This window comes from Leiobunum rupestre, chromosome 1 (assembly GCF_980474605.1).
Source record: "Leiobunum rupestre chromosome 1, qqLeiRupe1.1.hap1, whole genome shotgun sequence".
In the NCBI taxonomy this organism is placed as follows: domain Eukaryota; kingdom Metazoa; phylum Arthropoda; class Arachnida; order Opiliones; family Sclerosomatidae; genus Leiobunum; species Leiobunum rupestre.
In genome coordinates, this window is record NC_143384.1 from 62,186,066 (window position 1) to 62,307,961 (window position 121,896).

Sequence of the window (121,896 nt, forward strand, 5' to 3'; positions counted from 1 at the left end):
TAAATATGTTAATTATCCCTGTTTTAGGCTTAAATTCCACTTTCAAACGTGTTAGTACGCCCTTTTGCTAGAGTCAAATAACACCTTTACAAGTGTTAAAACGTCCTTATCTAGAGTAAAATAGCACCTTTAAAACTGTAAATACGCCCTTTTGAACAGTGAAATAGCACCGTTAAAGATGGTAATAGGCCCTTTTGTTAGAGTTAAATATCACCTTTAAAAGTGTTAATACGCCTTTTTAAGAGTTAAATAACATCTTTAAAAGTGTTAATACGCCCTTTTGTTAGAGTTAAATATCACCTTTAAAAGTATTAATACGCCTTTTTAAGAGTTAAATAACATCTTTAAAAGTGTTAATACGCCTTTTTAAGAGTTAAATAACATCTTTAAAAGTGTTAATACGCCTTTTTAAGAGTTAAATAACATCTTTAAAAGTGTTAATCCTTTTGTTAGATTAAAATCACACCTTTAAAAGTGTTAATACGCCCTTTTTAAGAGGTAAATCACACCTTTAAACGTGTTAGTACGCCATTTTGTCAGAGTTACTTAAATAACACCTTTACAAGTGTTAAAACGCCCTTATCTAGAGTAAAATAGCACCTTTAAAAGTGTTAAAACGCCCTTATCTAGAGTAAAATAGCACCTTTAAAAGTGTTACTACTCCTTTTTGAAGAGTGAAATAGCACCGTTATAGTGTTAATAGGCCATTTTGTTAGAGTTAAATAACACCTTTAACAGTGTTAATACGCCCTTTTGTTAGAGTAAAATAGCACCTTTAAAAGTGTTAATACGCCCTTTTTAAGAGTTAAATCACACCTTTAAACGTGTTAATACGCTCATTTGTAGAGTTAAATCACACATTTAATACTACACGTTTAAGCACATCGTTAACTAGGGATTTTTCATATTTCTTTATTAACTAAAACATTCTGTAATTGTTTACAATTTTACATGGTTAGGTGTAGTAAGAATAGTTTTCCTAGAAAGATATAACGTTTCTGTCCAAAATTGATTAAATGACAATCAAAAATCGAATAACTAAATAATGATCTATTTGGTCCGAGTTTCACGCCTTTTTGTTTCCTCGAAGATCTATCGGTACGAGCTATTAGTAAGTTTTTAAATTTCTTCAAATTTGTTTAAGTTTTAGCTTTATTATCCCTTTTCATAATGGAATAATCTGCTTATTCGCTAATTTTATCATCCTTTACAATGCAGTACATAGGTGGTTCCTTTTAACTTAACATTGCCTATAACTATCTAGTTTTATATTATACATACCGTGTCAAAATGTTTAATTGTTAAATGCGAATGTTATTAGAATTTCAACTTATCTTATAGTTTAATTTTCTTATTGATTTAAACAAGAAGTGTTAAAATTTCTTTAAAATGTCAATTAAAGAAGCAATAATAACCAATAAATATAATGTTTTTGATTGATAGCGACACCTATTATCTTGTTAAGTCGAAAGTTTAATTCGAACCTTGGCATAATGTCAATTTTTTAGTTCTTGTTTTGAAAATCCACAAAAGCCGGAGGTAGTGGCGTACTCCTGTAATCCCAAGCGTCTGGGAGGCAGAGTTTGTGGATGGCCGTTTGAGGAAGACCACCAATACCCCAACGGGTGGTCGGAATACTTCCGCCACGGGTGTCCTCACCCCTGTCCCCACGTACCCCCCGTTGGCGTGGCCTTTACACATATCTCGCCCTGATTAATCAAATGGACGAGAGGACTGAATTGTCCCACACGTCACAATCGACTAAGAAAAAATAAAAAATCTATAACGCCCGGGCCAATGAAATGATCCATAACCCCAAATTTCTACATTGCGCAAAGCGCACCAACATTCGTGAATTCTATGTAACAGAGCTGGTCCGAGATGATCAGCCTTTACGCCTCAAGTAATATCTTCATCGAGGGTGATTAGTTAAATAAAATACAATAAAGCAATTTTTTTTTCTTAAGCTATCAATAATCAGAGATTTTTTATACATATTTTATCTCTCCAGCATTCTGTTTTTTAACAGATAAGAATACTTTTTTACACGCTTGGTGTTCGGTATAAAACACCCTGACATTATTGATCTCTGTTGTAGTTACATTTGCTTCTTACGTGTAGCTGGGTCGTAGTTGTATTGCTTTAGTAATACTGAACGTTTGTTTTTAAATTGTATCATAGAGAAAGAAGGAAGGGGAGAGATGGTGAAGGCGAATTTCCACGTATTTCCCCTTTTCCCGAAGTGGCTCTACGCGTCATATGGTTACCATGGTTACCGACTGAATCTTGTACAATAACGCGCATAGTTGTGCGCAACTACGACACAGTCAAGAGAGAGCTTTCTCTGTTCGTTAGCGTTTTTTGGCAAAGGCTTACCAAAGTTCGGTAGAATCGGTAATAAATTTAAAATGGAACTAAGTAAGTTATAATTTTATATGGTATAAATTGAATTTCTTGAGTAGTATATCTAGTGTTGCTATTGCAATTTTTATAGCAGCACTTTGTGTGGTAAACCATTTTAATTAAAAACTCACTACCTGTAGGCACGCGGCAGAACCACAGCTGTCTCTTTCACCTTGGATTAATAATAGTAGTGCCTACCTGGATATATCACTTGGAAAAAACCTGACAAGTAAATGACTGTTGCGACAGTAGCGCCGCTTTGACGAAGTTAACGGAGAATTTCCGAAACTCCCGTAATACGAAGCCTTTTACAAGGCAGAACCCGTAACAAACAGTTAGGAAATGCACGCGGAACGCTATAGTGATTACTATTGGTAATCCAAGCTTACACTGTGGGAAAGTTTCAAATAGGCGGTTAAATAAACCCCTCTCTGACTGTCTTGCCCCCCCCCCCCTGTTGAAAAATGCTGCCAGATCCATGCATAGAAAATTCTCAGCTTTGGCAGTATAAAGAGAAACCATAGACCACCCCGTTAGAATTCCAGTCGCAGCAGCACAAACTCTATAATCGGCGATGGATGATCTTTTATTTAAACGCCTATTCTCGAATATTATGACGATGCGCAACGGCGATGCGCGTTAGTGTACGAGCTTCTCTCTACCGTCGAGTTTACGTCGTCCCCTTTCTAAATATCTCTCCCCTTCCTTCTTTCTCTATGATTGTATGGATCACTTTACCGTCGCGCCCGATATGCCGTGCTGTAAACTTTAACACTTTCTTCATTAAAGAAACACTTCTTAGAATTAGTTTAATTGAAACCATGTATTCAACTAGACTAGTTTTTGAATTTTCAGTGATTTTCACTGTTTCTATTGGTAAAATAGTATTTATGAGAAACACAATTCCTTTTTTTTAACAAATAAAAGGTGTTATTGAACAATTTAATATGGCATAAGGGCTTTTAAACACCTTTATAGGTGTAATTTAATTATTAATTTGTTAATTGGTTTTTTAAAGGTGTGATTTTACTCCTTAAAGGGGCATATTTACACCTTTAAAACTGATTTTACTCCTTACATGGGCATGTTTATACATCTAAAGGTGTAATTTAAGTCTTACAAGGTGCAACTAAACTGTTTTGAAGTGTGCATTAACACCATTGAAAGTGTTATTTTACTCTTTGAAATGGGGTTTTTCCCTCCCTTGTTGGCGTTATTTACCTCTTACCAAGTGCGATTTCACTGTTTTAAAGTGAGCATTTACACCTTTAAAAGTGTGTGTTTTTTAAAAGAACCTAATTACAACTCTAGAGGTGTGGTTTAACTCCTAACAGGTACAATTTTTATCTTTTAAAATTTGCATCTACACATTTTTAAAGTGTGATTGTACACTTTAAAATGGCGTATTTAAACCTCTTAAGGTGAGATGTAACTCTTACCAGGTGAAATTTTCACCTTTAACCGTGTAATTTTATAATTTAAACGGGCGTATTAACACCTTTAAAGGTGTGCTTTAATGCTTAAAGGCTCAAAATGACTCTTTAAATGTGTATTTTCTACCACCAAAAGGTATAATTGTATAATTTTAAAGGTGTAGTTTCTGCCGACAAAGAGTGTTATGGCATACATTTAAAGGTGTAGTTTCTGTTGCAAAAAGGTGTATTTTCTTGTCAAAAGGTGTACTTTGTATCCCGAAAGGGTGTACATTAAGTATCTGGAAGGTGTCATATTTGTGGCGAAGAAAAAGGTGTTATGAAGCAGCCGTTTCTTTAAGAGTGTACAAAGGCTTATAATTATTACTTCAAAATATCCTTTTTTAAGGTATAAAATATAGAGTTCTTTCACCTCGAAATGAAAAAATTTATTCCGAACACGGCAGATAATACGGGATCCGAACTCATTGGTTCGCTGAAGCGTGATGTATTAACTATTTAAAGGCATTTCTATATGAGTAATTCGATAAAGGCGACATATCCCCATTTTGCGGAACCAGCGGCAGACCTCCAGGCGAGGGATTTCCCAGATACGTTTTCAAATATCGGGACCACGGGTAAAAATTTCTTTTGTGTCGTCGACAAAGAGAGCGGAAATTGAGAGTGACAAGTAAAAACGAAAATGGGTTCATTTGATATCCTTTAGGAATGGCTCCTGAAACGGTTATTTCCATATGTAATCAGCTGTTGTCCGCCACCAAATTATTCGTGTATAGGAAATAAAAGTGACTCTCAATCAGTAGGTAAATAGATTAGGCTGTATATTCAACTGCGCGGTGGAGGAATTCGAAGAAAAGGTCATAGTTTAGCATTAGCAGTTTTGGCGATGTCCCGAATGGTGTGACCAAACCTATACGGATAAGTTTCAAACATCGGTGAGTTAATTCATTTTAATCGATTTTCAGTTTGAAAATATATTTTAAGACACCGTATTCAATGTATTGAAATGTAAACATTGGCGTCATAAGTGCACACCACTGTGTGTTCGTAGACTGTTAAAATCCCACCGCCATCGTTTTACCTTAAAGTTTAAACAAACCGTTACTTTATGGTAGCAACGATGTTTTAATCACAGGTAACAACTTTTTTGGCACTCTCCAATTGTTGAGCAATTAGGTTGATTTCTAGTATATATATCTCAATTAAATCAATTGTTATTTTCAGTTGAATATTTACTCTGTCTCTCATATTCCGATATTTTATTGTTAAGCTTTGGATAATTAAATTAAGAAATAAAGTAAAATAAAATAAAAAATATATTTAAATATTAAAATTTCAAAGAGCAGTTAGTTAAGATTTCTTTGACGTACCTATGGGCAAATTAAATATAATGTCAACTAACAAATTAGCATTCAACAGTGTCTTATTTAAAATGGCGGTGTAAACATTTTGGCATATTTTCAAAGTATTTCTCATGTTGTACATCCGGAAAAATGCAATCGGAGGAGTGACTTGAAATTTTACTCTGTCCACTACCTTAGTTCCAAAATCAGGTACCTCAAAAATTTAATTTGAATAAACAATTATTAAATTTAAATAGAAATAGTATTACACAATTTTTTTTAAAAATTGAAATTTTGAAACGATGTGGGAACTATTTAATGGTTTTTTACTATAAATGAAGGTTCAAATTATCTTTTGAAAAACGGCAAAAAGCTCATTTATTCGTCGAATTACCTGGTATTTTCGTTTATTCCCATTCGACCGAAAGAATTTTAAAATTTAGCCCAATTGGCGGGGTGATTTGGTATTTTATTTATAAGGTATGTACTATCGAAGATTCATGTCGTATGGGACACCTCAAAAACCGCCTTCGGTCGAATGGGATTTCGGTCGAATGGGACTAAAGCGTTATTTTAGCTAGCCTTTAAGTTTCACATATCACATAAACTAATTTGGTTGAGATAAGATGCCTTGTCTGAGAGACCATGAACAAATGTTGTAGTTTCTTTGAGCCATTTGTGCTTATAATTGAGAAGCTACGTATAAACTTCCTATCAATCTAAATCATTAAGATGAAAAATGTACCATCGCCGGCTAAATCATAATTCCAATCAAAGTGCACATCTTGTATTACTTCGTTTCGCGTTGTAAAATATAAAATTTAAGTATGTACAAATTTTATTTGTCCTGTAAAAAGTTTTGAATATCAATATTTCCACAAATTCCCAAACTATTATTCTTCCGAAGTCGATTTAAAAAAAAACAATGGTAGCCTGCGAAGGAACATGTTTCAAGCGAATACGATTATCAGCTATATTATTTACTTCTGACTATATGTACTTCAATACCACAAAAGCGATTCAAAAAAACGTTTACCAAAATTTGTAGCACTGACATTTGGCCGTTACTTAAAGAGGTTATTATTCATATACCTCAACCGAGGTAGTATGCCGTAATTACCTTAGTAGCAAGTTAGCAACAGTATCATTCCAACATGGAAGGTGGAAAATTGGGTTAAACCAGGAAAACAACAAAAGAAAGAGCCTAATTGGATTCATTAAGCAGCAGTAAATATCATCAACGCAGCAATCAAAATCATCGAGATGACCAGAAGTTTATAATACGACTCGTACGAAATAAGTATACATTACTATCTATCTTGCTGATGTTATTCACTTGAAACACGTTCCTTCGCAGGCTCCCATTGATTTTTCAAAAGACGTTTCAAATAAAAAAAAGTGGTGCTAAGTTTCTCAAATTATTGTAAGCTTATGGTAAGGTACAATACATATTGCATAAAGTTAATTGAACTGCCCAGGTATTAAACGTAGATAATTTTCGATGTATTTTGTATAAAATCACAAAAAGCAAATTAGTCTAATTAAAACTATAAAGCCCCATTTTCATGCTCGCTGGTAGCGGGTGAAAATCGACAAAATCCGCTTTCGCTACACAGTTATTGACTTTCCGCGTCGATCTGTTTCAAACAGATATTTTAGATTAATTTTCACGCTTGCGAGTGGCGGATGCGAATTTTGCCGTTTTCTATCCGCAACCAGCGAGCATGAAAATGGGCCTTAAGGGTCATTTTAAGGCTATAGTTTCAAAACTAGCAGATTCGATTTAAATTTAAATTGCTTTTTGGCGTTTTTTCAAAAGAGGATAAAGTAGAAAAATAATATTATAAATTATAATAATCAGTTAGGTCAGCTAGCTACTTTTAATGTCTATAATTCAGGTGGCCGGGTGGCAATTCGTAGGACGGTGGTGGACAGCCGTTCACGCCACGCGAGCCAACAATTCCTTACACTCACCCATACCGTTAATCTCAAAAAAAATTAATGGAAAGGAGAAACCGAATAACTCGAGGGAAAACCCTTTTAACCAATGAGGAAGTAACTTGTAACCTCAAAGAGTTTAATAACATTAATAATCCACTAGGCTAAGCGAAGTAATACAGTCGGGAAATTCACTGAAAAGTGTCTCTAGCCTGCGAATTTACAAGTTTCATTTCTGCTTCCTAAATGAATACTTCACTCGTAAGAGATAAATAATACGCTTCTGCTTGAACGTGTACAACCTACTTTCTAACGTCGTCGATACACGCGTTGAGAAGGGCGTGTTCTTTACGATGAGGCTGATAATTGATTAATAAATTAGATTCGATGGTACCTGTATGACAGGAGGAGAGATATTGCAGGCTCCAAATATTTCGGCAGGTGTTCTCCAATAACGAGCTAGGAAATCAATCTGATACTCTACTATATATATCCCAAGCCAAGAATACATTTCACGGTGAAACTTATAGGAAAAGCGACTCCGAAAAGACAGAGTTCTAGCACCTTGTGATCAGGTTTGAAAATAACACCGTGAGTTCCTCATGATAGAAGTTTTCAACTGTGAATGACGTTTATCGCAATATCTCATTGTATTACAGGGACCTCTAATCAGAAGGGAGTCAGAATTGCGTAACACAGGGGAAAAAAAACATTTGTCGCGTCTCGCGCGAAAACCATTTGCATTCGCGACAAAAGGGTTTCGTTCCTGACCGATTTTTTTCTGATAAAATCTTTAGAACGTAATAGTCGCTTAGTATGGTTCTAATTATTGTTTAACTTTCATTCTCCTATCTTGATAAATTCCTGGTAACATTAAAATCATAAACTATTAGACATATGTCTAAACTATGTTTAAACTATTAGAGAACTGTCAAACTATGTTTAAACTATTAGAGAAATGTCAAACTATGTTTAAACTATTAGAGAAATGTCAAACTATGTTTAAACTATTAGAGAAATGTCTAAACTATGTTTAAGCTATTAGAGAAATGTCTAAACTATGTTTAAACTATTATGGTTAAGTCTAAACTATGTTTAAACTATTAGAGAAATGTCTAAACTATGTTTAAACTATTAGAGAAATGTCTAAACTATGTTTAAACTATTATGGTTAAGTCTAAATTATATTATATTTATATTTTATATCATATTATATTATAATTTTAGAGAAAACTGTAAACTATGTTTAAACTCTTAGATGTATGTCTAAACTATGTTTAAACTATTATGGTTGTCTAAATTATATTATATTTATATTTTATATCATATTATATTATAATTTTAGAGAAAACTGTAAACTATGTTTAAACTCTTAGATATATGTCTAAACTATGTTTAAACTATTATGGTTGTCTAAATTATATTATATTTATATTTTATATCATATTATATTATAATTTTAGAGAAAACTGTAAACTATGTTTAAACTCTTAGATATATGTCTAAACTACGTATACACGTTTAGAGATGTCTAAGCTATGTATAAACTATTAGAGAGATATCTGAACAACATATAAACTATTAATTAAAGAGATATCTGAACTGCATATAGACTATTAGAGTTATGTCCAGACTGTATATAAACTACCATAGATATGTCTCAACTGCGTATAAAATATTAGACATATAATTGTCGATATAATAATTTCATTCTAGTTCTTTACAGTTACATGTTTTTTTTTTTTTTTCAGAATTCCTAGCATTTCTGATTACTGGAGAGAAACGAAAATGCCAAAAATACGTGCCTTCGTAGCGTTACTTTGTTTAACAAAGATGGTGGCGCCTACGCCGGTGCAGCATACAACCACTACAGCTGCCACCACCAATGGCACCAAGAGTGATCTGAAATCTTCACCGGCGACATCGACCGAAAATTGCACTCTGGGAGATCTAAAGGCGGCCATGAACCAGTTTGCGCTGGCTTTTTACCGAGAGCAGTTAGTCAATAATAGTGACGGAAACGTAGTCTTCTCACCATTCAGTTTGGGCCTGGCCTTGACAATGCTGGACATGGGGGCCCGAGGAAAGACAGCCCGCCAAATAGACGACGTTCTCGGCTACGGGAAACAAATGATCGACGAATCAGATTCAGGGAAGAATCAATCACAAGGTACTGTAGAAATACACCGATATCACAATCAAAAAGTGTCAATTAAACTACTCGCTTGTTCTGCAAACAAAAGGTGTACACTTTTTACACTAAATTATACTATTCACTTTTTCTGCAAACAAAGGTGTACACCTTTAACGCTTAATAAAACTATTCGCTTGTTCTGCAAGCAAAATGTGTACACTTTTTACGCTAAATTAAACTACTCACTTGTTCTGCAAACCAAAGGTGTACACCTTTTAAGCTAAATTAAGCTATTCGCTCGTTCAGCAAACAAAAGGTGTATTAAACTATTCGCTTGTTCTGTTTGGAGCGAATGAACTATTCGTCAAGGTCAAAGAATTGGGGCTACACTTTTCACTTCTTGTGAAGAGAAGGTGTAAAGAGAGTAAATTGATAAAATCATCTACTTCTCCAGAATTATACTATTCACTTTTTCTACAAACAAAGGTGTGCACCTTCTACGCTAAATTAAACTACTCGCTTATTCTGCAAACAAAAGGTGTACACTTTTTACACTAAATTATACTATTCACTTGTTCTGCAAACAAAGGTGTACACCTTTTACGTTTAATAAAACTATTCGCTTGTTCTGCAAGCAAAATGTGTACACCTTTTAAGCTAAATTAAGCTATTCGCTTGTTCAGCAAACAAAAGGTGTATTAAACTATTCGCTTGTTCAGCAAACAAAAGATGTATTAAACTATTCGCTTTTTCAGCAAACAAAAGGTGTATTAAACTATTCGCTTGTTCTGTTTGGAGCGAATGAACTATTCGTCAAGGTCAAAGAATTGGGGCTACACTTTTCACTCCTTGTGAAGAGAAGGTGTAAAGACAGTAAATTGATAAAATCGTCTACTTCTCCAGAATTGAACTACTACAGCCACAGGCAACCATTTTGGTAAAGCATTCTTACCACAAAGCAGAAGCAGCCTGCGTATTCTCAGCTTACGCCAATTCATTCATAACTTTATTAATTTAACTTAGGCCCGGACAAGGTCACAAATTACAAGTATTTTTCGTAGACGTACGAATTCGTACTAACTGATTTTTTTTTCAAAACGTAATTCACGTAATTCACCAATGATTAAAAAATCCCTAACCTTTAACTTACTATCAGAAGTATATGATACACCTCTAGACGGAGAACTATTCAAATCCCTATACTGTTTATTTTATTAGTTTGAAACATGTCCCTGTGTATGCTTTCATTGATTTCGTCGTGAAATTCGTTATAATTCTTACTTTCTACAACCATTGCACCCGAAAAATGTTTCTGATAATTACGTTACCATGCCTAAACTCTGTAGTTTTTACGCTTTCGTGATCCGGTAATAAAATGTTTTTCTTTGAAAACTCCCTCAAGCCTGCGAATGTTCATGCTTCACTTTAACCCGTGATTAAGAACGTATTTATTTATAGGTAGAATGACTTTGTTGAGACCATTCGTGGGCATCATGGTATAATTTTGGCCCGGTACAATTGGGGGGGGGGGGGAGGAAAAACTTCACCAGCCTGGGCATTGTCAATCTCCCTCAGTACAGATCCATACATTCTTGGTGTTCAATAAAGTAAAATACATTTATAGGATATTATTAGGTGATTGTTATGATTATTATGTATATGTGGAGATGATTTTCATCGTGACTCGCAATCCAGCTCCAGATTGGCCAATATATTCTTCCCCTTAAAAGTAAATCAAATCGGCCACGTAAATCAATGGTTTTTTAAAATCAACGTCTTCCAAAGCTTATGACAGAATTGCAACGTACGATCGTGACGTGTGAAATAGGGTCTCCTTTTCCACAGCTCACATTCAGTGTCAAAACACTGATGTAAATAAAAGCATTCTATAAATGTAGCCTATTCTCGTATTATACATATATTACATACTATCCTTAATTTTAGTTTCAAAAGGAACGTACAGTTCGATGATGGCTGCGGACGATTACCACAAGCTGTTACTCAAACTGAAAGAAAGACGTGGAAGTTCCCAACTGGACACCGCCAACATTATCCTGGTGCAAAAGAAATATCCCATCTTGAAGGAATACATGGATATTGTCACGGAGAAGTTTATGGCCAAGGCGGAAGAAGTGGATTTCGGCTCCCAAGAGGCCTTGCAGCGTATCAACGAGTGGGCTACCAACTCTACCGAAGGCAAGATAAAGGACCTTGTGGACAAGGTCGAAGGGGACACTAGGTTCGTCTTGGGCAGCGCCGTGTACTTCAAGAGACAATGGAGATATCCTTTCGACAAAGAGAAAACCTTAAACTCCACGTAAGAAAATTCAGACTTTTTCATCTGTAGAAAGTGGAACACTTACTCCCATTATGATACTAATAACAGATGTATACAAGTGGCGGCGATCCCGTTGGGGCTCCGGGATTTGAGTGCCCACAGCGATAAACATACGAGGGCAGAGCCTCCACAGAAATAAAATTGAGGATAAATAGCCACTGAAAGATTTCTAATCTCACTGCCCGAGTTCAGTCTCTTTACAGTAGTTATTTTAATATTGAAGAATGTGGTACCATGTTTTATCCAATTATCTAGATAGCCTAAAATACCTTCGTCACAGGGGCGTAGGAACCAGGGGGGGCAGAGGGGCAATGCCCCTCCCTAGAATTTTGCTGGGAGGGTCAACTAATGTTATTGCCCCCTCCAACTTTTTGGTCTGTTGAAATCTTCAAAAGGCTCAAATGCCTATTTTAAACGCATATAAAGCTTATAGGACCAAAACTGTGTTTAATTTTCAGTGTTTTCCCACCAATTCACTTAAAAGTAAAAATTACACTTGCACTCGGAGAAGCTACACCCCATTAAAAATTCAAAACCATTCTTTAGACCCCTTTTCGTTTCTCTTTGCCCCCTCCAACTTCTAGAACGTTCCTACGCCCCTGCTTCGTCATGCATGTGACCAAGAAAACTTGATCCATGTACACAAAGATTTCTATTAAATTCATTGACGGATGAGGTATTAGAAATAATACTTCATAATAATATAAAATTTTATAGCTGTACATTTTCTTACTAAAGATTTAAGTATCTAAATTTTTTAATAAAACATTATAGCCTATGCCCCACATATTTTTTTTTTTCGATCGAAGCCGCTGATGTAAGATATATATCTTATGAGATATTCATCTACCCATCAATAAGGACTTGGCACAATGATGTTATAGAACGTCATCGATAGATAAAAAAATTTATATGGCGATATGAAGGAGCTATAGAGTACCGCTATTAATAGATTCGAATTCAGAGAGTTTTCCGATTGCCGTTTTGGTAACGAAGCGCTTACCCATTTCCCGCACGTGACCGCCGAAAACTCCTATCCTATCACAGCCAACTTTGATGACGTGCTGTTGTGCGAACATAACAACATCAAAGTTGGCCGTAGTCTTATCTATAGTTGATTACCATGAGTAGCAATGGAGATAATTTTTTGTAGTTCCGGCAGGAAGTGGGTAAACGCTGTTTACGATGTATGTGCGAAGCAGTTATTTCGAATCTAGCAGTGGCGTAGCTGATGGTCCGCAGGGTCCGCGGTGCGGGGGGGCTTCGAGCTTCGGGGGGGGGGGGCGCTAACCATAAAAAAAATTAAAAAGGGGGCCTCATAGAGATTTTTGGGGGGGGGCCTCTGAGTTCTCAGCTACGCCACTGGAATCTAGGGTACAATGTCTATATTATCTTTGTGATTACCCTGCTGAGGCGGAGCGAACGTTCGCCTGTTTATTTGTGAAGAAACAGCGCTGCCAGGAAATGTTTTATCAATCGGGTTAAAAACGAAAGCAGTGTCACTATATTCCAATTAATTTGTTCGAAATTACTGGTATCTGGGTGGGACATTCACTAATCGAATAAAATTAGCCGTGTATTCTAAATCAAATTGCGCCATATGCGCTTATGCCTTTCAACTAAAGGTGTGAGGACAACTTTTGCATTAAACGTTTTTAGGCTGAAACGTTCAGCGGTTATATCGGGATAATTTTAAAATATATATTATATAATTTTGTTATATCTGATAGTTTGACCTGTATCAAAGCATAAATAATTCTTTTCATCCAAGGTTCCACAACTTGAAAAAGGTCAACGAAACAGTGCCCATGATGTACTTGGAGGAAACGTTGAACGTGTCAATGCCACAAAACTCTGAAGGTCGTATCTTAGAAGTTCCTTACGAGGGTGACCAAATCAGCATGTTCATCATGCTACCCAAAAAGGACAAGACCTTGAATGACCTTGAAAACTCTCTGACGCCGGACATGTTATACGAGGCGCTGGAACAAGTGACACCCATAAAAGTGAAACTGACTATGCCTCGCTTCAAACTGTCAATAGCGATCAAGGCCAATGACGCCCTGCAGCGGATGCAGATGACGGACGCCTTCGAAGCCATGGCCGATCTGAAAGGCATCACGAAAGCGGAAGGATTGCGAGTGTCGAGCGTGACGCAAAAGACGTTCCTCGAGGTCGACGAGGAAGGCACCAAGGCTGCCGTGGCCACGGAAGTCACGGGACTGGGAAGGTCTTTGCCCAGGATGGAGGAATTCAAGCTCGACCGACCATTCATGTTCCTGGTTAGACACAATCCCAGCGGAATCATCCTATTTCTCGGCCGGATTGCCCAATTGTAGCTCCGCATTATTATTACTAGTATTTACAAGAACCTCGGATTTCTGTTTAATGTAGGAGCTAACATCCTGTACAATTTTCTTTTAGAAAATGTCGTTATAATCCGAATCTAACTTGCTAATAGAAAATAAAAAGATTACAGAAATAAATAGTATTGTTTTAAAGTTCATTATGGTAATTAAAGAAGTGGTAGAACCTGCTTGAATTGCACCGTGTCACTCTAGCTAGTACCTTTGGCGTTGTACGGCAGCTATACAGGCGTGCTTTCTTTGAACTAGATCATGGCACATTTCTCCCTTGTTCGCCAGTGTCTCGGTGCAGTTTGAGCAGATTCTGCGCCACTTAGTTTTCCCCACGCCAGTTTTGTACTTAATAACAAGATGTACAATTATTTCAATAAATAAATAAATAAATATTAGTAATATAAATCTTAATAATATAACATATTTTATAGATAAATAAATAAAATTCAGATCTTTTAGAAAAATTGTACATTTATATTTTTTGTTACGTTATAAAAGTCCATAAATAAAAGAGAAGAAATTAAGCATGAATGAAAACTTCAATTTGAGAAAAACGATTTTCGTATATTCTAGAAAAATGGAAATAATAATCTCATAATTGTTGTAATTGATTAATTAAAGGTACGATGTTTAGGGATTTATAATAGAGGTTTATTATACATGATTGTCGCTGGAGACCAGCCTCGAAAAAGGGCCTCATCCGGGGGCCCTCAGCTCTCTTGCCCCCTGCATCCTTTAGCCAGGTTTAGGCAGTTAGCGCCATCTAGTGATATGTTAAATTAGTTCATTTAAACAATATTATAACTATTATAACAGTAATATAATTTTTAAATCAGTTTATACGTTCCACAAGTGTCACTTACTAGAAATAGTCATCTGTGAAGTGACGTAGTATACCTAAAGAAAGATAATAGTCTCTAGCAAGAAATATGATTTGAGAATAAATTATCATTTGTCTGTTCTAGGCCATGCCAAGCCTCCCGTTAGGCTCAATGACTACAGTTCACCAAAATGTCTGGTCATTCGAGAAATGGCTCTTATTAAATAGGTGCTTGGCAGCAAGACGTCACACCGTACCTTTGGCTACGGCCGCCATGATGATATGCTTTTTTTCGAATTAAAGTGATAGCTATAAAATTAGGAAAAAAAGGTTATCTTAATTAAAACCACTCTTCAGGATTCATAAAATTATTGTAGAACCGATTTCCCTGTATTGCCATCCCTGATATTGCCAAGCTTTCCCACTGATATTTCCGAGTGCAAGTCTAACTAAATTTAACCAATCATTCCATGAAGTGGTTCCATGACTGACATTTAAAATAATTTGTTTGCATATTGTAATATTTAAAATAAGTAATGAAGTCAAATCTTTAATTTGAAAAACTAATTGATGTAAATTGGTACTATTTAGAGCAAACTTCCTGATTTTTACAAAAATATTGGAATTTCCACGATATTTCCCAGACTTTTCTGCCCAAAATAAATTTCCAAGTTTTCCAGGTCTGTATGAACCCTTATTATTATACAATAAAAATTATTTTAAAATTTATTTTTATTGTATAATAGTAGTTATGAATTACGTTTAATGTAGTCACTATATCTGTTATGAAGTTCGGATTCTGCTTGATACTATTGCAAGTGACCAAAAGAAACCCTGCTATTTGGATGCTAAGTCGTTTTATGTAACCCTTAACGCTCGGTTGGTCCCAAAAATCAATAATTAGAGGTTAGAGAGTAGAAACCCCGTACCTACACAGCACAAACAGTAGCGGCGCCAGCAACAGGCCGGGGTAGGCCTAGGCCTAATGGAAATTTTGGTAGGGGCCTCCAAAATTTAATATATGCGCTTCCAAATTATTTAATATCAGAAAATTTTGTAATCTGTTTGCGAAATTATTTATTTATTTATTAATTTTTCAATATTCAATGCGAGTGATTTGCTTAACGACACTGCTGTTTTTATTCCTTTCAAAGGTACGAGTAACTTTTCTTTGACAGTAGTGTATTTTTTAGTTTTAATTTTTGGCAAGCGCTACTATATCCAAATTGTATCTTTAATTTTATCTTTACAAATAAATGGTTCTTAAACTTACTTTACTTAGTGTACCTATGTACATTCATTTTCGTAAAGTTTTAAGATCTGATGTAAGCGATGTACATGCGAAGTACCGAAGGAATGAATGTAAATTGATAGACTTGAATTCAGTCGTAGAAATAGGTAAATAACCACTAATTTGATAAGTGTTATTTGTTCTAATGTTTTCGTCGCGTACCCATTTTACCCAAAAATTGCACCACTTGCTTAAAAAAATTAAATAAATAAATAATCCACGTAGACGGATTTAAAAAAAAATGGGGTAGAGGGCCTCCATAATTTTGGGGGGGCCTAAAAATGGTTGGCCTGCCTCCCCAAAAATCCTGGCGCCGCTACTGAGCACACACCGAACACGCGCAACACAAATACAACACGTCGCAACAAAAACACGAATTGGAAATTAGGCGTTTTAAAAACCCTAAACCCTTTTTCAAAATTCGAGAAACTGCACTTTGCCCAGGTACTGCGAACAACAGACAGACACACACACCAACAAATATACCCCTGTAAAACCCCTGTTAGGAAACATTGTTCCCTCGGAGAGGTAAATATTAAAGTAACAAGTCAGCCTAATGTAAAAACAGGAATTTATCTTTTGAATGGCTTCCAAAAGTCAGGTATCTCGACTTATTTAACTTTCACTCTCAGGTACCGAATAATTTTCCAGTTAGCGATCCGGACCATGATTTAAATCAAACGAGAGAGAATGTTAGGAAATGGCATTCTTTTCGGTCTTCCAATTTGGTAACTCTGTCAGTCTGCTGAATCCAATTACTTGGAAGGCTATCGACACGCTTTTTAAAGTGCCGGCATTCTTACAAAAATCCCTTGGATTTTTTTTTTAACTTCAAATCGATAAAATAAAAAATCAATTAAAATAAGAATCGATTTAAGTTAAATAATTTTTTTTTTAGATTATTCCAAAAACCAAATCCAAATCAAATGAAATAAATGAAATCGATTTTTTTCAAAAAATAAAATAAAAAATCAATTAAAATAAATGAAATAAATCGATTTTTTTTAGATTTATCATAAAAAAATAATTAAAATAAATTAAGTTTATTAAATCGGTTTTTTGGATGTTTCAAAAAATAACATCAAAAACCAATTAAAATAAATGAAATAACCAGTTTTTTTTAAATCAAGAAATCAAATAATTATTAAAATATAAAAAAATAACGGTCCGATTTAAAAAAAAAAACCTAACAACCCGCAACCCGGTAATACACTCAACTAGGATCCGGCGGATTCGGATTAATGCCCAAGTTTAATAACCATAATATAGCGTGAATGCACTTCAATATTAAAAATAATAAAGGCAAGGAGAAAGGAATTATTGTATTCAATGTCTCTTCCGGCGTGTACGCGACGAAATGCCAGATAGGAAGTCCTTATCAACCACAGCCGTAACCGGGAAGCGACAATTTGTGTTTTATTTTCGAAAACTCATCCAAGGTTAAAATTCTCGCCTCTTTCCGTTTCTCGTCGTAGGTTCTGCGGCACCCTAAAAGGCGCGCGGTTTTGGTAGAAATAGTGGGTGCGGGGGAAATCGCGAGAGAAGGAAGAAGACGTTATTACACAGGATCTCAATTTTAGAGTCGAAAAAACCCCCGGTCTTAAATTACATAAATATTATCGCGCGAAGGAAAGCGAGGGAGAGAAAGTTGATACGAAAATCGCCACTACACGATGCAACTTTTAATCGATTAGCTTGAAAAGCGCGTCTTTTACCATGAAAGGGTTCGGAAAGTTTTGCGCAACGTCGCCTTGAACGGAAAAAGGCTAAGCCTCGAAGACATTTCGTGCACGATCAAAGGTCATTATATTACGTATAGTAGTTCAATTTATAAACAGTCGCGTCGAAGATATGATATAAAGTCTCGGAGAGTCTCATTTTACGATCTACACTGCGATTGTTAGTCCTCGATAAAGTGGTTGCCACCATGGTTAGTCCGTTGGCTTCGTTCATAATTAAATCGGCCCTGACTTTGGCCCTGGGTTCCTCAAAATGGTCTAACGATACGTGGACTCAACGGATGTCCGATAATGTCATTAACCAGGCTAGTTTGGTTAATACGTCCAACGCGTTTGGATTTAGGATCTACAAGGAGTACTTGAACAGTGATTCGACCAGCGGCAATGTTCTCTTCTCGCCGTACAGTTTGGCATCTGCCCTTTATATGGTATATATTTATTTCAAATGGTTTTTGTCAGCGTCATTCCAGCGCAATTATTTAAATTTGTGCTGTTTATTCCGATCTCTAGAATGTTTTAAAATACATATATAGTTTAGTTTATTATTTTATTACTTTCGTGGCGAGTCCTCCTACAACCACTTTGTGAACTATTGGAAAATAATTCTGCCGGAATGACATCAGTTCTGATAACTTTTCTTAATTATCTTAAATTTAAATTTAGTTGTTGGAAGGAGCCGACGGTGAAACGTTTTCGGAAATTAAAGATGCCTTGGGTCAAGACGCCCGTCAATCCCTGACCATCCGCGAAATCGAAAGAGCAGTTCAAAAATTGTCAAGGGAACTACCATTGCACGGCGAGGGTTATACGCTAAATATAGCCAACTCAGTATGGACGAGAAAAGGATTCGAAGTGCAACGAGATTTTAAGTAAGTCTGCTTACGGTTTTCTGTATTCTAGTACCCAAATTTACAATATGCGAAACTATAAAGTTCTTTCGGTCTTGGCCAACCTGTTAAAATGGGAAATAAAAACCACGCAAGATAGCTACTCTACTTCATAAAGAAGCTCGTTCATTTTCGCACTCACTCCCTGAAAGAAAAAATGTGCACGTGATGAAACAACAATCACCGTATTTTTCAAAAGACTTATTCACGAGTTAATGACGTCAATTAGTCACGTGAGTCCCATTTTTTCATTCCCCATCGATTTTATAGTTTCGCCTATTGGAGTTGGACTGATTTAATGTCGGCACCAAAAATACATTTTAACTGATGTTATATCGGTATCATATTTTTTCAATATTTTGGTTTTATCCGCTGGTATCGATAGATCGGTGTCAAAATGTACCAATATTGGTATAGTAGAATCAATACATTCTTGGTAGAATCTATATCGAAATTTATTTAAAAAAATATACTAGATGGTATCGATAGTATCATAGTTTATTACCGATATTTTCGATATGAGAGACACTATCAAATCGATATCTTAGTTTTGATACACCTTTACCGATAACCAATACCAGTATTTACATTTTAACCAATGTATCTTAAATTAGTTGAAACCGGTTACTCCTGCTTTCATTTAGAAAATTATAACATTCAGTATATTCATTTAAACACTTGAAGTATTATATCAAATTGGACATAAGATCGACGGACATGGCTTCGTCTTCAATTGATAAAATAATCGCGAAAACCAAACCATCAAAAATGATCAAGTAACTCTCGACGTTGTCGTTCAAACTTCCAGAACTCTGCTAAATCTCTCCAAGTATCTCGTTTTCCTAATAGCCCCAATTAGGTGATGTAGAATGTGAAACGAGGAAAGTGGATCCTCACAGCTTTCCCTGTTTGATATCTCTTTGTCAAACGCGTCTTCATTAAAAACAATATGCGGGTATAAAAATGAATAAAATTGGCAAGTGCTCAAATGCTAGCTCTTCGATTTCCTAAATTGATATTGCGAAGCAAAGGGGTCGTATTTCCTAAAGACTGACGAGCAATAATTTAAATTTACAAACCGAACGGTTCTAGGACACTACGTGAAAATAAAACTAATCAATAAATCATTTCCTTATCACCGACTCAAATAGCGAAATGTTTGTCATCGTGATAGCCTTAGTAAAAGTTAAAGGAAAAGTCCAGGGTGGGTAAAACTTGGGTCTATTTGAAAGATCATGTTTAAATATACTCAAAAATATCAGTCGTAAAATTGTATCTTTTTTTAATGACGAGAAATTAATATTTAAACGAACCAAATTTACCCGCCAAGCGAGCTGCCATTTTCTTTCGCCTTCCCTCCGCAGACCGCACGCGGAGCAAGCGCGCGCAGGGAACAGAGCGCTGTTATAGCGCGAACAGCGCGTGCTTAAAGTCCTAAAACGTCACCGCGAAACAAAATGGCAGCTCGCTTGGCGGGTATATTTCGCTCGTTTAAAAATTAATTTATCGTCATTAAAAAAAGATACAATTTTACGACTGATATTTTTGAGTTTATTTAAACATGCTCTTTCAAATAGGCCCAAGTTTTACCCAACCTGGACTTTTCCTTTAACCGCTTTAAATTAAACTAGATATAACGAGGAACTCTGTCGTCACGGAGCCTAAATTTTAGGCCGTGTCTAATCAGGCCAAAATAGTACGTAAATGTGTGGCAGCTAATTTGGACGTGTTTTCATGACGCAAACGGCTAAGGCCAAAATAGCTGTGACCACGGCCAACTTTGATCACGCGCTGTTTGCGCTATAGCGGCCAACCCATTCGCCGAAATTCCATGAGCTAGGATTTTCCCGCTATAATGAGCGTGGCGCTGAACTCATACAGTTTTTTATATTGGCTTCAATGCCAAAAAGGTGTTATTAACGCGTCTTATACGCTTAATTTAAAATATCAAATATATATCGGCAACTTTTGTAATTAAATGGTAATAATACATGTTACTTTATTAATATTTACAAGTTTGTAAAAATGACAATAATACAATTTTAATATGAATAAGTTTGAATTCCCCGCCTTTAGTCTGTATAAAAAAAGCTATTCTAAACAAATTATTCCGCTAGGGGCGCTCAACTCATACAGATATCTTTGGCTCGTAGGATAACATAGAAACGAATGGGTTGGCCACTATAGCGCGAACAGCGCGTGATCAAAGCTGGCCGTGCTTTGACTCAACCGCTCACTATTTTCGTCCGTTTCCCGGGCCTTGAAATTAACGAGCCAAAATATTTGTTAGTCAGTCTTGAGCTATTTCCCCCCGTTTTTCGGGCCTCTTCGTTAGTCAGGCGACAATAGACTTCGCCGCGTGGACATCACTATTTTCACCCGTTTTCTGGACCTACGAATTTGGTAAAATCCACGTATAGGGATTTAAGAAAATTTAGTTGAGATCTTCGCGAATATTAGCTATAAAAAACGGGGGTTTGCACCATTAGTATAAGATTTCTTCGTTAAATTTTAATCACTCCTTAAAGCAAAAAGCACGTAACTCAAGTACCCCTTCCTTTGGGTAACATCAAACGAATATTTTAGTTTATCTACGTAACCAACCAAATTCACATTACAACGCCAAATTGGCCGACAAAAACTTAAAGGGTGTTTAAAGTAAACGCTTTACTGCAAATCGGAATATCGTCTTCAAACTCAGCCTTTGGCGGATTTTTAGCTGGAACCCGGAAGGGGGAGCCACACACTCAAAAAATCCAGTCTTATTTATTTCTAATTTTTGCCGAGCTACGTGTCCTTTGAAGTTACGATTTGTATAACCCCTCCTAGGGTACAAAGTCCCCTCGGAGAGGTAAAAACATCGTTACGATACGTCACTCAACGGTCGCTTAACTGACTCCTCCAGCAACCTATGAGCTTCGTGACGTCAAACCGGAATAGCGAAAATGGATTCAGTAAGAACCGGTTTCCACTTATCGTTGTCACTGATGACAGTTACTGAACATACCCTTGTAAGCACGGACATTTCAGTCAGGCTTAACAAAGAAACTACTCATCGTAGGGAAATTTCAATATTTGAAGATATTTACTGATAATCTTAATTAATAGATAATTAAATTAAAAGAGCGACTGTAAACCCTTATGGGATCGCGGGGAAGGTATAGTTCGGAGTAGAAATGAGTGAGTAGCTGAAGCAGCCAGAGATAAAGTTCTGGTACTTAACTCGTTCACACGTAAGCATATCGGGATAGCCGGGCCACTAGACTATTTATACCGGACAATTAATTTTCTTGTTTCGCTCAGGGAGAAACTGACTCGAATCTTTCACGCCGAAGCAACCGACGTGGACTTCGGAGGTGACGGCACCAGCTTGATCAATGAATGGTGCGACAGAGCCACCAACCACTCCATCCCGAAGCTCTTCGACAACCCGTTGGATCCGCAAACCGTCATGGTGCTCATCAACGCCATCTACTTCAAGGGCGTCTGGAAGACCCAATTCGACCCTAGAAGGTAAATTTATTTCAAAAATCAACGTAGCATCAGGTGTATTTAATATATCTGGTACGAGAAAAGTATCCATCCCTGGATTTTGCGGAGGTTCTTCGCTTGAAACAGGTGCCTTCGTAGGCTTTCGCTGATTTTTAAGAATACGTTTCTGAAGAAAATATTGTGCGAGACGAAATACGTCATATAGTGATTTTTTTAAACTGCTATATTGGGAAAATTTTGTTTTTAATTAAGTAAATATCCATACGCAGTTTAATTTCTACATCTTACATCGTTAGTCGGAATATTTCCGCCGGTAAATGTTAGATGTCTTGTGCAGGGGTGGACAAACGGGCGATTTCGACTATCAAAATGGTGATCACGACCTTCAAAATGGAGATTTCCATCTTCAAAATGGAGATCTGGACCATAACAATGTCGATCTCGACCATCAAAATGTTGAGCTCACAAATATACTTATGTCTATACCATAAAAATTAACTATATCGTTCTCGACCTTGCAATCTTTAGAATTATAAACTTGGGCATAACTGGTATAGAATATGCGAACGTTAAATTTTTATATAGTCTAGATGGATATTACTATCGTAATAATACTTCCGGCAATATTTTTATTTATTTAACCATAATTTCATTTGATTACCAGCACTCACGACCGTCGATTCTTCCCTCGGCCTGAAGTCCAATGGAACGACGCCCCCAAGGTTCCGACGATGAATGTCGTCAGCAAATTCCCGCTGGCCCAGAACAACGAGTTGCGCTTCCAGATAATCGCCTTACCGTACGAGGACGAAGAAGCGGTAATGTTCGTAGTTTTACCCCACGAAGACGTGCCCTTGGAAGACATCGAGAAAAATCTAACGTACGCAATTATCAGGGACACTTTGACCAAAGCGCGAGAGGTCAAAGTGGACGTTAGTCTGCCTAAATTTAAACTCAACAACGAACTGAAACTGGTTGAGCCATTGAACCGGGTGGGGATCAAACGCGTTTTCGGCGACTTGGCCAATCTGTCCAAAATCAACAAAGCCCAATCTCTCAAGGTGGACAAATTCATACAGAAAGCCGTGGTAGAGGTCAACGAGAGGGGCACTGAGGCCTCGGCTGCCACTTCCTTCTCCATCATGGGTCGATCCATGAAGAGCCGCTACGCTGTCTTCAACGCCAACAGACCATTTATGTTTTTCATCAAACACGCGCGAAGTCAGTTGATCTTGTTTGTCGGGAGGGTTACTGATCCTCTTCAGTAGTCCCGCCCCACCTTAATCCGTTAATAGACCATTATTTGTGTTCAGTGACCATCTACCATCGGAAAGGATAAATACTTAGTATGTATTTTCCTTTTCTCCCATTGCTACAAACCCTCAATTGTATATCTGCTTTCGAAAAAATTACGTAGATGGCGCCACACCATATTCTGTAGTTGAGCAAAAGTAAATAATACTTTTTTTTTAATACCAAAAGTGATGAACCTATTTTTTGAACTGTTATGATATTTGGAATTGAAACACCACCCGCCGACCAAGATAATATAAATACCAAATTATGTTCTAGATAATTATCGATAAATTATTTGTCCTTCACTTTATGATAAAACTGTGCCAAACATTGATCCTTCGTATATTTTAGGGTCTTTGAATTTCAATTGCTAGGGAAGTGCCCCCCTTAAATATGGATGTTTGGAAATCGGAAAATTTATGACTTCAAAATTATTATTGGCATTATCTATTGGCAATTCTATGAGCTTTCGACGCCACTATTTGGGGTGAAGCAAAAAAATCATGGTCTCGAGCGATATTATTTTAAATACTACTTTCACGCTTGCTTTGTTTTACTTAAAAATTAAATTAGGGTTAATTTTCATGTTTTCCGTCATCACTATTTCTTCAATAACTTTACAACCACAAATCCGATTGGAAAAATTAAACCAGGTTATGTTTCCGAATATTATGACTCATTGAACCAGCGTAGACAGGACATATTGTATTAATGTTTTCATGGCGTCATTTTGGAGCGGTTTGGCTATTTCCGGCTTTGCTCGCGCCCTAATGGTGGTGGGGCACACATTTTCACAGCATATTCTTTCGTGAGGGTTTTCTTTGATAGAAGCCCTCATTCGGCTCTCTACCTAAAACAGAAACAAAATGGCTGCCCATAGAAAACGGCCAGAAACTTTTGATCGGGACTGTACATAGACGCAATTTCTATCGGCTATTTCGAAACCAACACAAGTTAGAAATTCAAAATAAAATTTGTTTCATCTAGTTATAAACCGTGTCAGAAGAATTGTATAAATGTAGATGATATTCAATAAAGCTGCGTTTATACTCACTTACAAGTTCTACCTACATGTTTTCTGGTACGGGTTTAAAGGGCCAGAGAATGGTTTGAGTGTTGAGGGTGGGGCTGCGTAACATATTTTGGGAAGCGTGAAAGAATGCCCTGCTCACGTGACGAAAGTAAAGGAGCTACTTGAAATTCGTCTCGAATTTTTCCGACGAGTCACTGAACCTTTACCTTGTCTCATAATTTATTCCATACCAGCTACTTTATTAATGGCTTCAAAAGTCGCTTGATGACTTGACCTGAGGTGGGGCCTTTGGTATTAGCCTAGCTGATTACTGCAATATATCGTTCTTCTAACACAAGTGATACCGAAACTTGATTAGACAAACACCACCATATATTTTTAATACCACTCTTTTCATATTTTATCAGTGGCGTAACTAAAGCGGCCAACACACTAGCTGTTTACCTATTTCAGTCATCGTGTGATCAACACCAGTGGCGAAGATACTGGTTGTAAACCTGATTTGGAATCTACGCGAAAATGGTACTTTGAAAAAGCCGTTATATCAGTAGAACCCTACCGTTGAAATAGAGGAGCCGGGTTCGATCCCAGCTTGTGGCACTGGGTGAAAACTCGGAACAACTCCTTCTGCGTAGAGTTTTCAAGTTCTCTCCCCACTGGTTTAAAGGGGTTTTCCCCTGAGATCTTCGGTTTCCCCTTCCATAAAAACTTGTTGAGGTTAACGGTAATAGTTAGTGTTAATAATTTTGGCTCATGTATTTATCTATAAATTCTTGGCGGTCTAGTGCTAAAAGTTCATCAGTTCCAATTGCTTCCACACCTTCCTATGCTATCTCCGTTGTAAATTCTCTAAGCACACCACCTACAACTTCAGTGTAGGCTTTTAAGCTTTTAACTAATCTAGTAATATTAATACTATAACACTTGAATTTTTTATTAACTTCTAGTAAAATTCCGTCACTTCTATCTGGAAATTATCTTGAAAATCCTACAATGAACTATAGTTTCTTGTCAATGTAAAATACATAATTGTGTCATTCTTTTACTAGCGAAAATCCATCATTGAATGCTTATTTTTTTCCAGAGTTACAGCTGGCAGTCCTCCGCAAACTGATAAATGCACTGAGGAGTATGATGCCCATCAATTCCACAACTGATAAATAATGTTTTGCTTCAGTGAAAAGTCTTGATGCTCTTGTCAAACAATTTTTGGTACTGTGTGCCAATATCGTAATTTCGGAAGACAATTAACTTTCAGCCCGTATTTTGATGGTTCAATATTTAAAATCTCTTGGAGATGCAATCATTGGTCAGACTACCATTATGATAAATGGCAATCAGTTGATGAAAATTTTACCATTACGTTTTTAGCAGCACTGTTGTATTCTGGAACATCATTTACAAAAGTGTGTAATTATATTTGGGTTTATTTATTTATTTAACGATTTAGAGGTAATAATATCAATATTACTCTTACTAAATATTTTTAAGTTCCAAAGTCTTAGCAATTTTGTGTTACTCGATTTGAGTAAGATTTCATACCTACTTCGTAAGGAGGTTGTTAAAGACTTATGGACTGGTATAGCTAAATATTTTTTTTGTATCTTGCAATGTTGGCAACAGTGACTGAACCTCTCATTATTTGTTTGGATGCTCGAAACGATTCCCCGGGATAATCTTCAAAGTACTGAACGTACACCGCAATAGATATTGTAGTTTTCGCTGACTGTCACTTAACCGACTTTAAAAGTCGGAGTATGGAGGCCTACTGTTTTAGACAATTGATGAGCAAGCTGTTGCAACACTGCAAAGTAGTTGAAGTTGTTACAGGTGGCCATAGAACTATAAAACATTTGATGAGTAAAAACTAAATCAAAAAAGTATGTTTAATTAAATTTTATCCACGTTTTTTTCTGATTCAGAAAAAGAATATTACGGAATCAAACATTCACAATACATGTTAAGTATATTTCTTACCCTGCCACCCTTGTTGTTTATTATGATTATGAGTATTATCAGGTTAGCTTAATGTGGAATTCCCAGTATATGCAACAACAAACACTAAAAGGAAATGTATAAGAAATTTCTGGAAAAAAGTAAATAATTTAATTGCATTGAAAACTGTTTTTGCTATTCAAACAGTGTTTAGTAGCCCAAGAGCGCTATAATTTTGGGAATGGAAACACGTAAAACATACACACTAGTGCCTATTTTCAATATTTTTCCTTTCCCTTAACCAGATTTCCATTTAATGTTTCACCAACATGAGTGTTTTTATCAGCAGTATTACTCTTATTCATTTTAAGTACTAAAATAAGTTTTAATCTTATAAATTAATGTTATACATTTCTAGACACTGAAAAAGAAATGTCAACTTTGTTCAGCTGCCTCATGCTGGATTGCAAGTTTTAAAATCTCCAGATTTCATGGCTGGCTCTAGATGCTAGGCTACTTTTTAACTCAATTAGGTTAATTTAAAATTTCAAGTTCAGTATACATAAAATTTTTATATTGTTAATTTATTACAAAAATTATGTATGAGAGTTGAGCTTAACCAAAATTAACCCTTATGACCATTTTGTAACGAAGCTTCAAAATTCAAGTTGCAATCCATCATGGGCTGTTATATTGTCTGTTTAATATTAAACTTAATGGGCTATTATAGTAGAACTCATGAAGATGAGAGAAGTTGTTTGGACTATACTACAATATAATTATAATAGTGTAATTCAGAAGTATAGTACACAAATTGAGCCAGAATTCACGAAGTAGCGCCAATGTATCTAAACCCATACGAGGGAGCGGCAATGTTGGAAATGTTGGTGTTCCTCACCAAATACCGAAGGTTCTATTATCTTTAAAGTGATCAATTACATATCATGTAAATTACGACTCACAATGTTCAGGTAACACAGCAAATTCCACTCTGCATTAAACATAATTAAGCCCGTGATTATTTCCTTCGATTCAATGAAACTTCTCTTGATCGGCGTATTTTTTATTGTTTTGTTAACTACCGGTGCTTGGGTATCCAGTAGTGGTGTAGCGATGATACACCAGGCCCTTGAAGTTAGGGTGTCCTTATCATTTCAGGTGTATTAAGGGTGAGGAGAGAGTGCCCAGAAACTGTAGGTACGCTACTATGCCTAGGCCCGATTCCGAGAATAATATAATCTTTGATCTGGTGAAATAATTGAAAATTCGCCTAGAACCCTCACCACATTCATAACTAAATCTGTGAAATTCAATTTCTACACGGCTGAAAATTTCAATGCATTTTGAGCAAAGTAAATGAACGGAACTGACGGCGACTATTAAAGTGGAACGCTGTCGTTTCAATTTTAGAGGTTTCCCGAAATGCAGCTCATTCTGTTGCAGGGTGTCCTAATAATCATGATTTAAAATTTAATAATTTTTATTTTTTATTTCATTTGAACTATATTTAATCATGATTTAGTCATGTGAGGGTGTCCTAATAATCAAGGAAGTGATCTGCTCCTCACCGTCGAACATCACGCCCACAAACTTGTACCATAAAATTTCAGATCTTAATTATTTTCCCTGCAAAATTCGTTCTGTGTTTGACATAGTAATTTACCCAAAAAATAAGGGGCCCAAAAATTGAACTTTGCACAGGGCCCAAGAAAAGCTAGTTACCGCACTGATAGTACAGTAGAACAGATGAAATCTTTGGTGTATTGTTTGGACAAAATTATATATATTTATAAAATTGGCGCCTCACGAGAGCGAAACTCATTTTAGAGAATACTAAAAAATATAGCTAGATTAGAGGATCGAGTCGAAAGTTCAACATGAAATTTCCCAAATGACACTAAAATTAGTTTCATTTAAATATATAGTAATAACACTCTTTAAGTGAGACTAAAATAGATTTTATTTAGGACCCACAATTCTAGTCTTAAATAAAAATCCTTAATCTTATTTAATAATAATCAGCAAGGCTACTTCTCAAGGCTCCACCTTAGGCCTAAGTGATCAAGCGACTTTTAAAGGCATTCAGGTGGCCGGGTTACAATGCGTAGGCGGGTGGTGGAAAGACCTTCATCCAAACAGCTCCCTACACCAACTATTATACCGTTAACCTCTACAAGTTTTTTTGGAAGGGGAAACCAATGAGCTCGAAGGAAAACCCCTTAAAACAGTGAGCAGAGAACTTGCAAACTCAATGCAGAAGGAGTTTTCACGCAATGCCACAAGCTGGGATCGCACCCGGCTCCGCTTGCTGCGAGGCGAAAGTGCTAACCACTCCACCACCACACTGATCCTACATTGGGACTAATTGGAGACTAAAGTAAGACTCCCATTTTGGAAAGGGTAGCCCCATTACAATTAACATGGTCTTGGTGGTTGTATACTATTGGACCGAATCCCATTGAACCGAAAGGTATTTTCGTTTATAGCCCAACATGGCGGGATTCAGTTGAATAGGAAATTTAAATCTGGTTCGTTTTCACTTTGGGTAGGTTAGTTCAGGTTGGGTTAGGTTAGGTTAGGTTGGGTTGGGTTGGGTTAGTTTAGGTTAGGTTAGTTCAGGTTGGGTTGGGTTAGGTTAGGTTAGGTTAGGTTAGGTTAGGTTAGGTTAGGTTAGGTTGGGTTAGGTTAGATATGGTAGGCAACTATTTCACGTCGGGTCTTATCAAGGTTATTTTCCAAAATTAAACCTGGAAAATATCAAATTTCAAGGGAAAAAGGTCTAAAAATACACGTCAGTACGAAATAATAAATATTTAAGACATAGTTTAGTCCAAATCAGATATACTATCGTCACGTAACCTACGATATATAAATATGTATCACTAACGGTATATTGAATGAAAACCGCGCAAAACGCGGTTTTCGCTCGATTGGAATTCGGTTGAATGGTACATTCGGACGAATGGGATTTCGGTCCAATGGTCTACAATCGTCTTGGTCAAAACAGAACAATCAAATAGCGTTGGGAGATTAGGATATGTAAAATTTTTTGATAATACATGAAGTTACTTATACATGTATATAGGTAGATTGCAAATAGATTGGCTTTTTTGGGCTTCAAAATGGTTTACTGTTAAAAAACGGAATTAGAGGTCCATTCTTTGGGATATATTAGTTAAAGGTTATACTGTTACAGCCGTAATGTGTGCCATATATTATTTTCATAATTAAGTGTAATATTTAAGAAAAAAGGATTTTGCAGTGCCAGGGGAATGACAGTACTTCCAAGAGAATGACAGATTGCCTTTTTTCTTTTATTCCCGCCATGTGTTTTTCTTCAATGTGCTTTAAATAATTAGTACGAACAATTTTAGTAATATTTCTTTATTTATTACTGAAAATATTTAATTAAAATTAAAGGAAAAGTTTTTTTTTCAAGTTTTCTAGCGCTAAAACTAAAATTTACACTCTTAAGAGGGCCATGCAAGTGAAAAAAAATTAACGAACCTTAATAATTAGTTATGAATTAAATTCAATTCATTAACGCTGAAATTTTGGTGCCGTTATTACCGATTTCAAAACAATCTAGCGATCAATCATCCAGAGGTGGGCAAAAATTGTGAGCGAATTCCGAAATGAACGCTCAGACGTTTTTAATTTGAGTGATCAAGGGAGCGAGTCCTCAATACAGGTGACGCTATTTTATCTTTCTGCAACTGAGCCAGCTCAGGCCGAGCGCCAAAAAGTTATCTCAATCACAGATCGTTCAGGGCACTTTGAGCGAGATCGGCCGATCGACGCGCTAGCATGCTCAATTCTGAGCACCGCGTCGTCTAGCGGCCAAATAGTTCGTTCAATAAAAAGCGCTGCCGTAAAGTCGAGAGAGATCTACCCGAGCGATTGAATTCATTTTTTAAGGCTAACGGATCTCAATCACGGTGAGCGACCGGATGGTTTTTTCAACCACAACCGCTCACTCGGCGGGAGGTCAACGTGTCCAAATTATTAATTTTTCATCATCATAACCTATTTTTTAATTGTTATAATCAGTGACGGGATGAATATTTTTCTTTAATTTCTCATCGATTTGTGCGTTCTAAAAATTAAATAAAAGAGGGTGCCCAATACTACCCGCAAAAATTAAAAAATATTATAAAGGAATGCGAAAAACAATTAGATAAAATAAAACGCAAAGTTTCGTATCTATATTGCACTCTTTTATTATGAAAATATATCATCCGTCGAGATATTGAACGACGAAACCCCTTCGAGATTGAATTTTACCACTGTAGGTAACAGGTTCAACGAAATCTCGGGGACTCGATTGCTGCAAACATTTTTCTCTCGCTATTAGTAAATGCTAGTTTACGTCATATGACTAGTGTTTTATTCAATGGCGGTGTAAGGGGGGGGGCGAGGGGGGCGGTCCGCCCTGGGTAGCAGGGTAGCCAGGGGTGCCATCGGATAAGCTCGAGGGGGGGGGGGTGCAAATCAGAACGATTAAACTTGAAGAATTATTTTGGGCTCGAGGGGGGGGGTGCAGTGTGTCAGAATTTATAGCCCAGTGTACCTAGTAACAGAGACCATACCACCGGAGGCCTATCATCATAGTGCCCTACGCCAGCGTCCGCCTAGCCCGGACATAAGTATATGTATTTGTACCCCGCTGCTCCGCCTTAAGCACTACAGCGGCCACCTTAAACAACCAGCCCTGGACAAAAGTGCGCTTTGCGAAACAACGTTCGGCCAGTGAGACAGCCATTTTGACCGCCTCACATATAGCAAACAAACGCCCTCATCACGGCCCAACAAAAGGCGACACCATGGGCTGCCCGAGACCCACCCTCGCACAGCTGAGGACTAGAGTGGCTTCCTCTTCCACTGCAAACTACCCTCCTTAGTAGGTCACAGAATGACGAGTGTGGAACACCCATGAGGTTCCAGTGACCCAGCGCCCCGATCACATGACCTTGAGAGCCGGGTATGGAGCCCCCCACAGGCTCCAGTGACCCCATCACACCACTAGATAGGGACAGTGGGAAGCCTAGCCCGGACAGGTGACAAATCCAGCATGGGTAGCAGAACCCTACTATTGATGGTCGCACCTTTGACGCAAGCCACTCAACCCAGCAGAAGGTGCAGCAATGGGTGGACCAATCCCCACTTCGTACACAGCAGTGGGATTAAGAATGGATGCTGTAGCAACTCCAGCCGACACCCTACCTATGGAGGTAAAGAGTCAAACCCTTTGGAGAGAGCTCCTAAAGGGGAACAACGAGCACACAGCAGCCCAAGTAACCCGGCACAGCTGGCACTGGAAATCCCGGTGTGACTCCAAAAGCCCGGGAAAAAGGACCGCCGTGTCCTCATACGGAGGCCCGCCACCCCACAGCAGGCTAACCAATCCGCCGAGGCGGCCAGTTTGCATGGACCCTCTCCGTTTGCCTGAGCCGAAGCTCAGTATCCAGCCCAAACCTGACCGAAGTCGGTGGAGATAGGACCATTTGGTCAGAGCTAACATCCCCCAGTGCGCCACCGCCCTTATGGGTTACAAGAGCTGGACCCCGACTCCCCGGTAAAGCCACCAGTTATTGCACACTCTAACCCATTTAGGGCCAGGGGGGGTGCACTTCTGCACGGTCCTGGGGGGCGTCACAAAACATTGCTGCCCCGGGGACTCAGCCTTCCTAAACCGCCACTGGTTTTATCGTCTACGAATGTAATCAGTGGTCGGATTGGGAGGAGAGTAGCGGTTTTACCTCAGTTTACCGACTATCCAAAACTTTGGGGGGAGCCTCCCACATCCCCTAAGGGACGCCTCTGGAAATAAAGATTATAATATAATAACTTATTTTAAGGCGTTTGCAATTGTTTAAAGCCTTCAATATGTTTTCCCAGTTCTAATACGTTAAGTCTAGCAGGCTGCCCACAAAGTTGAAATGTCTGGTTTCAACGTTTTATATATTAGCCTATATGGAGAGATGACCCTAAAAAATAGTGAACAATGAAGATGGTGTCAACGGTCACCGTCGAGCTGAGGCAGGGGCGTATTAACCATTAGGCAGAGTAGGCACGTGCCTAGGGCGCCATTTTTCTAGGGGCGCCAAAACTTTGATAAAGCCGCACGGTCGAAGTATTTGGCTTTCCCCGACTTAGCTGACCAACCCGTTAGACAATGCCCAGGGGCGGAAAATTATTCTGTGATTAAAGGCGCCGAAAGGGTTAATCCGCCCCTGAGGTGAGGATGTGGCGGACGACCACCCACTGGATAGTCGGAGTACAAACACCTCTTATTTCTTTGGGGAAAAGGGGGATATAAAATCTTACGGTTAGTTGAGGTATTTTTAGTTAGTGAATTCACTTTTCGGAATACTAAAAACGCTGTTTATTAACCGTTGATAAGCAGATTTTTAGCAGTGCTTATACTGTAGGCTGCTGTTTTATTATCTTATTTTTGTATGGCTAAAGTTGGGCACTATCAAACACGAGTTTTGACCACAATCGAAAACGTCGTGTGTTCCGTCTTCTAACCTTAAGCTTGCTATCATTGAAACCATTACATTTACACTGTTTTGGACGGTGCTATTAGAGTGTAATCATTTATTATAATTGAGCAAGAAAACATTAATATTCTCAAGTTCTCAATACTATAGCAGAGCCTAAGTCTTAGCGCCAGTTCCGGATAAAGACGATGGAAACTGGTCATTCTCTCTACGATGTTAAGTAGCAACGACATTTATTGAAATTGAAAACTAAGCCTCTGATTTTCGGCAAAGGATGTTCGTTCGGCTATTCTTTCGAACGAGTTCTCCCTTTCACCTTCATTTTGCTATTTAGTGTAAACATAAATCTTTAATATTGTTGACTAAGTATGTATAGTTAAAAATGGGAATATAAATATACGAATTGTGCAATAACAATACTAACCTAGTATATTGTTTGCTAATGTAGGATGTATAATTAAATTTATTTTTGAGTTTTCAATCGTTTAACTCTCATTTACATTTAGAACTTAACAATGTAGTTTCACTCGTCTTGGAAAAAAGTGTAAAATACATTTCAGAAGAACAAATTCATTGCTCAATATTTCTACCCTATTGCGGAAAGTACCTTAGGTAGCACGTGAAAGATTAGGCCCTCCTCAGTTCTAATGTCGAAGTGGTCGAAGGGCCGCCTCAATGTCTGGAGACCACCCGTGTCGAGATATGCAAAAACCTCGAGAAAAGTGGACCACTGAATTGGAATGCATTGGATAGGTGCAAGGTGCGTTAGGGGGTACAAACAATCAGCGGGTGAAGCGTCCGGAGGGAAAGCGTTTAATACTGAGGCCGCATTGCCTCTCTCCACCGCCATGGCAATCCGTTGTCATGTTCCTAAAAACTTGAGAATGGTTAGCTCTATAGAGATTTGAAATTTTAACTCAATGTTCAGGGCCTGATTTCCAATGAAACGCGCCTAATTCCAAATAGTAATCAATTACTATTTATTTACTCGATTTTGGACTTTCGCCTCTTTGCTTCTCTTATCTATTTTTCCGGCTGGTCTCGACGGTATTTTCCTGGGCGCGTCCATGTTTGGTTTTCCCTCTTTTCAGCCCCATCCTCCATTATGGACACCCAATGAGTGGATGCGGGTAGACTCCCCGCTGGTTCCGACTTGCACCTCTTTACTTCCCTTATCCATTTTTCAGATCTATTTTATTTTGGAAATATGTCACGTGGTCACGCCGTTATTTGTTTTAAAACGTCGCCCGGTTGGTTTTCCTCACTTGAGTTTCTTGCACCCGTCCCGACCTTTAAACTTTTTTAATGGGTTAGTGTGAAAGAAAGGGTCTTCGTAGAAGAGGAGGTTTAGTTGGTATTTTTTAGTAGTTCAGGACTTTTTGCTACGCGTGTTACTTGTGTTATGTTTTTGCTACTCGTGTTGCGTTTTTGCTAGAGCGTAGCAAATCAGATCTAATTCATTAAAACTAAGACTTCGGGAAAAGCTAGAGACGAGTCGGGCCGACCTGACCCGAACAAACTAAACATAAATTTTGCACGATCCGACCCGACCCGAAATAATTAAAATAAAATTTTGCCCGACCCGACCCGCCCCAAAATTTTTAAAATTAAATTTAGCCCGACCCGACCCGACCCGACCCGTAAAAAATGAAAATAAATTTACCCGACCTGACCCGACCCGATAAATTAAAAAATGGATTTTGCCCGGCCCGGCCCGAAAACCCGACCCGACCCGAAGAACCGCCACAACCCATAGCACGAAGCTTTTTTTATTTTATTATATAGTGTAGGTGTAGATATGCATTATAAAATATAACAAGAAGCATTTATTTATTTGAACCATTTTTGTGAAGAAAAGTTAGTTGCGAAACAGTTGAAATTTGTTCTTCGAGGACCAAGTGTCAGTCCCGTGCTGGAAAATACGCGTTCGTCACTCATTTGTGACGCGGGAATATCTAGAATTCTTCTAGCTATATTTTTTCAAAGTGCGACGAGACACGCGACTTGCACATTCGCAATTTAACGCCGGGAAACCGAAAGTAAAACCAAAACTAAACGTAAGAGAAGTTTAGACGAATCGGAAGACTGAGACGACCTTGAATTGATAGTCAATAGACGCTAGTCGCGATACTTGCAGTACTCTTTACGTCACTACGTCTATCTCTCACCCACACCCTCTCTCTTCATCTATCCCACTTCGTACAAAACCCGAAGGGCCAAATCATTTCACAAGCCATACGCAGTACGCAGTCGCGGGTAAGGGTCGGGTCGGGTCAGGTCGGGCCTTTTTTGAAAGCCCGGCCCTTTGGAAAATAAGCCCGACCCGACTCAACCCGTAAAATTTAAAATGTATTTCTGCCCGATCCGGCCCGAAAACACTACATTAACTGTTAAAGCACTAATAAAAAAAACTCAACTTACCATATACAAAACATCAATTAACGTCACTTTGTATAGAGTTCAAAAAGTACCTTCGTAAGGTTTTATATCCCTCTTTTCCCCAAGGAAATAAGAGGTGTTTGTACTCCGACCAACCAGCGGGTAGTCGTCCGCCACATCCTCAGCTTGACGGTGACCGTTGACGCCATCTTCATTTTTCTTTTGTAGGGCCATTTCTCCATATAGGCTAATATATAAAACGCTGAAACCAGACATTTCAACTTTGTGGGCAGCCTGCTAGACTTAACGTATTACAATTGGGAAAACATATTGAAGGCTTTAAATAATTGCAAACGCCTTAAAATAAGTTATTATATTATAATCGTTATTTCCAGAGCCGTCCCTCAGGGGATGTGCGAGGTTCCCCCCAAAGTTTTGGATAGTCGGTAAACTGAGGTCTAGTTTGTAACTTGAAAAATATCCTGGGTAGACTTGGTAAAACAGCTACTCCCCCTTAAGGGTTGGAGTGTGCAATAACTGGTGGCTTTACTGGGGAGTCGGGGTCCAGCTCTTGTAACCCATAAGGGCGGAGGCGTACTGTGAGATGTTAAATCTGATCAAATGGTCCTATATCCACCTCCGACTTCGGTCAGGTATGGGCTGGAAACTGAGTCTCGGCTCAGGCTAACGGCGAGGTTCCGTGCAAACTGGCCGCCTCGGAGGATTGGGTAGCCTGTTGTGGGGCGGCGGGACTCCGTATGAGGCGCAGTGGTCCTGTTCCCGGCTTTTTGGGGCAGACCGGGATCTCCAATACCCGCGGTGCCAGGTTATGTGGACCGCTTTGTGCCCATCGTTCCCCGTTAGGAGCTTTTTTGAAGGGTGTGGCTCTCTACCTACGAAGCTAGGTAGGGTGTCGGCTGGAGTTGCTACAGCATCCACTCTTACTCCCACTGCTGTGAGCGAAGTGGGAATTGGTCCACCCATTGCTGCACCTTCTGCTGGGTTGGGTTTCTTGCGTCACAGTTGCGACTATCAGTAGTAGGGTACTACTACCATGAATGTATTCATTTCAACCATGAATATCAAACTACATCATTACCCTTTCTGCCATCTGGGGCTGGGATGGGCAGTGCCTTTCTGCGTTTTACGCAATCACTTGAGCCAATCAGAAGACAGGCGTTTGTCGTTGAGTTGATCCACAAAACGTTTCCGGAATTGCGCGATTTAACTGGCGAAGAAAATGACTCGTGATTCTTAGAAAAATAACTGTACTCTATCCAAATTACTTGATAATCATAAATACACTAAATTATTATTAATATTCTTACAATTTTTGAACGGTGGCGCGTGACCACCGTCATAATAACTAAGCCCCTCCTATCCTATAGCGACTGAGGCCAGACTTCATTCATGGTTGAAATGAATACATGGATTCTACTACCCATGCTGGATTCGTCACTTGTCCGGTCTGTGGACTCTGGCGTAGGCAATATGATAAGGACCTCCGGTGGTATGCACTCACGTCAGTTTTGATACACTACTCCCCCCAATCCGACCCCTTATGTACGCCACTGATTAGATCCGTAAACAATAAAAACCATTCTAACAATAATTTGGTTTCTTAAGGGGTCATGTGACGTATCCGGTGGAATGACTAAAAACCCAAATAATTTTCCAGTATAAACCAGGATTAATTAATATCGAGAGAAAAATGTTTGCACCCCAGATTTTGATGAACCTGTTACTTACAACGGTAACATTCAATCTAGAAGGGGTTAGACGGTCAATATCTTTTATAAAATAGTGCGATATAGATATGGAAGTCTAATTATTTATATTATCCAATTGTTTTTCGCATTCCTTTATAATATTTTTTAATTTAGTATTGGGCACCCTCTGTTCCGCTTTATATTTAATTTTTAGAACGCACAAATCGATCAGAAATTAAAGAAAAATATTCATCCCGTCACTGATTATAACAATTAAAAAATAAGTTATGATGATAAAAAATTAATAATTTGGACACGTTGACCTCCCGCCGAGTGAGCGGTTGTGGTTGAAAAACCATCCGGTCGCTCACCGTGATTGAGATCCGTCAGCCTTAAAAAATGAATTCAATCGCTCGGGTAGATCTCTCTCGACTTTACGGCAGCGCTTTTTATTGAACGAACTATTTGGCCGCTAGACGACGCGGTGCTCAGAAGTGAGCATGCTAGCGCGTCGATCGGCCGATCTCGCTCAAAGCGCCGTGAGCGATCAACGACTGAGATAATTTCTCTGCGCTCCTACTGAGCTGGCTCAGTTTTGCCCTAACTCTGAACAAGATTAGCTGACTTCTAATCTACAGTGCTCGCTCACTGCAAAGAATTTTCAAATATGAGCGCTCCCAATTTTTGCCCATCTCTGCAATCATCGAAGGCACCACGCACGAAACTATAGAGCCTGAGTCTCTTGCTCTATCCGAATAGAAATAAAAGCAGGCTTGCCGTTGTACATGCTGAATTTTCAGCGTGATTATCTCTTTGTGGTCACATGACTCACAGACTCCTCAATCATTGGCCATAGCGAACGCCTTGCCATCTGACGGAAAATATTAAAATTAAAGAGTAGAAAAATCCAACGTTGCTTGCTAGATTTTACCAAAATGCCTAATTGTATGATTGAAGGTTGTAAAACAACTTCAAAACAATCTGGTGTTAGTCGCTTTAAAATTCCCGATGTGGAAGAACATTTAGAATCAGCTAAAAAGTGGATTAAATATGCCAAAGAATCGGTGAAACAAAAGTTTGAAGAAGTTATAGCAACATTAGAGGCTAAGCCTTTGTCAAATATTAACAGGGCTGACCGATTTTGTGATTCTTCTCGAGTATGTCAATTACATTTCACTCAAGAGTGTTTCAATACTGTTGAATTTGGCAAAGAATTTTCGAAGCAAAAGTTAACGCTGAAGTCAGATTCTGTGCCAACACTAAACTTACCAAATGTAGTAGAAGACGTGATAAATATTTCTTCTGGGGAAGAAATTATGAAAAATCAGCCAATGAGGCAAGTGATATTACATTTCCCAAAACCATAGAAATAGGAATCCAAACTGATCCAGAAATTAGTAACAAAACCCACTACACCCAACAAAATAGTAAAGAAGTTGCTATTCAGACAACTTCACTGAAACTTGTACGCAATTGGAAATAGAAATGGAAATTTTAGCTCTACAAGAGAAAAATGTTGTAACAGTGTCAAAAGATCATTCTTACTCTACAAGTTCTAAGAATATAGACGACGATTTACCAGATTTGGATTTTAAATATCCTTCACCATCAAATAATAGTACCCCAACAAGAACCTACGCTTCACCACAAGGATATTCTAAAGAAACTTATTCATCACCCGCAGCCCTAAGTGGAATCTCTGAGGAATGTAAAATATCTTCAACAGGTACTGCTTCACTATATGAACCTAGTCCACATTCAACATCATCGTCCAACTATTCACCTACACTTACAAAATATCTTGTTTTTGAAAGTCAACTGAAGCAGTTGCTATGTAGGCTACGATGTGGGGAAAGTAACTTGCGAAAGTGCTTTTGATATAACAGAAAATTTTTAGTTGCAAACTATTGGCAGTCAATTAACGGTCAAAATGTATTAGTGGACATGAATTTGTTTGGTTTTCTCAACCCTTACTGGGAAGAATGCCGGCTGGAAATTTGTTATTAGCTTCGAGTATTTTGCTTTCTGGTGCTACATTTCAAAGAATTTTCTCTATTTTTGAATATATGGGATTAGAGTGTATCAAAAAGCTTTCTACTTTTTGCAAAGAAATTACATAATACCAGAAATTTGGGTTGCATAGAAAAAAGAGCAAACTAATATTATAAACAAATTACGCAATTCTCCTAAAGTAGAAGTTCCAGTCGATGGTCGTTTTGTTTCGGTAGGCCATTCGGCAAAATACTGTGGTGTTACGTTCCTTGGCCAAGATACTGACAAATGTATCCATTTTGAAATACTTAGCAAAAATGAGGGGGAATACAAATCAACAAATATGGAACGGGAAGGCTTAAAAAGGTGCCTCTTAAAAATGGATAAATGTGGAATTCAAGTCAAAAGAATTACATCGGACCGTCATATTCAGATTAGAGCATTTTTAAGAGATAATTACCCAAATATCGACCATCAATTTGATGTTTGGCATTTGTCAAAAAGTATTGCAAAACAAATTACAGCTGTAGCTAAGAAAAAGGCCAACAAAGATTTACAACCTTGGGTAAAATCTCTAAGTCGTCACATGTTGTTCGCTGCAGAACAATGTAACGGAGACCCTAACATTCTAATTGATGTGTGGAAATCTGTTATTTATCAGGTCTCTAATATTCATTCATTCGCAAGTTTGACCCACTACCAAAATTGCATTCATGGTCCTCTCTCAACTGAAGAATCAAGAAAAAATATATGGCTCAAACCTGATACTCTTGCTTACGATGTTTTGTATGTTATTATTAACAAAAAGAGACTTTTACGGGACTTGAAACAAATAAGCGGATTCTCTCATACGTCTTACAGCTTACTTCTAAAATATTGTCCTAAGCAGCAAGAATTTGACTTTGATGTTATGGAAGCGCGTACAATGTTAGCCCCTTTAGATCACAACTTTAATGTAGACAGAAAATTTTAATTTGAAAAAGAAGTCGAATCTACAACTGAACACTCGAATAAAGAAGAATTTGAATATTATTTTTCCAAAACCACTGACGAATGGCATGCGAGACCTCGCAAAGAGATTAAGTCTTACGTGTTCATTTATGATATTATCAAAAATATTGCCAACCGTAAATTGGAAAGGATATGTTGTGCGAAATGTAGATGCTTGGTACTATAAAGCGATAAGAAGGAATAGTACTTAGTATTTCAAAAATTATTACAGGTTTTGCTCTCACAGCAAAAGTCAAGCATCTGGAAAATAATAATCCCTGTGTGTTTTTACATTAGACGAGTCATTACTCAATTATATTCTTTAACCTTTTAGTATTTCTCCATTCGAATATTGTTCTTTTTCTAAATAAAACAAAACCAAATTTTCCTCAAAAAAGAGTTTACAGACTGGCTTGACTTTTGCCTTTAGGTAGCGAACTGTGAATTGTCAATGTTATATTCGGATACAATAATTTATCATTATCAGATAAGACAACTTATTTGATAATCGGTTTAAGGCATTATTACTGAGAGATCCGTTAACCTGTTTCGTTCTGAAATTTGAAAATTACCAACATCAGTATATTTTATCAAAATTTGTTTTATTCACTGAAAATTAAATAAAATGCATTGTAACATGATGAATACTACGTAGTATCCGTCCTTTATTTTACTGTGGTTTCGCACGTGGACTTCAAATTTAATAATCTTGATCTACTCCAGCACGTGCTCTCTGTCTTCAATAACTATAGCTAGTGACGTAGAAAAAAACATTAACCCGTAATCTCCCGTATTTTATAGAAACACCTATTATGGTTTTTATTTACAGTAAAATTGTTTTGGTTTTCAATATGCCTTGGTTGATCTGTCAAATGATTGGTTTTGGCGATTTGTAATGCGCCATTACCTGGCAGTTCCATAGATAAGTAATGACTCTTAGGGATTGTCAGTCATTAGACTAACATTAGGGTTGGGAAGTGTCATACTAGGAAATGATATGTATACACTAGGGATGTTTATAACTCCATTGCCAAAACGCTGCGAATGCGACTGGATAAATATCTGGTGCTTCAACAACGTAAAATGTAAGACGAATGGTGTATTTCAATCCTACGTCGTAGGAGGTGCATTGCCTTGTTTACGCGTATGAAAAAAGTTAAGCTCTGCTCGTTTCTATAAGAATCATCGGGGCCACACTGGTCTGGCTTAGACATTCCAAGTGCGGACATATATAATTTGATAGTCATGTTATATTATTATTTACAGAATGAAACCAAAACTTTCAAGAGCCACTGGAAAGTGGACCATTGTGCCTGTAAAAGTTTCAAAGACGTATAAACATGTTAAAGAGATGATCTTATCAACACTTTCCGGTGAAGTGATAAGAAATGCTACGGATATGATTCCAAAGGATCTAGATATAATCTGCAATAAGAAAAATATACCAAAAGTTCCATGCCCCGACAGAAATGAATTATTGAATTATAGATAAAAATATTCGAAATTTAATGAAACATCAATATTTGATGAGTTACGTTTAGAGAAATGATACATTTGTCAATACTTTAAATCCGGTGTAATTCATATTACCAGGGATTGGATATAGAAAGATGCGGTGTTCCAATGGGATTCCAACTCTGAACCGTCGTTTCAGGACCTGAAATTGCTTTTGTCCACAGCAACGGTGCTCGCTCTATTCAATCCCGACACACATACTACCATCTCGGTGTATGCCAGCCCTGTAGGCATTGGTGCGGTTCTTTTACAGAATCAACGGCCGATTGATATGCCTCTACATTTCTCAATACTACCTAACAGAACTATGCACAGATAGAAAAAGAACTCTTGGGCATCGTCTACAGCTGTTAATGTTTCGGGTACCCCCAATGTACTGTACAGACCGATCACAAACAATTTACGTCAATAATAAACAAACCACTCCAATTGCTATCCCCACGGCTCTAACGATTGGTTCTACGCTTGATGCGATAGAGTATGCACATTGTGTACGTTCCTGGTACCCAATTAAATGTGGCAGACACATTCAATCGGTCTCCCCGCCATCAAATGGACCTAAACACCGAATTCATGGAGTGCCCCAAGGCCCCAGTCCTTTCCATACAATAATGGTCTTAATGTTTCAAACTAAGAAAACCTTCCACACCCTCTGGGTAAAGCTCAGAAAAAACTAAAGTACGTCACCATTTCCACTTCGTAGGGGTCAAATACTTCCCCACACCTGGAGAGCGAGGAAGGGTAGAATTGCAAAACCCTTTCTCTAATGGGCAAATTGGAACTTAAAATAATAAATAATTTTATTCGTAGTCGTATACAGTGTTTTACTTGTAAGATAGAAAATTTTATAGCTCAGCACTTCGACGCGATCGGGAACTAATATTGGAAATAGTTAATTAAAACAAAGAAATGGGCTTAGGTTTTTGTTTCAGTCAGGATATAAAACGAATGAATTAGCTCTCCCCAGAGATATAACACCCATAGCCAATATTCAATATTCAGGGGCGTGCCAACCACGGGGATTTCCGAGGGCAGACTTTGCGCAGAGGTGTAGTTCACCCAGGATACTCTTGTGTTAAGTTTTCTATCTCTCGTCATATTTTGGGACGCAGCCTATTTAACTAGATCAATAAGTTATCAAACCTACGTCATGAAAATGGCAGACAGCATTATCAAATATTTCCCTAATAAAACACTTAAAAACAGTATTTGGATAAAATTAACATAAAATGAGCTAGAACACCTTTAAATAAACGTCAAATAAATATTTTATTGATAAATATCTGTACAAAATAATATTTAGTCTTTGGTGTGATTTTATAGGATTAAATAATATTTTTCATTCTTCTGGCCACCAAACGTACGATTTCAAAGACGACGCTGGAATTGAATCGTCCAGAAATGATCCGGCATCGGTTTGCACTCTGATTTTCTTTGTCAAGAGACCGCTATAAAACACCAGACATTAAAATTTCAAAAACACAAGAATAAATTTAGGTACCAAAGAATATGACACAACACGGATTCTAAAACCCACCCTCGTAAACTTCGTAGCGAATTTTTGTCTGCTTTCACACATTGAGTCACATATATACCGATGCACATGAGATACCAAATCATCCTATATCACCGGTAGTCTCATCATAATACCCGGGCAACAGCCATGGGTAGCAGGAGAACCCTACCGATGGCAGCCGTGGAAATAACGATTGGTTGATATAGCTCCACTGACAGACGGGAGTAAATTTACAAAAGATAAGATACCAAAAGGCGGCCAACTGCGTTCCAAAGCGCCCGCACAGCTGGAGCCGTAACGAAAAGAATGAGCCCAAAACACGAAAAATCAAGATTAACAGCCGAATATACATGTGCAAGGACCTCTCCCGTTAGTGTGAGCTGAAACACAGTTTCTGGTCCCTACCTAAGCCAAGACCAAGGGGGGGATGTAGGTCCAATTGACCAATGGTAACTTCTCACAATGCGCCATTACGTTTTGTATTTTTAAAAAGCAGACGAACCTTCGCTACGATAGATGTGAGGGTGGTACCACAACTTAATGCTACTACTCCATATTCTTGGTGAAATTATCTTCACTGGTTTCAATTAGCTATCCATGTAGGCCATTAAAATGAAACATGCACTTCCCATGCTCGAAGCAGTTTTGTAATTACTGAGAATTTCCTGCCAAACCGAGGATGTGTACAACTCACAATTTACCACAATACATTTTAAAAATTAAATTGCGTTGCAAAATGTTTATTGATTTTCGGTTTGATTTCTGAAATTTCGGTTATTTTGAAACTGATACTAAAATTGTTTTTCTGTTGAACATACGGGATTTTGACGCACTCATCCGGCGGTTTACGGTAAGTCCTACCTATTAAGAACGTGAAGGACAATTCCACTGTCAGGACGTTGAAAAGATACAATATTTAGGGAGTCAAAAGTCGAAGGTCTCGACGAGTCGATCTTCCTAGAGTCTCTCGGCAGCAGTTTACTAGAAACACACAAACGACGATCATAACATAAACAACCACAAAAGACCGATACGACCGCCCCTAAACTTATACCAAATAAGCTTTGGTTGAATTTCGATAAGCCGCAGACCCTAAAATTATATTACGTTAGATTAAGTTAGATTCGGTTTCGGAGACCTAAACTTATACTTAATTAGGTTCATTAGGTTAGATTTTGTTAGTACGCACTACGCACCCCCTAAAATTATACTAAGTTGGGTTCCATTAGGTTAGATTTTGGTAATACGCAGCCCCTAAATTTATACTAGTTAACAACTTGTAAGTTAGGTTGGGTTAGGTTTGGTTTAGTACGGTGCAGCCCCTAAAATTATACTAAGTTAGGTTCTATTACGTTAGATTTTTGGTAGTCCGCCGCCCCTAATATTATACTAAAATAGGTTTGATAAGGTTATATTTTGGTGGGCCGCAGTCTCTAAGATTATGCTAAATTAGATGAATGTGGAATACACGCTGATGTTAGGCATAAGTCATCCAAGGAAGGCAGATGCTCTGTTTGTAGCCCGCCAGCCCGTGCTCATATGGATGTTTCAATAGTTATGTCGCCGTACCTGAAGTGTGCCAGAACATAGTACATTGGCTGCTTGTAAAATTCCTGTCCTGTGGCATTCACAATGATTGCAGCATCAACGAAATTATTCGCATGATTAGGTCCTCCTCCTTCATTTAAAACCAGGTTCCAATCGATCCAACCGCTCGTTGAGTGCTGTAAATCCTTTAAAGATAATATTGAGTATTAATGAAAGTTTCAAAAAAGCTCCAATTTGATATAGTTCCACCAAATTAGGTAAACTAAAATATTTTCTACCCGAAATTCCCTTTACACCAAATAAGATTATCTACGATATTTTCAACTGAAATTCCCTTACGACAAATAACATTTACAGCAATATCTTCAACTGAAATTCCCTTACGCCAAATAAGATTACCTACAATATCTTCAATCGGAATTCCCTTACAACAAATAGGATTATCTAAAATATCGTCAACCGAAATTCCCTTAGACCAAATAAGCTAATCCAAAATATCTTCAAGTAAAATTTCTTAACAGCAAATAAAGTAATCTAAAATATCTTAAGTTAAATTACGTGAAAAAGTAGAAAAGTCCATTCTCTGCGCAGAACTGATGAGCTCCAAATAGGGCGAAACCGGTCTACCACTGGAAATAATTCTGGCAATTTTAATTATATTTTAATTTGTTTTTCACTCGAAGATCAATTGGGTTCCAGTTTCGCGTAATTTTTATCATATTACTTTAAATTTGTTAGGGTTAATCTTTTTGCCCCCTTTTTATTATGAACTTTTCTACTTTTTAACTACTTCATAGTCCATCGGTGGTTTTTATTAACGTTAAAATATCTTCAAACCAAAAAAGCTTATAAAAAAGCTTCAAGCTAATTTTAGTACACCCTCGAGACACGCTAAGAGCAATACCTCAATAATATCCTTGGCATAATCTTCACCTCCCTTCCAACTTCCGAGCTGAACGTGATTTCGTCCTAGCCTGTTCTCGTTGCACGCCTCCGTCATCAAAATAAACTTGTCCGGATGGCGTTCCTTGGTGATGTCGAGCACGAATGCTGGCACGATTTTGTTATAATACCAATGAAACGCTATTCCAGAAACGTACTTCCCGGTTCGTTCATCAGCTAGAATCTGTGGAATATTAAATCCGAATAAAGCCGAGATTTTTCCGTGTCCCTAGTCGGATATCCAAGGAACATTTTGATGTCGGACAATTTAACCCTCGGACCTCTGTATCAGCCCTATAACCATTCGTTTCTCAAAGACCACAAATCACAATTCTTGTGAAGTATTCAATTCCTATAGATACCATCATTGGGCACTTGTGAAATGGGCTCCGCAAGATCTTACCATAGTCGATAAGCTTGGTAGCAAACGTTCTATTAATGACTGAAATTGCAAAATACGAACTATAACTAGTTACCCGATAGTGAAATGTGTTTAATTGGATAATACTATTTCCGTTTCGACAATGTCGGTAAAAACGTTAAAAGAAATGAAGAACATAATCTGTGGGATGTAATATTTGAATAGGTACCATTTCATTTGTTCTGTTCTAAATTTTAATAAGTACTTTGCAATAGATACGATCTCATTGGTATATCAGGTCTGGGTCCTGGGTGAACACTCCTAGGCTCGCTCTTAAGTTATTGATTTTTTACACAAAAATAATAATTAGTTCGAATAAAATTTCTTCATCGTCGAATACCCAGTTTCATCAAATTCTCATAATTTGTAATTTTAAAATTAATTTTACCACATGTAAAGGTCTTTCGATTTAACAATGAATAGTAATTTAGTCATAAGGCTAATGGGGATCTCTATTGGACGATGACATAGGCCTATTTATTAAAAATAAAATTTTCGAGATCTGTAAATAATATTTTAACGCCTTAACAAGTAGTTTTTTTAATTAAGCACGAGTTGGAAATATTCAAACTTTCAATATGTTTTCAAATGCTTTTAAATATTTATTCTTGAAATTTATTTGGTCTACCGTGCAAATCTAAAAGTCCTCCACTCCCTTTTCTTCAATATCCCAATCCCGAAAAAGGCGAATTGTCACTGCGGAGTTGGATTTAGCACCGTCCATGAAAATCCTGCCATAGTATTCCTTCAGGTATAAATCTCTCAATTGAACGATTTCAGAATGACTATATCTATTCGAAATGGTTTAATACTAGTTTGTTCAAACTGCGTTACACTACCCGTATCTTCTTAGAGATTACCTTCTACTATTTTTTGCAGGGTACACATTAATGAAACAATGAGCGAGGAATGCTGTCCTACGAGTTTTTTCATATGCTGTAGTATTGTCTGATCGCTTTTTCTTCACCGTGTATCCTGGTTCATTGCAATAGCTAGCAAGCCAGCGCTAACTCCGTCATTCATGAACTAGCGCTCACCAACCTGTTTGGAGCTTGTAACTTGACCCAAAATGGCAGAAATCGGCTTTAAGACTATTTAGTCACAGAACTACTATGAAAAATTATATAGGAATTCTAATAAGCTCGTTCTCTTCGTTCTTAAATTATCATAATTTTACATTTGTGATGCCCTATTTCCGGAGACTAGCACGGAAAAGTAGTAAAGTTTTTACAAATTTGTTTTATTTGAAGCAATCGTGTGACCGTTGCTACTAGAAAAGGAAAATAAAATCTCGGCACCACTTAGGCACTAGGTTGCGAACTTACAACATCGGGTGTCCTTGGAAGAAAGATTCTTTGACCATCGACGATCATAATTTTAAATTTGTCCGGTCCGTATCCAGATTCTTCTAGAATGGGTCCCAAGTACTGCCTGATGAAATCTCTCTCCATCTCGGCCAAATAACCCATACTCTGCCACGGGTAAAATGGAATGAAGCCGGCTTCCGGTTCGTTCTGAACTGTTACTCCCCAAATATCGATTCCATTTTCTTTGTAACTCTCGATAAATCTACAAAAGATAATAAATATTAAATGATAAGGGTAGGTAGGCTATTAACTAAAATTATCCATCTCCCTACAGCCACGTTTTTTACCCTAATGATCGCTTTTTTGAAGGTCAAGATTACCATTCTCAGAGTCGCCATGATTATAGTAGTCATTTTTTATTATACAATTTAGTATATTTTCGAGATAAGCATTTTGAAGGTAGAGATCGCCATGTTCTACTAGTTACTTTTTATTGTAATATTTAAGTACATTTGGTTTTTAAATTTTGTAGTTTGTTATTTTGTAATCACCTAATTTTGCAAGACATAATGTAAAAGTGAGCTATAAGTCGCACTATGACTTGGCCCTCTTGACTCTACTCTTGTTGCTTAATAAATAAAAAATTAAAATTTTAATTTGATTTTCGAAATAAACATTATCAAGATCGGTCTAACCGATTTGAAGGTCAAAATCACCATTTACTAAAGATCGTCCATTTGGGCAGGCCTGCTCTTTAGAAAAGTAATGACACCTGTTATCTTCCTATAGACCCTGCAGAGCTGCAGGAGCAGGAAGCTGCTATTACTGTATAGCCTTCGTGGGTAGTTTAAATTTTGTGAAAGTGTACTTTTCAAATTTCAAGAAAAATGAGTTTAATATATAATCCAACAAATCCATTTTAAATGTAATACTTTGGGAGCCCCTTTAGCGCCCCCTAGTCATCGGCGCCCAGGGGCCGGCTGATGTATCCCTGCCCCCTCTCACTACCCCTCTCGCACCACACTCTCCAGTAAAGTAGTTTCTTCGAAGAATCGGATAGATTCATTGCCATCTGTAATAACAAGGGCATTACGTAACTCTTCAGGATCATCTTCCCCCGCATACTTAAATTTTTTACTTTTTTTCGTTTTATTTACTTTTTTTATTACATTTTCCCTCGCACTCTTGACCATCTATATTGATAGTTATTGTTAAGTATTCATAAAGCCCGATATATCAAATGTCTCATTGGGAAGGGGGAGACTTTAGAGAAACGCAACGCCTTGTTTTTTCACTACTCTACCGTAAGATGGCTCTCTTCCCTGGCACAATTTGAATTAGGTAAGGCGGGAAAAGGAGTAAGCTTAAATTCTTGTATAAATTATTGTATTTATACTATTGAGCGTTTAAGGCCCTATTCTTATTAAAATAACATATTATTAAGAGGAAACTTAAAAACACAACATAATAAAAATCATTTTAAGCCATTTTAATCCTTAATTGTGGATATCTTACACTATTAAAGCTTTAGTCCCATTCAACCGAAGGCGGTTTTTGAGGTGTCCCATTCGACCGAATTCCGCCGAAACGTGCGGTTTTTATGTGTCCCATTCGACCGAACGCTTTTATGTGTCTCATTCGACCGAACGCTGCTATATAAATTGGCTTTTGCTATGTTTTCAATTTAGTTACTGAAGTCGTTTGCAATGGAGCGGATAGCTAATAAAGGAGGGTATTTATTTAGCTATGCCATTTTAATATCTTTGTACTATGCATTTATTTGAAAATAAAATGGAATGAGCATGAATTATATTTTATCTTCACCTAGTCAAGAAAAGTAACTGAACCAAAACTGAAATAGTAAACTTAACCAACTCTAACCTAACCTAACCTAAACATGGATCTTCGATAGTACATACCTTATAAATAAAATACCAAATCACCCCGCCAATTGGGCTACATTTTAAAATTCTTTCGGTCGAATGGGATTCGGTCGAATGGGATTTCGGTCGAATGGGAATAAACGCTATTAAAACCTTTCTGGTTAAGGTTTATAGTTTAATATTTTTTAATTTCATAGACAACTGAAGTATCGCGAGCATGATTGTACATTAGTGGTGTTAAATATTTTTCGACAATGGCATTTTAGTGCTGAACTAAAACAATTTGATTATAAGTAGAAAGCACGACTATCAATAGTGAAATTATTAGCCTGCCAGGGTACTTAAGATCTCCATTTAACTTCAGCAAAGGCGCATTTGAAGCTGGCTGAATAAGTTTTTCTATACAGTCGTAACATTATGTACGCTTCTCTGCCACCCTCGCTGCCACCTTTACAAGATAACCACCAATTAACGCAATTGTACAGTTTCTTTCAGTTGAATTTTGGGACGATATCTAATCACAGTTTTTGGTTTGAGTTTATATCACGCAAACTTGAAATATCACACATTTGTTAATCACAGTTGGTCACGCAGGTCCAAGAAACAGCGCTCGCGGTGAGAGAATACGGCGACTTAAATTGCCAAAAAAAAAGGGAAATGGGAGTCGCGCACCGGCCTTGATTAACGTAGACAGCGTTCCGAGCCGTCCCAACCCAGGTTTTTCCAAAAACTTTCCGAACTAGACCAGTAATATCCCCTCAGCTCACAGCGATTCCATGGAACCATTGTCATGTTCGCGGGCCTCGAGCCTACCACCAGGTAGAAAGGTCACCAATTGTTTTTTGTTTCAACTCCGCCCTACAATCCCCGGAACAAAACCAGAAGACAGGACTCTAAGACTTCAGAACTCTGCTTTTAGAAACAAAGTTTAAGCCCTCGCTATTGTTCGAGAAAAGGTTAAAAACAGGTCCCCACGAGGCTGAGAGTTCATTCCGCTTCGTATATTTATACCCAGTGGCGTAGCGTGGGGGGGCAAAGGGGGCCATGGCCCCGGGCGGCATAGATGTAGGGGGCGGCCTGGCAAATTGAAACCAACGCGGCCGGCCGATATTCTGGGTCAGACATTGGCGGCAGCCGCTGGCAGGCGACTATTGCAGTGTTGTCACAGGCCCTTAAGGGGTCTGAGTGTTCAATAACTGGTGGCTTTACTGAGGAGTCGGGGTCCGGCTCTTGTAACCCATAAGGGCGGTGGCACACCGGGAGATGTTAGCTGAGATCAAATGGTCCGATCTCCGACTTCGGTCAGGTAAGGGCTGGAAACTAAGCTTCAGCTCAAACTAATGGAGAGGGGCCAGGCATCCTGTCGCCTAGGCGGATTTGGTGGCCTGCTGTGGGGCGGCGGGTCTCCGTATGAGGCGCTGTGGCCCGGTTTCCCGGCTTTGTGGAGCCCATTGGGATCTACGGTGCCGATCGTGCCGGGTTACGCTGGACCGCAGTGTGCCCGTTGTACCCCTTTAGTCCACCTTTTCTTAAGGGCTTTGGCACCTCACCTATGTAGTTAAGGTGCTGGATTCCGATGCTAGAGCACCCGCTCATGTAACCCACTGCTGTGTGCGAAGGGGCGAATTGGTCAACCCATTGTTGAACCTTCTGCTGGGAGAGCGGCTTGCGACCTTCAGTAGTAGGGTACTACTACCCATGTTGGTTTTTTCACCTGTCCGGGCTGTGGACGCTGGCGTAGGGCATTATGATGATAGGCCTCCGGTGGTGTGGTTCTCTTGTTACCGGTACACTGGGCTATAATTTCTGATAATAATAATAATAATCAGCTAGGCTAATACCCAAGGCACCACCTTAGGCCTAAGTCATCAAGCGACTTTTGAAGCCATTAATTCAGGTGGCCGGGTTACAATGCGTAGGAGGGTGGTGGCAAGCCCTGCATGCCACGCGTTCGAGCCAGCAGCTCCCTACACTAACTATTACCGTTAACCTCGATGCAGTGATGTCACACCGTGCGCTGTGTTTATGAGATTTCTATGCCGTCAACAGAACAGTCTACGAGTCTAGCCGGGCAGCGCGCGGTGTGGCAACACTGCAACAACCGCCAACAGAAAACAGTCGACGAGTCTAACCGGCTCGAACGAAACGTCAGTTATTGTTATTGAGAAGCGCGGTGCAGTTACTATTTAAAATCTACAATGTCGTTCAGATTAACAAATCTGGGTATCGTGGCAATCGAACAAGAGGTACAAATTAATTTTGACCATTGCATAAAAGAGTTCGCGTTGCAAAAAACACGCAGAATAAAATTTTAATTTTTTAACGACTTGAATCATTTTGCAATCAACAGAGTATCACAGAATTTTTGCCTACTTTTGGGGGGGCGGCAAATTTAGGGTTGGCCCCGGGTGGAAGAAATGCACGCTACGCCACTGTTTATACCGTTGGGATTATTGTATTTTTTTTTTCGTTTTACCCTCGCCAATATCATTTGAGTTAGTTGTTTTGTTTAAGAGTTAATTGTTACCAAAGTTTAATTGTTGAATCTTTAATTGTAGTATTTATTATTTAGTGTTTAGTCAGAAATACATGAACCGAAATTATCAGCGAGCAAATTTTTCTCGGACGGCAATTTCTCCGCGCGACAGGGGAGGGTCGAATAGCGAGGCCTTGTTAATTTTCCGCCTAACGCGACTACAGGGAAAATTTCGAATGCACCACGGGTATCTAGACCGCCATCTAGTGAGGCTAAGAGAAATTATTTCATCGAAGAATATCGTGCGAAACTTGGTCTGCAAACCTAGGCTTAGCCGTGTTTTGTTATTGATAGAGGTCAGTGGAAGGTGGTAGCTGCCGCAGCTGTCCAAAATGGAAAAAGTAGATGAATTAAACACCTTTTTAACTCATCTTACTAGACCATATATGTATGAAAGAACAGAGAAATACGTTAGTTTTATTAGAATCAGAAAATATTCAGAATTATTTAATGGAGCTACTTAAGATATAAATGAAACCCAGATAAAAATATTTAGGCTTGCAGTAGCAAAGAAACAGAAGGTCACGGAAGAAGAAACTAAAATCATGGACTAATGAACATTAATTAGTCCATGTTAAAATAAACCACGAGAAAAGAACTAGTAGAAATAAGAAAAAAGAATGATGATTTCGTTTACGAGTAAGGCTACCTTTACGTTGCTACTCAGTTTTATATTTCAGATAAAACAAGTACAATTATTTTAACAAAATAATACAAATATTCATTGTGTATAATTCTTAACGTAGTCAAGTTAGACTAGTTTTTGCCTTTCTTCCAGACTTCCCCTGACACATGATGCACTTGTAATTTTTCCCCAGCAGCATATTTTATTTATTTATTTGTTTTTCGTGAAAGTTTCGCTCGGCCGTCGCCAGGTAGCGTATTCAAACCTTCGCCGCGGAGGTGGGGAGGTTCTCTTTCCGAGGAGGGGAAGGTGGCACGCGGCCACTAAGGTGGGGGAAAACGGGGAACTTGCCTCCCGTGTTAGAGGAACAGGACGCTGATAATTTCGGTTCATGTATGTCTGGTTTAGTGTATATTTGTTTGTGCCCCCGCTTCCTTAGAGCCATAGGATGCCTGAGTTTACAGACTCAGGAACTGATCCCATAGAAAACCGTTAAAAATTTAATTAATATATGGGCAAGTAGTGTATTATTTAATGTTGAACCCCCCCCCCCACCCCCTGTTTATTTTACAGAGACATTTACAATATAGTCGTGGTGGACTAACTAACGCACAGGGACGCCCCGTTCCCGAATTTTTGCTAGGTGCGATTGTTACATGTGCGCTCTGGCGGCAGAACCATGCACTAACGGAAAACTCGGGTCAAAAGGGGCGGGCGGAAAAATTGGGTGGAAGAAACGAACGTGTACGTAGAGCATGGTCGAGCACATAGACTGGTCGAGCACTATTGTTCAAAGAGAAATACATCGTGCATATTAATTAAAAGTTTAACTAACAGAAGATGCATTTCTCATCATTGACCAACGAAATAATTATTACGTCACCTTTAAAAAAGAAAGGAAAAAATACGAGGATATATACGCCGAATTATCTTCTGGTAAGTATTTACCGAGGCTTACGAAACTGTTTTGTTTTTAAAAGGTTTTCAATGTTTTTATATTATTTATATAATCATAGACGACGATGATTTTAAACAATGGCACAACTTAGCCAAAGAAATAGATTTAAATAAATTACTAAGTGAAGAAAGTGCGGAAAATTCATTGTCCAAGTTGGCTTCTAAGAAACCAGCTCCATTTAAGGTTTTTGAAGATTTATCAAATGGTAACTAAATTTTACATAAAGCAACGAATATAATATCTATAAAACAAAAGCAAAATACTTTTTATACAAATTTCAGATTCAGACTTTCAAAATTCTAATTCACCTAAGAAACTATTGTCATCGAACGTGCCAAATGTAATTCCCAATCCGAGTTTAGCCTCCACATGTACCTCGTAAGTCTTTCAATAATTTTTCACATATTGAGTTATTTTAAAATATTTTTCAAACAGGAAAAAAAGGACAAGTAAAAAAGTTTTAAAAAGAGAATTGCTTACAGGTAAAACTTTATTATAATGTTAATTTTCTTTTAAAATATAGTTTTTTTAATTTGAATCAAATATCTTAATTTCTAGATTCTAAATTTGAAGATAATTACCACAGCGCTTGGGAAAAAGCCATAATCTCAGTTCAAACATTCTTAATCCTAAACTCGGAAGAGCGCAAGGAGGCAATGGTAAAATGGATATCAACCATTCCAAAAGATGATTTAGTATATCAAAGGATAAAAACCCTATACCATTGTTTGTTTACACAAACCAAAGAAGATTGTGTATACTCTAAACACAAGGAAATATTTATATCAAACCTAATTGATATTGTGGCCGACGAGTGAAATGGTGATGTAAGACAACTCCATTTTTACTTATATTTAATTTCTTATCATTTATTTTTTTAATTGTAGACTGATCTTAAGGCCTTTTCACACGAGCCAACTTTTTGATACAACTAGATGAGTCAACTTGAGTTGAGTCAACTAGTTGGTTCGTGTGAATAAAAGTTCGATGAGTTGATCCACCAAAAAAGTACGCGAGAAAAAAATGGATCACTGATCCATTTTTGCTGACTCAGCATTTTGATTTGAAAAGTTGGCTCGTGTGAAAAGGTCTTAAGTCAACATGAAAAATAAGTAGGCGTTAAATGTATTTTGTGGCCTTTGTTTAATGCATTAAGAGAAATTATGGGGGAAATGACAGAAAATCAGGTTAAAAGCGTGACATTAGTGGAAGACTACCAATCATTGTATTATGTAGTTGGAGCGGTTTTACATAAGCTGTCAAAACCCAATAAGTCAAGTGACAGCCAAAGAATAGCAGCTGTTTTAAGGGAACCCGAAAAGGATAAAGTCCCCTTAGAAATTAGAAATTGGGTTGAAAAACAAAACCGCAAGGGTTTAATTTACCCCACAATGGAAGCTTACAACTTTTTCCTGTCTATTAATACTCATGTGCTAAAATTTTTTAACAGTAAATATATAAAGAATAGAAAATTATTAACGATAAAATCAGTCAGAGAAGATATAAAAGTTTATGACCAATGGGCTACAATTTGTGGAAAAGCAAATATTAGCATAGATGAAGCTGATAAAGTCCTAACTTGCATATTAGAAACTATAACAAACACTGCTGGAAATGGGCATACGAACAAGCTTAGGAATGATATTAAACTAGAGCAACGAAAGAAGAGATTTTCTACAAAAGCTAATAGCAAAGAGAATACAAAGAAGAAAATTGAAGCCGCAGTCAAGCAACAAATAAGTTTGAAATACCAAATTGCTTTTGATTAGCAATATAAATGTGTCTGTGATAAATAAGTTCCTGTGGTAATGATATGCAATTTCCTAAGATGAAAGTGAGTAGTTGTTTTAATAAACCTTTTTTTTTACAATTAAGAATTACTCTCAGTATTTGCACCCAAAACCTTTAGGTGCACGATCATTTTCCCTTCCTCCATAGTTTGTAGTCTTTGAGTAGTTCTCCCAAAGTGATAAAGAGTAGGCTTTGACCCAGCTTTGCAAGCCTGTCGTTGCTTACTAAAAAGTTGATTTGCGTGCGCAGTAAGGACAAATTTTGCACCTTTCCCCAGCAAGAAAGGAATTATTTCTAGCATGGCATTAGCTGAAATTAACATTGTGTTGTTACTTTAGGCAATACTTAGCATTAAAGCTACGGCTGTGCGAGTAATTGTTTTAGCTGTTTGAGTTGAATATTGAGTATCAAAAACGTTTTCGCTTAGTAGTCAAGTACCCGATTAAAAAAGCAAATTACCTTGTTCGACTAATTGATTATTAAGAAAAAAGTTTGGAACTTTTTTTATTCGGGTAATTCACCAAAATAATCGAGTAATTGATTAAGAAATTTCCTTACTCGAGTAATCGCTTGTTAAGAAACACAATAGTGCCAGTTTAACAAAAGTGTTATTTTGGTAATCACACTTAAAACTAGGCTAGGCTAGGCTAGGCTAGGCTAAAAATAATCAGCTAGACTAATACCCAAGGCACCACCTTAGGCCTAAGTCATCGAGCGACTTTTAAAGCCTTTAAATCAGGTGGCCGGGTTACAATGCGTAGGAGGGTGGTGGCAAGCCCTGCAAGCCAACAGCTCCCTACACTAACTATTACTGTTAACCTCAACAAGTTTTTATTGCTCAAGCTACAAAATAGTCGAGTACCCAATAGACATAACTTATCAAACTTTATAATCAACAAATATTTAAAAGTGGTGTAAGTTTCGGTACTCAGTCCCTAAAAAAACCTGAGTACTCGCACATAAATAATTAAAGGCTAAATACTAACTTGTTTGCCGTAATCCTGAGAGAGTTTCTGGTTTTAGCAACATTTTCTTTTTATGACTAGTTTTTTCATCCAAGTTATTTACGTAACTTTCCCAAAGACTTAAGTACCCAAGGAAATCTGTCTTCAGCCACTAAAAGAAATTAATGTCATTTAACTTGTACAAAATCTACTATTGCACTTCAGTCTCACTTCTAGCCTTTCATCATTGGGTGTCGTGAATGGTTTAATATCATTGTTCCTCGTGTGGCATCCTGCGTATAAATGGTCTTCTCATAACCTTGGTTTATACTCTCTTCTAAAATTTCTAGAAGGTAATCATGATCTTCTACAGTAACTTCTTCTCCTTTTTTATCTATTTGTTTTGCCATTTTAGCTTGTAACCTTTTTATTTTGGTTTTTAGTTTGTATACTCTTCTTTTTTACTCTCTCGCAATTTCTTTGCTAGCTCAGCTTTATTTAAGTTTGAAAACCTTGTGATGCTAGTTTCGTTTTTCTTTTTCTTACGGCTAATGGTAACTTGTAAACTGAGACGCTGCTTGGCACAAGGAAAACACCTTGTTTTATTTCCATAATTGACCAATAGTTCACAGTTTTCACTATGAATTCCACCTGTTATTAAACTTAAGAAACCATGGTTCTGTGGCCTATTTTGAAAAATTTCTATGAACTCTTTTTCTCCATTTCCAGGGCAGATCTTACATGAGTTTAAAAGAAAAACTACTTCATCCAAATCCTTAAATGAAGTTATTTTCTTGGGGAATTTAAGTGATACATCAGAGTGAGATAAAAGCTTCCCTTGAACTTCGTAAGTGGGTACTAAATCAGAATTTAGCTTAAAACAGTACAACACTTTCTCAGTTCCTAGGGGCTATTCACAAATTACGTAACGCGGTAGGGGGGAGGAGGGGTTTGTGCAAGAGTTACGAATTGTTACGTGGGGGGGGAGGGAGGGTTCACTAAAATGTTACGTAACACATCTTATTTTTCATATCGTAGAATAAAATTTTCATCACTTTCAGAAAAAGTCGCAATTGACCCATAACAAAAGAGGGGCCGCAGACGAGGCTTAAGTGAGACCTCTGGACGGAACATCCTGTTTGTGACGTTTTAAACCACGTGACCGCCATTGAAATATACAGGCGGAAGTAAGGAAACGGATGGTCCGTCCAAATGCTGGGTGGCCAGGTAAAAATGTTAATTTTCGGCCCCCCAACTTTCATCATGGGTCTATTATTAAAAGCATAAGCATTTCCATTGGTTTACCCACGTTTAAAAGAATTTCAAATGACCTTGATCTACAGTTTCGCCTATTTTCACACGCTCGGGATGGACAAAGGTGCGAGAACGATTAGTAAAATTTAGAACCTGGTCTTATTGTACTTAATTACCAGTATATTAGTTGTTTTGAACTATAATAATATAAGGGGGGGGGTCGATATTTGTTACGTAATTTAAGAAGAGGGGTCTTTCCATTTGTTACTTTTTGTTACGAAGGGGAGGGGAGGAGTCCAAAAAGTGGTTTTTCTGCGTTACGTAATTTGTGAACAGCCCCCTACGTTAAATTTGCATATTTTCAATCCTCCTTCAACTTGTGTAACTGACCATTCCAATGGCGGAGAAAAATCTTTAACAACTGAAATAAGGTCAAATAGAGAGTCTTCTTGTGCTTGTAAGGTGTAGTCTATTTCCATTTCAACAAGATTTGCTAGTGAGAGAGCAAAAGTGTTTTCCCTCGAGGTCAACAAATCTAATTGACTATTGGTTTGTTCCATGGCAGTTGTGGGTAAACGAGAAGCATTAATTTCACTTGGTTTCATTGTTGGCTTAATTGCATCGGAGTTAGGTTGAATATTTTGTTCATTTACACGGGGTTTCAATATTGATACATAATGGTATAGAAAATACGCCACTCATATATTGTTTATTGCTGTATCTTGAATCGCTTTTACACGATTTGCAGACGCAGAGCTTTTTCATTTTGATATTAAAAATATCTCACAAAATTGAAATAACTCCAAACATTCAAACGCGAAAGGCTTAAAAGCGAACCGTTGTGATTTTATTGTCTGCTACTATCAATATAAAAATTGCTCTAGATGACGGTATCTGTTTCCTATTTGTGACGTTTTGACCCGAGTAAAATTATAACGGAGGTATGAAAAGGGGGTTAACATTTAACTTTCTCGTTTCAGAGCTCCCTATAGGAATAGTACGGGAACGGGGCGTCCCTGTGCGTTAGTTAGTCCATGGCCTAACCATCACTAGAGACTAGAGTAAAGTAAAACTATTCCCTCGATATCAAAAGAACAATTACCGATTACCCCCTTTTTGTATCTGGTGTTTTGTATATAAGTATTAAATAAAGATTTTTGCGATTGATTATAGACAAAGGGTTTCCATTCTGAATTCAAATCTTTCCTCTTTACCTTTTCCCTTCTTATGTAACACCCTCTCTCTGATTTAATTAACGCCACGACTTGCATAGTGTCGCCATCTTTCCCCGCCTTGGTGAATTAATATCTTTTGAGCAAGGGCAGGAATTATTTCTAGTTCATACTCGTTATCCCAACCGATACGATACGCGTTGAGAAATATCATTTCATTTTCCAAAAAAGGTTGCAGTTATCATAATATACGTGGCAATGATAGAGCCTACAGTTGCTTTAAATTATTGAAATGACTGTGTTTGTCCCTATTAAAGCCAAAATAGTGCTGTACTTGACAAAATATTCTGCCCAGGTAGTGAAATATTTCGGTTGTTGAATGAGAAATCCGCCACCGGACATTTTGTTGTTGGTTTTCATCCAGTACGGGGCGCTCCAGGGACTCCCGAAAAAGAACAGCTCACTTTTAGATATATTTATCGCTTGAAGTATGTACGGAATCTATAGGAAAAACACGAATGGATGATTACAAATAACGAATTGGAAACCATTTATTTGCAAAAACAATTATAGTGGTAAAGCAAGAGTTTATCAAGATGGGAGTATTGTTTCCATAAACAAACCCACGCAGCCGCTCTACGTCTTGGAAAGTCTAGCGTTCCAAGCTCCATCTGTTGGCTAAAATTCCACCAGTTATTAAACATTTACCAAAAATTTTATCAAATCAATTATATATGGGGAAACGATTAGTTAAATTTACATTGAATTAATCCAAACGGTACTATCAGTTGAAAAATATTTGGATTTGATCAAAATTTTAAGTTGTCAAATTACTTTGGTCAGTTCCCAAAACTCGAGATTCATAAACTTCTTCCAGGGAAACCAACAATAAGAGCGAGGCCCTTAGATGCTAGCTATTAATGCTTTTATTTATACTAATAGTTAGACTTTTCTTACCAATTTATAACAAAACAACGTCTAACATTATTTTAAGCCATGTTTTATGTAAAAACTATTATCAACATTTAGCACAGGAGCAAAAAAGAAACATGAAAATGTATTATTTTTCACGGTAGAGCTAGTGGCGCCATGTTGTAAGACTTTGCGTATTTAAAAATCATGGTCCTCTAATGGCGTTACCCTGGTGAAAAGATCTTTATCCTTGACAAGTGTGCATATTCGTGTTAGCGCTGCTTTCTAGATGGCGTTACGGTTCCCACGGACTAACCGTTGGGGCATTCTAATCCCCTTTCTATCACGGTCGGGGTAGCGAAACTTTGCGAAAGCTCACACTGACGCTCTCCCTTCCCAAAACCGCGCGCAGGGCTGCCAGTTGGGTGGTTTTCCAGCTCAATTGGGCTTCTTGACAATCTCACTCACGATAAATTTGTGGTTGGGCTGTTGGTCGTTTTATTGGGCTAGTATTGTTTCCTCTCTGTGGAATTACTATTTATAGTTTAAAAAAAATTTAAAGTCTTTAATGGATTATTTGGTTCTGATGAAATCCGAATTTTTAATTGTCCGCTTACGTTTGAGCTACGCTCGTTTTTTAAGCCCCAATCTAGCGGAGATCGTAAATGTAATATGTAGTGGCCCTGCCAGCAGTAGCCACGGGTAGGCACGTCTTATATATCTATACGTATTATAACAAAAACAGTTCTCCGAACTGAAAAAACTGTTTAGAGCTCTTAGCAGTTGAAACTTTAAAGGTGCAAACATTACTTTTAATACAATTTTATATCTTCAATATATTTAGTCTTCCAAATGACAAATACGCTATTTCTGGGACCGATGTCTATGGCTATATTTTTAACCAAAAAGGGTCTATGAATCATTATTGTTATTCCTGTACCTCTCCTAACATTTACAATTTTACTCTCTTATTGTTCATGGAGGCGTATTTTTTGTGAGCTTATATACGCAGGAACGTTTCTAGCGACACGAAAAAGCACTTGTACGACCTACTAAACGAATACCGCGACTATTTCGCAAACGACCTGTGTGAACTTGGCCGTACAGACAAGGCAGTGATGGACATATAGCTGACGTCGAAAGAACCCGTTACCTATCGACCCTATGGTGTCCTTTGCTGAACGAGGCCACGTACGGAACAAGGTATCCGAGCTTCCAGCAAACGGGATTATAGAGGAGACTCATTCGCCATATTCAAGTCCGATCCTAATCATAAAGAAGAAGACTGGCGACTAACGCCAGTGTGTCGACTTCCACGCATTGAAAAAAAAGACGAAGAAGAACGCTTATCAACTACCGCTGATCGACTCGCAGCTTGAACGTTTGAGTGGAAACAATCTTTTCACTAGTTTCGATATGATGTCCAAGGAGAAGACTGGGTTCGTAACGCCTGACGGGCATAATCAGTTCGCCATGATGCCTATCGGCCTGTCCAACGCCTGTTCGGTGTTCCAAAAGACGATAAATGCCGTTCTGGGTCCTTTACGGTACGCCATAGCCTTAACCTACACGGACGACTTGTTGATACCGTCGGCTGACGAAGAAGGAGGTCTCGTGGACTTACGTTAAGTCTTAGAAGTATTTAGGAACGCCAACCTCACTCTGAATCTAAGAAAATGCCGATTCCTTCAGAGCAACATCGATTACTTGGGTTTTGAGATAAACGAGTTCGGTATACGACCGGGTTCGAGATAAATTGAGTGCGTCGAAAACTTAACCGTTCCAACGAACGTGCTCGAACTCCGCCGCTTTCTTGGACTCCCTAGTTACATTAGATGGTTTGTAAAAGGCTTCGCGGCTACTCTTCTACGCATATATGCAGAGTGGGCGTGGAAGGCGAATCAACAACAAGCGTTCGACAGGCTAAAGACATGGCTCGCGGAAAGGCCTATTCTTTCCCTCTACGACGAGAAAGCGCAAACCGAAGTGCATACCGACGTGAGTCAACTCGAACTGGGTACCATACTAATGCAACTTTCAAAGGACAGGAAATGCCATCATATTTGTTACGCTAGCCGAAAGACGACACGTGATGAAGACCAGTATCATTCGAGCGAACTGGAAACTTTGGCCGTCGATTGCGGCCTCGAGAAGTTTCACGTTTACTTGATTGGACGCGAATTTAGCGTCATTAGGGACTGTAATTCGCGTTGAGCTGAGCCCTGTGGGGCGATGCATAGGAAATGGAAGCCACGGAAGAAGTCGACATTCTTCACACGGAAGTCTCCTCTGCAGACCTTTTGACGGCGGCTCAACACGATGATCCCAAGATCCGGCCCACAAAAGTGAATCTTTCGAAAAAAGGGAAGCCGACGAAGGACGATTTGAAGAACCACAAAGAGTTCGCATTAAAACGACGCACGCTTTTCAAAAGGTTTATTCCAACGGAGCCGAAGCCGGGTGAACCGTCCCTCTGGTTGTGCTGTATCGAGCTAGATGGCAGGTTGTGAAAAACTGTCAGGACGACTTAGATCATTTCGGAGTGGATAAAAAGTGCACGAGGATACGCGATAAAATTTGGTTCCCAAGGCTTAAACGGTACGTGCGGCACTATATTTCCTCGTGCATGGAATGCCTCTTTCATAAGCGTCCTGCGGTTAAGCAATCCGGCGTGTGGCATTCTATCAAAAAGATCGCAATCCCACCGGGAGCATACTAGAAGATGGCATTCAAGAAGTGTTCAACGAAGAGGTTTTAAGACGCCGCGAAACGGCTATCGAGGCTATCCGTGCCTACCAAGAAAAGCAAAGGATCAGGTACAACGCTCGGAGGACGAAGACGCCTTCCTAATGGTGGTCGAACGGCAACCGCAAACCACTGGACTATCCCTTAAGATGGTGGTGAAATATAGGGGTCCTTACGTTGTGGCCGACAAGATTAAGTACAACCGGTATTTAATAGAGGATTTGCCGGAAACTCAACTAAAACAGACGTTTTACCGGAACACGGCTCCTGTCGATAAACCCAAGCGTTTTCTGATACTTGATAACACCGAGGAAGTCTCGAGCGGGGACTCCGACGACGAGATCGAAAGCAACCTTCCGAGAGAAGAGCCAATCGAAGAAGTACTCCCTCAGAAGTTAGCCAGCGGAACAAACCAGACAACGAGTGAGTCTTCCGAAGACGAAGACAACACGCACGAACGTAGCACAAGGCAGCGTAAGAGGTCTGCGTCCTTGAACGATTGCATTTAAAGAAAATCTTAGTAACTACGTGACGAATAATTTTGATTGTTTTAATGATTGTAAGATTTTGTTCCTAAATGGCGAGAATTTTTAATCTTGTGTAGTAAAATCGGAGTTTTAACATACAGGATGACCGAATGTTAGCGCTGCTTTCTAGATGGCTTTACGGTTCCCACGCACTAGCCTTAGAAGCCCCCTCCCCTTTCTATGACGCCCGAATTACTAGTCATGATCTGATAAATATTTAGCCTGACCAATACGTCAACGTCGCTTACCTTCGTTAAATTTCCAAACACGTAGTATTCGCGCAACCCTATTAGTGATCAACCTATTCATAAAAATCATCAATACCTTGTAATCGAAATCTTCAGTGTGCAAACTGAAGTTTCGAAGCTCAAAGTCGCCTTCGACGTCATCATAGGAATACTCGTACGTTGAGAAGTCTGTGCTGGCCATTGGAATTCTACCCACGTTATATTCAGAACCTATAATACAGTTTAAAGTATAAAGAAAAGTCACAGACAGTATAGTATACACAATACCCCTACATTTTCCAGTATACTTAAGTTAAATTTGAACATTTTTCAATTAACGTAAAATGTGCACTGTAGCAACTTCAAAGTTATTTTTAGCATATGGTGGCTCCTTTACAATTACCCTGCCCACAATGAACCACCTTTCAATCAACGTGTTCTTTAATATAATTGGTGTACTAAGCGTTAACAGAAAAATACACGACAACCTTTCTCAATCACGAGGCTCAACAATTAAAAACAATTTTGAAACATGTATATTCGCCGGCTTCCATTATTTATTCAAAATACGTTTCGGGAAAAAAGTAGTGGTGCGAGAATTTCATCATCTTCTCACTCTCTATAAGCAAAAACCCTTATGCAGTTTAATTTCTACATTATGCATCGTTAGTTAGAGTAAAAGCGGTGGTAAATGTTAAGGCGTCATTCAGTGTACATATCCGTGGTTTGATGGGAAATTCGCCCTCATTGGAAACTGCCTCAAGCCTGCGAAGCAACATGTTTCATATTAGTTACCTAGCTGAACAATTCTCTCGTAAAAGAAATTTTACAAACGTTAAGCAATAATGTTAATTATTTTAACTAAGGGAGAATGACTCTGTTGAGACGATTCTTAGTGTGGCTCCCAATCCTCTTTATGGTCGAAGAGTTAACTCCATCCCCCTAAAAAATAAAATATAATTGGCTCCCTAAAGCTTATGTCTTCCCAAACCAATTGAAGCACACGCCGGTGATGATTAAAAATCAGTCGCGATGCCCGCAGATTGTCTCTACATAGTCATTTTCCCTAGGAATAAATAACATTCTTATATGAAGATTATAATATATCTTTTACGATAGAAGTATCCCTCTAAATCATAGAATTCATATAAGCTACAAGAAGTTTAAAACCATTGAAGTTCCCATGAATTCTAGTGCAGTGCGTGTAAAATTGCCAAATTGTATAGTCTTACCGAATTCATACAAGCTACAAGAAGAGTAAAATATCTAGTGCAGTGCACGTATCATTGCTTACCAAATTCGGAAAAGTAAGACTCCATGATGTCGTTTTGAAGCTTCTCCGGCAAACTCTTGATATTAATGCCTGCTGAGTCCGTGAAAGCACCACCGAAACCAATGATACGTTGGTACTGTTTCGTGGAATTCACGTTGATGGTCACGTAATCTGCGAAATCAAATTCACTATTCAATCTCTCGAACGTAATTTTTTTCTAGCAGAAATATCTAATTAGAAATATTTATTTCAAAGGTGAAGAAGGACTATATTTAGGTGAAAAGAGATTCAGTGGGCAGCACCTTGTTCTCCTCATGATTCTGAAAATTGCCGGCTTATGTTTAAACCATGTACGAGAGTTAAACTGCAAAATACTCTTTATTTATAATGATATATATATATATATATTTACCATAAAAAATAAAGTATCTAGATAAGAAAACAGATTCGGCCCGCTAAGTCGGATTTCGGACGCCCCTTATATAGCGGGCATAGCGGGCCCCTCGGATAACGCTACCGGTCTCCAACCTAGTTGGCTGGAGACGAAAGCCCGCCAAGAAATCATCATGGATTCACTCTGATGCCCCGCTCTATACCCTACGGGTCAGAGGTCGCCACTTTCAAAGAATTTTGAAGGCTGACAACGCGAGTGAGGATGAGTAATCCCTACCTTCCCCAGCAGCGTTGGCCAAAAACAACGAGATAGCTCTCTTAAGTAAAGGAAAAGGCTGTTAAGGAAAGTGCTCGTCACCGCTATCGAGGTGAGAGACGTCGTTATCCCCCAACAACAGAGCGTCCAGATCCATCGTGACGACGGGAAGATTGGGGTAGGGGTCGCGACAAGCTCAACGACCGGAATCGGCTCGACGGACTTGGAATCAGAAACCCCTTGCATAATAAGGACAACTACCCAAGGAGACAACCACAGAGATACTCTCCCGACGGTACAACCCTGGAAGACATGGAGACTGGGGCGTCCCACTACCCCAAGTACTTGGGCTACCTACACAGAAAAAAAGGTGTTTAGGTTTTCAACATCTAAACATGTTTGAAAGCTAAACACGGGTAAGAGTTGGTGTTGTTTCCTTAAACACATCTGTTTAAATAAAACGAGTTTCTCAAACAATCTTCCAAGATCTTTGCGGTAGTGTTCCAAACCGGAACAGCTGGTAAGAGGTCATGTTTAGAAATTAAACTTTGATGTTTTTAAACATAATTCTAAACAATGAGGTTTAATAAGTGTATATTGCGTTACGTGTTTAATATATATTTCGCGTTGTCTATTTATTGCGTTTAATTTCGTTTTCTATTTTTCTAAAAAAAAATATTCGTTAACCACCGTTATATTAATAGTGTTAACTACAATATGGACCGGGTTCTTATATCATCTCATAATTTTAAGTTATTGGTAATTAACACTAATGTATATAAATCAATAATTGAACATGAACTATACTAAAAGTTAATAAAATAACATTACTTTTGATGTGATTTAAGGCCGTATTAACACAAATATAATTTAAATTAATATCACTAAAATATAATCAGGCAGTTAAAGAAATGAAATCGACAGTATTGGCAGTAAGTTTCATTATTTCGTAGCCAATTAATATTAATGTTATTTTAGATCGTAATTAAACAACTCAAATATACGGCTACTTAAAGAGTGGCGTATACGGCCAATTAACACATGTTTTAAACCACAACACCCAAACCTTTGAACATGTTTAGCAACTAATCTTAAAAATCTTTAGACGTGTTTTCATTGTAAGCGCCAAAAGCATTTAATATGTTTAATCTCTAAACGTATTCTATCTAAACATGTTTTAACGATAAATATGAGAAGCAAAGAACGTTTAATTTCTAAACGCATGATGTTGCAAAGCTGAACACCACTATCGCCTAAACATGATCGTTTTTAAACATGATAAATATTCTGTTGCATTTTGGTGTTTAAGAAACTGTTTAGTATCTAAACACCTTTTTTTCTGTGTAGCAGCGCTGAAATACATCAATACGCTGACACTAGTTTGTGCCACTCAAGTAGCGATTGAACGGAACCAGCGCCGGCCATAGGGCGGGGTGAACGGTGCGACCACACTGGGCGCTGTCATAAAGGAGTGGGCGCCGAAAATGCTACGATAGATCGGGACCAATAACTTGTGACCACTTCTTGCTTTTGCCACTGGAGCTATTTGCCCCTGACGTCCTTGGGCCGTCTGCCCCGGCAGTTGCCAACAAGACTGTGATCAGGATGCACCACTTCCAGAGGGATCAGTTGCTTCCCTCCTTGACTGGCGAGATCGGGATCGATCTCTTCGATCATGATTACAATTGCTGAAGATGGCACGAATGCCCAACAATCTTCAGCTTTTTACGCAAAATTCAAGTTATCTCAAATTCCAAGTAAGACGTTAGACCCCACACAAAAAGTGTTACAAGGCGTTTGCCTTTAAACGCAGATTTTAATGATGATGCTTTTGGGTCTACACCACTCCCATCCCATCTACGCCATCTCTGCCTCTTGGGACGGGAGATGGTTTCCTTCTTTTCGTCCGGCATTTCCACCCCCTACCGGTTTCGGCACAGAGAGGGTCATCTCCTTTCCACGGCGGCGTTACTCCTATGAAATCATCGGAGTTCGGGTTCCCCTGACGATGTGTCAAGGATACCCCAACAAAGCCGTTATATCACGACTCACGTCGGAAAGAAGACGAGTTTTGCGCAATACGAGGTCTCCACGTTTGTAGGAAACCGCTCGTAGTCGGGTGACATTGCCGTAACACTCCTGTTACCTTATCAGCCTCGGGGGCGTTTCCCGCAATACGACCTTGAGTTCGGGCATCCAACTCAATTTGGATACGCCTGCCGAAATCAGTGGCTAGAACTTCGTCGCGAAACGCCTGACAGGAGGAAACGACCACCAAAGTGCAGCGGGTCCCCGCATACACGATGGTAATACCTGCGAGAGGATATCCCCTTCGCTGTACCCCGTAACTGCCTGATACCGGTCGAGAGACTTCTACATTAAATTTCACCGTCCAAGGCCCCGCGAAAAGCGGTTGCAAATGTGGGCTTTACAGTTCAGACTTTAACTTTCGTTCTTTTACTTATACCATGAGTAACATAATATTAAGTATGGCACATCCTATTGTTTAATTTAACATTTTCTTACCGAACCTTTTTCCAACACGGACAGCTTGCAACCGATCTGAGTAGTATTTTATATAGTATAGTCTTTGGTAGTATTAAATTTCTTGTTGGTAAAATTCAGACACTATAGAGAGGTTAATCAGAGTACTCTAGAAGTTTGAACAACAACGACATGAGTCAAGTGAACATTTAGACGTTGTTGTCGAAACTTCTAGTGCGCTTTGCTTAATCTCTCTATTCAACTAAACCTTGATTGAGAAATAAGTATGAAAATCAATTTGGTGATAATTTATGCTAATTGTCATACTTATTGTTATTAAGTTCAATACCGAAGAAACCTGTAGACACTTGGATTTTTGAAGATAACCGTTTCACCTACCGGAAGTATGATTTCCTTCTTGGTCGCTCGCTTGGAGTGAAAAGGTTTGCTTGTCAAAACGACTTCCTATTTTGTTGGTTTCGAATACCTGTACTATCCCTGGTTCCATCCGTCTGCAAGGAGGTAACTGGTCGCAGTACGTCATGTTACACACGCAAACGACGCTGTCGTACTCATATTTTCGAGCCGCACAACCATTTCCATCAGCTATAATTGTAACAAAAAAGGTTTATAAGTTAAATGTCGAAAAAACTTCACCTGTAAAAAGTATGATGTACATTCGACCTCGGGGGGAGGGGAGGCATAAAGTAATTGTAACGTCATACATGGCCGACAAGACAAGAGAGGGGAAAGCCGGTATAAATTGCGAATCTCTGAACACAGTGACATCTACATGCATCCCGTTGTCACTATTCTAAAATTTTCGAGTAATATGGTCAGTTCAAAAGGGACTTAAAATCCTATATTTTCTTCACCGGACAATCGATTATTCGGGTTAGAGGCCGGTCTCAATTTCTATGGATATAACATTCGCCAACTTGTGGCACTAGTCACCACTTACAAAACGTTTATCGCTGTCGTTTCACTACGAGGTGACAATCGACCAGGGGCGTAACTAGGGGGTTGTGGACCGCACCGGGTACCACCCGTTTGGGGTCGTTTGGTAGTACAGTACACTCTGCCGTGAAAAAAATAAAAACTTACACAAACTAGAGAAATTCGAAAAAAAAATTTACACGTTCCGACTAGCACACCATAATATCCGCACCGGGTGCCACCCATGCTAGCTACGCCACTGCAATCTACAGTAATATTACAAGTCTTTCTACACTTATTCGTCTGCTTACCTATTTCAAAAGTTTATTCCGCGTGGCTATAGAAGTTTTTTTGGCCTATGGCTAAACACAAACAAATATTTTATGATATCATAGAAAGTTTTTTCGCCTGCCTATATACGGAAGAAATTGAGTTTTCGAAAGTATCCCAATTTTTTAATTTTTCATCCCACACTAGTGCAGAGAGATGTGGTCAGAAATTTATATACCGGTGCTCCAAGCGTATCAACAGCCTACTACACCGGTGGTCTCATCAGAATGCCCTACTCCAGCGTCCACAAGCGCGGATAGGTGACAAATACATCATGGGTAGGAGTACCCTACTACTGATGGTCTCACCCTCGACGCAAGCCACTCCCGACAAAGGCGCAGCAATGGGGTGACCAGCTTCTACTTCGTCCACAGCTGTGGGATAGAGAGTGGATGTTATAGCAACTCCAGCCGACAACCTACCTACGTAGGTAGAGAACCACACCCTTCAGAAAAAGCTCCTAAAGGGGAACGACGGGCACACAGCGGTCCACGTAACCGGGCACAGCTGGCACCGGACACCTGGTGTTGCCCCAAAAGACCGGGAAACAGGACCACTGCGCCTCCTACGGAGACCCGCCGCCCCACAGCAGGCTACCCAATCCTCCGAGGCGGCCAGTTTACCTGGACCCTCTCCGTTAGCCTGAGCCGAAACCCAGTTTCCAGCCCATACCTGACCGAAGACGGAGGTGGAGATAGGACCATTTGATCAGAGCTAACGTCTCTCAGTGCACCACCGCCCTTATGGGTTACAAGAGCCGGACCCCGACTCCCCGGTAAAGCCACCAGTTATTGCACACTCTGACCCGTTAAGGGTCACTAGTGCAGAGACAGACAGGCCATGTTTTAATCAGATGTCTCTTGCGAAAAGGGGGTGGGGATTTAGGAGTTCAACCGAGTTCAACACTAGGGTACAGCCACTGAGTCACTCCATGGGAATGAACTCTGTTTTTCGAACCATTATTAGTATTGGAGAGAAAGAGGTACCAGAGAGAATTTAGATAGGGAGAAGAAAGATGGGTTCAGAATGTAGCTCACAATACCACGTGATCAAAAAAACTGGCCAGGTTGATTTCCGGTTTCACGATTTTGTAACCGCCCCGAGAGGCGGGGTCATTATTTGAAATTTGGCTGGAAAACGTATTTGCAACGAATAAATTATGTCGTTTCTCTTGAGAGGTAAATATTTATCAACTATTTACACTGGAATATTATTATTATTTTAATTATTTATAACATTTTCTTAGGTACTGTAAACCACTGCTTGGAGTATACTTTCAAAAAGCTTTATACCCAAAAATTTGCCTTTCGTTTGGAGAGAGAACAAGTACTAAACTTTTTTACAAACTTAGATGCAATAAAAGATGAACTAGTGAAATATGTTATCGCTAAAGCTGAAACTTTAAAATATAAAAACTCCACAAGGGAGGAATACCTAAAAGAGGTACATAATATTTTAAAAATGGAGAGAAATGAGCAATGCCTTAGGCATATTTTAATCAAAATTCATCCAAGCTTTAAAACTTTATTGGAACCCACCCAAAAAAATTTAATTATTCGCATGCTTCATTTATTTTTCCATGAGCTCATGGTGAAAATGGAGGTTGGAGTTGACCACGCACTTACAAAAGAACAATCAAAAGCTGAAAGAGCGGAGAAGAAAATGGAGCTTCTAGGATTGACTGACCAACCCAAGATACTGGAGGTCATCTCTAACACAAAAATTGCTGAAAATCTTCCGGTGACAAGGTACGTTGCTGGATTTTCAGCATTTTCACTAGTAAAAAGTAAATGTCCCACGAAACTAGCGGAAGCTATAGTAAAAAATAAGGTTCCAAGCAATATTGAATTTGAAGATGACAAACTAGATGTAACAGAGTCTTGGACAGTAAAACTATCAAGGGGTGGATTGATTTCAGTCACTGAGGAATTTTTTGCTCTAGTCAAAGTCATTAAAACTGTTTCAGACTTAATATATGTAACCGATATTAAAAAGATTAGACACCAAAACCTTAAAATTAAAGCAAAGCAACATATTTTACAAAACGATGACATTGTTCAAAGGTGGAAATTAATTTATGACGAAATGGATAGCAAAAAATGGCTTGTGAAACTTCTAGATGTTTTTTTAAATACAAGAGGGAAATGTTTAGTTAGAGACCTTTTAGAACGATACCAATATGATACCAAAGAAGCCCTCAGATCAAAGAAAGCTTTGCGTAAAAGTCTTATGGAGAAAAGTAAAGAATCCAATATAAATTCAACTGATAAGAAGAAGACTAGAAAGAACGTGCAAGAAAGTAAAAACACTCCAAGTACTTCCAAAAGAGAAAGCAAAAGCTCAGTATCTGTGATAAAAAAAAATACCGAGGGGAAAGGAGTTCCAAGACAATCGGTATTGACAGAAATTCCTGAAGTTGACACCACAAAACAATTCGTACTTTCTGAAAATGAATATCATAACTCAAACTATGTGATGACTCCAAACAAAAAGAACATACTGATAAATAAAAATAGCCCTACTCAAGTTTTTCCAGGAAATAAAACAATATCTCCAAAAAGTCAAAATCTTAAAAAGAAAAGATTTCAAAGGCAGCTTTTAACTGAAATACCTAGTATCCATATTCCCGAAGCCAACAGCTCAACAAAAAATATTGGCGACTTTAACTTTTTAAACGAGGATCTTGATTTCGATCTTTATAAACAATTTGTACCTGCTGAAAATATACCTCAGAGCTCAAGTAATGTGATGGCTCCAAAGAAAATAAAAAGAAATACTCAACATTTTTCAGAAAATGAAAAACCAAGATCTCCCAAAAGTGTTGTCCAAAAAAGAGTTCAAAGTAAAACAGTATTAAAAGAAATCCCCTGTATTCATATTCCTGAACCTACTACCTCAACCCAAAGTTCAATAGAAATAACAAATTATGATAGCTTTAACTTTTTAAATGGGGATCCAGATATTGATTTATTTCAACAGTTCCTACCTCCAAGCAATGTTCATGGAAACTCAAATGTAATATTTCCCTCTACAAATTAACTTTCGAAACAATGTGCCTAATGAATAAGCCTTTCAAAACCTAGTCAAGGACTAGGCATAGTTGTGCAATTTTTAAACTAAATATTTTAAATTCATGTTATTTGTGCGGTACAATGATTTTAAAATCCAATTTAGGAAAAAAGCAGTAAATAAAATATTATTGAAAATACAAAGCATTCTTTACCTACACAGCTACAAAAGAACGATAAACCAATCAAATTAATTGACTCCCTTTTCAGAAATTGTCGTATTTCCATTAATCGCTTCTAAAACCAACCCTGACAAGGCTTTAAGTTTGTCCATGTTGCCTTCAAAAAGAGCAACTGAAGGATTCGAATTTCTACCGCCCGCGCAACGCTGTCTCCCAAAGTACTGTTCTAGAGGGTCTTGGTTTAGATGCTGAGTCAAGATGTATTTCGCTCCTTTTCTTAGTAGAAATTTAACAATTCCTACTGTCGAAAGAGCTATAATCGTGAAACAAAACACATTGATAAGTTAAATTATTTCATAGTCCTTTGTGAAGTCCAAAAATAATTATACCTGTCATGCGTAGACCCTCAATAGTAGTTTGGCTCAATAACATCTTGCTCCTTGCACTCTTAGAAAAATCTCCAGTCCGATTATTAACGTCTTTCTCCCAGTCGTCCAAATATTTCATAAAATCTCCCTCAAGCCACTAAAAAAAATATTAAAAATAATATTATTTATGGAAAAATTCTGAAAAGGTCTTCTTTACCTTTAATCGTTCATCATTCTCATTTTTGTAAACTCTTTTATCAGACTTCCTTTTACGTACACCTTCAATGCAATTTTTTACATTACACAAATCAAAAAATTTGTTGAATGTGCGAATAAACTTCACAGTTTCTGGGTATTTATTATCACCAAATAGCGTTTCTATTGCAGAGGCTACAGTATCGCTCATAACTTGGGTTGCCAAATTAACTTTCATTTTTGAATACCCGTTTAAAAACACATGGGCATATGTTAGTCGAGATGCATTTTTAAACTGCCCTATCATTCTTAGTTGGGAATAGTACAATCGGAAAATTACTTTCCATGAAATATCCTCACCATTTTTCCACATACTGCGTGACTTAGAGTGTGCACCACTATTACTGAAGCAGTTGCGAACAGTTTTTATTAGATGAGGTGCATCCGAAAGAAAAAATATATCCCTTTCTTCATCAGCAGCGTAGATATTAGGAGTAACGAAGGGAACAGCTGTTTCGTCAATGGCAGACATACGGAAAAACTTGCGATTTGTTGACGCCCCATCTCCAACAACAGCTAAAATTCTGAATCCATTATTTTCCAGCAAACTAATGGCTTCCCAAATAATTGAATAAAGCTCGCCACTTGTAACACCTTTTGTTGGAAAATGGGCAAAGGGAATTTTTATGTTACTGGTAATTCCACGGATCATAAGTTGGAGGATACTTGTTGCAAGAAGCGGTGTAGTACTACCCATTAAATTCTGTTCAATATCATTAAGAGTATTGTGATGTTCACTAATATCAGTAAAACCAGTAAGGTATCCAGTATCTTTATGGCAAATTAAATCTGGTTTGATTGACATTTCATCTAGTAAAAGTATGAAGTATTTTTTGTGTTCAGGGAGGTTGTCTATGTCTGTTATTTCTACCATTTCATTAAATGCATCTTCATTGAGCCCGGATTTGTTTTTTAAAGTGTGATTGTGATTGTACAATGTTCTTGTCGTGGGTAGCGTGATAATTCCAGATTTTTTTAGGGCTTCGTAAGCTGACTTTGACTTATTCTTGATGTATGAGCACCACTTCAGAAAGAAACTGTCCCATCGCATGCCATATTTTGATCTTTCCAAAGCTTTTAATTGCTGCTTAATAAAGATTGACATGAAAGATCCAGGTTTTTCTTTATTAATTTTCTCTTTAAAAAGCTGCTTTATTGCTGAAAAGTCTTTCTTTGCCTTCTGGGATAAAATGAGTTTGGATTTTTTGTTTTTGGATTTAGATGCGTTGATTTTGCCTGAAGTTTCCGTAGGTCTAAGATTAGCTACCGCTTTGGCCCGAAAACGTAGAGTTCTAAGACTAGATCGATATTGTCGGCACGCAACACAACGTTTCTTATTCACTTCAATGAGAGCATCACATCTATTGCTATATACAGCTCTTAAGTTATTAGAATAACTGCTGTTAGTTTTGTGGTTGTTTGGACGTCTCTCCTTGAATAGCCTAACAAGATCTTTATCATCGTTCCCGGGGCAAATTTTAAAACAATTCATTTTTATTAAAAAGTCATGTATGTCCTTATTGCTCTCAATTTTTAAATTCTTCTTAATTTTATCAGATGATACATTTTTTCCCAATGCATTAATAGTAACTTTAAGATTATTTAATTCACTGGAAATGGGTTCAATTGCTGTGATTGAACAAGATAAAACTATCTCTTTATTTCTGTGTTTAGTAAAAACAACGCCTTTATCCAAAATTTCCAGCGACCATCCACTTGGTGGTGACAGGACTTTAAAGTTCAGTTGATTATTTCTATTATCATTACCAGAAACACTGTGATTTTCATTTCCTGAGATTTTGGTTAACGCTTTTTCATGTGTCGTTGTTTTCTACAAATATATAGGTTAAAAAATGAATAAAAAATCTACTTAAATTTCAATTTATCGTACTTGATTATTAAACACAAAATTAGAGTCCAAGAGATTAGTCAAAGGAATTGGATCCGGATGCTCTGTAGTTGGTCCGCTTAAACCATGGAAATGTCTTGAACAGACATATGTCCCACGAGTAACATTTGATAATGTTAAATCATTTCGCCCACAGGCAGAAATCCAAAGTTTACATTTTTCAGGATCTTTTTTTGCCGATGGAAACTTCACAAAAAATACTCCTGGAGCGCCATTAACTTGTCTATTTACGGAATTTTGTTTTGACACACATGAACCATATTTGCATGCAATTCTTTGGGGCATGATGATGATGAACGCCAAACTACTACCTAAGCCTTGGACTCCGTAGGAAATTTTCTACACCTTTAAAATAAGAGTGTTTATTAATAATAATACAGATATAAAGGCTTTAATAATGTATTTTAGTACAATATTATTTACCTTTCTGTTTAAAACTTCACTATAAAGTATGTTTAAAATATTTTTCGTTCAAAAAACTTTTTCGGTTAAAATAAAAAAACTTGGTTCGGAAACGAACAACCAATGACTGCTAACAGAGATAAATTCTCTCTGCTGCCAATGAAAATAGAGAAATAAATTTGTTTTTAAGGTATTGTCACGTGACCGGAAGAAGACCTGGCCAGAAATTCGAGTAACGGCCGCTCGTAGGAGCGACATTATGGTTTGTACTAATAAAGGCTAGCCTTCTTCTCCCTATCTAAATTCTCTCTGGAGGTACATAGGGAGGAGGGGAAAATCTAAATTCCCAGTCTTCGTTGAGCCCCTACGCCTTTTGTGATGGTGAAAACGACGTTTAATTACCACTAAAGAGAATCCAGCGACACCTGAATCGGTGAAAAAAGGAGACTCCATCTTTGCACTTCAGAAATGTTTTCTTTGTCACGCGTTCGAAAAACTATTTATGTACGTTTGAAATAATTGGTGCCAGTTTTATTGAAGAGCTTTTGCCTTCAGTCAAACTTTGTTTTTTTTATATTTTTAACCCATTGTAATTATAAAATACAATTGTAAAACTAACAAGTTAGGCCATTTTCCAATGGGTATCATTGGGGCCCACGACCTTAAATAATGTAAATAACAGAAAAAGGTTATTCTTTTAACGATAGATAAATTCTTTTGTTTATTTATAGAGCATTTCATTGTAGTTTCACTCGTCGTGTGGAGACCTAAATTTTAAAATATTTGGTCATTAATTGTGGTGAAAAACCTCTTTCTACGTTACGGAGAATAGCTAGTCGAATGTCACCTCTTAGCGAAAAGACAGCGAGAAACGTTTTATCGGTAGAGACTAGCTCCGGTAATGTAATATCAACCTATACATACCATGCAATTAAATTATCAAACCGAAGGAATAAAACTGACCTCCAAGCAGGCCCGTCTTAAGACCTTTTGGGGCCCTGGGCTAAATTATAGCTTAAGACATTTGCGATCCCCAACGGTCAGCCTTTGTATGTCCGTTGTCTAAATTCACCTACACAATCAATAATCAAACCAAAACTTTCAATTTCAAAAGTATAACATAGGCCTACTGAAAATAAGATTTTTGTTTTTGAAATTGTTGGTACCGTATGATACGCGATGTGGCGATGGATCAAATTATTTTAGACGTAACTAACTAAAAGATTCATAATATGAAATGAGCATAAATATTATTTAACCAACTAAACCCTTATCCCTAGAGTAGATGCTGTATGGCTGGCCTTTCAGGGGGCCCCAAAACTGGCTGGGGGCCCTGGGCTGTAGCCCATTTAGCCCATGCCTCCAATGGTTAACGCAAACCAAACAATTTATTTCTTGTCATGGCACTATCGTATAATTTCGTTACCTATACCTAAGTATAGGTAAACTAAATAAAAATTAAAAGCATATAGGTAATGTTATTATCCACGTCACGAACTAAAGCTTTTCAGTACTTAATTGGCACGCGCGTTTCGCACGTAGACTTCAAATTTCAAAATCATTACCGATTCCAGTGCGTGCTCTCTATCTTCAATAGCTATAACTAGTGACGTAGAAAAAACATTTACACATTGCGTCCCGTACTTTATAAACACACCTATTAAATAGTTGCCGAAATAAAGTTCTCGGAAAAATAAAGGCATAATTAATTTAAGGATAACGTGGTTTTTCTCCATGTGTACAAGTAATCTTAATATGCACGCGCTTTTCAATATAACGGTAGACTAGGGTAACACACAAAATGGTTATTTTGAAATCAGTCAATTGGGTCATTTTTCGACCGACAAATATGTCGAAATTAAGAGGTTTCGACCTATACAAATAGAACATCTGGCGTTTTTAGCCTCATCCCTCTAGTTATAGAGGGATTTATACGCTGTTATTCTCACTCTTGGCGTTATCGGTGGTGGTGGAGAAAATACCGCGGCGTTGGCTCCGAAAGGGACTCCGCGAAAAGTCGATTACTCATCAACGGCACTCGATAAAAATTTCATTAATACGTCGTTCCAATGCTTTTAGATGCCTGTATCTATCTATACCAGTACCGAAGCTTTGTTGTTCATCAAAAGGGTTTTTCACCCCCCAATAAATCTCTGACATAAAAGTCCCCGCGAATTGGTCAATTAATTCTCTTCGATGACGCGTGCAAAAGATTTCATTGATACCGCGTTCGATCGGTATTAGTTCCGTCTATCTAACTATACCAGTGCCGAAGCTTTATTTATTTATAGTCTACACCCTCCCACCTAGGAGCAACAAACACAGCACCCACTATTCGCGGTTTATCTTCCATCATGGATTAATTAACTTATAGCGATGTTTATATAATAGCGTTTCTTGCTAACAAGGTTGTCAGTTTCCTTAGATTTAAAACTAATCCGCCTTTTTCCCCCCTATAGTGTTTCAAATCCGGTAGTGGAATTTTCCATCTACTGTTAACTTTGAACTGTAAGCAGCCGATAAACAGGGTCGTGCTTAGAGGTCTCGCGGCCCCGGGCGAAAACCCTTAAAAATTGTTCACTCGACGAAAAACAACTTATTTATCAGTGAAAATTCGAGCTTGAAAAATTTACAAGTTGGTGAAGCCAAATTACGATTGTTTGAAACGATAATTGAAAAGGGAACAAGTCTAATACAAACGTAGTAGAGTTTTCACACTTGAACAAATGTACACGTTTGGTTTTTAAATGCAGATATTTTATTCACATAAATTATTACAAAACATTTTCAATAATATCACCATTGGCTGCAACACAGGTTTGTGCGCGGACAATTAAGTTCTCAAACGCTTTCTCTACCATTTCTGGTGTGACGTCTCGGCAAGCACTGATTATTCGTCTAATGAGTTCCTCCCTAGTTTCAATGGGCGTGGCGTATACCTTTGCTTTAACGAATCCCCAGAGAAAATAATCCAGCGGTGTTAGGTCAGGTGACTTTGCTGGCCAATGCACTGGACCATTTCTCCCTATCCACCTTTCAGGAAACTCGTTGTTGAGGTGCTCAGTTACTTGCCGGGAAAAATGCGGAGGGGCGCCATCTTGCTGAAACCACAACTGACGTCTTTCAGCCAATGGAAGGTCGTCGATTGCGTCACTCAGTTCGTTCTGTAGAAAATGTAAATACCTTTGGCCGTTGAGGTTCGTCGGCAGGAAAAAGGGACCAATCAAACGGTTTCCAACAAGTCCAACCCAAACATTGACCCGTTCAAATTGAACCTGGTGATGATATTCAAAACCCCAATGTGGGTTGATGTCAGACCAAAGATGGCTGTTTTGATGATTAAAGGGCCCATCTCTAGAAAATGACGCTTCGTCGGAGAACAAAACATGGCGCAAAAATTGTCTATCTTCTTGGACAGCATTTAGTAACCAGTTGCTAAATTCATAACGTCTTTGATGGTCTCCGTCAATTAGTCCTTGGTGGAGCGTAGCTCTGTATGGGTGATAGCGATTCTTACGAAGAATTTTCCACACACGATTTGCAGAACAACCCAAATCAGCAGCGGCGTTAGCGCAACTGTGACGAGGATATGCCACAAAGTACGCGAGTACATTGTTCTCGAAGTCTAAATCCGGTTGACCCAATCCGCGAAACCTAGGTTGCAAGTTACCAAATTGATTGAAATCGTGAATTGCTCGTCTTACTGTATTTACAGATGGTGCTCCATTTGGATGTCTTTCTGCGAAGATTTCAGTCACTCTTCTAAGGTTTTGCGCTGCTTCTCCATAGTAAATGGCAACTATCTCGGTACGCTCAGCTACTGAATAACGAGGCATTGTTCGAAATATTATCAAACACTGATAATAATCTCCCAAAGTTTTCCTTTAAATACCCAATGCATGTTTAGGATTGACCTATAGCCTCGTGTTTTTTAAATCCGGTCGTTTTTTAACCAAAGTTTCAACTGGATTAGGTAATTCGGTTTCAATTATCGTTTCAAACAATCGTAATTTGGCTTCACCAACTTGTAAATTTTTCAAGCTCGAATTTTCACTGATAAATAAATTTTTTTTCGTCGAGTGAACAATTTTTAAGGGTTTTCGATGACGGCCTACAACTTTATAATAGAAATTTTTTATCTCGCACCTAGTGGTCGAAAAATAATTTTTCAAAATTGGTGAAAAACATTACCGAAAACGCTCAAATTTCTCAAACTGATGTCCCCCGGTATAGAGAATTGGCCTTCCAAATTTGAAATCGGTACTATAAATAGTTTTTGAAAAAAAACACTTTTCCGAGCAAAAAAAAAGACCCTGTATACATCCATATGGTAAAATTTTAGCGGCCCTGGGCGACCGCCCTGCTCGCCACCCCCTAAGCACGGCCCTGCCGATAAACCTCAGATGTCATTCTCCATCTTTACTCTACTCTTGTAGAAAATTTAATTAGACAGCATTGTTTTACGACGTTTATTTATAACATAAATAACTTAATAACAATAAGTATGTAAAATAATAAAAATTACCACCGATTTGATTTTCGGAGCTATTGCGCAACAAGGTTTAGTTTTCAGCACAGAGCCCCCTAGTGTCTATATATTCCCAAGGGGAAATAAACTATTACCAACCTCGGTAATATACTACTCAGCTGCAGTGCAAGTCCAAACTGGAGGTGGGCGAGAGGGTCAATGTCGAAAAAACTTTCAGTCAACAAATTACCATAAAACAATGGGAAATGGCATACTTATAATTATTATATTTCTTATGGTTATACTGTTTTAGTGTCAATTGACCTTTTATCATTATTTTTTTAAATAATCATTTAATACGGTTATCGTCCACGTGAGCCGTTAACACACTTGTTGTGTAGAGATCATGTTAAATTATAAAAATATTCATAATTGTTAGACCTGTAAGCTTTAATCATTTCGATTGTTAATAAATATTTACATTATTTGTAAAAGTGTAATTATTTTATCATACGATTTGTATAGATATTTTCTTTAATGAAACCGCGTGTTCTACGGATATGACGGAAATTAGGTTACTTCCAACTCCTTGACGAAAAACGCGTCACCAACTTTATAGATTTGAAAAAAACGAATTTTCTGTCTGTGACAATCTAAAGATTAGCTCACGATCACCAGATTTCGTTTCCATGGTAACATTTTTGAAGTTTATAATAATTTTCCATTTACAGTGCACTAATTGTATCTTCCATGTGCATTAAAGCCTTACTAAATTTTTCTATGGAAATATTATACAGTAGCCTTCTTATGAATCCTTATGTATGGACTGACTAAAGGCATATGAATATCATGCTTTCGATAGTTCCACTTACCATCTAAATATCTATAATTTTTCCAATAAAGGTCCTATAAATGCAGTATACATAGACGAAACACTAGACTTCTGCTACCGATGACAAGCTAATAGTTAATAACTTTTATTGTCGGTAGAATGACTCCGGAACAAAACTATTTGGGGGTGTACAAAAGTAAAAACACGGAGCAGCTCAAACAACTAAAATCAATTAGTTAATATTGTCGAAACAGCTAGTCTATGACTATCCTCGTGTACCCTGCTTTACAAGAATCAAGCAAAATTGTAAAAATTGCTTATTCAAACATTTATGATTTGGAGAGTGCAATTTGGGCGGTAAAAATACATCTTGGGGGGTTACATTGTATAACTGTACCCACTTATTCCCGCGCCACTGAATATCTAGCAGGTTACGTTGATGACGATAAATACCAATAAAAACGCGTTTTCTAACTTAAATTTCCAAATAATTACCTACGAACATGAAGCGAGTGTTTATTAAAGCCAACTTAATATTTCGATTCGATAATATATCATTATTTTGCAAGTGCATTATTCGCGACCGAGTCTAGAGGGCTGTGCGAGTAGTGGTTTTAGGCAATAGAGTCGGTTATCGATAATAAAATATTTTTTCATCGAGTATTCGAGTCGAGTAATATTGAAGTCGAGTCGAGTAATCGAGTACTTGATTAAGGGGAAACTTTCTCTTATTCGAGTCGAGTAACTAAAAAATAAGTAATATTTTTAAAGAGTCGGGTTATCGAGTACTTGATTAGGAGCTGGTTTTATTCAAGTAATTATGAAATTAAATTTAAATGGAGTATAAAGTAACTTTCAATGCTGAAAAATATTCCTTTAATATAAATGAACCACTACCGTTTATTGTCCCCCAAAACGTTGTTAAACCCCTCTTTGAACTGTGAAGCAACGAAGATAGAAAAAACTAATACTCGACGAGTTTAGAGAGCAGCTTATTCGAGTAATCGGGTACCCGAATATGCAATTTTTTGGTACTCGGTAATCGACGAGTATTCTCCAATTACTTATTCGAGGTCGAGTTCGAATACTCGACCTCAAAAAAGGCCGAGTACTCGATGATGTTCCAGTACTCGCACAGCCCTAGTCTAGATGGCGTAACAGCGCTAGCTTCTCTGCGGTAGATCCGATGATCTAGAGTCTGCTAAGTATAAACTTAACAAAATATAAGCAAACGATGTAAAAATTATATTAAAATGCAAATATCATTATTTATAAAGTCAAATTTACCAATAACGATTTGGAAAAACTAACAGCGTCTGCTATAGCCGCTACCTATCTAATTTTCAATGGCGAACCAAAGGGGGCGTAGCAATAGTATTCGGTCGCGAATCGATGTAGTTTGCTTTAATAATGGTTAATTAATTGAAGGAAAAGAAAGGAGAGGAAATATTTCTTATTAAATGATTTTAACATAAATTGTTGTTTTGTGACTTTTTCCACAATGGAAAAGGTTAAGCCTAACATTTGGAAAGCCCCTTACTAAGTCCAGATCAGAGAGCCATCTATCGTGAATCAGAAGCAAAGAAATAAGACGTCACTTTGTTAAAATGCACGGCCTTGTTATAATAGCGTAGGTAACGTTTGTACCCAAGGTTTGACGTATTTCCTAACGTACATTGTCTAATACGTCACCGTTAAAACAAAACCACGTAACTTGAGATACGTGGTTTTGTCAAAATTGACATATTTAGATTCTACACCCCAATTTACGTATAAAACATTAAAAACATTAAAAGGTTGCAATTTGATTTATTTTTTTAAATCGAGAAAACATTTAAACGTATCTTTGATATTAACAACGCATTTCGCGCAAAAGCACGTATCTTGCTTATTTTCAGCTGCTATCTCACTTCATGACGCAAAACCACGTATCTCATAATATTCCCCTTTAGCTAAATATTTTTCAATTAAAATCCTCATAAATTCAATATTGAAACGAAATTATTTAACTATAAAATTAACTCACATGTAAAAACCTAACACGCGATTTCACAAGCCCCTGCAAAATTAAAAAATCCATTTTTCTCAAAAAGGCCACCGAAAAGATACGTGGTTTTGTTTTAACGGCGACGAATTATAATTAAAAATTAATTAAAAATAAATTGTAAGCAGTATTACCTGGTATTATTTAATATTGAGGGTGGGGGCTACGGAATCACGTGTTTTTGAAAAGGAAGGAACTATTCAACTATCTGAAATGCAGCTCAAGCTTTTCTCGAAATGAACAAAATATTTGCTTACCGAAAACCACCATCAATGATGAGAGTAGAAATACGCCGTAAATTCTTCTCACGTTCATTTTCGCGCCGTTCGCTGTTATTGTGAATTAGGTAGCGTGAGTCGCACTGATATAAAGCTTACGCAAGCTCTACCTTCACCTAAAACCCTATATACATGTAACTTAATTACCGTACAATAATAACGGCTGCCCTAGATCGCCCACATCGAAATTCACCGTACAATGTCAATGAAATCAGAACATGAATATTACAAAAAGATTATCAACGAATAAATTAATGTGGCGAGAACAAAAGAGTGAACGTTTGCTTTGAACTCTGCTTCTGTACCACGTGACATTCTGCCTGATGTTTCCCGTTAAAATATGCTTCAAACGAAGATGACTGGACGATTATAGTGTTAGCATTCAAATTTTTCTTCAAATTTAAATCCATTTCTTATTTCATAGAGGTTTAATTAATTTATAATCAAGGCCATTTTGGCGCGTGGATTCCAAATCATAAATAGCATAGTAATTTTAGCTCAAATTTGGGCTAAACTTAGAACAAATCGATAGATTATTTGTTTCTTTGGTTTTTTTTTTAGATTTTTGAGCGCTCTCCCCCTTGTGCTTTCTCCTCCATTTTGGAAAATGGCGGCTGAAATCTTAAAATACCTATATCTTTTTCTATTAGTCCAAGAGCTATGGGAATAGTCTCAAAATATTTAAGAAAGTCATTTACATATCGAAAACCTTTATTCCAAGACATGGATTATAGAGGCGTTTTTTGAATGATTCTGGTATTTTCGAGGGAGCTGATCAATGGCGTAAATAGCGCCCCCGCAGACCCCGCGGCGCGGGGGGGGGGCGAGAACTAGGGGGCCCCCAAACGTTTATGATTACAATCTGTGCTATTTAAAAGGGCCGCAAGTCGTTTTCGCGGGGGGGCCTCGGAGTTCCTAGTTACGCCACTGGAGCTGATTACGAATCTGCCGGGTGCCAGGGCGAAAACGTTGGGCATTTTAAGTGATGACGTCATCAAGATGGCCACCGGTACCATAACACTAAACGGTGTTTACCTTCAGAACGCCTTTTTCGAATATTACTTTTAATTTGTCATTTCATAGATATTGGACTTTTTCATATCATAGTCGTAATGAATCGCCAATATCTATCACCAGGGGGCAGTGTGATCTTTTTAGCTCTTAATGGTGATTCTTGCAATGAATATAGGCTTGTATTATCTTATTTAAAAGCATTACACGACCGCTAAGTCATTTCGATGCTGTTAAATTAATAAATTATTCATAACTGCCACTAGGGGGCGCTGTGATAATTTTAAGCCCTTAACTGTGATTCGTACAAATAATATGTAGGCTTGTAATACCACAATACTAAAAAAAAACCTAAATTATTAATATATTCCACTAGGGGGAGCTGTTATAGGTTGAAATTAAACTAATTACATAAGTATAAAAATATTTATTCAAATGACATATTTATCAGTTTTCGTCTTTATCATCGTCAAATTCTACAACAACTGGATTAACTGAGTGTTTACTTTTACAATTATCGCCCCCTTCACAGAATAATTGCAGTTACATCGTTTTCCTTCGCACATGTTTTTAGATTGACAAGAGCAAGCAACAACTACCAGCAACCCTTCAGGGGCTACAGCTGATGTACAAAAATTTTTTTACCGGGACATCCTTATTCTAATTTTGGGGGCTCAAGCTTATCTGCGGCACTGGAAGATGAGCCCGGCTCGTCTTATGTGGTGAAATAATCGTTTTACGCCAATGAAATTGTTTTTAGTGTTTTGGAAAACTAGGGAAATTTTAGTCCAAAAATTAAAATTTCAAGGGTTTAAAGGGAAATTCCATTTTCGGGACCGGGCATCACTGCTTTTACACAAGATTTGGTAGACAGAGAGTTTATTATCCACCCACTATTGTCCGCGTTCAATCACCTTCAACGAAATATTTCAACTCTACTTTTACTACCTACGTAAAACATAGTTCACGTCCAATGCCGTTGTGGTCTTTAATGGTTATCCCGGAGCAATTTTGACAATAGGAGAGGAGCGAAGGAGGAGGTACTCTAAAGCACAGCCAACTTGGAAATTAGCGCCATAGTGGCCAACCCATTCGCCAAAATTCCGTGAACCAGGAATTTCCCACTATAAACCATGCTATAAACTATCGGCGCGCCGATAGTTTATAGCATGGTTTATAGTTTTTATAATGGCTTCAATGCTAAAACTTTTCTAAAAATTATTTTCCGCTAGGTTAACATAGAAACTTCAACGAATTGGTTGGACGCGATTGCAGGAGTGTCAAAGTTGGCCACCGAGGATCATCTTTTAGCTCCTATTCATCAAGAAAGTTTCCTTCGAAATTCAAATAATAAGGATTCTCTTATAATAGGTATTTTCATAAAATAAAAGAATAAAAATATGAAAAGTATAAAATGTTTTTTATCCGCTTTACGAGTTTAATCTTTTTAGTACTTTATTGCCACGCGCGTTTCGCACGCAGACGTCAAATTTCAAAATCTTCATCGACTCCATCGCGTGATCTCATAGACCTGCAATAACTATGGCTAGTGACATCTAGGAGCAACAAACACAAGGAGAACGCAGCTAGCCTTTAAACACGCTAACGAAGGGTTGTGTACGAATTTCATTGGACGAGCGTTACGAGCCTTTACGATGAACGTTTTACGGGCGGGTGGGAAGACAATTTCCGAATTTTCCCCTTCCGACGGCAGCAGGCGCTAAAGCGTCTAGCCAATGAAAAACGTACACAAGAAAATCCCCGAGTTTTGACGGGTTGCGTTCTCCTTGTGTGTGGTGTTGTGTTTGTTGCTCCTAGGTGACATTTACACGTGACCTCCATATTTTATAGAAACACCTATTAAACTCAAAAACTCACCTAATCTGGTTTCATTTACAAGCATACGAATGGTGATGCGGACACATTGATTGTAAAAACGGCCATTAAACTACGAAGTTTTCTACCAACGGGAACATAGTTGTTCATGGAGAGGATATTGACATTTTGGCTTTTTTTTACTATAAGCTCTGTGGAATCGTACCGTAAAAGACTGCTTGCTTTTGTTTCTCAACCCTGGGCACGGTAACGCTGATGATGAAGTGTATAATGTAAAGAAAATGCAAATTAAGAGTGTTAGCACGAATTAAGGGTTGGTCTTCATACACGCCGCTACAGGTTGAGACTCGATCACAGCTTGTGGTACTGGCTGAAAACTCGAAAACCACTCCTTCCGCGTTGAGTTTGCAAGATCTCTCCCTGCTGGTTAGAGGGTTTTTCCCCTTTTCATAAAAACTTACTGAGGTTAACTGTAATAGTAAGTGTAGGGAACTGTAAGCTTTCCTGGCTTGAAGGGCTTGCCACCACCCTCCTACGCAATTTAACCCGGCTACCGGTAACTGGCTTCACAAGTCACTGGTTGATTTAGGCCTGTGTGGTTCCTTGGGTGCTAGCTTAGTTGATAATTATACTACACAAAGATAAGACTGTAAAATAAAGATTCAGTTTCAAATTCGACGAGTAATGAAAGTGAAAAATCGGGTGATACGTTTCATTTGGCCCTTCACGGAGCTACCGAGAGCAAAACAGTTGATGTGCAGACACTGCAGATCGGTTTTACGCTTTCACTAAAGCTACGGAAAATTCGTCAATCTCGTATAATTTCGAACTCGCGTCTCGCGAGTCCTCCACCAATTAGCGCTTCAGCTAGGCAACATCTACTAAGAGTCTAGCTATCATCAAAAAAACTACATCCCACAAATTGGGGTGCTCTGGTCAAGCCCTGAAGACTGTTATAACGACCAAGAAAGCAGTTAAATATGATAGCGTGTATGAATGTCGGGAAACCGACCGGTTGTGTTTACCTTTATTCAAGAGATGCTTAAGTTCCAATAATTGTACCTAAGATAATCAAGGCGAATATGACACTGATTATGATGAAGGTATTAAAAAATATTGTTGTTAATTTTCCGTAAAAATTAAATGCGGAAAAATTTCCGCAAATTGTACAAATGGGAGAAAAACTTGAAGTGTCTAGACTCTAGACTCTCTAGCGGTTTAGTTTAATTTTTGGGTTTAAAAAAAATGATGCGATAATGCCGCGAAATTTAAATATGCTAACAATACTAATCATGGAATGAAAACCTTTTTCTTTCTTTCTGACTTACAACTCTATTCAAAAATCAGATTATTGAGAATTAATATTTTTATTAAAGTTAACTTTTTCTTAATTCCATTTGTTATTATTTAAAATAAATAAAACTTTCATTCCCCCCTACACGCATGCACGCGAGTAACCGAATAAAATAGTCACGTGTTAATGTTAGTTTTTTGCATGGAGGAATAACAGGAGGGTCGACTCAGCCGTTTTCTTGAAAGGTGGGCTGGTAGCACTGCTAATAATTTAGTCATGTACGACAGCCAGATGGCGCTAGTTTTTTTCTGTCTGCTCTTTAAATTCACTTGAAAATTTTTAGCTAGTTCGCGGCTGTTCGCCAAGGCTTAAGGGAAGTCTGATAGCGAGATGGCTGGAAAGCCAGAAAAATTAAAATCACGTTCTTATTACGGTGCAAAATGTTCTTTTTTAAAGTGTCAGAATTGTCAAGGCCTGGAAGGGATATCTTTATTCAATTTCCCAAAAGATCAACAAAGGTTAATTAACTATATTACCGTACTTATAATAGCTCTTCTGATTTAGTCTTGGCATGGTCTTGGTTCCAGATGTAAACAATGGATTGAAAAATCAGGAAGAGATGATTTAGTAGGACAAGAAGAATATGTGTTGAAGAAAAATCTAAAAGTTTGTAGCACCCATTTTAACAAGAACCAGTACCTGTCATTAAAACCTAGGTATAAAAAGACGTGTTGACTTGTCAGTAAATTAGATTTAAAATTTGAACAATAATTTTATAAAAGTAAAATTTTTACCTATTCCACTTAAATGTTTATTTCAGACCTAGATTATTGTGGAACGCTCTGCCAAAAAGGTTTGATGAAGGAGATGTTCAAAGTTCAAATTCACTTACCCAAAATAATAGACCGAAAAGTCCTGCCATTGAGTGGGCAGGTAAGAGTTTAGGTGGTATGTGGTATCATGCACTTAGTAAGACATTATTGACAAACAGTTAATATTAATAATAATAATAAAAAATATTCAGCAGAGTTTTCAAAGAGTCCTCAAGACACAAGCTATGATGACAAAACCATTGAAAAGGGGTTTGGTGGTGAAAAAATTTAGGAAATATATTTCAAGTATTATTAGTATTACTTAGGAAACAAAATTATACTCAACAGATATAAATCTAACCTCAGTGACACCCAGGAATTTTAAAACAGTTCACACATATAGAAAAAGACGAAGACTCCCTTTAAGTAGTGGTAAAATGTCTGACAAGCAGTGGCGTAGCCAAAAATCCGTCAAAGGGGGGAGAGTGTCACAACGCACAAAATAAATTTTACAGTAGGGGGATAAAATAAGTCGGAAATTTAATACAGTCAAAGCTACGCCAAGACATGGGTTTTGACATAGAAACCCCTAGTCTACGCCACTGCGGACTGTTATTTAGATTTAGGTATAATATAATTAATATTTTAATTATTTAAACCAGGTTCAGTTGTTAGTCTAACACCAGTGGCTAGGAATACGAAAAGGCGCGCTAGTGAAATTGTTTCAAGTTTCAAAATTGAGGTTTTACGTACACCGAAAAGACCTAGAATTAAACCAAGGAGTCTATTTTCAATTACCCCCAAATTGATCCAAAATAAGGCTGAAACTATTAAAACACAGACAGAAAAGAACTTTAGAACTGTTGAAACACAAATCAAGAAGAACATTTCTCCAACCAAACAAAAGCTTAAAAAATTATTGCAGAGGCAATATTTGAGAAATGTTAGGCTAGTTAAGAAATTATCCAAAGTCAAACAAGTCAAAGTTAACAAAGAATTTTTAGTGACAGAAATAAGAAAATTGCTTCCAAGGGAAGGGACGAATTTTTTCGATATGCAGCTAAGAGCGGCTAGCAGAAAAGCCAAGGGTATAAGATGGTCTCCACAGGAAAAACAACTATGCCTTACTTTACACTATCATGGTCCCAAATCTTATTTTCTTTTAAAAAAAATGTTCATTCTGCCAAGCTCTAGTTCTTTGAAATCTTGGCTAAAAAACATTCCCTGTAAACCTGGTATTGTGGAAGAATTTTGGGAGATTTTAGAGAGAAAAGCAAAATGCATGACAGAAAAAGAAAAACTAGCTATTTTGACATTTGATGAAATTTCACTGAAAGAAGGCTTAAGTTTCAACGAAGGAGAAGATTTAATTCAGGGTTATTCTAGTTTAGATACGGATAGAGAAGGCACTCAGATAGCAAATCACGCGACACTTTTTATGATTGCTGGCATTGTTTCTAAATGGAAACAGCCCCTTTGTTATTATCTGACCAGAGGCCCCATGAAAACAGATGTTTTACACGATATTCTGCTGAATGTTCTGCATCGGCTGATAACTCTGAATCAGATTAACGTAAAGGTGGTAATTTGTGACCAGGGGACGAATAACCAGAGTGTTTATAGAAGGTTGAATATTAATCAGGAAACCCCTTACATTTATTTAGAAAACAAAAAGGTATATTTCATGCATGACCCATCTCATTTGATTAAAAACCTTAGGAACAATTTGAGAAACCATGACGCGCTAATTGGGCAAAGCAGAGCCTCTTGGGTACATGTTGAGCGACTTTTTTACCTAGATTCTAAAGTTACGTTAAGAATTTGCCCAAAGCTCACATCACGACACTTTAATTTAACAACATTTACCAAAATGAAAGTGAAATTAGCAACACAAACAATTAATCATAGCGTTGCTATGGGAATCACTTTTTACATTTTAAGAAATTATCTCCCCCCAGAAGCGCAAGAAACGGCCAACTTCATAAGTGAATTTGACAAAATTTTTGATTGCCTCAACTCTTCCAGGAAAAATGACGCTAAGGAGTATAGATGTGCTATTAGGAGAAATTCCAATCATTTAAATTTTCTCAAAGAAAAATTAATATGGCTGGAAGAACTTCGGTTCGATTGTGCAGGCAGCCACCTGTAATTCACGGGTGGAAAATGTCTATCTCTTGTATAATACAGGTGGCGGAAGACCTTTTGGAAGCAGACGGCATTGATTTCATCTTAACATCTAGTTTCAGCCAAGATGTGCTAGAGAATACATTTGGGAAAATTCGAAGATTGGGTGGCTGCTCAGACAACCCCACCCCTCAATTATTTCGTCTACAGCTTCGAAAAATAATGGCGTCTTCGCTTTTTCAAGTACCGGAATCGGCCAACTGTGCAACCAACCCAAACACTGATGACTTTTTAATCGATCTTCTAAACAATGCACCATGTACCCGGAATAAACCCTTAGCTAATCACCCTGTACCATTTTTCAGTAACAATGAAGAATCTCTAAGAGATGTCTACATCAGTGGCGTAGCTGAGAACTCAGAGGCCCCCCCCCCGCAAAAATCTCTATGAGGCCCCCTTTTTAATTTTTTTTATGGTTAGCGGGGCCCCCCTCCGAAGCTTGAGGCCCCCCACGAAGCTCGAGGCCCCCCCGCACCGCGGGCCCTGCGGACAATCAGCTACGCCACTGGTCTACATTCCTGAGGATGACGGCTCGAAAAATGGCAATGTCATAACTTATATTGGGGGATTTCTTGTTAAAAAAATTCTAAAACGACATGAATGTGACATTTGTAAAAACGTTTTGATGAAAACTCATAAAAAAATCACACAGACAAGAGAAACTCTTACTGTTCTGAAAGCGTACTGTCCAGAAGAAGGGAGCGACGTAGGGAGATTGACTTAAATTTCTAAGGAGTTTTACAAGGTTGTTGAGGAAATGGAATTTGTTTTCTCGGAGAAATTTCCCACTTTGTTAGGTCAAACCGGATTCTCGGAAAAACTAGCCACGGAACTTTGTCGTATAAAAACATTTCCCGATTTGTGTGAGACCACAAAATTAAAAATAATAAAACTATATATCCGACTTGGAATACATCATAATATTCGCCTAAAAAAGTCGCTTGATGACTTAGGCCTAGGGTGGTGCCTTGGGTATTAGCCTAGCTGATTATTATTATTATTATTATTAAAATAGAGAAATTTTGGAAGAGAAAGAAAGAAAAAGAATTGAAAATGCAAAGAAAAAGAAGTTAAAAGAGACATGCAACTGTTCAGATTCGTGTCTTAAATTAAAAAGAGACTCGGGAACCAAAAAAATACTAAAACTAAAACATATTTAATCCTTTGTTATTTATTTTATGATCTCTAGAGAGATATATTTATTTTATCATTAGTTTGGAATTAAAGAGAAAAATATACTGTGTGCATTTTTTGTCTTAAAATTAAAAGTTTAAATTTGCCGCGCTATTTAGTCATGTACGACAGCCAGGTGGCGCTAGCATCTCCTTTATAAAAAAAAAACTTACATAGCCCAAAGGCTGAGTCGACCCTCCTGTTATTCCTCCATGGTTTTTTGGTAAGGCTAAAGTTGATAACGCCCCCGCATTTTTTTCTTTCAGAAGGCGCGTGCGAAATTGAACGAGCCCTTCTATATTCAAATATTAAGCAGCGCGCGCTTTAAAATTTAAGCTTTTACTAGTATGTCCTGGCTCTCTGTATTACTATTTCTAGGCGAATTGCTGAACAGGTTTTATTTAAGTATCTATTAGAACCCAAAAATTTATAAATGAAACAACATTTAATTTACACAATACATTTATTACTACACAAGTGCCATTAAGGCCGAGTACCAGACAAAGAAATTACAACGAAGTAGTAGTTAGCGTATTTTTGGGAAAAGTAGAAGAATTTGATTTATTTTACATATTGTGACGAAAAAAGAAAAATGTGAATTTAATCTGAATCATGAAAGTATGAGTCACGAAGACACTTGAAGTGTTGACTTTACTTAATTACTAACCGCGTCTCACGGTACTGATGAGTTCCAAATAGAACGAAACCGGTCTACCGTTGGAATTTCTGGCTATTCTATTTAATTTTAATTTAGTTTATTACTCGAAGATCTATTTGATCCGAGTTTCGCGTTTTTTGCTCGAAGACCTATTGGGTACGAGTTAGTAGTAAGTTTTTTAATTTCTTCAAATTTGTTTAGGATTTAGCTATATTATCCCTTTTAATTATGGACTAATCTACTTTTTCGCGTATTTTATCATCCTTCTCACAGTCCATAGGTGGTTTCTTCTAACTTAACTTATCGTATATTCTATTCTCCACCACACTCCCCCCTTTTCGGCTTTCCGTTGCTATATGCACGGCCAACTTTGATTTCTCGCGCATCTCTCGCGCTACAGCGGCCATCTCATTCGTTGACGTTTCTGTGTTAACCTATGAGCAAAAGATGTGTATGACGTCAGCGCCCCTAGCGGATTATTATTTTTAGTATAGTTTTTACATTGGGGACAATATAACCACCGAGCGTGGCGCTGAACTCCTACACATTATAGTACAGTTTATAGGGGGAAAATCCTTGCTCGCGGAATTTCGACGAATGTGTTGGCCGTAGTAGCGCGAACAGCGCGTGATCAAAGTTGGCCGTGCTATATGCAACGCGTTTTGAAATTTTAAATGTTTAGGCTTAGTTTCTCCTTTAGATTTGACAGTCGCCAGCCAGATTTCCCGCACGGTACTGATGAGTTCCAAATAGAACGAAACCGGTCTACCGTTGGAATTTCTGGCTATTTTATTTAATTTTAATTTAGTTTATTACTCGAAGATCTATTTGATCCGAGTTTCGCGTTCTTTGCTCGAAGACCTATTGGGTACGAGTTAGTAGTAAGTTTTTAATTTCTTCAAATTTGTTTAGGATTTAGCTATATTATCCCTTTTAATTATGGACTAATCTACTTTTTCGCGTATTTTATCACCTTGAGACTGATGAGTAAAACAAATATTTCTTGATTTAATTTATGTCAAAGAGCCAGAACAGCTATGACGTTTTTTATTATTATTTGGATAAAACTTGACCCAAAAAATACCCAATTGAAAAAGACGAAACTACGTGTAACTGCAATCATGTCGGTAAAGGTTTATGTTAAAAAAAAAGATGAATAAAATCGACTCTCTTAAATTCTATTAAACGTGACGAACGTTTTCAGCATTTGCAGCTTTCGTATTTTCTACTGTATTAACTTTAATTTTGCTTTGGCTTTCCCTGTATGTAAAAATAAAATGCTTTATTTCAATAAAGTAATACTGCTTTTAGTTATGGTTAATCTGGAAACTGAGTTTTAAAAAATGTATTCAAAAAAAAGATCCATTGTTTTTGACTATATTAGATCAAAATACAAACCCTAAATTATTAATATTTTCATGAAAAAAAGCTCTTGACTGGTTATCTTCACCAAAACCAAAAAATAAAGTTTTATGCATTTAAATTGTCCTTGACACGTAAATGAATGTTTCGTTGATAATATAATTTAATGTTCCAATGTATGTATGTATGCCTCCCGCAGTATTTTATCATATTTGAAAAGAAATAATTATATTATTTGCATATCAGAGGCTCCATGTAGATACGTAATATACGTTTCTCAATTTTCTCTTCAAAAATAACTTATTTTTCAAACGTTAACGAACCGATTTAAATAACATTAATTACGGACCTTGGGAATTCTTGGTTGATATAGACGTAATGGTGGATTGTTTCGCTCCCAGATCCTGGGTCTCCTTCTTGATGGAACACTTCGTTTGGTGCTGCAATAGATGGCTCAACTGATGAAAAGCTACTTTGCATATTTCGCAAACGAAAGGTTTCTCGTTTGTGTGAATGTGATTATGAGCCGCCAAATGGCCCGATTGGCGAAATCGCTTGTTGCAGATTTGGCAAGCGTATGGTCGGGCACCGGTGTGAATGAGATTATGAGCCACCAAATGGCCCGCTTGGCGAAATCGTTTGTTGCATATTTGGCAAGCGTATGGTCGGGCACCGGTGTGAATGAGATTATGAGCCACCAACTGGCCTGATTGGCGAAATCGTTTGTTGCAGGTTTGGCAAGCGTATGGTCGGGCACCGGTGTGAATGAGATAATGGGTCTGCAAATTGGACAATTGGTGAAATCTTTTTTGGCAGGTTTGGCAAGCGAACGGTCTGTCAACGGTTTTAATGTGATTTTGCACCGCCAATTGGCTAGCTTCGCAGGCAAAAGATTTTCCGTCGGCGTTAGATTTTCGGCGCACTTGCAACTGTGGTCGTTGACCAAAACGTTTGCCACGTACTTTTCTGTCAGAGTGAATCAGATCACGATGCGAGCCGTGGATATCACACGTGAGTGATTCGCTCGCAGCGTGACGGTGAGCCAACAACTCGCCCTTTTCGCGGAAACGTTTTTGGCAAATTTGACATTCGAAGTAAACGTGGCCTTCGTGAATTTGAGCTGAGAAAATGGCCAACTGTAGAAACCGATTTTTCAACGTGTCATAGTTTTCGTCGTTAACGTGGCTTTGACTATGCTCCGACAAACTCTTCCTTTGTGAAAAACGTTCGTCGCAGAATAGACACGCGTAAATTATCTCCATTTTATGACACTTTCTGTTAGATAATTGGCTTTCATTTGCATTATTCGCGTCGGCGTACGACGTCAAATAGGAACGTTTTCGCAATCTATTTTTGTAAGGTTGGTAAGCGTAGGGCAAATCTTTGACTAACATGTTTAAATCCGTCTTGAAACGTTCCTGTTTTGTGTTTTCGTGGGTTAAACATTTGGAAGGACTTGAAGTTGAGTGTGTATCGTGAGCTTGATTGAAGTATTCTGTCTCAGTTTTCAAATTCCGAAAGTACTCTGCGCCCGACCGTATGTTACTAACGGTCATCTCCGATGTTATATTCATTTTATGGCAGTGTTGATCTCGGTTTTTATTTAAGGAGTTACTGGATAAGAAAGAAACAAAAATAAAATAGCATTTTAGGGATGGCCGCTTGGTTTAGCCACTGTTTTGGCCAATTGATTTCTCAGAAAACCCTCCGAATATAGCTCCGCGGTGTTGGTTCGGTGGCACGATGATCTATTTTGGCCTACACTAGACGGATCCTACTCGCTTACTCCGTTCTATGTTCCAAAAGCCCGATTTTATGGCAAACAAAAATAATATGTAAAAATATTTACTAATTCGGTTTCTCTAAAATACCTGGATTTTTTATTGAAAAAATATTATAGCGGCCAAGTTATGGAGAGATAAAGCTATTCTTATCTTGTAGTTTTTTGGGGTAGCAATGCCTCACATACATGTATAAATAAAGATACGAAGCGAAAACCACCTCAAAACGCACGAAATCAGCCATCTTTACGATGCATGCCAATTTCGAAGATCTTTTTGCTATGGGTAGACAATATATGCAATATAATATAATTACGGTGAAAACTCTCTGCGATATTTTTAAGTTCGGCAACTATTGACGTTCATCGATGATAAAAAAAATTCTTTATTATAGCCCAAATCTAGCCAAGATTTGGGCCATTTTTGGTCTGAAAAATAAAGTGTTTAAATTGCCGCTAGGGATCGCTATTGAAATATTTTTGAACTACAAAATCCAGGTATTCCGGAGAAACCGAATATGTAAATATATTTATCATATGTGCCCTCTGGAGTGTTTGCCAAAAAATAGAGCTTTTGGAACATAGTACTCTGAAGCCAAATGAGTACGCTTTTCGCCTTTACATTAGATACACTTAACCGTAAACAATAAGTTTTGAATAAACATAAGTTGTTTTGTGAAACAATTTCACGCGTCACACGGCTAACAACGGGATGACAGATAGGGCCTTTTACGCGCGTAGTGACGCCAAAAGCCAGTGGCGGCGCCAGAATATTGAGATAGGAAGGATAAATAAGTTGTGCTCTTTTTTTATTTTAGGCCCCCTCGGAAGAATTTGGAGGCCACTCTTTCATTTGATAAAGCTAAAAATACGGCTATTCTTCAAAATTTAATTTTCTATGCTTACTGTAATAAAATTAAATAGAAAACTTTTATTAGAAATTTGGGAATTTAAGAGTGACACTCAAAGGCTTTCGATAAATTGAATTTTTCGGACGCCCTTGGTGAGATTTCGGCCCCTTACGCTGAATTCTGGGTTTTAAATTTGAGTTTTCCGCCGAATGTTTTGTGTACTATAATTTTGATTGTAAATCGAGTCGCGACCAAAAACTATTGCTACGCCCCTTCGGTTAGCCATTGAAACCTAGATAGGTTAGTAGGTAGCGGCTAAAGGAGACGCTATTAGTTTTTCCTCTTCGATATTGGTAAATTGGACGATACTTTCATATTAATATAATTTTTGCATCGTTTGCTTATGCCTTTTTATTTGTTCTGTAGCAAACACTAGATCCGCTAGACTCGTTTCGGTCGCGAATAATTTTTAGTATTTGGAACGATAATTTGACTTAGACCATCTTGAATTATTGACTGACTATTAATTTTACATAATTCAATGCTACTGGAACATCAATTATTTCCGCGTACTAGATGTATTTGTATGTCTGTGAGAAATATATACACAATTTTAACCTACACACCTACTTTAAAAGCAGAATTCAATACTGTATAATTCGTCATTCAGCTCCAAACATTTTGCCAATAGCTGTTTTACTTGGTCGTTGTTGCGAGGCCTTGTTTGGGAAGGGAGACCTTTTGAAAAAACGGCAAGCCTTTAAAAGTTAAACAAAGCTCTACAGACGGTTTGAAAGACTACGTGAACTTGGGGGTACCTTGACGTACGCGATGAATTTGGTTTTCATATAGTTCAGTTCGACCAAGGTTCGTAGAGAAAAATACACTATTTCAGTTCGACAACTAACGAAAGCAATAGAATTTAAAAAAAATTGAGACATTTCGCTAAACCAGTGCACACGACGAAAAGAAAACTGCGTTTGAACAATACTAAAATGAGCCTTATGTCTAGAAGCCTAAGCACAAACTTTGTTTTAGTGTACCCTTATAGCAAATGTATATATTTTTGCATACTTATTTCACGATATTTAGGTCAAAATTAAAAAATTAAAAATTTACATTTTTGGTCGAAAGAAAGAAAAATGTTTTTCTTTGTGAAAATAAAAAAAATTGCTTTGTGCAAAAAATATATTTGCGGAAAAAAAGTATATGAGAAAATATATGAATATAGATGTCATGACCTTATGGTAAAAACAGATTCATTCTGGAACTATTTATGCTATAATGGATCACGCTTTTAAGGGTCCTAACTGCTAAAAATTTGGGATTTGCTATCGTTTCCTTATGAGAATTGTACCAAAACATTTGGTTTCGCTGTTGTTTTTATTAGTTTAACCAGAAGTATATAATATTTATATCTTACGTGTAATTGCCCAGACTCCCGCTGATTTTTCTGACTGAGAAATCAGATAAAAATGGTGAAATACATCATATTTAGACTTACAATAGCTGCAGGGCCGTGCTTAGAGGTCTCGCGGCCCCGGGCGAAATGCATTGGCGAAACTGATTGTAGCGGCCCTCCGGTATATACATCACTATGGTAAAATCTTAGAGGCCCTGGGTGACCGCCCGGCTCGCCACCCCCTAAGCACGGCCCTGATTAGCTGTTCTATCGTAAGAGATATGTTATTTAACTTCTGGTTCAACGTTTTACTTTTGATGTAATATGCATTTTTGAAATTATTTATACCCTCGTTTATAGAGCTAACACTTACTTTAGAAATTAACACTAAAACAACTGCAGCGACCCTAAGTCTATCTAAAATGTGCCTTATCTTCTGCGTTTAAGTGAACTGAGCAGTGAGCACCTTTTTATGAAATCGTGGTCCATTATCGGATTAGTAGTCCTTGAATTATTAATTTTTACTATAAAGTAACGCCATCTATATAACTATTTTTGCACATAATTTTTATTCACAAAGTGGATTTTTTTCGAAAAGTGATTTTTTCGTAACCAAGTCAATTTTTATTTTCTTAATTTTGACCTAAATGGCGTGCTATGCATACTCGTGTCAATTCAGCACGGGCACTTTCTTCAATTCATTTCGTATTTGGACTCCATCACGTAGGTAACAGCAAGGTTTCAGCTTTCAAAAGTCAAGACCCACCAAAAAATATGGCTTTGCAAAGTGCAAATAAAATTTGGGTTGTAATTAACTTTATTAAACTTCTTTAAAGAAATTTAATTGTCTGAATTTAAGAAAAACAAATGATGACCTATGTTTTATAAATTAAATCGTTTTAATATATATAGTTATTTCGCATCAATGGAAAAGGTTAAGCCTCACATTTTGAAAAGTACTTATTAGATCGGATGGCAGCACTTGGGGCCTTTATAATATAAGATTGTTTCTTTTCGCCTGTTCTCGGACTAGAAGTGTACTCTTATTAACCTACAACGTTTTATTCTCCTGTTCCGGGGATGGGGCCGGATCTCGCCGACGTTTTTATTTATTTGAGGCGAAATTAGTTTGGCAATAAGGGAGAAAGGAAGAGGGTTGATCGACAATGTATAGGATTATCAATTCATATGTGATATAAAACAACTCTTTAATGACATACACGAAATAATATACATTACACTTCCCACTTAGGTAAATAAGAATTGGCTAAAATTTGGGCGAGGTTAAACCATTGAATTGGGAATAGTACCACTAGAATGACCATTTCGAAAATTTGGGTGAGGTTAAACCATTGAATTGGGAATAGTACCACTAGAATGACCAATTCGAAAATTTGGGTGAGGTTAAACCATTGAATTGGGAATAGTACCACTAGAATGACCAATTCGAAAATTTGGGTGAGGTTAAACCATTGAATTGGGAATAGTACCACTAGAATGACCATTTCGAAAATTTGGGTGAGGTTAAACCATTGAATTGGGAATAGTACCACTAGAATGACCATTTCGAAAATTTGGGTGAGGTTAAACCATTGAATTGGGAATAGTACCACTAGAATGACCATTTCGAAAATTTGGGTGAGGTTAAACCATTGAATTGGGAATAGTACCACTAGAATGACCATTTCGAAAATTTGGGTGAGGTTAAACCATTGAATTGGGAATAGTACCACTAGAATGACCATTTCGAAAATTTGGGTGAGGTTAAACCATTGAATTGGGAATAGTACCACTAGAATGACCATTTCGAAAATTTGGGTGAGGTTAAACCATTGAATTGGGAATAGTACCACTAGAATGACCATTTCGAAAATTTGGGTGAGGTTAAACCATTGAATTGGGAATAGTACCACTAGAATGACCATTTCGAAAATTTGGGTGAGGTTAAACCATTGAATTGGGAATAGTACCACTAGAATGACCATTTCGAAAATTTGGGTGAGGTTAAACCCGAGGGGTTGGTCACTCCGCGAACTCGGTGTACACGGTCGTACCTCTGACTGTGCTAATAAGACTCGTGAACTCTTTAAAATCCGTACCTTTAACAGTACTAAGTACGTGAACTCGGTGTACAGGTCATCCGAGAGTGACTTACCCCTCGGTTAAACCATTGAATTGGGAATAGTACCGCTAGAATGACCATTTCAATCTGCCTTCCGCGAAACAAATTCTTTAAAATTGAGAGCTCTATCATTTGTCGGTGGCACTATCCGCTGTTAGCGGCGGGAACTATATACTATGCAAATTGAATTAACAATACTAATGTACTTTAAAATTGATAGATGGCGCCAAAAATAATGGAGATGACGGCTGAGTGCGCTGACTCTAAATTTCCGAATTTGTTTCGCGAAACCACTACTCCCGAACGCGCCTATGTCATTCTAGCGGTACTATTCCCAATTCAATGAGTTAAACAAACATTTTCTTTATTTGAGGTTCGGATTTTTACGGGACACTTAAAGTTTCCAATATAAAGGGAATAAGTGTTTATATAAAATACGGGAGGTCACGTGTAAATGTGTTTTCTACGTCACTAGCTAAAGTTATTGAAGATAGAGAGCGCGTGCTGGAGTCGATCAAGATTTTGAAGTTTGAAGTCCACGAGCGAAACGCGCGTGTCAAAAGTACTAAACAGCTTAAGCTTGTGGCGCGGAGAAAAAAATTGATTTTTTTAAATTTTTTAATGTTTTATTTTATGGAAACCCCTATTAAGAGTTTCAGGGGACAGAACAGCCAAGGCAGCAAGATAACCCTACCGCTGACGGTTGCACCTTCGACGCAAGCAGCTCAACTCAGCAGAAGGTGCAACAATCGGATGACCAACCCCTCACTTCGTACACAGCAGTGGGAATAAGAGCGGATGCTCTAGCATCGGAAGCCCGCACCCTACCTAAGTAGGTAAGGAGCCAAAGCCCGTTAGAAATGGCACCTAAAAAGGAATGACGGGCACACTGCGGCCCAGCGTAATCCCGCACAGGTGGCACCAGAGATCCCGGCGAGCTCCACAAGGCCGGGAAACAGGGCCACAGTGCCTCAGACGGAGAACCGCCGCCCCACAGCAGGCTACCTAATCCTCCGAGGCCAGAGGATGCCTGGCCCCTCTTCGTTAGTCTGAGCCAAAACCCAGTTTCCAGCCCCTACCTGACCGAAGTCGGAGGTGGAGATAGGGCCATTTGATCAGAGCTAACATCTCCCAGTGCGTCACCGCCCTTATGGGTTACAAGAGCCGGACCCCGACTCCCCGGTAAAACCACCAGTTATTGCACACTGCGACCCCTTAAGGACCAAATAGGGGCTCGTTTGAGTGAAGGTTGCAGAAACCGTTAAGTTTCCGTCAAGGGTGTGATGTTTCGGGGGCTTCTTCTCTTCGTGACCAGGTTTCTAGGCGTGCTGGGGTTAAGTTGATCGTGGTGCAATCGACCTTCAAAGTTGTTTTTCTCTACTATCTTTTTCTTTCACTGGCGCCAATTTGGTGGGGTTCGGGGGAGGTGTGAAAAGGATATACAATGGAAAGGCTTTCTTTACCTAAGCCTTAGCTGGATAGATACTTAACTTGAAGATTTAATGTAAATTCCAGGTCTACTTAATAGCTTTAACTTTAACTTTATTCCGGACCGAAACGAGTCTAGGTGGCGTAACGGCGCTAGCTTCTCCGAGGTAGCGCCTATGATCTAGTGTCTGCTACAGTCAAATCAAAAAGTATTAAGAACGGTTTTTTTAAAATAAACTTATCAAAATATAAGCAAACGATGCAAAAATTATATTAAAATGCAAGTATCATTATTTATCAAGTAAAATTTACGAATAACGATGAGTAAAAACTAATAGCGTCTGCTTTAGCCGCTACCTATCTAGGTTTCAATGGCAAAACAAAGGGGGCGTAGAGATAGTTTTCAGCCGCGAATAATTGGTTTGAACGGGATTTTAGGGATACGAAATATCAATAGGGTCAGATTATCAGAAGGTGTTAAGTTATAAAAGGTTGTAATTTTAATTGCATCTCTTTTAATTGAGCTTTTGACCTTTCCATAATAGGGGAGCTCATCTGTGATGGTTAATTTTACGTAACACAAGAAATATTAACACAATGGTAATAACACTGACACAGAGTTGGGCAAAACCGACATTTAGTTCACTTCTCGCGAACTTTTTTTAGTTCGTTCGCCCAAAATTCACTGCATGAATTATTCGATCCCAAACGTACTCCTTATCTCTCTCAGCATGAATTCGGCGACACTAAAGTTTGAAAAAATCTCTCCCGCAAAGAAGTTTTTTTCAATCGAGCCTTGGTACAAAGGTTCTTAGGAGAGAGCGAAATTGGGGTGAACGTTTTATTTGTAGTTGCTCTGCGAAAAGTTCGACTAATGAACGAATCTTTCGTGAATTTTGAAAGAGAGTGACAATTGGGGAAACGTATTATTTTCGCAAGCTCTCCGAGAAGTTCGATAAATGAACGAAACTTCTGTGATTTTTAAAATAGAGCAACAATTGGGGGAACGTGTTATTTTCGCTCATCCTCGAGAAGCTAGATAAATAAATGAATCTTACCCGAATTTGGGAAAAAGCTTCATTTGTGGAGTTTAGTAAAGGAATCTGGTCATAATAATTTTATTGACAAGTATATAAAAATTGATAAGGCGAAAGGATTCTTTAGCGAAGACGTATCGCTAGGTTTTTGGTATGGGAAATTTCATTTTTACAATGGTTTTCCCTAAAATCTGGAATTTGCTCATCGGGTATGATTTTCGTCAACCCTTGTCAATACCTTTCACTCTTCGAAACTTTAATCTGACCTCGCAACAATCAAAATTAAGGTAAAGTACTGTATATGAGCAAAAATCTATATATGTAAAATCTGATGTTTGTATGTTGGTTCGTTTGTTTGTATGTTTGTATTTTGGTTTGTTACTCTTTATGCACGCCCAAGATAATTGTCCGATTCGCCCGAAATTCGGTCTGCGGCGTGGTGGCGCCTGCCGTCAGGTTTTAAAGGTGCCTTGGGTTTGCTTAGCTTCGTAGTTTTTGCCCGCGGGCCCAATAACCCGTGACCTTAAGACCGGGTAGCCTTTGAACGCCTTATAGGTTGTAGTCGCATAGTCCTACGTGTGTTTTTATGTCATTTAGCGCTCAGAAGTAAAATATAAGTGTGACTTGATCTTCGGACTTTGCCTGTAGTCTAATGCAGCGGTTCCCAAAAGGTGCTCCGCGGAACCCCAGGGTTCCGCGGAAGGGTCATAGGGGTTCCGAGAATTCGCAGCGCGGCCATCTTTGTTTGTGTCAAGAGTCTTTTAAGATAAGAAAAAAATGAGTTGGGGTTCCGCCAGAATTAGGTAGATAATTTAGGGTTCCATAGCAAAAACAAAATTGGGAACCACTGGTCTAATGAACACAAATATACTCATCTAGCTGAAAGCACGGCCGGACGCTAGTCTAAAATAAAATGATGAAAAATTGGCCCCTGACGGAAACATTAATCCCACTGTGAAATGAATTTACATATTTAAATATTTTGAAAACCTAGAGGGAGTCTGCCTATAAAGCTAATAACCTTAGGATTATCGGGATATGCACACTTCTCAGGTATACGTATATTATACACTTCCACTGTAGCTTTATTATTATTGGGTTTCAAATTTTTTATCAAATGTAAATATACACTCAATTCATACGCCTTTAAACATAATATTAATTAAGTGATAGTTCTTCGCATTCCAAATATGTAATTATATTTTTGGTATAGAAACCGCATTGTAACTATTGTCAATATTGCCAGCAACTACAATGCCCATGAGAAGTCGGAATTTATAGGTGACCGTCGCTATCACTTGGGTGTAGAAAATCGGGATTTGGGTTTGATGATTTTCTATTTGGGATTGATGATTTTCTATTTGGGATTGATGATTTTCTATTTGGGATTGATGATTTTCTATTTGGGATTGATGATTTTCTATTTGGGATTGATGATTTTCTATTTGGGATTGATGATTTTCTATTTGGGATTGATGATTTTCTATTTGGGTTTGCTGGTTCTCTGGAAGAGTAATTTTTACTTCGCCGACTGAATAAATCGTTATAAGAGCCAGTGCCGTGTCCAATTGGGCCTACCATTGACTGTACTTTTACCACCGTCTCCACCGACTCTTAACATTCACATACTTCGCCACCCCCTCCCCCCTCGACGAATTTCTGGCTACGCCATTGGTAATAGGTTGGTTTTAGGTTTTTAGATAAAATGGGGGTTGCGTAACATTATGGGACTTAACAGCCTTTGTTTTAATTTAAAAACCGGGATAGTGCGCTCAAAAAAATACCTTGTTATTGAAGTTTATAAACGCGCATATAGTTTTTTACTAATTTTAAACATATCTAAGCGGACATCAGGATTTGATTTTAAATGATTTCTTTATTTTTTACCGTTTTGACGGCTTCGATTTTAGTTAGTTTTTATTATACAAAAATACAATACAAATAAAATTAGGTGGTGACATCAATGAAACTCGACGCGAGTGTCTTGAACACCTGAGAAAGTGGGGAGTAGGGGTACATTTTAGAAATTTTGGAATTGAATTAATACACATTATTTCTAAAATGAATTAGTAAATCGTAATTAACTTCAAATTGAATTAGTAAATCGAAATTAATTTCAAATTGAATTAGGAAATCGTAATTTTGGAATTCAATTAGCAATGCCATTTTGCCAATAAGAGGTCTTGAGTTTTTTAGTTCCACATCGAGATATATATATATCGAAGTGGGACACCGAATGTCGTTAAGTGTTGTTGTAGTTTGTTTGTTTGTTTGTTGTGGAAAGTGACGACACGGTAGATGGAGCTGCGAAAAATAATTTATATAAATTATATTTTTGGCGGCACCGGGACTCGAACTCAGATAGCTGCTGGCCGCGTAATCTCTAAAACGGACGCCTTTACCAACCAAGATACGCCGTTCTCTGCGATTTTTCGCTTGAACTTTTTGTCGTTTTTAGCGACGCGGGGGGATTTGGCAATTTTAGTTGTCGCAATTGTCGTTCCTTTTTCCGCGTTATTTTACGTATATTTCTGGCGTTTTAAGGTCCAGTGAACCTCAAACTTCGCCTCCCCCCCAACCCAGTGGATTTTCACGAACGCTGACACGGGCGTGGCTGAAGTTTGAATTACAGTGTGGGGCTACACAACTTTTACCAATGGCCAATTTCAGGTCTGTCAGGTAAACAGCGGGCACAATTTCGACCCCCCCCCTTTCATAACAATACGTTAAAGTCAACTCTTTAACTAAGGATGGTACTTTTTATATCAAACGATAGAACGTGCAGTGCCGGAAATTTCCGCCCCGTTCGACCAACCCCGTTAAAGGGAGAGTGATCGAAAAAAACAAGTTAATAAATTCATGGGTATTTTTTTTTATGAATTTGCGAATTTACATGACTTTTGGTGCCTAAACTACCCAAATGTTGGATATAAATTTCCTAAAATAAACCCATTTGAATTCCAGTTTAAGAATTTCTTTAAAATATATTTCCACTAATTTCAATAATTTAAAAGAATTATGTTCGTAGTGTTTTGCTTACCTATTTCACCTTTGATACTTTCCGTCTATCTAACGATAGGAAATCACAAGGCCTCAACAGCTTTTGTATTGGTTTGCCCACCCACGTATCCTGAGGGTGGGTGACGCCCAAGCTTTAATCCTTCAACTTAGGATGGAATTTTATATATCTAACTATAGGAAATCACATGACCTCAACAGCTTTTGTATTGGTTTGCCCACCCGCGTATCCAGAGGGTGGGCGGTGCGCACTCTTTAACATAGATTGGTAAATTATATATCAAACAATAGGAAATCACATGGGCTCAACAGCTTTTATATTAGTTTTCCCACCCTGGTCTCCTGATGGTGGGCGGCATCCACTCTTTAGCTTAGGATGGCAATTTATATATCAAACGATAAGAAACCACGTAGCCTCAACACCTTTTGTATTAGTTTGCCTACCTGTGTCTACTAAGGGTGTATGGGTTTGCTCACTCGAATACACTGATGTGGAACTAATATTACGGCCTGGGCCGACTTGTTAAAAGGTTCTACCAAGATAAATAGCCTAAATCACGTAGCACTTTGCAATAGGCCTTCTTATAATATAACACGAACAAATACACGTAAAAAAGTGTTTTATCTTAGAGCGCGCGCGCTGGCACCGTTCTAGTTACGGCACTGAACAGTACGATGAATCTAACGTAATCACGTGACCTCTCTTTTTTATATAAAGATTTTTTCTACCTCTGATATAAATTATATTTTAGCGACCATTACCTTAGTTCATTACGCGATAATAATTTTATTTAACAAATTGAAACTAGCTCAAATTTTGGTTGTCTGACGAGAAATGAGAGCTAAGGATTATGCGGATAAGCGGATTGCGAACAACTCGTGAACGAACGGCTCTCAAAAATTCTAGGTGACCAGTGCAGTCGCTCTCTTCATACGAAAATTCTAGAGACATTTATTTCCCGAAGTATTATTCCAAAACTCCTTCTAGAGATGCTCGATTAACGAACTAAAATTCTAAAGCTCGTTCAATAGTGTCGCACCCAACGACGGACACCAAGTCAACCTTCAGCGGGCAGCAATCGCGTACGTCACCGCCCGAAGGGGTAAAGGGTTATTCCCGCAAGAAGAGCGCGTCCCCTCGACCGGGTATACACTCTTTTTAGAAACGTTTACTGGGCGCCGCCATTATCCTACAGGAAACAAACGAGCAAGCGCTCTACCGCAGAAATTTCATCCCCCCAAAACAGGTTTTTTCATCACCCTCCCCGTAGACTGGAATGTAATGGCGGTCGATTTCGGAGGCGCGCAAAAGAGTGTTTAAAAGGTCCACACAGTGGCCGAAGAGGAGAGTCTTCTTTCGATTTATTAAGGCTGAAAAGCCAAGCCTGTCGAGAGCGCTAGAGATAGGAAGCAATATGCTGTGAAAGCTTGCCTTATTTATAGTGCCTCCCAAAAGAAGAAACTTCCATAAATATTTTCTGGATTGTATATTATAAGTTTGTTTCTTAATAAAATCAATTTAAATCTCTTACAGTCGACTCGCGTTTTCTCCGACTGACAATAGAGACGTTCGCTGTTGTTTTGAAATCCCCGTTGTAGTTGCGCTCTCACTCGCGAACGGCTGCCGTAAAGCGTTAGAAGGCGCTTCAGGTTCAGTGAGCAAGGTTGTTCAAAACAAACAATTTCGGAAAATGCCCACCACTGTAAGTCTAAAGAATAGCATTTTATTTAAAGAAATTTAAACTAGCTCAAAATTTCGTTGTCTGGCGAGAAATGAGAGCTAACGATTCTGCAGACAAGCGGATTCCGAACAACTCCTGAAAAAGTGGCTCTCGAAATTTATAGAGGGTAGTCGCTCTATTCTTACGAAAAATCTAGGTTAGAACCGAATGAGATCCCACGGCCAAAAGATTGGTTCGCTTATCGAACTATTTTTCCAAAATTCGTTCTAGAGACGTTCGCTTACCAAACTATTATTCAAAACTTATTTTAGAGACAAGTTCACTTATAGAATTATTCTTCCAAAATTCGTTCTAGAGACGTTCGCTTACCGAACTATTATTCAAAACTCATTTTAGAGACAAGTTCACTTATCGAATTACTCTTACAAAATTTGTTCTAGCCCACGTTCGCTTAACGAACTATTACTCAAAACTCATTTTAGAGACAAGTTCACTTATCGAATTATTCTTCCAAAATTCGTTCTAGAGACGTTCGCTTACCAAACTATTACTCAAAACTCATTTTAGAGACAAGTTCACTTATCGAATTACTCTTACAAAATTCGTTCTAGCCCACGTTCGCTCAAAACTCATTCTAGAGACAAGTTTGCTTCCCGAACTATAATTCCAAAACTCCTTCTAGAGAGGTTCGCTTAACGAACTTTTAGTCCAAAGCTCGTTCTATAGAAACGTTCGCTCTTGTTCGGAAATCCCCTTCGTAAATCAGTTCTCGCTCGCGAACGACTGCCGTGAAACGTTATAATGCGCTTCAGATTCGGTGAGCGAAAATTTTTCAAAACGAACCATTTCGGAAAATGCCCACCTCTGCACTGACACTAAACAAAAAAACACTTTCAACATACAAATACACTTGGATACAACATTAATGAGGATAATTGAGATTAAGAGAATATAATATAATATCTCCATTTAAGTGGGAGATAGACAATTGAGTTTAATATTTTATCCCATTTCTGGGTGTCATTGATAACGTTTTATGAGGAATATCTTTTATGGGTAATCCTTCGGTCCAAGCATTTACAATCAATGACACCCGGACCGCATTGAGTTGGGAATATTAATCTAGAGATCCAATGAAATCTGCTCCCCGGAGTCCCCGCGAAACAAATTTTTTAAAATAACGAATGTGCCGTCTCCTCTAAAATGACGAGAAAACGTTATCATATGACCCGTGGCGCCATCCATTATTTTAGAAAAAAATACTTTTGCCGGAAAACGCGTCTGATTTGAACGAACCATTGAGAGATAGACGGCGCCACGGATAGAATGATAAAGTTTTCTCGTCATTTGGGAGCAGACGGCAGTATTCTTATTTTTAAAAAACTTGTTTCGTGAAATACTGAAATCCGACGTTTTGATTGGACCTCTAGATTAATATTCCCAACTCAATGCCGGACCGCCTATTTTCAAGTCTAGAGCGGACTTGGCCTTTTCTTGAAAAGTGGATGAGAGCGCTCAAATTACTTTATTCCTCAAGATAACGAGATGGCATTCGGTATTTTTCGTCTGCTATACCAATTATTCAAATTTACTCTAAAATATAATAAAAAACCCCATCTCTCCTTACATTCCCCTCATGGTATAAACGCGAAAAGAAAATTGTAACGTGAATTTCGAACGTTGTCGTTCAAATGTCTAGGGCGCTTTGTTTAACCCTTGTAATGAATAACGTCTTTTAGGCTATAAGGGCAGGTGAAAGGAGTTAGCAGTCCGCGGAATGTAAGCGATCAAGCTCCCAATACGTCGCTTCCTAAAGCTGTAACGTGAGTTCTTTACAACCAAATTTATTTACCTGTCAAATTTTATAGTTATGGCAGCCATTGCACGTTATCTTACGTTTCTGGTTTTACTAAGGCCCAGTGGCGGAAATATACGCAACCGAAACGATTCTTGGTGGGGCCAAAGATAATTTAAACTCGTACCTTAGATTCGAATACTGAGAGCTTTCCCTTTGACGGTTTTGTTACGAAGCGTTTACCCATTTCCGGCACGTGACCTCAGAAAAATCGGGCTCCATCCAGGCTTGGAAATAAGGTTTATTTCTAAACTGGTCTATTTGGCCAACTCTTGAATTATTTAAGTGGTCACGTAGACCAGTTGGTTAATAATACGGTAGATAATTTAGAATAGATAAACTGGACACTGGACCAGTCAACCCCTAGCTTTTGAATAAAAAAACTGGTCCGAGCAATTAATAAACTGTCCTTTGACCCAGTGACCACCGCTTATTTCCAAGCCTGGCTCCATCGGTTGCGGTAAAGCGCAAACCATTTAGCGAATTTTTTCTGAGTTCCAGAGGGAAGTGGGTTAACGCTATCGGCAACGCCCGAGAGAGTGATTTGGAATCTAGGGTACGAGTTTAAATTATCTTTGGTGAGGCTGCGGTGACACTCTTCCGAGATAACTCATATAATCGAGCGCCTGCTATTGCCAAATTAGATAAAAATGCCTGAATTGCTCTGTGTTACCACGAAAGAAACACAATGCAGTGTCGAATTACAATAAATTACAAATATTAACCTTTTACAACTACTTTTCGCGAACGAAAACTATCACTACACCCGGCCCTGTGGTTCACCATAGGTAGCGGTGGCCCGTGGGTAGCGGCTAAATCAAACCCCATTAGTTTTTCCTCATCGTTATTGGTAAATTTGACTTTATAAATATACAGTATATAATTTTCGCATCCTTTGCTTATATTTTGAAAAGTTAATTTAAGAAAAAACGTTCTTATGACTTTTTAATTTGCCTGTAGCAGACGCTAGATCATAGGCGCAACCTTGGAGAACCTAGCGCTGTTTCGCCACCTTCGGTCGCGAATAAAGTTAAAGTTAAAGCTATTAAGTAGACCTGGAATTTACATAAAATCTTCAAGCTAAGTATCTTTTCAGCTAAGGCTTAGTTAAAGAGAGCCTTTCCATTGTATATCCTCTAACCCTCAAATACGCTTAATGTACGCTTCATTAAAAGATACTCGGTTTTTACTCCCCTCTCCAAATTCATCTGGGAAGGAGCTATTTCCGGTCGGTCGGTTAAACGGTTAGAATGGCTAGCCAAAAAGTCATATTTAAGCCAATTGGAGACGCCTTTTTGCTCTCATGAGAATTTTGCTGACTGCCAAGAGAAAACCTCAGAGTGTACCTCTCAAAAAATAGTACTTAGTTAATCCATGACCGCCAGAGCAATAACTAAGCGAAAGACCGTAGACAAATATATCCAGGTCAATTATTATCGGATCGAAACAGGGCTGCACCAGACGCTAAAGAACGAGTAAAAACGACCCCTAGCAGGAGAGATGGGCATCATGTGCTTTTGCACCGTAGCGCCTAGACTCCTTTCGGTCATGAATTCATATTTCAAGTTATTGTTGTTGAATCGAGAAACATTCCACGAATTAAAATAAACCTTGTAGTCAAGAACAACCAAGTTTCAAAATGTTATCCTATGAACCGTGTTTGAGCCGTGACGCGTGAGCAAAGTCCTAAAAACCCAATCCCTCGCATTCCTGAAACTAGAGGCTTGCGCCGCCGCTAAACGCCGCCGCCGCCGTTAATTTTGAACGCGCCGATTGCGCCGCCGCCGATTGCTCGAAAATCGGCGCACGCCGCCGCCGATACAAAGAACGGCGCGCCGCCGTTTCTTTTTTTTCTTTACACACTTTTTACCTCTCCGAGGGGACAAAGTCCCCTAGGAGGGGTTATACAACGACCGTGTCTGTCTGTGGGTCTGTGGGTGGGTCTGTGGGTAGGTCTGTGGGTGGGTCTGTCTGTGGGTCTGTCAGGCCTGCGAACGCGTTCGCATTTTCGGTGCAAAGTGTAATCACTGCGTACGCAGTTTCTCGAGATCTCTGCGTTCGCAGTTGCTAGTAATTAGGGAACAAAGTCGAAAAACCGTGTTTGCAAAACCACCGTGGGACGGTGAGCGTTAACGGATTAATTTGCAGTCGGGGTTCGTTTGGTGGTTTTTTTTTCGTCAACGTTCGCCGTCACGACAGGTTTAATTCAGTAGTTTGGATATTTCGCTATTGTAATGTTTATGTGTAGGGTGGTAATGTTGTGTTATTGTTATGACGTTTGTGGGTGTTGAGTTTGTGGTGTGTATGTACGGGTGGTAACTCTCCAACTCTTTCTTATTGACTTTTGGGACGGACCGAGTGCTGAGTGTAATGCTACCTCTCAACATCCAATGGCAGGGTTTCCACCAATTGTTCACGGTATTCGTCTTAGTATCAATTTGCGATCGCATCGGGCGGGTTTCGAACCCGAGAACCACCGACACTTATTACGTTTCATTGAAAATTAGACCTTCAGCTTTATCAAAAGCGTATTTAATAGAGTACGAAATTTTGGTTTAATTGAAATAGAGCAAGATTTCGTGAAAGATTTAAATTATTGCATCGAAGAAATTCTAATTTAGCGATTTCTCATTTGATTAAAAACAAATGCGTCACCCAGGTTTCGAACCCGGGCCGTTCAGTTAGGCAGTCGAGCGCTCTACCACAGAACCAACGATAACTTCAAGCTATATTGCAAATAAGACACTCATTGTAAGCATAATAGTTAACAAAGTCTTGAATTTTTTTACGAATGAAATTGTGAAGGCCTAATGTGGTTTTTTTACGAAAAAATTATAAAGACTTAATCTTGTTTAATATAATAAGTTGCTTTATTTCAATTTGATACTTTTGTTTAGTGTTTTTTATGAATGGAGTTAAAGATTTTTTTCTTCTATTATTTGACGTTTTATTTTAATGAATGGAGTTTAAGATTGTTTCTTCTATTATTTGACGTTTTATTTTTGCGGTTGTATATTTGTTTTATCTTTTATTCTTTTAAAATTATTTACTTCTTCCGCAAAATGGTTCATTTTTTGGAGGAACCTTTTTACTTATTTTTTGTGTATTAATGTTTTGAGAACCTTTACGTTTGGGAAAGGATAATTTTTGACGGAACCTTCAAAGTGTATACGTCGCATTTTCAAAAAATTTAATGGTCAAATCTTGTTTTAGCGCAGTCAGCAGATAAGATAAAGGGTAGAACCCGTTAGTTTTTTGTAATTTGTTTAGTTTTTTCAGTCGTATATTCTTATCTATTAGGTTTAGCGTATTGGTTTTCAAGCTTAATAATTCATTTATTAACAACATATCGAGTTGGTCTGGTTTTCAGCTCGGTCGTAATTTATTTTAAACGTTTTCTCGGCTGATTAAGATGTTTAATGCAGTTCATCAATTGGGTTCGTTTGTGTTTATTTATAAAGAACCCTAACTATTCCCTCTACGGTCATTTATTGATATACGTTTAGTCAAGTGGCTTTCTGTGCTTTGTGAATGGTAAGTTTTTCGCTTCTTGTTAATAAGTTTTTTGTTGGTGTGGATATTTGGATATCTACGATTCCTAATGCAGTCATTGATATCCTGGGTGTGCGAGTCATTATATGATATTGGAAATTGGACGGTTTTGGTCTTTTTCATGCTTTATGTGTCACAACGTCAACAGGTTCCGATAGTCTAAGAGTCGTCCACTACCAGATATCTACGGTATCTTGATCGGGCGAACGTTGAAATAAAATGAGCGTTACCTATGCGGCAAGTATTTCGTAAGCGACAAAAATACAAATACCCTCTGTAGATATTTCTTTCATTAAAATTGGCTTCGTATTATATTTAACTGCTAAACTTGTACCGTAAATAGGGTTAAAGTCAATTGTGCATTGTTTTAGTACGTCTAACTCACTGTTGTAACTACTTAATTTATAATATTCTGAATAAATTAATCTCGGTTGTTTCGTCTCAATTATTTTAATTCAAATTAAAATTTTATACCGGGTGGGATTGAACGGGGATTACGTTATTAGTAAATAACTTTGAATTGGGGAGATATAACTTAAAGGGTCATCTCGAGAAATTAATACCACTAGGGACAATGCTTCCGAGGAGAGGTATATTTTGGCTTGCCAACTTGTTTTGTTATATTAAGCTTGAGTTTCATTTACGCGAAAATAAGTACATTTGAACACGGCGTTGAACGTCAAATTTTGGTTTTCCGATTTCGCTCGACGCAGAGTAATAGCATTTTCACTTAGCGTCAATAGATTCCAGCATTGCTATCTTGGCTATAGAGTCACTTATATAACCAAGGCTTATCCACATTTTAATTATCTTTAAATTTGAATGTTGCTTGGTTTATCGATATGTTTTCTAAAATTGCATTATAATAATCAGTGGCGGACTGGGTCTAATGTTTTTTGGTTGCTAGGAGACTAAGGGTCCCAGCTTTAACAACTATAACACTACCATGTTTACGGAGGCCCACTTCATGAACGGTCCATGGGATCCACGCCATCGGGCAGGTTACCTCTATGGCCAATCCGAGACTGATAATAATTTTTTAGTGGAAATTCAATAAATGAAGCATTTGATATACTGCATTTTAAACGTCCAATACGTTTATAAAATCACATCATAGTATCTTAAATTATATTTAAATGGAAAATAACATATCAAAATAGCAATATGTATGTTCACCGTGCGATGATAAACTTCGGCAGAAAAAAATGATATTATTCGTAACTCGGATTTATTTCTGATTGGAAGGCTTAGAGCGTCAATGGCGTAGCCAGAATTTCGTCAAAGAGGGTCCAAGAATGTTAATATTAAGAGGGGTGTCGAGAAGGGAGTGTCAATTAAGTATAGTCAAGGTAGGCCCAGGGGGTTGACATTGAACTATCATTGTCTACGCCACTGCAGAGCGTTATCGTGGAGCACGACCAAAAAAATAAAAAGCCAATATCGAGCCTTCATCCGAATTTCGACCCGGCATAACTGCAAATAATTTTGGATGTCGTTTGACGTCAGGCCAGTGGCCTACAGTGGCGGCGCTAGGGGGTAGGCCAGGTAGGCCACTGCCTACCTTACAATTTTGAGGGGCCCCAAAATCATCCTATAAGGGGCCCCAAATTGATCTAGAAATGGTCTCAAGAGATAAAATTATTTATAAATAACAATGAAACAATTGTTGATAATGTATTTAGAAATTTTTTAGGTATCTCCTAGTAAATAAAACCAGTTCTGTTATACTTGGACTCGTTTTACTGTTGTTAGAACGTTTTTGTTCGTCATGTACATCACTACTTTATTTTATTGAAGCATTTCGTTGAGAAAAGGGGGGTCCCGGGTCAGGGGCCCATTTATTTGGTTTGCCTACCCTCGCGAAAATTCCTGGCGCCGCCACTGGTGGCCTACCTCGGAAGGACCATGGACTAATTAATGTACTTCGCACATTAAAACATTAAAACAAACGTTTTACAAATTGAGCCAGACCCACGTGTTTAGTATTTTTCGGTTTGGTGCTCCATAGAGGGGAATAAATTATGCAATATTAATATTAAATGTAAAAATATTAAGAAAAATGTTACAGATAAATTGTTTTTTCTTGGTATTTTTAACAGTTTTCTGTCTAAAATTTTTGGTTATTCAGAATCATGAAACCAGAGTCCTTATCAATTAACAGTTTGATGAATCGTTGCAATTCCTTTTAAAGTTTGTCACGTAAGAGAGCAAACTCAAACTTGTGTCAAAAACCTGATTTATTTCTGTTATAAATTTCAAGAAAGAATCGGTTGCTACAATTACATTACCAAAAGAAGTCTTTCGCTGTTTTTTGACCTTTAAAGTAATTGAGCACTTTCGAAGGTCCATAATTTATTTATCCTATTTGATTTGACTAAGACAAAAACTTTGACGGTTTAAAAAGCACTTGTGGATTTGATATCCTGATATATAACTATATTTTGTATTTATTAATTTCCAGTAAATATTAAGAAGCAATTTTAAGTGCTTCTGAGAGTGGTTTTTTTACCATCATTAACGTAAAAATTTGTGGCACAGCTGAATATGTTGTTAGCCTATATTTAGTTTTAAGTTTCATCAAACAGTCATTGGTGAAATAAATAAGTTTCATAAAACAGTCATTGGTGAAATAAATAAGTTTCATAAAACAGTCATTGGTGAAGTAAATAAGTTTCATAAAACAGTCATTGGTGAAGTAAATAAGTTTCTAAAATATTTTAAAACTAAAGACTAACGATTGGACAGAAAACGACTAATTTTTCCACGTAAATTAACATGATGATTTTTCTGACCAAGCTTTAGTGCAAAGTCCGTAAGTTGTGAGATATTTTTTTATCTGCGGGTACTCTTATTTGAAAATTACACATTTAAAAACGGAAGAGGACGAAGGCCATCTATTGATCAGATCATAATGAAGTTAAGTTATGTTTCTTAATGTTAAATGCCGACCGCTTTAGTTGTCTCGGTATTTCGAGTATAGGTAATGCAGTTCAGTATTCATGGTAGTAATTACTATACTCATGATTCCATGAGTGCCCAATTCTGCAATTCTGCGATCAGGGCCGGACTTAGAGATCCTGGGTCCATAGACAGATAAGGAGTCTGGGCCCCCTTTTCACGCGCTGCATTTACTCTTGTCCCTAGAGCTAGGCTGTGCCTGAATTTCCCTGATTCAGCGTAGAAGTCTGAGCAATTATGCAACATTGCGATTTAAGGCTGCGTCCATAAACTGCTAGGCAGAATGTTTGGTAATTTTAAAACAAAATCTTCTACCTAGGAATTTCTCCAATATATATTACGATTGATATTATAGATTTATGCCTTCGAATACAGTAGTTACGGTCACTGGAGGGCCCCTTCCAAGGATGGGCCCTTAGGCCACGGCCTAGGTTGGAATAGGGGGAAATACGGCACTGTCTGCGATCATACCTGCAGGCTGCATCATCTATTTGGCGGTAATGAAGAAAGTATTTATTTCTACCAGGAAACCATACCTCTACTTGGAATTCTTATCCTGCCGTATCGCGTATGGTAAGATCATTTTGACGGCTTTGGCCCCGCCTACGAGAGAAAAAATGCCCTCTGCGCGCGCTCCCCTCTCACGTTGTTGTTTGTTAAGTTAACATCGTGACGTCAAAAAACCGTCAGCCACATCGAGTCGAAAATCTGCCGCGATAAGCATTGCAAGTAGAGCTATGGATTCTTGGGGGTAGTGATTGTGGGGCAATGACTATATTTAAGTTCCTCATTTCACAATACGGCAACTGTTACTTGGGTTAGTAGTGTTCGGCAAATTTATTATATGTAGTATGTTGTTTAGCTAAACTAGAAAAACGTTTCACCATAAAAGTCACTCAACAGCGCTCCAAGTGTCGAAAACATGAAAATCGTAATTCCACCATCGAATGTCCTACTTAATACACTCTTCACCAAGCATATAATAAAAAAAGAGAGTGCAATTATATTTTATTTATTTTGATATTATCATATTCAATTATATCAGTTATATGTTACTTTTGACATTGCATAATTAATTGATAGATACTTGTAAATCACTTTCTGTTAACGATAATAACAATCTGTTATGAAGCGATTTCGGCTCGTCACACGCAACCTTCTTTACGTCACTATTGATAGAGGATATATTTGACCTCATCAACCAGAACAAAGACTTATTGCAAACAAAAGGGTTTCCTGCAAAAGAAAGAATTGAGTCGGACTTAATGGTGATCTGAGAAGGAACTTTCCCCGCTAGTGGCGTAACCGAGCTAGAAGTTCTCTAAGCAGACGGCGCGTGTTTTATTTAAAGGTGTTGTCAAGACTACCAATAAATTAAGCATTTGTTGTCAAGACTACTAACGGAATAATCAGGTACAGAATTGATAAAGTCCGATAGCGAAAGTCAATATGGTGGTTCTTTAGTTTATAAAACCATGGACTAATTAACTGTCAGGGATGCTTCTTTTACGCACAAATACATTTTAAACGTTGGGTTAGCTTTTTTCCCCCCACCAGTGACATTAATTCAAAATTTCATCCACCGCCAACCTCTAGCACTAATTAACCACGGTGTCCATTAAAAAACAAAAAATGATAACTGAAAAAAGGTTTTTTTAAAATTTCAAATTTCTATGGAACATTCCTCGTGCGGGGGGACAATTACTAGTTTAAAATTGAATAACCTTGAACCATCGTTGGGTTGCTCGTCATATTAATAGACCAAATGTGACCAATCAGAAGCCGATAAATTGAAGGGATTTTCCAGTTGATTTAAATATTTCTGAAATCATTTTTCTGTAGAGTGTACGGGATTTGTACGAATGTCGGACCCCTGGGAAGATCCACTATCCAGTATTCCGTCGGCATGTTTTCACGATCAGCCACACCTACGAGCAAGCTACGCATTGGGAAAAAATGTTGGCTTCTGTGAATAGGCCTTAGCATAGCCATCGGGGCATTTTTGCCCTAGAGAAAACAAGGGTCATTCAGAAGGTGGGGGCTGAGTTGAAAACGGCTCACAAGCATGCGTTGGGACCCAGTAACATGGCCTTGCCCTTCAGCAGCACCTTCCACCGTGGAAACGTCGATTAGAAGGGCCCACGATGACATCATATGCACGGCTCCGAAATGCGTTATGACCTAGGGGAAGTGAGTCTTCACAAGATAGGGAGAACGAAATTTTGACGCACTGATTTTGGGAATCAACCTGTTTTTTATGATCACTTAAGAGTAAAATGGGGTATTTTCATTTGTAGTTACTAACCGCTAATGGCCAAATGATGGAGTTGTTTTGAAACGGGATAAAACATCTTTTCCTCAATGGTAAGAAGACGGTTGCCATCCAAAGTTATCGTTTGCAGAGCTGGCATTTCCACGAAAAGATCACTCGGTAGCGACTGCAGTTCATTGTCACTGTAAATATGCGGGATTTAGGACGGCTTTACAAATACCACTAATGTAATATCGCAAAAAAAAAACAATTCGAAGTTTTATATCTACATAAGTTAAGTCAGATGTATATATAATACATTAACAATGTTTAATGAGGTGACCATTTAATATTGTCGAAGACACGAACTTCCTAACGAGGATGCTAGAAGAAACTTTCGCCGCTAGTGGCGTGACCGAGCTAGAGGTTCTCTAAACATAAGGCGCAACTTGGCGCGTGTTTTTCGTTTTAAAAACCTGCGTCGTCAAGACTAATTTAATAAATATACGTTGTCATGGGAACCAATCGAATAATCAGGCGCTGCCTCTTGCTCGTCCACGCCATTAGCGGCGCAAGTTTCTTCATAACTTAATTTGCACATGACTCCTTTGCTTTACGCCTCTGACCCTTACCTAAATTCCAGTAATTTAAGTTTCTTGGCTGGTCTAGGAAACACGTATCTCGAGATTTTCTTTAACTGGCTGTAGTTTATGATGATATCTTCGATGTTAACTAGTTGACTCAACGCATTGGAGGGCAGCTCGGAAATTTCACCGTCAAATATCAAGAAGTTCTTGAGGCTCAACGATTTCAGATCGTTCCAATTCTGGTACCCGGCGGATTTGGCGTTCGTAAATTGCAGAGTTTCTAGTACAGAGTTGTCTCTAAATATCTTCCAGTCTATGGCTCCGTTAATGCGGATCTCAGATGCTCGGAAGAAGCGAAGGGACTTGTTGATGCTCTTCAAAGGCGACTGCTCGGCAAGTTGGAAGAAAGAGTCGAGAGAGACATCTGATGGGGGGAAAACACATCATAAAATGAGGATGTCAACGCTACAACTTTAGCAGAGTAACGTTAGCATTACAGCGCTTGTTCCAAACTGAACATATAAGTGGACCCACAGTTAGAAAATTATTATAACTCTTGGCAATTGAAAAGGTTAACATGGAAACGAAATCACGTGATCGCGAGCTAAACTATTATAGGTGTTATATAGGATACGTTCAGTAACTAGTCAACGGAGTCAGCGTTCAACCGTTGAAATTTGTTGAACGACTTTTTGTACTCTGGTATTGACGTCACAATGCTCAACGGCTGCTCAACTATTTTAACGTCGCAGTGAAACGTTGAAAGAGCGTTGAGCTTGATTAAGCTTGATTTTCAATTGGGTTTAGTCGGCTGTCAAAGCATCTAATCACTAAAAATACCAGGATAGTCAAAAATTTAGGCGTCACGATTCTCAACGCTGTAGCGTTGATTTATTTATCATTTAACGTTAATTTCACGTTTACTAATTATATATATATATTTTGCTTTTTTCAATCCCGTATAATGTTATCACCCGCCTATTCTTATCATTTTTACCAGGTCCCAAAGTGATCACAAAAAGCGGGGCCTACTGATTTATTTATCATTTAACGTTAATTTCACGTTTACTAATTATATATATATATATATATATATATATATATATATATATATACATACAGTAGGCCCCGCTTTTTGTGATCACTTTGGGACCTGGTAAAAATGATAAGAATAGGCGGGTGATAACATTATACGGGATTGAAAAAAGCAAAATTTTTTTGGTCAAATAAAAGTCAATTTATTGTTGTTGGAAAAAGTTTACGATTTTTGTTTGACGTTTCGATTTTAGTAAAATAGACTTAATAAAGTCCTCGTATTTATAATGTAAATCGAAGTCATCACTATAATGTTGAACACCTCTTCGGAGAACTCGCATTGCAGCTGTAATTTCGTTATGGGATGGAGGGTTGTCATCGGCGTCATCTTCCGTTTCAGAGTTAGCAACTTGCGCTTTCATGTTTTAAAATGTAAGTATGCTCGGGTAACGCGCGGTAATACAGTCCAGTTTCATCCGCGTTATAGACATCAGCAGGAGAAAATTCAGACATTAAAAGTGGCCATTCCTCTCGCATCCAACGATCTGCGGCGGGTTGATCCGTGTGGTTTACAGTAAGTTAGATTATGTCGCTTTTGCCACCTGTAGAGCCACCCGTTAGTCGCACAAAAGTCTTCTTTCCCCATCCGTTTTGCAAAATCTTCAGCTTTTTGCTTTAACAACGGTCCGTTAACCCGACCATCTTTTTCTCTTATGTTTATAAACCATTCTTTTAGCGCACCATCTACGTCTCCGTCTTTCCCACCTCTCTTTCTTTTTCTGTCCTTGTTTACATTTTCTAAGCCCGCAATCTCAATTTCATTAGATAAAAAAATCGCGAGATAACAATCACAGTAAGGGGGCGGATTCCAATGTTAAAAGATAGGAGTGAATCGGTTCCCGCCGTTTTGATCATAAAAAACGGGTGATAACATTAAACGGATTTACATTAAGCGGGGCCTACTGTATATATATTTCAAAATTTAAAAATCGTTTTCGACTCTGCGCGTGGTCTCTATCTTCAATAACTATCGCTAGTGAGGAAGAAAAAACATTTACACGTGAACTTCCATATTTTATAGAAACACATGGGGTACGATCAGTAACAGCAGAAGTTTATAATAAATCCCCGAATATAGTTTATTATAAACTTCTGGTAACAGTCAACCGAAAAAAACCCGATGGTTTTATATTTTCCACCGATGAGCTTTTATTCAGTCATCGGTGTTTTATTTTAAATGGCAATGTATTTATTGTATTTTACGTCAGTAATGACTTCAGTCATCGGAAAAACCTGCTCTTCCAGCCGATGACTTCGGTAAGCAACCGATAACCATCGTGACGTCAAAACCGGCAACGCGAAAAAGCGTACAGTAGGAAACCGATGTCACCGATGAGTCCGATGAGCGCTGCTGAACGTATTTACGCGCGTTTTTAAAATCCGCTTCTCTAACTTCAGTGTCCCTTCCATAGACAAATTGTCTATGGTCCCTTCTATGAAGTTGATGACACGATTTACGTCACGGAGTTGGAAGTGACATAATTTACGTGTTATCCCGTGAACAAGTTTCATTAAAGAAAGACTGATCTAGCGTGACTTCAGCTATTGTCAAATTAGATAAAACAAATGCCTAAATCTGGGCGTCGTAATTAATTGCTCTATGTTATCATGGTGGATACACCAAAACAGAGTAAAATTAGAATAAAATGCAAATTTTAACCTTTATATTGGTAATTTCATCAATCATAAACCTTTATCATCTGCCAATACGGTCCCTACCTAGTTTTTGACGTTTACTAAAAGATAGCGGAGTGATATCTTTCAGTTGTAAATAGATTTTTACAAGGCTATGCATTATTAAATCGAATTAAATAAAAATTTCAGTTAGGAATAGGCGCTTCAATAAAACATCTTCAAGGAAATTTCCAAGAAGTAATATTTCCGAGAGCCAGGACCTACATATTACTGTTTATATAGTACTTGTTGAAATAATGGAAACTTTTGACCTCTACGGTATGAAACAAGTGTTTCCTTTTACAGGTGAAAAGTTTCCATTATTTCAACAAGCACTATACTAACAGTAACTTGCAGGTCCTGGCTCTCGGAAATATTACTTCTTGGTTATTTAGGAAAGATGTTTTATTTTAGGGCCTAAGCCCTAATATAGTGCTCCGCATGGCTCCGGCTCCAGGTCCGGCTCCAGCTCCGACTTAAACCCTATCGGCTCCAGTCGGCTCCGGCTTTAGTTCCGGTGAAAGCTGGAGCCGGATCTGGAGTCACGGCTCCGGCTCCAAGTGTTTTAAACCGGCTCCAATACTTTTATGGTAATTTCTTATGTCTAAGCTTTGGGAGCGTCCATAAATAACGTGAGGCATTTAGGGGAGGGAGGGGATCGAGCTGAATCTCACCCAATCTCACGTGGAGGAGAGGGGAGGTTTCGGCAAATATCAAGTAATTTTTTCTGCAAGAAACAGTGTAAAATTGCGATACAACTGGGTTAAATTAAGAAATTCAAACCTTGCACACCTTCATCAGCATTCCCTATGACCTCTATTGCCCAAGTGTACGTGGTGATCAGAAAAAGGGATGCTGCAATCTAGGAGCAACAAACACAGCACCCCACACAAGGAGAACGCAACCCGTCAAAAGTCGTGGATTTTCTTGTGTACGTTTTTCATTGGCTAGACGCTTTAGCGCCTGCTGCCGTCGAAAGGGGAAAATTCGGAAATTGTCTTCCCGCCCGTAAAACGTTCAGCGTAAAGGCTCGTGACGCTCGTCCAATGAAATTCGTACACAACCCTTCGTTAGCGTGTTTAAAGGCTAGCTGCGTTCTCCTTGTGTTTGTTGCTCCTAGCTGCAATACATGCGGTATCTACTTTTCATCCCTCACAAGAGCTGCAGAGCACCACCTGCACCAGCGCGAAAAGTGTGACCTTCACGGATTGTCACACGCCGAGTTACTGAGCTTCTGTGTGCAAGCGACAACGGTTGAAAATGGCTAAATCAGAGCGAGGTTGAAGGAGCAGATGTTTTACTGAAAATCACATGGACATGTTGGCTCCAGTAGTCACTCTTGCGACCACACATGAGTCCCCTTGGACTGAATTAGAATGAATATTGTTTTACGAATTGTAATAATTCATTAATACTTAAAATTTAAGTATTTTATTGTTCGATTTTCTCACTGTGATTCTAGACTACGTTCTGTCTATAATACCAGTCTTAACTAGTCTTAAATATAAATAATTAAGCAAATTATGGTTTTTTTTTAAATAAATCCAACGCAATCAAACACAGATTAACGTATTTACACTAAAAATACGCTTTTTGACAAATCTCAGGTGATATTAGGAGGGAGGGAAGGGGGCGAGCCAAATCTCACGACATTTCACCAAGGGGGGAGGGGGGTAAAACAATCACAAAAATCGCCTCCCGTAATTAATGGACTCTCCCTTTTTTGTTATGAATTTACTCCACTGATAATTTGGTAAATACTAATTATTTAAAGGAAAAGTCCAGGTTTGGTAAAACTTGGGTCTATTTGAAAGATCATGTTTAAATAAACTCAAAAATATCAGTCGTAAAATTGTATCTTTTTTTAATGACGAGAAATTAATTTTTAAACGAGTGAAATTTACCGCCAAGCGAGCTGCCATTTTTTGTTTCGGGGTGACGTTTTAGGACTTTAATCACGCGCTGTTCGCGCCATAGAAATCTTATACTCCTATCTAGAATGCTCCGGTCTACGGGAG

General features: G+C 38.1%; 5 protein-coding genes across 8 annotated transcripts; 2 read left to right on the forward strand and 3 right to left on the reverse strand.

Moving 5' to 3' along the window:
* The first annotated feature begins 7,594 nt into the window (after nt 1-7,594).
* On the forward strand, nt 7,595-14,316 carry LOC149964367 (leukocyte elastase inhibitor C-like). Its single transcript, XM_090170749.1, has 4 exons — nt 7,595-7,692; nt 8,869-9,287; nt 11,196-11,568; nt 13,361-14,316. The coding sequence occupies exons 2-4, from the start codon at nt 8,906-8,908 to the stop codon at nt 13,926-13,928; spliced, it is 1,323 nt and encodes a 440-aa protein (XP_090026875.1). The 5' UTR covers nt 7,595-7,692; nt 8,869-8,905; the 3' UTR covers nt 13,929-14,316.
* Nucleotides 14,317-17,338: 3,022 nt separating this feature from the next.
* On the forward strand, nt 17,339-23,615 carry LOC149964368 (iripin-2-like). Its single transcript, XM_090180624.1, has 4 exons — nt 17,339-18,227; nt 18,463-18,668; nt 21,990-22,199; nt 22,843-23,615. The coding sequence occupies exons 1-4, from the start codon at nt 17,988-17,990 to the stop codon at nt 23,444-23,446; spliced, it is 1,260 nt and encodes a 419-aa protein (XP_090036750.1). The 5' UTR covers nt 17,339-17,987; the 3' UTR covers nt 23,447-23,615.
* Nucleotides 23,616-42,780: 19,165 nt separating this feature from the next.
* LOC149964369 (putative glucosylceramidase 3) lies at nt 42,781-82,315 on the reverse strand. The gene is made up of 10 exons (XM_090170755.1): nt 82,236-82,315; nt 67,644-67,850; nt 64,133-64,282; nt 62,936-63,069; nt 58,762-58,928; nt 47,283-47,526; nt 45,499-45,720; nt 44,616-44,779; nt 43,908-44,027; nt 42,781-42,978 (listed from the first exon to the last, which is right to left on the reverse strand). Exons 1-10 carry the CDS (start codon nt 82,291-82,293, stop codon nt 42,870-42,872), a joined length of 1,575 nt encoding a protein of 524 aa, XP_090026881.1. The 5' UTR covers nt 82,294-82,315; the 3' UTR covers nt 42,781-42,869.
* Nucleotides 82,316-92,336: 10,021 nt separating this feature from the next.
* LOC149964370 (uncharacterized) lies at nt 92,337-96,001 on the reverse strand. Its single transcript, XM_090170762.1, has 3 exons — nt 95,848-96,001; nt 92,936-94,200; nt 92,337-92,484 (listed from the first exon to the last, which is right to left on the reverse strand). The coding sequence occupies exons 2-3, from the start codon at nt 94,158-94,160 to the stop codon at nt 92,450-92,452; spliced, it is 1,260 nt and encodes a 419-aa protein (XP_090026888.1). The 5' UTR covers nt 94,161-94,200; nt 95,848-96,001; the 3' UTR covers nt 92,337-92,449.
* A 19,272-nt stretch (nt 96,002-115,273) lies between these two features.
* Nucleotides 115,274-118,634, reverse strand: LOC149964371 (uncharacterized). 4 transcript variants are annotated; one of them, XR_016480238.1, is made up of 6 exons: nt 118,467-118,634; nt 117,155-117,533; nt 116,577-116,725; nt 116,333-116,452; nt 115,996-116,210; nt 115,426-115,507 (listed from the first exon to the last, which is right to left on the reverse strand). XR_016480238.1 is itself a non-coding variant. In XM_090170767.1 (4 exons), the coding sequence occupies exons 1-4, from the start codon at nt 118,564-118,566 to the stop codon at nt 115,344-115,346; spliced, it is 792 nt and encodes a 263-aa protein (XP_090026893.1). In that variant the 5' UTR covers nt 118,567-118,634; the 3' UTR covers nt 115,274-115,343. The 4 variants fall into 4 exon arrangements, 2 of the variants coding, with proteins under 2 accessions (XP_090026893.1, XP_090026901.1); XR_016480237.1 differs by having other exon boundaries at nt 115,996-116,278; XM_090170767.1 differs by lacking the exons at nt 115,996-116,210; nt 116,333-116,452 and having other exon boundaries at nt 115,274-115,507.
* Between the last annotated feature and the right edge of the window lie 3,262 nt (nt 118,635-121,896).

What these genes read in the sequence shown, in the direction of transcription:
- LOC149964367 (XM_090170749.1), top strand. Translation starts at nt 8,906, where the DNA reads ATGCCAAAAATACGTGCCTTCGTAGCGTTACTTTGTTTAACAAAGATG. An exon ending in AGGGAAGAATCAATCACAAG is followed by an intron (nt 9,288 to 11,195) that starts GTACTGTAGAAA and finishes CCTTAATTTTAG; the next exon opens with TTTCAAAAGGAACGTACAGT. An exon ending in GAGAAAACCTTAAACTCCAC is followed by an intron (nt 11,569 to 13,360) that starts GTAAGAAAATTC and finishes TTTTCATCCAAG; the next exon opens with GTTCCACAACTTGAAAAAGG.
- LOC149964368 (XM_090180624.1), top strand. Translation starts at nt 17,988, where the DNA reads ATGGTTAGTCCGTTGGCTTCGTTCATAATTAAATCGGCCCTGACTTTG. An exon ending in TGGCATCTGCCCTTTATATG is followed by an intron (nt 18,228 to 18,462) that starts GTATATATTTAT and finishes ATTTAAATTTAG; the next exon opens with TTGTTGGAAGGAGCCGACGG. An exon ending in GAAGTGCAACGAGATTTTAA is followed by an intron (nt 18,669 to 21,989) that starts GTAAGTCTGCTT and finishes TGTTTCGCTCAG; the next exon opens with GGAGAAACTGACTCGAATCT.
- LOC149964369 (XM_090170755.1), bottom strand. Translation starts at nt 82,293, where the DNA reads ATGAACGTGAGAAGAATTTACGGCGTATTTCTACTCTCATCATTGATG. An exon ending in ATCATTGATGGTGGTTTTCG is followed by an intron (nt 67,851 to 82,235) that starts GTAAGCAAATAT and finishes TTACAATTATAG; the next exon opens with CTGATGGAAATGGTTGTGCG. An exon ending in GTCCTTCACGTTCTTAATAG is followed by an intron (nt 42,979 to 43,907) that starts GTAGGACTTACC and finishes GGTGTTTTATAG; the next exon opens with CGGTCTCTTGACAAAGAAAA.
- LOC149964370 (XM_090170762.1), bottom strand. Translation starts at nt 94,160, where the DNA reads ATGAATATAACATCGGAGATGACCGTTAGTAACATACGGTCGGGCGCA. An exon ending in ATCAACCAAGAATTCCCAAG is followed by an intron (nt 92,485 to 92,935) that starts GTCCGTAATTAA and finishes TTTTACATACAG; the next exon opens with GGAAAGCCAAAGCAAAATTA.
- LOC149964371 (XM_090170767.1), bottom strand. Translation starts at nt 118,566, where the DNA reads ATGAAAGCGCAAGTTGCTAACTCTGAAACGGAAGATGACGCCGATGAC. An exon ending in CTTAAATTACTGGAATTTAG is followed by an intron (nt 116,726 to 117,154) that starts GTAAGGGTCAGA and finishes GCATATTTACAG; the next exon opens with TGACAATGAACTGCAGTCGC. An exon ending in CCATCATTTGGCCATTAGCG is followed by an intron (nt 115,508 to 116,576) that starts GTTAGTAACTAC and finishes TTTCTTTTGCAG; the next exon opens with GAAACCCTTTTGTTTGCAAT.